The 102,619-nt window shown below is 46.1% G+C and overlaps 2 protein-coding genes across 2 annotated transcripts in view; both read right to left on the reverse strand.

Annotated features, from left to right (window-relative positions):
• The window catches only part of LOC117876829 (late histone H2A.1-like), an 884-nt gene extending 428 nt beyond the window's left edge, over positions 1-456 (reverse strand). The window contains exon 1 of the mRNA XM_034769273.1: positions 1-456. This exon is cut by the window's left edge and continues 428 nt beyond it. Within this exon, the coding sequence (XP_034625164.1) occupies positions 1-191 (191 nt within the window). The 5' untranslated portion in view covers positions 192-456.
• A 13,582-nt stretch (positions 457-14,038) lies between these two features.
• On the reverse strand, positions 14,039-82,258 carry CRACR2B (calcium release activated channel regulator 2B). Its single transcript, XM_034770353.1, has 18 exons — positions 81,999-82,258; positions 61,669-61,914; positions 59,968-60,079; positions 51,707-51,878; positions 46,325-46,471; positions 45,522-45,612; positions 44,382-44,474; positions 36,536-36,723; positions 35,014-35,085; positions 34,335-34,389; positions 33,358-33,449; positions 23,365-23,671; positions 22,992-23,127; positions 22,312-22,393; positions 19,435-19,549; positions 17,138-17,245; positions 15,719-15,795; positions 14,039-14,532 (listed from the first exon to the last, which is right to left on the reverse strand). Exons 1-18 carry the CDS (start codon positions 82,056-82,058, stop codon positions 14,448-14,450), a joined length of 2,238 nt encoding a protein of 745 aa, XP_034626244.1. The 5' UTR covers positions 82,059-82,258; the 3' UTR covers positions 14,039-14,447.
• Positions 82,259-102,619: the final 20,361 nt, after the last annotated feature.

Consider the following 102,619-nt stretch of genomic DNA (forward strand, 5'->3'; position numbering starts at 1 on the left):
CGCCCCTTCTTCAGGTACCGGTGGACACGGCTCACGGGGAATTGCAAACCAGCCCTCTTTGACTGGGATCTTGAAGACCAGGGCTTTGCCTTCCTCTTGCCGTGTCCAGACATTCTGTCAATAGGCTGGAAGAAAGAGTGAACCGTCACCCAGTGCTGCATTGGCACAAGAGACAGGAAACTTGGGAGCATGCATGTTAAACTAGATAGAAGCCCCAGTAGGAACAAACCAACATTCCAACACTCTAAACATGGTGAAATGGTTGGTGGAGAACAATGTAGCAGCACAATTACTATTACTCTTCACCTTGGAAGCAGGAAGGATGTTGTACACCATGGGATCGGTTGGTCACAACTCATAACCTGTGCAATAAGTGAGAGCCTAGGTCAGTAGCACAGGAAGTTAAAGGGTAAGTGTCCTGGGCAGTAGCTTTCATTAGAGAAGTTCTGGTGTCCAAGGCTGGGTGCCAGCTATTGTCCAGTATGTGAAGGAACAGGTATTGCTCTTCTGGTCTGTGCCCTTCGCAGGGGAGAATAGTTTATCTGCCCCAACCCTTCTTTTTCACAGCTTCTCTGAACACCTACTGCACCACCGTCCTGTAGAGGAGCCCAGATAGGTTGTGAAGTTCATACTTTGAAGGCCTTCCCCTTTGCTGGGGACAGTTTCCCATGTGGCTGAGCAAACAGGCTATCAGTAGGGACAACAAAGCCACAGGGGTGGAAGAGTCTGCTTGGAAAGCTGAGGGGTTAGGCTCTTCCTGTAGATTTTAATCTATTTTTCCTCCCTCCCCCACAAATCAAGAACCTACATCCCTCCCCATCCCATAGCCATACTAGCCAGACAAGCCATATTTAAGTCTAGTTCAGACACACACATAGCTCTTGGAGAGTTGTAGACTGGGACTTCTAGTGCTTTTTGCTGACCCATCTGTGAAAGGAGGGCTTTTCGATTACAGCAGATGGCCTGAGAAGAGGTTCCCTTGCCCCTTTGATCTTTCTTGATCAGTAGCTATTTTTGCTATGGGAAAGGGGCAGATGCTTCAGGGGTTTCAGCTGCTGCACCCAGCAATGACCAAGGTGGAACCACACCAAGGCTTATTTGTGACACCTGGGGGTGCCACTCATTACACTGCCTTGGAGCAGAGCTCGAGACCTATGTTTGGGGCTCTTACATTGCCAGAGACAGACATTAGGAGCCACTAATCAGCATAACACCTGGTTGAGGGGGCACTGTAAGACTGAATATGCAAAACCATGGTCTCACCCTACACCTTGGAATTTGAAAGCCCCCAGAGCCTTGTTGATATGATATCTTCTGTAGTAACTAGTTATAGGATAAAGATGGGTAACAATTTGTGTGTGGGGGGGGGGGGGGGGGGACGGGAACTCTGAACGCCTATGTTAAGCCATGGAGCATGCCCACTATGAACCAAGGTGAAAATTTCAGATTTGTATGGATTTGAGCAGCTCACTCTGAGCACTCATAAGCAGCACCCAGAATTACAGGCTATTAGAGGAATTGCCTATACAGAGCTCACTGGGTTTAAAGAGTTAGTTGAAGGTGAAAGAAAGAAACCACACCACTTAGTTAGGCACTCAACATAAGAGCATAAGCCTGAAGTGCAGACTCAGTTCAAGATAGCTGTTCAGTTAGCAAGCACATAGTACCATCTCACCAGCCACCATACATACTCACCTTTACACAGACCACACTTTTACTGGTTCACTAGTGTCGAGGTGAAGTTCTGTCTGAGCCAGCAGAACTATGCTAACAGCATTCTCTCTAGCAGGAGTTTGACAGCCATATCCCAAGTCAGAGTTTAGGGAAGAATGCTATGCCTGCTCCCTTTGGCAACAAAGAATATTACAGCAATCCACAGCAGTAGCTTTTCACCTTACAAATCCTTTTCTTGATGGCTTTCCTGTTGCTTATTAAATCCCTCCCAACATCATACTACCCCAGGACAGAAATCTTCTCCCTAGAGAACACAATTTCTTCATGCAAAAGAACTAAAGAAAAGACAAGAGTAAGTCAATATGTCACCTCTAAGGTTTTCACACCATTTCCTTCCAGTAGCCTGTTGTCTGAGCCAACAAATGTTTCAGGAGGTAGCTTTCAGCTGGTCCTTTTTAACTTTCTCAGCACTAAGTGCCTCGTTAGCTCCACTTCCATAATACTTAGTCGCCAGCACCTGGATTACTGACTACCCATTCATCTTTTCCCCCCTACCCCTCCCTCAACTCTAGGAGAGGTAAAGGGAGATGGTAAGTAGAGGAAAATATTAAAAAAACCCAGACTGAGCTGGTCAATTTGCTGATTGGGAAAGAAGAAGTTGTCAATGGTTTGCTGTCAAACTGTGAGAATGTATCTAGTGGGGTCTTGCAAGGGTCTGTCCTGGGTGTGGTACTATTCAATATTTTTCCTAATGACTTGGACAATGGGTTGGAGAGTATGTTTATAAAACATACAGATAACACCAAGCTAGGAGGCATTGCAAGAACTTTGGAGGACGGGATTAGAATTCAAAATAACTGTGGCAAATTGGAGAATTGGTCTGAAATCAACAAGATGAAATTAAATAAAGACAAGTGCAAAGTACTATACCTAGGAAGGATAAATCAAATGCACAAATAAAAAATGGGGAATAACTGTCTGGGAGGTAGTACTGCCAAAAAGGATCTGGGGGTTATAGTGGATCACAAATTGAATATGAGCCAACAATGTGATATCATGGCCAAAAAAAGGCGAATGGGAGTGTTGTATCTAAGACACAGCAGGTAATTGTCCTGCACTGCTCAGCACTGTTGAGGCCTCAGCTGCAGCATTGCATCAAGTTTTGGGGGCCAGACTTTGAGAAAGATGTGGGTGTTTGAAGAGGGTCCAGAAGACAGCAACAAAAATAATAAAAGGTTTAGAAAACCTGACCTATTAGGTTAGAGAGTAGGCAAGGCTTTCTAACTATATGTACAGTTAAGTACTGGTGTAGGGATATTAAAGAAGGTACTAACAGTGATTCCCCCAAGTGACAGTGACCCTCTCATAATTTGTCCCCCACACTTTAAAATCCAACAGTTTCATCAAGTACAAAAATCTCTTGGGTCTTCTGTTAAAACATGTAAGCTATTGTCTGTAGAAACCATTGACTATATCTATCCTGTGAAAGATACTTTATTACTAATGTAAAACTTACAAATAAGTTAATTGACTTTGTTCTTGAAGTAATTGATACAATGTAAACAAACACTATAAGCTGTTAAGTGACTTTCACTTCATTCAATGGCTCCTAGGACAGACCCCCCACCCTCTGTGATTAAAGGGCCGGGAGTCTCAAATGAATTAGCACACACCCCGAAAGTGGTGGAGACAGTAAATTAAAATATGGTTAAGATATGTAATGTATGCTGATGAATGCTTAATGTACATGAATGGTTAGGGAGGTGCCAGCCTAGAAAGGGAGTATCCATCGGCCGAAGAATGTGTCAAGTGGCCCACCAGAACCCCCGGAGGGTAAACTGGGATCCACCTCATCACCTGGAAGGATGAGAAACACAAACTTTGAACAGTTTGGAGTCACCAGGAATGTGCCCAAGAATGTTCCCAGGAATGTGCCATCTGCTGATTGAGTCAGCAACAGCAGAATGAAACAGCTCCCATAGACTAACATAGGAATTAAATCCTATAAGAATGGACTCTCAAGACTGATGACTTTGAGTCTCTGGTTCTGCTGCCAACCTCCAGGAGCATCAGGTGCACCTGACACAGACTCGGCTCCATCCTCATGACCAAGATACCTGGCCAGTAATTTGGCATGAGCAACTTCTAGGCTGGTAACTATAACACCTTTACAGAACTTAAATGAATGATTGTGTGAATAAATCTATCTATCTATATGTGTGTGTGTGTGTGTATAAGGAATAAGTAGTGATAGGAATAAGTGGTCAAACAACATTGTTTACTTTTATCTTTTGCTTTATCATTATATTTACAATAAATGTGGCATCCTTGCCTTATCCCTCTTAATAAGATCCTGCTGGTTTTTATTCTATTGGTATAACACTGGAACAGGTTATCAAGGGAGGCTGTGATCTTCCTGTCCCTGGAGGTTTCTAAGAACAGATTAGACAAACAATGATCAGGGATGGTCTAGGTTTACTTAGTCCTGACTCAGAAAGGGGGCTGGACTAGGTGACCTCTTGAGGTCCCCCTACATTTCTATGATTCTATATGTATAACTTTACTCACATGACTAGTCCCACTGACTGCAGAGGGACTAATCACATGAATGAAGGTATTTGCAGGAATGGGAGCTTAGATTTAAGATGCTTTCGGCAGGATTATTTTTTAAGAGCTATGTCTACCTAACAGCACTCTCTAAATAATTATATATTGACTTCTGAGTGAGAGGACTGAATCTACTACCATAGTGCCTATCAGTATATCCGGGGCCTGAGTCTCCACTCCACTCACCCCCGGGACAGAGTGAGTGTGATAGGGAGGTAGAATGTTGCTATGTCAGAATGATACTCTGTGACACCCGCTTTGCACAGGTGAAAGTGACTGTGTCAGGTGCAGGCATTGGGCAATCAGGGCCCATGGGACAGTGTTTGCACTGTTTCACATTAGTGTAGTAAATACAGTTCTCTACTCCCCACCATTTCCCAAACTCCCAAGATGGGGTTGCTTAGACTGCATCCCTCACGCATCATTTTTATCAGCGGAAGAGAACAAAATGTCCAAAACCTTCGGGATGATGATCTTTGTCCCATGGGAAAGTTCTAGTTTTAAATTTAAAACCTGGGGCATTTTCTTAATCTCTGGTTTGGTTTCTCAGAGGGACACTGTCAGGATAATCCACTTTTTAATCATCAGATTATTAAACTGGAAGAAGCCGAACACTCTTAAATTCCTCTTGCCAATGTACAAAACTTTGTGTAACCTTGTCTATTCACTGGAGCTACTGTATTTTCTCCTCATGCTTCTCTCTATGGGTCATCTCGATTATCACTTCAAAGGTTTTTTTTCTCCTGCTGATGATAGCTCATCTCAATTGATTGGCCTCTTACAGTTGGTATGGCTACTCCCACCTTTTCATGTTCTCTGTACGTATAAATATCTTCTTTCTGTGTGTTCCATTCTATGCACCCGAAGAAGTGGGCTGAAGCCCACAAAAGCTTATGCTCAAATAAATTTGTTAGTCTCTAAGGTGCCACAAGTACTCCTGTTCTTTTTACTCTTAGAAGAGACAACATATATTTCCCAGCCTGAAGGAGAAAGTATTTTTAGTGTTATGATCCCAAAATGTCTTATAGGTTGTGCGCATGGGTCACTCCCCTACCAGGAAAATGCAGCCAGTTTGATGGTGGACCAGCTCTGGGTGGAGATCACCATTTGTGTCACTCAAAATCAGGGTCATCCCCTTTTTCATTCGTTTGTGCTGCAACTTCTAGTAACAGCTTGCAAATTGGGCTGGTAGAAAATCTTCCATTCTTTGATGAAAATCTGGGTTTTTGGTGAAACTAGAGATGTTGTGTAAAGTGTCTATTTCCCTCCAAATTTTAGATATTTCAGCAGAAAACCAAAAAGGTTAAAGTTTTCAGTAGGTATGGGGTAGGTATTTTTTTGTTTTTGTTTTGTTTTTCCCCCACAAAAGTTGAAATTCTGCAGAGAAAGAATCCATTTTCCAACCAGCTGTATTTGCATACACAGTGTGAAACACTCCCTAGCACTTACACCGCCTGTGCAGCCTCATAGAGCCCCAGTGCCACCTCACAATGTCTGGCATGACAATGTTGCCTGGCTGTGTTGAATGCTAGGATGTGATAAAGTCCCTTTAACCCATTTCCTGTGCTAGAAATGGAAGTGACTAATAACTTCTCCATTTGAATGACAGACGAAATTTCTGTGTGGTACACAATGTAAATAGCCAAGCTGGAATTTGGCCAGGACAATATGAAAAACACGTCTAACTCTTGTCAATTGCATGGGATTTTTAAAATATTATTTAAAACTAGACCCAAGGGTGGCACCCAACCAGGTGCCATGCATGAAGCAATAAATTGCCCCACACTTCTGGGGCTCTGGATCGGTTAACAGCCCAATAGGGTCTGCCCCGCCTAATGTTCCAAACCATGACTTATCCCCTTTAAAGATGAATGTGCGGGACCCCACATTCCTGCACTGCCTCAGAGACAAGTGTCCTGAGCCAACCCCTTTACCCGTTGTCAAAGCCACCTCATTGTATCACTCCACCAGCTGCAAACGTCTCAGCTTCCGTTCCAGAGGCTGTAACCGGCATAGCATACAGGCAAACCATAAAATCTGGCTGCCCTCTATCACACAGGCAATTACCTAGGGCAGCCAAATTGTAAGGGTCTGGGTGCCTTTGGACTGATATGGGCAGAGGTTTGCCTGTATGCTATGCAGGTTACAGAGGTCTGCCTGAGGACTTTGTACAGGGCTCTTCATAACCTAGGGCCAGAAAATATATAGAGTGGTATTTGTGACTATTAGCCTAGAACAATGATCTCAGATCCTGAAAGGCAGTCAAACCATGGGAGCTTTCAAGGGCATGGGTGCTCAGCTAACAGAGGACCAGACCCTCAGCAGATATACAGTGGTATAACTCCATTGAAGTCAATGGAGCTGTGTAGGTTTTCAGCAGCTGGGGATGCAGCCAGGAAACTAACAGTAAAATGGTGGCTGAGACAGGGGTCCCTAAGTCACTCTGTCACTGGGGGCTTTTGTGCTTCAGGGAGAGGCTGTTGAGTTGCTCGGTCCCTCACTGGCAGCTGGAAAAGTGCAGTTTGCTTGTAACTGCAGGGTCGTGCATTCACCCCTTTATACACCAGGCTGTCATAGCCCAGCCACGTGGCGTTAGCCTTTACAACGCATCTCCCCTCTAGAGAACCACAACATGAGGGCAAAATACAGCTGCTAAATCACTGGGAAATAGCACTGGGGTGAGGTATGTGTGTGTTTTCCTTCTCCCCCCATGCTTTAGCTGCTTGGGATTCTGGCTGAAATACAGCAAGAGCCACATGAGAGTCAGAGGCAAAATCTCCAGCCTCACGCTATGGTGTTTTCTCACTTCACCTGGAAACAAGATGAGCCCAGATTCAAAGGGCTGGCATTGTTGGGAGCTTATGAGACGGTCTCTGGCACCAAGCCCACCACCCTTGTACCTAACATTCTCTTCTACGCATAAGAAAAAGGACGCTCTTTGAAAATGTTCCCCAAACTGAATTTGTCACTAACCCACCTTTTATTATTTAGTATTACACTAGTGCCTAGAGGTCTCAACAGAGCTTGGGGGCTCTACGTACCTACACATCGTATGGGACAGATAAGTTTATGGCCTCTTAGGCATTGACCACTTCCACCTGGTAACGTACACGCTAGTGTAGGGTAACCAGACAGCAAGTGTGAAAAATCGGGACAGGGGTGAGGGGTAATAGGAGCCTATATAAGAAAAAGACCCCAAAATCGGGACTGTCCCTATAAAATCGGGACATCTGGTCACCCTACGCTAGTGTGCCACTGCTATCTACTGGATGGAAATGGAACCACTTGTCTGTGCATTAGAAGCTTGATGTTGGTTACAGCTAATGGAGATTCTCTTAACTCTAGTGGTAGGGTCTTGTTCTATGGGGGGCGATCAGGTGAACTTGGGCTCAATCTCTGCTATAACCCTCAAGCAGCTGGGGTGCAGGATAGTGGCAATTGTTACATTTCTGGCTGGTTATAGCTTATTTACAATACCAGTGAAAATCCATCCCCTCGTTATTATAGTTAGGAGTATAGAACTATCATGGCCCTCGTAGATAGAGGAATAACCAATATACAATTGTATAAATAGTTTCAATACATCATGTATTGTCACCTTTCTTCTAGTTGGTGGCAGGTGTTAGGATCCTGCAGGTTGGCTTCCCACTGCGGGAGAAATTGGCGACACAGAATCTGCATATTTTCTTATTGTAACTTGTTTTATTTAGCCATACACCAGTCCTGGAACAGAGGTGGTCATAAACAACCCCCGGCACACCCCCTCATTCAGAACTCCTAACCCAAACACCAAGGCCCAGTTCCTCACAAGCAACTTACCCCAACATTAACTCTTACGAGAGATTAAGGCTGTGAGAAATCGCCCCTGCTGTTTGCAAAAGCTCCCCCAAAGAACTAACTTCACCAAGCTACCAACAATGCAGCATTTCCACCAAGCCTGTACACTGCTTCTGCAAAAGGAAAAATAACTTGTAAGATCTTGTGTAACAGCATCAGCTGGTGATCCCTCCCGTAACAGTGTTATATTGTAGGTAGTAAATGTGTTAGCCCATGTTTTTGTACCTGCAGTCTGTAATCAGCTCTGTTCTATGTTGTTGATTCTGTACAAAGAACACAAGAGGTGTAAATTCATTCTCTGCTAGCAAAGCTGCGACGTGCTGTTTTCCACCACTAGTGAATGCGAATGGCCTGGGTTCAGATCCTGCCCCATGGCACAGGCTCACACTGCAGTTGCAATACACTGCAATATATGCTCTGTCCTGGATGAGACAGAAACAAGTTCCTCAAGCCTTGATCGGCCTGAAACTGTATCACATACCAGCTGCTGATCAAAAAGGCATCTCCGAGTCCCATTACCGACAGCAGCTAAGGGAGCTTCTCCTGTAGCTCAAGTAAGGGAATTTGACCACGTGCTCATGGTTTCTAACCCCCTCACTGCCACTTAGCTTTGTGGGTCAGCTAATGAGCCTGACAGCTGTTTTTGTGTATGAGGCCATGGATCATTATACGGTGCCACACAAGGGAATGCTACATGGTTACAGGTGCCTGTTGGAGGAGACCTTCCTTGTTGGAGGTCATCGGGGAGGCAGTTAAGGCTATTAGGTGCTTTTTGAAGATGATGAGAGAGTCCCAGGACCGCTATTACTGAGCATACAGTAGCTGCTACCCTAGCGCATGTGGTCACTGCACCACTAGTCTCTGGCTCACTGCATCAGCCTGTCCTATCAAAGTGCCACTGACCCCAAGTTCTAGTGTATTCAGTAAACAGCCTGAATCCCATTGGCAGTGAGACGGGGAAAATACCTAGCAGACTTAGGGGGTAGCAGTGTTAGTCTGTATCCACAAAAACAATGAGGAGTCCGGTGGCACCTTAAAGCTTAACAGATTTATTTGGGCATAAGCTTTCATGGGTAAAAAAACCCACTTCTTCAGATGCATGGAGTGAAAATTACAGATACAGGCATAAATATACTGGCACATGAAGAGAAGGGAGTTACCCAGGATGGACCACATCCACCCTGACTGAATTGGCCTTGTCAACACTGGTTCTCCACTTGTAAGGTAACTCCCTTCTCTTCATGTGCCAGTATATTTATGCCTGTATCTGTAACTTTCACTCCATGCATCTGAAGAAGTGGGGTTTTTTACCCATGAAAGCTTATGCCCAAATAAATCTGTTAGTCTTTAAGGTGCCACCGGACTCCTCATTGTTATTCCAGCAGACTTAGATGTCTGGCTATTCCCTCTAGTCACAGCTCCCATTTCCTTAGAGATAAATGTTCTCATCCCTTCCAGAATCCAAATGCAGAGGGATGTTTCTAGGGAAAGCCTGTGCTGCAGCTGTGTTGCAGGTGACTCAGAAGGCATTTCTTACCCAGGACATTCCTGGGGAGTTCTGACCACCAGCAGTTGCCACAGAAACCTGAGTCATTGCTGTGGCATGGGAGGGATCAGGCCATTAGCAAGGAAGCTATCAGGCCAACCAAATATTAGGGCTGAGGCATTTATTTATTTTTAAAGTTTATAGAAGGGGAAATTTGGTTGGCCTCCTGGTAACATGCAGTGATGGGGGCTGCAATGGTTGGGAGCCTTTACGTTCGTGCAGAAGGGTCCCTTGCAGCTTGAGCTTCACTCTTAGATGTGTGGTCCCTAAACAGGCACACTTCTTGGTGATCTGCAGAGAACAGGCTGGTCACATGGTGCTGGGTCTCAGCCTTGTTTCCAGCTGCTATCTTGCACAAAAAGCAGCTAAAAATACTTTCCTTACCTTGCTTTTTCTACATCAGCCACTGGTATGGTCACCCCAGAGATGCTACAGGCTTATGAATGGGGAGATGGGTCTGAGCAGTCCAGAAGAGGAAGGGAAGAGTCCACCACACAAACATTTGATACATTAGATCAAACATGAATGATATCTGAATAGAACCCCCTTTCTCTCCATCCCCCACAAAATCCCCTAGAGCAGGGTCCAGGCTGTGTCCAGGCCCAACGTGTGCTAATAGCACATTTCACTATATAAGTAAGTTTCACAACTGAAAAGATGCATTACATACATCAACTAAGGTTTAAAATGTCACAACCACCAAGACATAAGGCCAGGATCTTCTACTGCTTGGTCAGATTTTTTCAGAGCTGCTAATAATTCAGGATGGGCAGTTCCCACATCTCTAGGAAAGGGAAGAGTAAGACAGGAAGAGAGGAAACAGAAGGACAGGCCTGAAGTGCGATCAGTTTGAGTTATATAACAGCAGCAATGAACGGTCACAAAACAATGAGTGTTATCAGCACAAGGGCAAGCTGCAATTCCCTGAGCAACAGCTCTACAGGCTGTAAACAGCCCTCAGAGCACACGACAAATATTAAAGCTTCATTGGGCTAATTAAAAAAGCGGAAATCTAACATTGCCACTGGGGCTGATGGCTAAAAAAGTCATTTTCTCATACGGAATTAGTGAGCTACCATCTTGGCAAATCAAGGCTGGGTTTCCTTTGAGAAATTAGAGCCTGCTCCAAAGCCCATCAATGCCAATGGGAGTCTTTCCAATGGCACCATAATAACAGAGGACCCTCCTTTGCCCCTCTTCCGGAGTATTTTCCTTAGTCCTGTTCTGCCATGTGGTTTCTCGTTGACACTCTTTTGATGGCAGCCAATCCACCCTTTATTGTGTCCTGTGGGCCTGGCAGGATGTGCCTTGTAGAGACTGAGGGAGACATCTGAATTATTGTTTATGAATATCATCTACACCCCAATGTATGTGTTTAATATTATCCCGCCTGACTGCATAGAGCTAAATCTAAGTAGGTTGTTAAGGGGAAACAAAACAAAGATCAGGTATCAGGCTTCAAAATAAACTATGATACATCTGAAATTTTAGGACTTAATATCCCCTAAAGGATCAAATGTATGTCAGCTACATACATTTAAATGGGTAAAGGGAATCTTTACAATATTTAGGAAAAACTACTGTGGTGACACATGAAAAGCTTTTAAAGGCAAATTACTCTCCAATATGGAATAAATAATAAAAGATTTTGAAGGAACAGAACCAATATGAAATTTCTTGGCTAAGCAGGGTATCCTAGGGGAAGATGAACGGCCTCCCAAAGTTGTTATTTTTATTTCAGTGCATTTCTGTTGGTATTCTTGACGTGACATTAAAAACATGGCAGGATGCACTAGTAAAATTCAGATGGAAACATAAAAGACAAAGGGTGAGTTTGAAACTTGTGTGCCACCCTACAAATCAGCTTGCCCTGATTTGGCTTATTATTATACATCACATTTAAAAGATGTAATTGTGACAGATATTACAAGTGCAGGCTGTATCTTTGAGGGCACATAATGTATTATGTTTATGTACCACTGGGGGCAGGTTAGGGTGACCAGATAGCAAGGGTGAAAAATCGGGACAGGAGGTGGGGAGTAATTGGCACCTATATAAGACAAAGCCCCAAATATCAGGACTGTCCCTATAAAATCGGGACAACTGGTCACCCTAGGGCAGGCTGAGTTTGGTCAATTTTCCAAAAGCGATTTAGGAGCCTAAGAGCCATTTTCAAAAGTGACTTCATCCTTGTCCACACACAAAAGTTGTGCCGTTTTAGTGCTTAAGGTGTTACAACCAACCTCCACAGTGTGGACGCAGTTATACCAGGATAAAGGTTTCAAACCAGCAGAATTTAGTCCTGTAAAGGAAGGGGAACAGCTGTAGTAGTATAAGGACCTTTATCCCAGCATAACTGCAACCACACCAGGGGTTATACTGATTTGTGTATACTAGTAACGAGCTCCCCTCCTGCCCCCCCAACTGATGCAGTTATTGTGATACAAAACCAGTGTGCAGCGCAGACCTGAGGCACTTAGGAGCCTAAGTCTCACTGAATGGAAAGGGGGCTTATGCTCCTAAGTCTCTTTTTTAAAATGGGGCCACCGCCTAAGCGCTCTTGAAAATGTTCCCTGTTGTTTCATCCCTTCCGCTGTGACACTGAGCTACACCTGTGAGATCCAACCCTTCCCAGGAAACCATTCCTGACTTGGAAATACAGGAACACAAGCACCTGATCCTTTGATAAGCCTGCCCGGGCAGTGTCAGAAACAAGTAGCAAATTGTGACACTACCCACGGATTACCATTGAAGATAGCACATTATGACACGGCTGCAAAAAAGAGCATCCTTACAGGCCAGTGACTGTTCATGGTAGCAAAATGTGTCGGTAGCAGTTGTAGTGACACAACTGCAACACAGCAAGCAACTTCTCTACACCAGGGTCAGACAATGCTGCTGAACTAGCAGCAACCAGCCTGGGGCCCTTTCCACCAGGGCTGGAGTGAAATGCCACTTGTTTGCTTACTGCTCCTGCTTCACTGATACCTGAAGCAGGGGACAAGGGCCTTAGTGCCAGGTGTGCTCTACAGGGATAACAACTAGAGCTATTCAGGAATCAGGAGGTGATCCCCTCCTGAGCTATTCAGGAGCTGCACCCAGCAAGGGCCAGACAGGCTTCTTTCCAGGACAGCTGCAACATATCCTCAGGCATGAAAGGGTTGCAGAGCTCTCTGAATTTGCTGCAGGTCCTAACCCTTTGGAGTTTGGCAGCTTGGCATCAGCGGGAGCTAGATCCAACCCTCAAAGTCCCTGGCTAGCTACAAATCCCAGGTTGAATTTCCCCAGAGTTCGGAGGTTTGTTCAATCAGGGGCTTGAGTTTGAGCAGGTCTGTGCTATCCTCCAAACTGCAGCAGCAGGCAGAATCCATGTGCATTGAGCAAAGAAGAAAGCTAGTGTCAATTACTCCAGTGTCACAGATGTTACGGCCATAACATGTCCATGTTCCAACCTAGAAGGCAGGAAACAGGTTTCATTATAACCTTAGATCAAAATGCTACGAGGCCTACACCTCCCTTCAAAAAACCCAAGTGCGAAAGCCAGGTAGAACCAATGCTGTTTGGGTTGATGCTGGGGTTTGAACCAGGGACCTTCAGAGCTATAAGCATTCATTACTTGAACTAAAGCAGTGGTTTTCAAACTGTGGGTCGCGAACCAGTACTGGGTTGCAGAATGTCAGGCACTGGGTTGCGGCGGTTCTGGTCAGCACTGCCGATCAGGCCGTTAAAAGTCCCATTGGCGGTGCTGCCTGGCTAAGGCAGGCTAGTCCCTACCTGTTCTGACACTGCGCTGCGCCCTGGAAGCGGCCAGCAACAGGTCTGGCTCCCAGGTGGGGAGGGGGGCCCCACGGGGCTCCGTGCACTGCCCCCACCCTGAGCACTGGTTCTGCACTCCCATTGGCCTGTGGGGTGCAGTGCAGTCCGCAGTGCCAGGCCAGGCAGGAAGCCTGCCTTAGTACCCCCACTGCGCCACTGACTGAGAGCTGCCCGAGAGAAGCCCGCGCCCCAACCCCATGCCCCAATCCATTGTCCCAGCCCTGAGCCCCCTACACCCAGCCCCCTGCCTCAGCCCAGATCCCCCTACCACACCCTGAACCCCTCATCCCCAGCTCTGTTGGGTTGCGGGCATCAACAATTTTCTTCAACTGGGTCACCAAAAAAAAAGTTTGAAAACCACTGAACTAGAGGACTACCTCCCTTAAGGCTCATTGCTAGAAGACTCAGACACCTTTTAAGTGGAGCAGCCACTAGAAGGAGACAAAGAGCCATGCTCTCCTAGTACAGGTTACATAGTTGAGTAACTCTGATTAGTCAGTCTGCTCCCAAAGGCCAAGCAAACATTGCCTTTAAGAAACACCAACACTCCCAGTGCGATTTCCAAGTTTAAAATAATCATCTCTTTATTACACAGTTGGACACTGCTTTAGTTTATTTAAAACGGAGTGTTAGAGGCACCCTCCGTTCACCTGTGTGTGTGTTTCCCTTTGGAGGGCGAGACACAAAAGAAACAAGCAAAGGGGAGAACCAATTTCTGTGCAGCCAATGCAACATCTCAAGCAGTATGTCCCGGGGGGGTGGGGGGGAAGAGGGGGAATGCTGCAGCTGTATGAGGTGGTGGGGGTAGATCAGAATTATTCTGTTGCAACAAGTTTGTTTCGTTTTAACGTCTGGATATTCCCTCTTGGGAAAAGCGCGCACCTCCCTTGAGTCCCTGTGGAGCTGATAGCCAGCCAGCCAGCCATGTGCAGCCCCCACATGCTCCTGAGGGATGCTCTTTGCTCCGTCACATGCAGCATCCCTTCCTCTTGTGGTACTCTTCCAGGTGGAGGGCACTTTCCCTCTGCTTATCCTCTTGAGTTGTCAGCAGCCTGGAATGATCAACACATTAGCAGTTCAAGAACACAGCAGCCTGATATTGCCTGCTTCCTGCCAAGTTGTTCATGCCCTGTGGTCCCCATCAGGCAAGAATAAACTAGATGTTGAAGAGTGAAGGGAAATAGTGAGAGCTGGGCTTCTTTTGGAGTTGGGCTACATAAAAGACAGACATTATTGGTGAGAAATTCCAAATGAATGCAGAGGAGGACATAGCATCTACTGGAGGAGGCAGGTTTCAGAGTAGCAGCCATGTTAGTCTGTATCTGCAAAAAGAACAGGCGTACTTGTGGCATCTTAGAGACTAACAAATTTATTTGAGGCAGTGTGTCATAGGGGTAGGGCACTGGTCTAGGACTCAAAAGATGTGGGATCTATTCCTGGCTCTGAACTGGCCTGCTGGGTGACCTTGGGCAAGTCATGTGCCTCAGTTTTCCCATCTGTAAAATGGGAATGCTGCATTCTTTGTAAAGCACTTTGAGATCTGATGAAAAGCACTGTATAAGAGCTAGGTGGTAATATTACACTACATTAGAAACACAGCTTAATAAACTAACTACTAGAGTGGGTCAAAATTTGTAAAAAAGATGTTACAAACTTTTGTGTTTCAAAGTGAAATACTTTTTCTTTGTTTCCCCAAAAAATGTTTGTGGATTTTTTGAAACAATTTAAAAATGAAAAATTTTCAGATTTGACATTTTTTGTTTCCCTGCCCTTTTCCCATTTGGCCACTAAAAAAGAAATATGAAAAAAGTAGAAGAAAGGGAGGAGAAAGGAAAAACTGAAAAAAACCTGAAAACTGAAAATGAAAATTGTCGTTTTCATAGAAAAACCCAGAAATTTAATTTGGGGATTTTTTTTAAAAGGTCTTTTTTGGCCACAAAACCAAACAAAACACAAATGGTCTAAACATTTTGACAAGCTCTGATCTTTCCTTAGGTTGTGACAGTGTCCAAACAAGGTGCTTTCCACACACAGGGGAAGACAACAACCACTCCCCTGGCATGTTGACCCCCTCAGCCTGTTGAGTCACCAAAAACAATGTGCTACTCCAGCTTCTCATTTGGGACCAAGTTCTTTCTCAGATGACCCCCCTTCTCCTTGCCTGTACCTGAGAGAGATTGTAGCAGCTCCCCCATGGCTGAAAAAGGTACCAGGATGATGTTGTTCCGCTCCACTCACCTTGCCATATGCAGCATGGGCTCCCGGATGTTATAGCCAGTCATAGCGCTGCACTCATAGAAGACAGCCTTGTATTCCTGCAGGAAAGGAGAGTGAGAAGATAACTTCTGCCACTGTCAACCCCCCCTTCCCTGCACCTAGTCACACACACGATCCTTCCTCATCTCCAGCACTTGCAAAGGATTATCCTTCATCTCCACATACACGATGTAAGATCATCCCGCTCTGGAACCCTCTGGGGTGTCACAGAATGCTGCACACATGCCACCAGTCATACTGGCATCACAGAGTGCCATCCCACGAGTGATATAGGCACATTCTTTTTCAGCAGCTGGAGGTCTGGTTGGGGCCCTGGCGTCAAGAGTGTGTCACAGCTCTAGCAGCCCACGGGAGCACTGGGTTGGGTCTTTTAGCCCCCCATGCTCCACTACACAATTCAATGCAGCAAGGCCCAGTGCAGGAGTGTTTTCAGCTAAGGGGAGGCAGGGACCACTAGGCACTGAAACCAGAAAAATAAATTCTCATTTCATAATCAACCAATGCATTCCTGGCAAAACTAGGGTATGCCAAGAGTGTGGAGCCTGGACTGGCAGACTTGCTAGATCCCTGGTTAAATGGCCACTATTTCAAAGGAATGCAGTGGGCTGCACCCTCACCCTGAGGGGTCAAATTCACTTTAAGGATGCATCAAGCCCAAGCACAAAGAGACCCTAAGTACTTCTAGAGTCTGGGTCCATCACAAGCTGGCCACTTGATATCATTAAGGCTAAGATTTTGTCACGGATATTTTTAGTAAAAGTCAGGGACAGATCACGGGCAATAAAGAAAAATTAATGGAAGCCCATGACTTGTCCCTGACTTTTACTAAAAATATCTGTGACAAAATGAGGAGCCCAGCTGAGGGGTCCCCACACCGCCTGCAGAGGTTGGGCAGCCGTGGGGACTGCTCCGAGCTCTGGGGGACCCCACCGCCTATGCGGGCTCGGAGCTCCAGGGTCCCCTGGCTCAGAGTTCCGGGGTACCCCCACCACCAGTGGCAGCCAGGAGCTTTGAAGGACTCCCGCTGCCCGCGGTGACCAGGAGCTGCGGCCCCACCTCCCGTGGCAGCTGAGAACCCCTGCAGCTTCTGGCCGACGGGGCTGAATTCATGGAGGTCACTGGAAGTCACAGATTCCATGACTTCCATGACCTCAGTGAAAAAATTGTCATCTTAATTATCATTTAAGGACTTCACCCTGCACCACTGAAGTCAAGGGGAGCTTGGCTGTTGATTCCAGTGGGGGCAGGACCATACTCTGCAATAGCTGTGAGCATAGGAGAGTTCCTTCCCATTTCCTAAATATGGCAGTGAGCAAGCAAACTAGATCAGAGCGAAATCTACAAAACCTTTGGAGCGGGGAGTAGCATACAGAGCCGCACCTTCGCCAGCCTTTCCCCCTCCGTCTTGGGCACGTGCAGAGTCTCTCTCTCTGCTGCATCCATTTTGTTTCCAAGCAGAAAGATCATGGCCCCATCCTCAATCCCTTCCTGCAGGGCAGACAGAGCAAGGCTCCCGTGAGAACCGTCTGGAAGACAGGAGTATCTCGAGGCTGGATCCTGCTCCTGCCAACACGAATAGGAGCCTTGCCGTTGACTTCCGTGAAAGCAGGAGCAAACCCCATGGGACCTGCCAGTTCGCCAGGAGATTTCATTTATTTAGGAACTGTTCTGCAAGCTTTTCAAGTGACACTGGGAAAGGAAGGGAAACTATGGGAATGTTCTGATTACAAGTGGTTGATTTATCAAGCCTTAATGCCAGGGTTTCTGTGAGTGGGCCAGGGAGGAGATGGGATTTTAATAGGGGGGAGGGGGAGGGGAGGGGAGGAGTTGTATTTAGTTTCACTGACTTTTTAAAAGAAAGAAAGAAATCTGCCCTATGAGAATTTAAAAGTCCTGCCAGTTTTTCCTGCAGAGCCTGAATTTCCTTGGTCTGGAGCCATTCAGCTTGATGCCTGCTGAAACCAGCCATCCTTAACTGAAAATCCACAAGCTAAACAGGGTAAGCAAATTCAAGCCCTCACATAGCATTTTAGCAGCAGCTGTCATTCAGGGGTCACATCTGACATCCCTTATTTAGGTAAAACCCCCCTATAACTTCACTGGAAGTCAACTTGACTAAGAACTTCAGCATTTGACCCTGGATCATCTCTAAACGTAAGTATTCTACTCCTCATTTGAACTGCTCAGGCTTAGAGTCAGGTGAAAAATATAGGCCAAATTCTCAGACGTGACTAGAGATTTTAGATGCCTCAATTTTTGGGTTCCCACAGTGGCCTGATTTTTGGAGGGCAGGTACTAAGCACATTCTGAAAATTAGGCCCCTTTCAGGTTTCAAGTTGCATTGGGAAAAAAAAAAAAAGGCACCTGAAATCACTAGATATTTTTGAAAATCTTGGCCTTGAATCCTTAAAATTCCTTGGGGAAAAATGACCAAGCTATTTCTAATGGGTATGTGCAAACTTGCTGACATTATTAATAAAACTAACTGAACAGATTTATTTCAACCTTGGCTTGATTTTTATGTCTCAGCATGATCTACAAAACAAGCAAAGTTTGACACTCTCAGGCTTGGTCTACACTACCCCCCCCAATTCGAACTAAGGTACGCAACTTCAGCTACGTGAATAACGTAGCTGAAGTCGAAGTACCTTAGTTCGAACTTACCTTGGTCCACACGCGGCAGGCAGGCTCCCCCGTCGACTCCGCGGTACTCCTCTCGCCAAGCTGGAGTACCGCAGTCGACGGCAAGCACTTCCGGGTTCGACTTATCGCGTCCAGACTAGACGCGATAAGTCGAACCCAGAACTTCGATTTCCAGCCGTCGAACTAGCTGGTAAGTGTAGCCAAGGCCTCAGCTTCAGCTTTGTATCACCCATACACAAAATATCTACTCAGAACATATAGGGAAAGTATTCACCCCTTTTCTCTCCCCACAACTCAAATATATCTGAAATGATTTTGCTTTCAAACTTTCACACACACACACACACACACACAAAAACCTCTTGCAAATCAACTGAGATTTTTGCAGAATAACATCACCCCAAAATAATGTGTTTGTGAAAGTTACAACAAACTGGAAAAGGGGTTGGAAGATAATTTATTTATTATTAGTGTTACAATAATGCATAGAGGCTCTAAATCGAGGTCAGGTCCTCATTGTGTTAGGTGCTGCACATACACAAAGTAAGAGACAGTCTCTGCCTCAAAGGGCTTTTGATCAAAACAGACCATCATCATGTCTTTGCTCTATGCACAACAGTAAGAATATTAGGAAACAGTTGAGTTCCAAATAATCAGGTTTACTACATATATACAAACATGCTACACTTAGCTACATAAATACACTGTTGCTCTGCTAGGTTTTGGTGACTTCTACAACAGAAGACAAGGAGGCCCAAATAATTCAACAGAATACTACCCAATTCCTATCTACTACAATCACCCAAACTAAATCTTAGCTATAGTAGCTTAGCTACCTATGTCTGCTATTATGGTTAGTACTGTTTGAGTACCCTGCAGACCTTGGGACCTTCCAGGCCTTTACTAGCATACAACATGGCTGCTTCAAATGGCCTCCTTTCTAGAGCAGGTCCATGCGGGGTCATTGCAGTAAAAGGAGAATCTTGAGCAATGCCAGCATGTCAAAAACAAGCCCAAACGTGTCTCACTCTTACCTGGATGCTACTCATCCAGTTCCGCACAGCCACGAAGGAGCACTCATCAGTGATGTCATACATCACAAAGATACCATCCACCTTCCGGAAATACTGCTTGGTGATGCTCCGAAACCTGAAGTCAAATGAAACTGAAGATACTTCCAGCATCCATTCAGCCATTAACAAGCAAGCAAACTATCCCTTTCTTAACATGGATCATCTTTGCATGGCCTGGTGGCAGCTGCAGGAAGCTCAGTCTTTCTAGAGCCAGCTGTGATTCCCATTAATAGGGGCGATGAAGGCAGGTGTCTCAGACTCTTGAGATTTCATCTCCATGGAGGGGCCCAAGGCAGCAGTGAATCAATGAGTAAATCTGTCCAGAAGCATGGTGTTTAGAAAGCAGGAAGGAAAACCAGGCCTGGGTTAGGAGGAAGAGGACTGGGAGGAGGGTCCATTTGGATGCGATCAGGAGGAAGATGAAGGATTTGTCATGGGGAAATCTGGGGCTGGAGGCAGGGAAATCTCTGCAGAGTGACATTTTGGTGGATCTGTAACTTGGACCTTTTCTACATTGGGATTTCAGCCACTGGTTTAGCTACACCAGAACAAACAGCATTGACCCAGAATAAACCATGTCTTTATGAGGACTCTCACCAGTGCGGCCACACCAGGAACAAAGCCTTCATCTTATTTCACCCCAGTTTGCAAATGTCTCATACAAGGCAGCCACCTCATGGATGACTCGGCAGATAGATTTGAGTTCCAGGAGAAATTCCAGCGGCTTGGGCAAGTATGTATTTTGGGGAACATACATTCTAGTTCAGGCACTGAGTTAAACGCAGTAGAGATAGCAAGATCTCCACATATCAGTGCTTTATTAGAAGGACTCTTTAGGATGCAGGCGGACAAGTAAGTCCATTCTCTTGGATAAAGGCTAGAAGAACATGCAGCAGGAAGTGATGTTTCTAAAGCAGGGGTAGGCAACCTATGGCACAGGTGCCGAAGGCGGCACGTGAGCTGATTTTCAGTGGCACTCACACTGCCCGGGTCCTGGCCACCGGTCCAGGGGCTCTGCATTTTAATTTAATTTTAAATGAAGCTTCTTAACCATTTTGAAACCTTATTAACTTTACAAACAATAGTTTAGTTATATATTATAGACTTCTAGAAAGAGACCTTCTAAAAATGTTAAAATGTATGACTGGCACACGAAACCTTAAATTAGAGTGAATAAATGAAGACTCGGCACACTACTTCCGACAGGTTGCCGACCCCTGTTCTAAACTAAATAACTCTACTTCCCTTAGAGCATGTTCTCTTCTATGGCCTGTAGGGGGCGCTGTTTACCCTAAGAGCTGGCATCAGGAAAACTCTCCATTTGAGAGAGCCAGTAGTGTGTCTCTGGAGTTCCAGTAACACCTTTGACACTACAGAGCACACTAGACAGTGGAGTGATGACCACATGTAGTGGTTATTTGCTTCTATGGGCCAAAAGAGATCATCAAGAAGCTCTCCCGTGTGTGGAGGAGTGTGTCCCCCTTGCTGATACCAAGCATTGTCTGGGTGCTGCCAGTTAGGAGCTGTTACATCGATATTTTCAGAGCTAAGAAAGATTTTTGCACCATTCCAAGGTCCTGATTCAGGAAAGCAGGAAAGCCACGTGCTTACTTATAAGCACATGCTAAAGTCCCATTGATTTCAAAGGAATTTACACACATGCTCGAGTGCTTTCCTGAGGAGGGATGATTTCCTGAAGTGGGGTCCCCGAGTGATTCAGGGAAAGCATGTTACAACTAGGTTAGAAAAAACTATCACCTGACACCTCTGCCTTGGCATAAATATGGCTACAAGAACTTGTTTAAATGGAAATTTTGCTTCTTTACATGTGTCTGATTTGGGGCAGTCTCTATTTATAATCAAGTATATGACACTTCTCGATTGCAAAATCTGATTGGCTGAGATGGGACTTGTATCATTGTTAGTGGCCAGCATAGGGTCATACCCCCCCTGTGACTCAACCTCATCATCAGATAGGTCTGACATCGCAGCATATTTAGAGAAAAAAATGCACAGTGTTTGAGACAATGTCAGTGCATTTCTGCCACACTCCATGAAATTAAATGGCCCCCTTAAAGTGGTAAACTCAGATTTGAAAACACAGCATAATTAAACATGAGTAGCACATGGTAAATAAATGTAGCTCACTCTAACACAGTGTGGTTCTTTGTCCCCTCTAGTGGCTAGACCACAGAAGAGGTTTATCATTGTGTTACTGGTTCTAAGCTAAAAGAGCTAATGCTTTATCTTAAGAAGTAGAGGTTGGTGCTTTTAAATCCAGAGGTCCTACATTCAATCCCAGCCAGGGCCATTGTTACATAAAATTATTTCCCAACATTCCTGGAGGCATCAGAAGCTGTTTCGAGTGCCACCTGCCCTGTTGTTTTTCAGGAGCACATCAACTTAGGTAGGAGAACTTTAAGGCCCAGAGCAAGTTTGTACCCTGGTGCTAATGATGCATGATGTTTGTATCCCGATGCTAATGATGAGGCTGGCCCCAACCTTAAATATGTGGACAAGTACTCCAGGTGTGTTGAAATTCACACCCTTCCCATGACACTCTGAATCATCCCCTCCATGACCTGCTTGGGAACCACAGATCCTATAGATCTCCTGCATGGAATTGTGATACAGACACTGATGGCAGAACCTTCTGATGCCAGCTAACAATCCCTGTAAGGTTAAAATGAACATCACATTCCTTGGGACCTGATACAGATCTGCTCTCTTCTCCCACACCCTGCCCACAAGCTCAGTAGCCACTCTCAGTGCTTACTGTTATGTGCTGTGAGTTTGGCAGCATGAAATCCTAGCATGGAACCCAAATGCTTCATTTACCTCTCCTGGCCCGCTGTGTCCCACAGCTGCAAGGCCACCTGTGTGTTATCCACCATTAAACTCTTCACCTGGTAATCAATACCTGTAGGGGAGGCAACAGCACATAGTGATTACAGGATGGGGCAGGGGAAAACAGGGAAATGAGATCTACAGAAAGGATCAGCTGAATTACTTCAGTGAAACAAAATTGTAGGGGCAGGGACTCTGTCTTCCTTTGTGTTGGGGAGGGGCCCAGCTCATTTTGGGTGCTCCTGCAGTCTAAAGAAATAACATTACAGAGAAGACACCAATCCTTCCCAACTCTCTCTTTGCCCCAGAAATAGGTCAGACAGCTCCCTGGATAATTCAGAGATCAACAACCCATCTTCTGAAGATCTTTAAGGTGTCTCAGGTTGGGCATCCCAGAATCACTAATCCTTTTTGGAAAATCTTGGCCATTATTTCTCAGTGTTGACAATGTATTCAGTGCTGTGTGGAACATACAGGAGAGAGAAATTATCCACTCCGCTAATGCTGAAGGAGATGGTTCTTATGGGTAACTCTGCACTGCCATGGATCAGAGACGCAACAGTGGGATCATTTCAAGCTTCCTTTTTTGACGTGTCATTCTGTCCCTCATTTCCCAGGCCAGAGGCTCACACCGCTGTGACCTGGCAGCACGGGGGAGCCCTTTCACTTACCAATGGTTGCATTGATCTCAGCCAATAACCTGTCATAGCAAAAGCGATGGATGAAGGAGCTCTTGCCAACGCCAGAGTTGCCCACAAACACCACTTTGAAGAGATGTTCTGGGGAAGAGCTGGCTGGTGCAGGTGTCTGAATTTGGGGAAAAGAGGGTGGGAAGAGAAGAGAGTTTATAGAAACCAAGGTCTGAGTTGTGCTTTATGGGCCAGAACTACAGCTGGTGTAGACCAATGGAGATTGGAGGTGGGTGGTAAGGTTCACAAAAGCTCAATCTCCACAAGATTCACCCATCTTCCTCCCTCCCCCACCTCCCTTCACCCCCCGGTAGCACGTGAGGGAAAAGGAAGAGCCCTAAATGATTAGGCTTACCATGGTTTCCGTGCCAATGGGCTGCTCTCTGGGGGACAATGGGGCATCATTGTCCAATTCATCTGCTGTTTGCCTCCAGTTGACATCACCCTTCGAAGCCATCTTTGGGTGCCCGCCAGCCCCTGCCATTTGCTGCCGCTCTCGCTTGCAGCTTGAGGTGCGGCCCTCTTCAAAGCTCACTCTGCTTGCTTTCCCCTTCTTCAGTGCCGTTGTGGTGGCCACGAAGTATTTACAGCTCTTCTGGTTGGGCTCTTCCACAGTCATGTCCTCCAGGAAAGTGAGAGGAAGATCCCCAGGAACCAGCTGTCTGTGCCAAGACCCATGTGTGCCCCAGAGATGGGATGGGATGAGGGGGGCCAGAAATGATCAATGTGACCAAGTTAGAGCACACAGAATACTGACTGGGACACACACACTAAGAAACTAGAGGGGGAGGGAGGTGAGAGGCCATAGCACACACGACCCAGTTCTGCAAACACTTATGCACATGTTTAAGTGTTTGCAAGATTGGGATCCGAGACTGTGGATCTTACCCACATTATACAGGTTCAACACCTCTTAATGGAACAAAACGAGAAGGAAACTCAGAGATGGTGGCACCAGCAGGTGTACAGACAAGCTGCCCAAGCGTCCATTTCAAACAGCTTCTTATGGCAACTGTCTGTGTTGTAATTAGAGTGGCTCAAAAAAAAGGGAGGGGGGGGAGAATTTAAAGAAAACAAATTGTAGCCAATCCTGTGTGGCAGGTTTCCAAAAAATAGTGACGTTTGGTTTATTTGAAAATGTTTATGATTTTTTTTTAAATAGGAAATTTCTTTTTGTTGGGTTGGTTTTTTTTGGGGGGGGGGGGGGGGGGGGGGGGTTTTTTTTTTTTTTTTCTTTCAGTTCTTGGTTCTCACCCTCCACCCTGTCCATTCCTTTTTTCCTATTGCTGCAGGCAAAGGGAAGGGAAAACGGGTGAAAGGAACATGAGGAAAAACAAAACACTGCAAGATGACTGTTTTTCAATTTCTAATTTCATTAAACGTGTGTGCCTTAGAACATGTCCATTATTAGCATCCACAGTTCAGCTGAGTGCTCACATACCCCCCCTGCCCCGCCCCCAAGTGCAGGGGGCTGGACTTGGTGACTTCTCACAGTCCTTTCCAACCCAATACTGCTATGATTTACAACCATGTTAGCTCTGCAACCAGTTCTAAAAAATGGATTTCAACACCACATACAACTGGCTCAGGGGAAGAAAGAAATCAAAGATCTGGGCTCGGACAGACAGTTATTCTTCTGAACCGGCTGTTCCCAACTGTAAGCTCTCAACTGCAGCGAAGCTTTTTCCTAGGGAAGGTCTAGTGGGTCATCACCCACTCTGTTGTAGCTGTGAAATGGCTGCATGATTGCCATCCACTGCGTGTGTTTGAAGCCATGGCTCCACTAAGAGGGAGGATTATAGGGCCTTAGGGCAGGCTGCCCTGTGCAACCTGTCATATATGCTGTTAATAGGACAGCAGGGAAAGCAGTCACCTTTGGAATAATTCATTAGGTACAGAGGACTCATTAGCACTTGGAGCACACGTGTGAGGAGCTGAGAGCTATTAAGTGTTCTATGGCCAGGTTGGCTCGCCATTGTAAGGACCTAGAAGAAGGGAAAGGGAAGATGAAAAACTGAACTAAGCGCTTGATCCAGTGCCCCCTGAACGCAATGGAAAGATTTCCTTTAGTTTCCATGGACACTGGACCAGATCCAAATGAGATGGGGGCAGGGGAGAGGTGCAGGCTACTTTACAGCCTAATCCGAGGGTAGCATGCTCACAATTGTATTGAGCTCGTATTTAATACAAGGCACTAGTGGATGGGCCAGGGGTCAGCTCTTTTCCCTCTCCCCTAAGCTTAAATGTGGCCAATACCACTAGGGCTGTGAACATTCATTACCTGCTAAGTGCATTGATTTTTCTCCCTGTATTATAGGGTGGTCAGACTGGAAGTGATGGAGGGGGGGGAGGGATAGCTCAGTGTTTTGAGCATTGGCCTGCTAAACCCAGGGTTCTGAGTTCAATCCTTGAGGGGACCACTTGGGGATCTGGGGCAAAATCAGTACTTGGTCCTGCTAGTGAAGGCGGGGGCTGGACTTGATGACCTTTCAAGGTCCCTTCCAGTTCTAGGAGATGGGAGAATAGTTGAACGAATGAAATTCCCATCAGGAGAAAGCTCACACGTGGGCTCCAGCTCTTGGAGAATAGAAATGTGCATGACCCTCCCTCTACACCCTAAAGATACACAAGCATGAGTGGCTGGAACATGGGGTTGAGAGGCAAAGGCCTCTTCAGAGTAGGGTTGCCAACTTTCTATTGGCACAAAACCGAAAGCCCTAGCCCCGCCCCTGCTTGTTCAAATTCCCAGCAGGTGATTTGCTCAGATGTTGTAAGCCAGACTTTTGCCAGGGGGCAGTACTACTTGTTATAACCTCAAATGGGGCTTAAATATGTGGCCACTAGGCTGCAGGGGTAAAAAAGGGGTTTGCATGCAAAGTCTGGTAAACAGGCTAGTGGCTAAAGGAGTGTGCACACCAGGAGTTAACTGCAGACTCTTTTAGCTGCAGGGACAAAATTGGGCCCTTACAACTGCAGATTATTTCTTAAAATTAGTCCATGTGATTTAAGTAATTCAACCACTTTAGTAGCATCACTAAAGGGACAACCATCCAGGGGAGGTCAGCTCTGTAGCTTTGTCTACATGGGGAATTTGCCTTGATTCCAATAATTGGTAGTCAGCCACCCATGTTGCTGCACCAGTGCAAGCCCCATGTGTAGACAAAGAACACCGGCTAGCAGCTCCTATTCCCATCAAGCTGCAACCCACCAAGCTCCAACAGTTAACCCATCATTGGCCCACATGGGGGGAGGGGGCAGTTAGGGACCCCGGCTGGGCCAGCAGGCTGGCTCAGCTGATCACAGACTTATGGCATGTGACTAACACGACACAGATTCCTGTCTAACCGTTTGACTGGCTTGTCCTCCAACACATATTTGCCTATCACTGACCCGTTCTTCAACAAGGCCTTTTACTCTGAGGTGCCTGGAAATTAAAGAGAGGGAATGAAAAGAGCAATTAGGATTCATCAGCCAAATGACCAAGCACCAGCTCGAACCCTCTGGAGTGAACGGCAGCTCCAGCCTCACAAGGGAGATGGTTTTTCAACCCTTTCAAGGCTTTGGGATGTACAGCAATTGAATCCAACCAATAGCCAACAGCTTTGGGTGGATGTGCAAGAGGGGTTAAAGAATTATATGCAATTAGAAGTCATAATGGGGAGCGTCAGGAGATTTTCATGGTAACCGATACATTACATTTCTGGGCCCTGAGTCAGGAAGGTACTTAAGTACACACCTAGCTTTAAGCACATGAATGGTCCCACTAAAAATCACCAGCCTTATTCTCAGCATGAGCCGAAGTAGCGAGCTGAATTTGGGCCCTTATGATTTTTCATACTTTGAGGTGCTAAAGGCCATGTCATGATTGGAAGGATTATGGCAAACGGGCATTTCCCATTAAGTAGGGAATCACACTGTCCTTCTGTATGGATCAGTGTCTCATAAAGCTAGAGGTTGTGGTTATTGCACACATTGTTCTTAATCACAAATGCGGCACACCTGTTCACCTAGTCCCATCCCATGTAGGTATTGCAGCAGATGGAGAGAGATTGGTGCTCAAAGGGGATCTGTGCCAGGACCTCTTCCTGCTTGTACTATGCAGAAAGCCACACATACTCCATAGAAACAGCACGTGAGAAAAATCACTTCTCCAGTAGGGGCTTTGATAGCAACATGTATGTGTGTCTAAGGAGAAAATTTCACTTGGCAGCTGTTGTGATAATTGGGCCGACAAAGTTACCAGAGGCGGGAGCTCACTTGTAAGACATGCATGAAAGTTCACAAGATGTTACAATAACCTGTAATAACAAATGTTGATGGAAAGTCAGTCAAGTTGTCAGCAATGACTGTTATAAATAGGTGCAAGAGAACCAGAGACTAACCGAGTTCAAACCAAAAAGGCCACAGAAGGTGGGGACTTGGAAAGCAATGGACCAAAATCGGTGTGGTAGCTATTATGCCAAATGGGTGGACCAAACAACAAGGGGGTGGGTTATTCCACCCACCATTCCCTTTGTGGGCCCTTAAAGAGAGAGACTTTGGGGGAGAAAATAGAAGAAGAGATGGAGGCTACTGGAGCTAGCTTCACCATCGTCGCTGCCATCCCTACTGTCTCCTGGGACCCCGCACCTTTGTCATCCTAATCTTGAGAGATGTCCTGCCCACACTAGGCCAGAGGGAAGGACCCAGATGACATCACCACACCTACCAACTATAGCAGAATCCCAGCCAGACCTGAGGTGAAATGGGATCAGACTAATAGTGGCAGGAACAGCTCTAGCTCATCTCAACTAACTTCTCTTTTACCCAGAAGGGCAGTTCTGACTGTCTTTGATCCCACCTAAGAGACTGTCAGACATGGGGTTTTTCCCCTTCTAAAATCGCACTCCAGCTAAAGGGAAAAGGACCAAGGGATGTTCTTAAAATCAAACCCTTATTTAATACTTTACATTTCAAAGTCTTTAATTATTTTTTTTCTTTTCTTTATCTTTAATTAAAAGTTAAAAGGATTTTTAATGGTATGTTTGCCATAGTGCTAAGCACTCTGAGGTCTCAGTATAACAATCTCAAACACTGTTTAATGATGGCTATGACTGGGTTACATTAATACTTTTGGGCCTCTCTATTCCATCTAAATTAATACCACACCAATGCTACTTTTTAATGGCATTTCTCATATTTATCCTTGTCTGACTGGCCCCTTCCCTACAGCCAGCTTCCCAGAGAGCACAGAAAAAAATTATTAAAGTAAAACAAACATGCCTGTGAGGTAGGGAGGTGAGCCTCAGTGACTTGCCTGAGGTCAGGCTGGGGGTCTATGGCAGAGCAGAGAAATTGAACCCAGGCTAGCATGCTCACCACTGGAGCAGTCTGCCTCTCTTCACCCAGCTGGCCCTCATCCACCCCCAGCCACAACAAAAGAGACAAGGCACAGATGAGAAAGTGTGCTCCATATGCTGTCTTAGGGGAGGGGTGAGGTCTCTTTTCCAGATTATACATCATTTTGGAGGCCTACAGGCACAAACACAAGATTTTCAGGGGGTGGGAGGGGGAGGGTTTATAACCTACCCTACATCCACAGGAACAGCAATTCTTGGCCTAGAGAATCCCTGCAAATAGCTCATGCTAAGTGCTCCCAGGGGTTGTGCTTCACATGCACACAGCCTAAACTGGGATGTTTACTGGCCCTCCCCCCCAATTAAGAAACCTTCACCCCACCCCACGCTGAAACAACCCTTCCCCCCAAATCTCATCACAAGGCAATTTTTAAAAAATATAATCAAATGGGACAGTAGCTTCCTAGGGGAAAAGAACTCTAATCCGGTGGTATTTTAAAATAGTCTTCTGGAGTCGATGGCCTCCCTTGCCTACAGGGCTAAGCTGAACTGCAAGTTAAAAAAATATTACCACAGAAAATAAACATTTTGGGCCAGATCCCACCTCAATGGAAACCAGCAAAAAGAGCTGCTGTTTCTATTTCCAGAGCATGGCAAAGGAAAGGGATTTAAATATACACCATGTCATGCCCTAGGGCTGATGGTATCTGGTTATAAAAAAGGAGCTCTGTCAGGGGCTAGTTTATATCAGGAGGTCCCTGATTCTCAGACATCCACAGAGCATGTATCCCGCACTGTAAGGTCTCAAAGCACCCTTGGTAACCCATTTCATGAAGCTCATATTAGAATGTGGTGCAAGTGTTCCTCCCAGGCTGAAGCAAAGCACAGGAGACACTCAGCCACAGCGGGAGGAGAAAACATGCAGGGGTCTGACTGGGAATAGCAGTTGAAATTTGAGTGCAGTCTCTCAACGCCTGGAACCCTGTAGCCTTCCCATGTGTCACACAAGCCGCCTCGGGCAATCCCACAGAGCCCAGTCAGTCACCTTTGGAGCTCAGGTGACTCCTGGGTAATCTGTTACCAGTCAGCCCTACCCACAGAGTAAACATTACCTACTAAATAAATACCTATTTCTAAAAAAGAGAGACAGTTGCTGGGATTTTGTTTTCATTGGTTCGTCAGGCTTTTATTGGCTTGTTGGCTTCGTGTAACTTTGGCTCTTCACATAGATGATACAGACACAAACATGACATCACAACTGTACAATACACAATGCCCAGGATTCCATGAAGACAACAGAAAACAGACTTACTATGGGGGGGAGGGAAGGCATGTCCTCTACTTCTCATTCACATTCCACCGTTGGCATGTCCTGGCAGTCTAGGTCCCAGTGCCTTACTAGTGGTGAATAGAGGAATCTTGCCTGATCAGGACAGCACCTTTGCTAACACACACCACACAAATATAACAACATGGCTGGGGATCAAACCCGGGACTTCCAGATCTAAAAGCACAAGTCTGTACTATTTCTGCTGAAGGATCAGCTGTTTGCTCATAAACCTGTGTGTGTGGTCGAGCCACTAGAGGGCGATGCAAAGCCACATCATGTTAGCCTGGATTGCATAAACATGTCCATGGCAACGTTAAAAGCTTTTAGGAACAGGGCCGGCTCCAGGCACCAGCTTGGCAAGCAGGTGCTTGGGGCGGCCACTTCGGGGAGGGGCGGCATGTCCAGGTATTCGAAGGCAATTTGGCGGACGGTCCCTCACTCCCGCTCGGAGCGAAGGACCTCCCGCCGAATTGCCGCCGCAGATCACAATCGCGATCGTGACTTTTTTTTTTTTTTTGGCTGCTTGGGGCGGCCAAATCCCTGGAGCCGGCCCTGTTTAGGAAGAATGAGGGATAAAATCCTTCCTAAAAGAGAGCAGAGAATCAGGCTTCTTGTTGTAATTAGGCACATACAGTCCCATATCCCTCACTTTAGCCCATGTGCTTGTTCCTTGCACCTTCATTTCACAGAAATAACATTATCCTTCCTAAGATTTACAAAGAGCTAAATTTTTAAATTATTTTTGCTTATTTAAAAAACAGATACATTCCCTCTCCACGAGGGGCGGTGTTTAAACACATGTGCCAAAACCACAGAAAAGGCCCTATTTCTGCTGCTGATGGCTAGAACTTGCATCACCATCCAGCAGGCAGAGTCCCTGTGCGGGAGCTGTGGCCAATCAATGTCCCTGACAGCCTCACAGGCCTTGAATTACTTCATATTGAAATGAGATGTGGATTGGCTGACCACCAGAATCCCTGGGTTTAAAAGCAGCAAGCTGTTTCCACTGGTCAAATATTAATAGAAACACTAGGCTGGGAAGTCTGAAGTCCCCCCACCCACCCTCAGCTAGGGGGTCACTGTGGAAAGAAAGCCCTGTGTCTGGAATACAGGCTCTGACTTTGAATGCAGTTCCTATTATAACCTGCCCAGGTTACCAATTCTCTCTTGAGGGACAGATTTTCTTTGCACTATACCACCAGTATGATCTGCTCTTAAAGTAGCATGAAGTTGATTGGCTGGTGGTACACAGCTGATGTCAGGGTTCTTACACCATTCCCCCTCCCTGCTACCAGCATAGGAGGGGGAAGGGTAAAGGCAGCACCTGTGTGCCACGCTGTTCTTAGGCTGCATTTCAGCCTCATGGGTCTGTTACAGCTGGCACAAGTCAGAGCAGCCCTCAGGTTGCTCTAATGCAGCACAAGGGGATCAGCCCTGGACAGAGCTACAGCAGGAGCAGGGCATGCCAGGTGAGCTTTATGCCACCTTTATGTGCATACCCCTGAACTGGACCCTGTGCATCAGCCATACCACAGCACCTGGCTCATGATTTTAAATACACATTGTGTCATCTATATTACATATAGATGCATGCACACTCATACCCACACAAACAATAGCTACATGTTTGAATGGTTCAAAATAAGAGACCCAACTATTGCTGTAACAGCTGAAGTGGCCTGGTCTTGCCTGAATGCTGAACTGGCTTTTCTTCTGGAGCAGATTTTAACAGCAATCTATGGTGAATCTAAGCCTATGGGTAACTGAGGTTTTGGTTGCTAACTCTATACAGTAACATTTCACATACAGGGCTAGAAAAATGGGTCTGATATAAGCCTCACTGACTTCATTTGAACTCTGATGATTTACACCCGATGAGGATCTGGCCCCAAAATGCCTAAAATAAAGAAATATGGCAAGAAACTGATCAGTGTTTTCTCCTGACCTGTCGTTTTGGGTGTGGCTGAGGCTTCAATGCAACGCCCAGGCAGGGGCTCTGGGGCAGATTCCATTCTCCAATACAGTCAGTGCCTCAGGCGCGCTATGTTCGGTACAGAAGCATTTTCTGACCTCTTTAAAGGCATGCGTGGCTGTTTCTTGAATCAGTTGCTAACTTTTTTCCTATTGCCATCACCCCCGTCAATTAAAATACATTTAAAAAACCCAACTCAGGGTACATCTACGCTACAGGGGGGAGTCGATTTAAGATACGCAAATTCAGCTACGTGAATAGCGTAGCTGAATTCGACGTATCGCAGCCGACTTACCCCGCTGTGAGGATGGCGGCAAAATCGACTTCTGCGGCTTTCTGTCGGCGGCGCTTACTCCCACCTCCGCTGGTGGAGTAAGAGCGCCGATTTGGGGATCGATTGTCGCGTCCTAACGGGACGCGATAAATCGATCCCCAAGAGGTCGATTTCTACCCGCCGATTCAGGCGGGTAGTGTAGACCTAGCCTAAGAGAGAGGAGCCCCACAGTTCTGGGGCAGAAATATCTTAGAGTGGAGGTGTGTCTGTAGTATTCCTCTGAATGGCTCTAAAACAAAACAAAACAAACTGATTCTGTTTCTGCCCTTTAGGCTATACAGACTGCCTCAAAGGGGGGCCTTTCCCCAATTTTATTTAACATCAGAAATACCAGGCCTTGACTTCCTTCATATTGGTGGAGGACCAGAATGGTAATATCACAACAGGCTGAAAACTGAGCTGAACCTCTCTAGGCACGGGGAAGGGATACTAAAGCTTTGTCCACACTGGGAGATTATTCATATATTTGCACCAATGCCACTGAACCAGTGCAAACAAGCTGCGCTGGTGTCACAAGTGCCTTGCACCAGTACAACTACCCCAGTTTGAAATCAAGGGAAAAGGAGCCGGGGGGGCAGGGAAAATTTCCTTGACACAACAGATCATTAAGAAGAAACGCTAGGATGCCAAGAGGGTGGTTATCATCCCAGCTTAGAAGCCTGGGTAGTTGTGATGGAAAGGCCTGGCATTGAAGCAGAATATAGTGAAAAAGGTAAAAGCACCATTTTCCCCCCTGTTTGCATTGGACTCTGCAATAAAGTGATCTGGTTTTATTGGGTTATTTTTCCAGGAGAGGGCAGTAGGCTAACATGCCAATGGCACATGATCCCTACAATAAAGCCAGCAGGTGGATTGGAGATCCTGAATGACTGCATACCATCTCTTGGTGCAGCAGGGATTCTGGTTACTCTGGAAGAGGTGAGCTGGTACCTCCTCCAGATGGCTTAGCTAACACTTTTCACCCAGGACACAGGCAGAGCTGGAACGCTGCCTGGAACTGTGTGCTCTGATATGGTGGATTCCAGCTATGGCCTAGATGGTGGCTAGCTACCCACCACCAACTGGCACCACAACACTCATGCACGCGATTAGCAGCTTCAGCAAATCCCCATGCAGGATTCAGAAACAAATCCCACCCTCTGAGCCCTAAAGGAAATAGTCAATGCAATTACGTTGTTCTGAAACAAGCCCTTCCTTCTTTGGATTTTACTCCATCCTTTCTTCCAGGAGAAGCAGCTCGTAGCCAAAGAGTAGACGGGACCCCTGAAAACTGATCCCACCACACTTTCATTCACACGTCATCATGCTGGTCTTGCTGGTTTTCCTGGCTCCTACCCAAATGCCAGCCTGGCTTGGACATGTTGGATCCTCCTTACCCCAGCCCTCTGCTTTGCCTCCTTGCACGCTCATTGACATTTCTGGAAGGCTGTCCCCTCCACGTCTTCACCAATGGAACACGGTGGCAGGGCTGGGGGAAGATGACCCCTGGTTGCAAGGATGGATCTAAGTGTGAGTGAAGGGGAGGGGAAAGGAGCTTTGCTGCAGGATGAATGAAGGGCTCACAAGGACATCCACCTACACCACACGCTCTTGCTAGTCTGGGAGGACATCCAGCCTTTAAATAAATGTTGGGATGCCGGTGAGCTCGCATGCCCCACACATCATATGGTGCCAATAGCTCTGCTCACCCCCCACCCAAGGCTGCATCTTCAAGACGATCAGACTGTGGGCGAAGGTGATGCAGATGAGGCTGACAGTGAACCCAATGGTGCTGTTCCCCATCCTTTACGGGGTCTGAGCCCCATCCCCATCCTTGTGGGCTTGCTGTTGCATGTCTGTGCAGCACATTTGACAGGGATGGGGCTGGGACCAGGCTGGCAGTGGCTGGCACAAAGGACAGAGGGGATAGGCACTACTACTTGCTATAACCTCAAATGGGGCCTGGAGGCTGCAGAGATGGGTGCCAGCAGGCAGACAATCTCTCTGGACTCTGCCCCTCATCACCATTCAGGTTAACACAGCCGGACTCCGGCGTGGGATTCAGCACCAGTGCCCTCCAGGCCTTGAATTCCCTGGCTCAAACACAAACGCCCCTGGTCCCCACACTTGGGCTCCCCCTTCACCACGGCCAGAGGGCAGTGGACTCCAGCAGCCCCTTCCCACCGGCCTGAATGTAATCCGCACAGTGCTCTCCAGAATGGGAGAAGTGCGTGGAAGTCTAAGGTGCCACACCAGGCCTCGGGTGCTTGGGTCAGTGTCCCCCGTGGAAGTGCAGGGCCCCCGAGTGATGACAATAACAGCAGCAGACGAAAGGGCGGTGGCTGGGGACTAGGATTTTCTTTCTTAGACTAACCAGCTTCTTGGCTTCAAAGGCATCTCTGTCATCCCGAAGCTTCTTGTTCAACTCTCTGCTCCAAAGGAAGGTGAGAGAGAGAGACACAAGCAGAGTGGTTACCAAGCGCTCCTTGGGAGCAGGGCAGACACCAACACTGGAGATCTAATTAGGGAAATAAGGACGCCCTTCCTGCCAGATGGGTTGGGTGGGGGTCTCAGTCCAGATAACGATGGGACTCCATAGGATAATCTCCTCCCCTGGATGAATCGCTGGGTGAGAACCTATGGCCTGGGTTATGCAGGAGGTCAAGCTAGATGATCATACTGGCCCCTCAGCGAATCTGTGGATGCCACCGAAATACATTAAATATTATTACAGCTTCCTGGAGAGACAAAGAATCCATACGGTGCTTCAGCAGCTTTGGCACATCTGGAAACAAGCTAGCCAGAAGAGGACCAGAGCTAATGAACCAGCTCAAATCCCTCTGGCTATTGGTTGGAGGATTCCCAACTCCCACCCCAAAAAGAGTCACTAATTTTGGATGCTAAGGAGCTCTCCCAGAGCAAACAAGCAAGCTTGAGCACTGCTGGAGTTTTGAACCTATTTCTGTCTGTGGGGTGGATAACACCGCTGACCTTTCCACCTCTTCTCTAGCCTCCTGTCTAGGGAAATAGCAGTCTCTCAACACCCCCCTTACCTGAGGAGCTCCAGCTGTCGAAGAAGGCTTTGTTTTTCTTTCTGCATGTTCTTAGAGACTCTGAACACATCCCTGTGTAAAGGGAGGGGAAAAGAAATCAAGAAAAAGAAAAAGAAACAAGGTTAAGCGAAAGACTAGAAAGGATGGAAAATCTGCCTGCCCCCACAATTGCACTGTCTCTCATGCACACAAGTGATGTTGCTAAAGGTACAAGCCTGCCAGCTTCAAAGATAGTTCAGTGGATAGTGCATTGGCTTTGGAGCCAGCAGACCTGAGTTCTACTCCGAGCTCTGCCACAAGCCTACTGTGCGTCCTTGGGCAAGTCATTTTCCTTCTCAGCACCTCAGTTACCCCACTTGTAAAACAGGTATAATGTCATGGTTAGGTTGTGGGCAGCCCAACTTAGTAATTAGACCCAGAGTTTGCAGTCACAATATAGGAATTAAGAGTTGGCTAGGTCAGGATACTGGGAGGTCAGAAGCAGGAGACAAGCTAGAGGCTCAGGAACCACAAGTCAGATGCTAAGAGTCAAACTGGATGGAGATGCCAGGAAATGGAGCAGGAAGCACAAGGCATGCAGTCCAGAGCAGGATAGAGCCCAGTTGTTCAGAGAGGTTCCCGCTGCTGGCTTACGTAGGACCAGTGGGCCACACTGGGGCCAGGCTTTGTAGGTCCCACATAAGCTGCTGCCGATTGGAGTGTGGCTGCTCCCAGAGAACCTTGTGGGCCCAGGTTTGAGACCCATGGGTCATGACTGATAATGATATAGTGCAGGGCTGCCGCTACCACTAGGCGACCCTAGGTGGTCGCCTAGGGTGGCAGGATTTGGGGGGGGTGTGGCATTTTGCCGTCCTTGGTGGAAATTCGGAGGCGGATCCTTCACTTGCTCCGGGACCCGCCGCTGAAGTGCCCCGAAGACGCGGAGTGGAAGGACCCCCGCTGCCGAATGCTCAGATGAGGAGCGCTGCCGCCTAGGGCGGCAAAAACCCTGGCGCCACTCCTGGATACATGCCTCTGTTTGTTAATGCATCATGAGATGAAAAGCTGCTATGTAAGAACTCAGTCTTATTATTAGGCAAAGGCTGAAAAGATGCACCCCACAGTGGCTGTGATACAATTATTGTAACCTCTCTAGCTGAGGCTACAATAAACTGGAGAGCACATGAAAGAAACCCCCCTACTGCTTTAAACAAAAATAACAATTCTTTGCCCTTGTACGGTGCTTTCCAGCCAAGCATCTATTAACACATTAATTTAGCCTCACAACTCCCCTAGCAGGGGACTATTAGTATTAGTCATGTTTTATCAATGAGAAAACCACCACAGGGAGCTGATTACTTGTCTTCCCCAGGATCAGATATTGAGCTCATGACAGAGCCAGTAATAGAACCCAGGTCTCCAGCTTCCAAGAGCTGTTCCTTAACCAGTAGACAGCTCCTCATACTGGATACCAGGGAAGTCATGCTGCACAAGCAGCTACCCAGCTTCCACTGCACATTCTGTAACCGCTATCCAGCCATACCTGTCTTTCTGTTCCTGTTCACACTGAGCCTCCTTCTGGAGACGCTCCAGATGCCCCTTGGCCACCTCCAGCTCCCACTTGCTTCTCTCCAGCTGCTCCAGGAGGTTTTCATTCAGAAGCTGGAGCCGCTCGTTCTGCACCCGGGTCTCCAGCTGCTCAGAGTTCAGAGACTGTATTTGATGTTCCAGCTGGGAAAGAGGAAAAAAGGCAAAGAATAGGAAGAGCCACCTGCCAGACTCAGGAAGCCACAACCATACAATGGGCCAGAAAAGCAGATACGCAACGTGCTATCGAGGAGCTGCTCCAGGTAAGCTGCCCAGAAGGCCGTGGATAGGCTGTCAGCATTATTCTCGGTGTGACATAAAGCCACAAGCTGCGTATTTCAAAGCCTGTTATCCTGTGCTGACCCCCCTGAACCGATAAGTCAGAGCACAGAACTGTGTGCACAATTGTTTCCTACACAAAGGAAAAAGGGGAAGAGTAAGGCTGGAGAAGCAGCAGTAAGTCTGCTCACCTCGTGGCCCAGGAACCCAGGCTGACAGGTGCTATACAAACAGAACAAAAAGAGCCACCGCCCCCAAGAGCTTACTATGTAAGTAGACGACAAGAAACAACAGATGGATACAGGCGGACACACGGGGAGCACAAGGAAACGAAGAAACAACATTGGTCAGCATGATAGGCAGTGGTCTCAGATGTTCATTGAGGTTTGTGAGTTTCAGGTTAGGTGTTTGCTTGGCAGAGGCAATAAGTGAAATGACTAGAGCAGGGAACTGGAAGTCGGGATGCCTGGACCTCACTCAAAATACCCCTTAAATCTCAGCTTGCAGCTGCCCGCTTACAAACTGGAATGAGAAGGTTTACAGCACTATGGCAGCGGCTTTCCCTGACAGGCCTTCATGCACCAGAATGTCAGAGGCAAGCACCCCGCTGAGCCAAGTTTAACCCCGTGGAGACAAGTAGATGGGCGCTACATTACCTAGGCACGAGGTCGAGTTAAGGACAAAGTGAGATCTGATCTCATGCACATGCCAACCTTGCTAGGGCCCCTCTAGGAGGGGATGTGTACTCTGAACTGCCTACTTGCTGCAAGCTTAAGTCAGACCCTTATCTGAAAGCAAGATAGAGAGAGATAAGGCAGGATCTCATGCATGGCCATCTCTTGACAGAAGACTCCCATGGAATGTAAACATCCAACTATGCTGGTGTAGCCTGGCTCTCCTCTACAGCATGGTATGCTGCACCTGCTCTACCAGGCCAGATGGAGACAGGTGGTGCGTGCAAACACTGGATTGCTAGGGGTATGTTTGAGCCGGGGCCACTCATCCTGGATTTTTGGAAGGCCACATACGGAGCCCCTTATCTGAGAAAGCCTTACAGACAGCCTCAAAGATTAAATGTTTTAGCTTGCTAAGGATCCGGAGCAGACCCAGTGAATCCCAGTTACTTGAACCCCATCTCTCCAAACCGCCCTATCTAACAGATGGCCAACATTCCTCCATGCCTGTTGATTCTCGATTAGATAGAGCTGCTTGGTGCTGTTCAAGCCATGTGGCTAGCTGGGACCCTACCATAGCCCTGAACAAGAACTAGTTTGTACGTATCTAAAGCAGAATCATTAGCTGGTCTGGTTGTGGAATCTACACAAAGGAAAACCCAGAAGACACACAATGAGCGAAATGTCTCTGATATTTTGCTTGCTGCAGATTTGCCTAGTCCATGGATTTCCAGCTAAGCCTCTCCCATCTCCTACAAGCCATTTCTGAAAACCTAGCTCTTCCACAAAGAATTCCAGATAGAGCAGGTCGGAAGCTGAGTCCTTCTTCCCCCTGTGTAAAATTTTGATTTTTTTTAAAACAAACAAAACCAAAAACAAAAATATGTTGGGTTGAAAACAGAAAAGATTTCCGTTTACCACAAAAGCATTGAAATGTGTTGATGGAAGCACAGAGACGCTTTCAGTACAAATTTTTACTTAGCTGAAAACCCTATTTTTCATCCAAAAAAGTTTGTGCCCTAATACCAGCTGCGATGACTGCATGGCACTTTGTGTCTAAACTGAATCCAACCAGCTTGTACTTTAAGACAGCAATTCTTTCAGGGCAGGGATGTGCTATTGGTTTGAGGCAGTTTGTCTGCTACACTGAGCCAGGAATACTTATGGCAATATTATATATATATATAAAAATATTGCCACTTCAATATGACCACAAGGGAGTCCTCTCGCAGAGCAGCAGCGCTGCCATCCGGCATGGCTGGCACTGACCTGAGTCCTCTGACTGTCATGAGTTCTCCCTGGATCCAGTCAGCAGGTGCCAGGCAGGTAATTTGCAATGAGGGAGCTCTGAAGCAGAGGGAGGAGAGCAAAACTGGAAGCTGCTTTAGGAGAGGCAGCCATTGAACATAAGGGTCTTGCTGTGTAAGGCAAGATTAGGGCCATCACTGCTGCATAAATGAAAATCGGGGCGAGGGGAACAGGGCAATCAGCTTATATGCAGCTGCGCTACTCAGCCTGCGTCTCTGTCACCTCAAGACAGGCCATCCTCATAGCATGTCACAAGGTGCTTCCTCGACTTTTCCCTGCATTGCAAGAGTGCTGTCGCCATGCTCGTAGGGCCTGACCTAAAGTCTATTGCAGACAGTAGGAGTCTTCCCATTGACTTCAGTGGGTTTTGGATCACATCACTACGTCCTTGTCAACCCATAGAGCTCGAGACTCAAACATAGAGCCTCACCTTGTTTTGTCACTAGACTGTGCGGTCCCCACCTTCCCCCCCGGCTGTGGGTTTAGTCATGGTGATCCATACATTAGCAACCTCCATTCAAGGTAATTGCATTTATCTGTGCCAAGGTATGAAACCACCCACCTTAAAAAAGCCTGAGTTTTCCATGCAGGATACACAGGGCATCCTGAACACGTTCCCCCATGCGAGACCCAGACATTTAGCAGAGGAGTTAACCTACAGTTCACTAAGGAAGAGGAGATGAACCATGTGGAAAGGAAATGAAGTCTGTCAATTACAGACTGGTGATTTCACTCTTTGAGAGTGGGAGTGTTATCATTGGGTCTCATTGTGCCAGTAAGGGCCACTATTTTCCCTAGCATGGGAAGGATTTTGCTCTCCTGGTTATTTCAATGGTGGGAGATGAAGCAGATCAGACAGATGTTCTACGTCCACTTCTCTGTTAGTTTTAGCTTCACAGTCCATGGACCAGAACTGCAAATCATAGAATCACAGAATATCAGGGTTGGAAGGGACCTCAGGAGTCCCTGCTCAAAGCAGGACCAATTCCCAACTAAATCATCCCAGCCAGGGCTTTGTCAAGCCGGGCCTTTAAAACCTCCAAGGAAGGAGACTCCACCACCTCCCTAGATAACGCATTCCAGTGCTTCACCACCCTCCTAGTGAAATAGTGTTTCCTAATATCCAAATGCATTCTCCCCAAGAGGATTTGGGGATGGCCTATCCACTCATGATCTGGTGACTACCAAGATTGCAGAAGTGTCTCCGGCACAATATGTTTATTCTTTTTGTTAGCCCTATCCCCTGGGTTAAGGGGCCTTTATCCCCACCAAGGAAAGAGGTAGAAGACCCCTCATGCCCTATAGTGAGGGGATATCAGGCAAGGTCTTGTTATCTGTTTGATTTGATACCCTCCCTCCACTCACCTGAAGATGCCTCTTCCCTCCCTAACTTGGACTTTGGTGCCATCAGATAGTACACTTGGACTTTAGAACCATCCTCTGGACACTGACTGCACTGTTTACAGTGTGCTACAGTGTTTGACCTGCATCATGGTTATCTGCTGATATGGGCTAGCATCCATGGGCAGTTCCTAGTCAGAAAAATATCTACAGAGCTTTAAACACACACACACCCTCAAAATGATCTGGACAAATTGGAGAAATGGTCTGAGATAAACAGGATGAAGTTTAACAAAGACAAATGCAAAGTGCTCCACTTAGGGAGGAAAAATCAGTTTCACACATACAGAATGGGAAGAGACTGTCTAGGAAGGAGTACGGCAGAAAGGGATCTAGGGGTTATAGTGGACCACAAGCTAAATATGAGTCAACAGTGTGATGCTGTTGCAAAAAAAACAAACATGTTTCTGGGATGTATTAACAGATATGTTGTGAGCAAGACACGAGAAGTCATTCTTCCGCTCTACTCTGCTCTGGTTAGGCCTCAGCTGGAGTATTGTGTCCAGTTCTGGGCGCCGCATTTCAAGAAAGATGTGGAGAAATTGGAGAGGGTCCAGAGAAGAGCAACAAGAATGATTAAAGGTCTTGAGAACATGACCTATAAAGGAAGGCTGAAAGAATTGGGTTTGTTTAGTTTGGAAAAGAGAAGACAGAGGGGACATGATAGCAGTTTTCAGGTATCTAAAAGGGTGTCATAAGGAGGAGGGAGAAAACTTGTTCACTTTAGCCTCTAAGGATAGAACAAGAAGCAATGGGCTTAAACTGCAGCAAGGGAGGTTTAGGTTGGACATTAGGAAAAAGTTCCTAACTGTCAGGGTGGTTAAACACTGGAATAAATTGCCTAGGGAGGTTGTGGAATCTCCATCTCTGGAGATATTTAAGAGTAGGTTAGATAAATGTCTATCAGGGATGGTCTAGACAGTATTGGGTCCTGCCATGAGGGGAGGGGACTGGACTCGATGACCTCTCGAGGTCCCTTCCAGTCCTAGAATCTATGAATCTATGAAACCCCTAGATGGGTGAGCTTGAAAGAGCAACCAGAGAAGTATCTCTCACTTTTATTCATAGATAATATCTATCCCGGTTCTGGAAATAACCTAATAACGGCTATACTGGGTCAGACCAATGGTCCAGCTAGCCCAGTATCTCGTCTTCCAACAGTGGCCAATATCAGGTGCTTCAGAGGAAATGAACAGAACAGGCAATCATTGGGTGAGTCATTTCCTGTCGGTCTTTCCCAGCTTCTAGCAATCAGAGGCTAGGGACACCCAGAGCATGGGTCGCATCCCTGACCATCTTGGCTAATCATCTTGGCTGAAAAGTCCCAGTCTTTTTAATTTCTCCTCATATGGAAGCTGTTCCATACCCCTAATCATTTTTGTTACCCTTCTCTGAACCTTTTCCAATTCTAATATATACTTTTTCAGGTGGGGTGATCAGAACTGCACGCAGTATTCAAGGTGCGGGGTGTACTACAGATAGTGGCATTATGATATTTTCTGTCTTATTATCTAGCTCTTTCTTAATGGTTCTGAACATTCTGTTCGCTTTTTTGACTGCTGCTGCACATTGAGTGGATGTTTTCAGAGAACTATCCACAATGACTCCAAGATCTTTCTTGAGTGGTAACAGCTAAGTTAGACCCCATAATTTTATATGTATAGTTGGGACATTTTCCAATGTGCATTACTTTACATTTATCAATACTGAATTTATTCTGCCATTTTGTTCCCCAGTCACCCAGTTTTGTGAGATTCCTTTGTAACTCTTCGCGGTCTCCTTTGGACTTAACTACATTCAGTAGTTTTGTATCGTTTGCAAATTTTGCCATCTCACTGTTTGCCCCTTTTTCAAAACGCTTTGCACGTTTTGCTTACCATCTCATTTATCACGTGGAAGCGAGTGAGGCTCCCCTGTATTTTTACCTCAGCATTAGGAACTGTAATAGATGCCTAACGTAAGATGCACAGTGCTTTGTCATAATGCTGTTGCCAGCCAAGGTCATTCAGTAAGAGCATGGCCCTTGAAGCAGTGCGAGATTTGGGGCCAGATCCACAGAGGACATAAGTGGGCCCAACTCCACTGAAGTCAGTAGAGTTATGTCAATTTACACCAGCTGAGGATCTGGCCCTGGAACTCTATTCTCCATCCCCACCCCGATACACATACCTACTGTGTGTGCACGGGGGGTGGGAGGGGTGGGCAGAGAGGGGAAGGGCACAGGTCTAATAGGCACTGAAGAACATGGCTACTACTCATGACACCACTTTAGAAAGTCCTCATCACAGGACATTAGATCAAAGCAAGACCCTCTCATCCAGTTTACATACAGAACGATATCATTCATCGTATAAGGAGCTGAGCACACCCTATGCAAATATTGACATGACGATTACCTAAGCAGCATAGCGTTACATGACCCAGAGCACTTATTTCTTCACTACGCTCTTTTAAGATGACGTAGCCATACAATAACGAGGACGAGTAAACACAGTTGCCCTTCCTAATCTTGATAGAAAGGGGACCAGCTGGCTAAAACTAGGATTATAGCAGTGTTGGAGTCAGGCCAGCATTTGGTGCCTGTAGGTCACAGAGCACTAGTACCTCTTGTGAGTGGGAGGTTGGGCTAAATTAAAGTGGGATCCCCTATTTTTGGTGGCTGAAGTCAAACATCAGAAGCCTATGAGAGAAGAATGTAGGAATGCTGGCCCAGTACCATTGGGTCCTCTGATAGGCTAGTAGATATGCTTGGGGTTAAGCCCATGCTCCTGGTTAGGAAAGCTACATCATGACAGAATGGAATACATATAGTCTGAAGCAACACAGGAGATTTGCATGCATCTCAGTATGGGATTTACCATATTAGATTGCTTTGATGGTCCATCTAGTCTGGTATAAACTTTCACAGAGAGCTTTAAATCCATAGCTCTCAAACCACTTTGCAAAGGAAGGCAAGTATGTGAGTTATAGAGAGATTAAGTCAATTACCCATGGTCACATATATCAGCACCAGAACTGCGTGTAGAACTCAGGCATCCCAACTCCCAATCTAGGACACTGCTGGCATGACCACAACACCTCCTATACTCATGCTTCAGAGGAAAGCAAAGGCCACCATAATGCACATGGTCACTTGTGAAGGTACATGAACAGGTGAGAAGATTCCTTCTTGGCCCTGTGGGCGATCAACCAATACCGTGAAGCAGGGGTAGTCTATTTTTTGTCAAGGTATAAATTTCTTGGTCAAGGTATAGTCAAGGTCCAGACTCCAGAGAAAATAACACACCTCTATCCCGATATAACGCGATCTGATATAACACGAATTCGGATATAATGCGGTAAAGCAGTGCTCGGGGGGTGGGGGGGGAAGGGGCGGGGCTGCGGACTCCGGTGGATCAAAGCAAGTTCAATATAACGTGGTTTCACCTATAACGCGGTAAGATTTTTTGGCTCCTGAGGACAGCGTTATATTGAGGTAGAGGTGTACTAATAAAAAAAACAACAACAATGATAATAATGAGCAAATAAAAAGACTTCGGGGTCCATTCAAAGTATCTTGCAGTCTGGATTCGGCCCATGGTCCTCCTATTGATTACCCCGCTGTGAAGAACGAGACAGGAACACCCCAATTTCAGCACATACAACTGAAGTAGCATAAAATTATCCAAACGCTTTTAAAATCCAGCTGCAGCATTTTACTCCATGAGTTATTCTGAAGGAGATAGAAAACGTAAACCACAGAGGTTAAGGGGAATTGCTGCTGGTGTGCCCATGCATGAATTGCTTCTACAGCCCGGCTTTGCTGGTCAGAATTGTGGAAGGACACACACACATACACACACACTTTATTGTAAATTATCCTGCAGAAAGAAGAAAAGATTCCAGAACGGATGGGAAATGAATATAGTAGCAGTTTTAAATGAACTGTGGTAACCAGCAAGAATGCTCAGGGCAGAGCCCTGCTGGAGCAGTAGGAAGGAACTGGACTGACTGGTGCAATGCAGCCAATTATCGCCCACTCTGAGCACAACTTCAGGAGCAGGGGGGTAGCTTTCAGGGTTGCCAAGGGCAGTTAAAAAGGAATTAAAGGAAGACACTGTAGGGTGCCTGTTTCTTCAGGAAGGCTCTGGGCCAGGTTACCTTTCTCTGCCGGTTGAGGATTTTCTCAAGCTCCTGCTCCTTGCTGCGCAGCTCCTTCTGCAGCAGGTTGCTCCTGTCGTGCCTCAGTGATTCCTGCACAGAGGAAAGACCCACAGATTTTGATACTGTCCACAAATCCCTGGAATGACATTTCCCAATACCAGGGAACAGAATATCATTGCTGCCCGGGAGCCTGCTGCTAAATGACCCAGCACAACCCCCTCCTGCTTCAGAGACAGGAAAGTTCTAGGGCTCTCCAGTAAGCCTTGTATTGAAGCCAGTTTCCCACACGGTGGTTGAGTCTCCATGGGGAACATCCAAGCTCGTTGCCGGTCCCTTGGCCCACCCATTTCCCAACTCTATTTATTTAGAATCATAGAATAGAATCATAGAATATCAGGGTTGAAAGGGACCTCAGGAGGCATCTAGTCCAACCCCCTGCTCAAAGCAGGACCAATTCCCAGACAGATTTTTGCCCCAGATCCCTAAATGGCCCCTTCAAGGATTGAACTATTTTTTGCCTCACACTGAAGAAGATTTACAAGGAACACCCATCCCTTTCTTCTAACAGTCTCATTGCAGGGGAGTTGCTCATAGAATAGCAGGGCAGGGCAGAAGACACACAGCAGTTCTTCTAGAAGATGCTTCTGGTTGTCTTTATAGTCTTCCTGGATGCTAAATTCTCCCTGATCAAATGAAATCTCAATAGCCACTCTCAAGCTGACTAATATCACAGATGGGAAAAGGATACTTCACAATTAACATCTTCTGCATTGAAAACAAGAGGATGTTCTTCAGGCCCCTTGAGAGCAGAGACCACAACCTCCCAACAAGGCGGAGATAAAAAATAAAGCCCAGATTAGGCTGTAGCTGTTGTAAGTGCCAGAGCATATTAACTGAGGTTCTGTGTGGAGATACACCATGAGCACTGCAACAGGGAGTGTCCTGGCCAAATCTCCTCCAGCTAACATAGACCCTTGCACCAGTAGAAGAACAAAGCTACTGAAGATTTCAAAAGAAGTCACATGGGGAGCAGAGGCAATAGGGTCATCTCCCTTGCAAATGTAGAGGAAACCAAATATTTGCCTCATTTAAGAATCAAAATGCATGCCCAACTGAGCACATGTAGGGAGGATTTACCTGGCAGAGCAGTCGTTCCTTTTCCGCTTTGATCTGTTGCTCCATTTCTTCATAAAGACACCTGACTTCTCTGTCATGGTCTGTCTCCTTCCTACCAAGAAGAAAGAGTGTGTGATGGAGGGAGACTGAGAATGAATGTGAAAGGAAAACAAGGATAAATAAAGAAGGAGAGGGAGTGGGAAATCTTCTCTCTCAAATAGGAGGATACAGATTTAATTTAGAATGCACACTAATAGCTTATGGGTATTGCCCCATTCCCAAGCACCTGGGCTCACATGCACTGATAAGGGATTCCATGGCCACTGGAGATCCATGGGAGCATATTTATTTGCACACAGTTTTATTTATTAGAGTCATCCATCTTAGGTACTTAATATGGCTTCCATCAGCATAGTATCTGAGTATCTCACCATCTATAAAGTATTTATCCCCACACCATTCCTGTGAGGTAGGTCATATTACAGATGGGGAACTGAGGCACATGACTTGCCCAAGGTCACACAGGAATTCAGTGACAGAGGTCTCCCAAGTCCTACGCTGGTGCCCTAATCACTAGACCATCCTTCCTCTCTGCCAGGAGAAAACCACGTAAGTTGGAGCTAGGACTCTGGCTAGATGTTAATGCCAAATCTGGAGGGAATGGGCTAAGAGAGTCAATGCAGCATTATATGTAGCACAGAAGTCTTTTCCTCCTTAATCCCAGCCTCCTCCCATTTCTCCTTGTGTTTTGGGATAAGGCAACTGGTCAGGTTGCATCTAAATGAGTACCAGCGGATTCCCAGCTGCCATGGAGGCCTTCTTACCTCTTTAGTGCCTGCTCCATGGATTCCTTCTCATAATGCACCTCCCTGATATACGATGAAACATGGAACAGGAACTCCTCAAAGTTGGCCAAGAGATCTGGACGTTCTTTCCGAAGACGAGTCCAGAGCTCCCGAACCTCACTCTGACTGGAGCAAAGATAAGAGAGGGAGAGCCAGGGAGTTTCCATGTTATCACAGGATTGGTATTCCTTCTAACTTACACATGTTCAAGAAGAGAAGGGCTGCCCTCCATTGACCTCAGAGGTTGCATTGGATGGGCCTGTAATACTGAAGGGCGGGGGGTGGACCATAACTGGGAATAAAGACTATGAAGTAGTGGGTGGCCAGAACGAGATAAGTCATCCCAAAACCACCCTATAAAGATAACTCAGCATTGCCAATGCCAAGCATTGGGAAAGAAAATCACGAGTAAGGCCCCCCCAAAATCATGAGGTTTAAAATATACAATAAATAAATAATAAAATTGGGTTCAACCTAATAAAAAGCAGCAATTATTATAAGGCAATAATTTTAGAGCTACTTTACAAATATTAATTATCACACAGCTACTGTGAAGTAGATCAGCATTACCCCATTGTTTTACAGGTGGGGAAACTGAGGCACAGGGAGGTGAAGTACCTTGAACAAAGTCCCATGCCATGCTAGTGTCAGATGTAGGAGTCATGCCTTCCAGTCCCTTTACGCTACTTTTAACAAAAACCTGAGATGAAACACCCCCTCTCAAAATGACCCAAGAATTCAATCTGTGGTGTCTCTTTAGAGCAGTGTGGACTCGCAGAGAGAGCACTGGATTGGGACTCAGAAGACCTGGTTCTATTCCTGCCTCTGCCACTCTCTTAGGTGACCTTGGGGAAGTCTCTTCAACCCTCTGTACTTCAGTATCCTTCATCTGTAAAAGGGGAATAATGATGCTGACTTCCTTTGTAAAGCGCTTTGAGATCTACTGATGAAAAGCACAATATAACAGCTAGGATTTATTATTATTTTTCACTGCTAGAACCAGACATCTTAACTTACTGTTTCTTTGTGCGTGATGGGGAAAAGATGGAAGAGGGCTCCAGAGTCCTGTGGGAATGGGATAATCCCTCCTAAACCCACAGCCCTTCTCAAAATGAAACAGGCATCTTAAAATGGTCTCAAGTAACGGTCTCAAGTTGAAGTGGGGGAGGCTTATTTTGGAAATTAGGAAAAACTTTTTCACTAGGCGGGTGGTGAAGCACTGGAATGGGTTACCTAGGGAGGTGGTGGAATCTCCTTCCTTAGAGGTTTTTAAGGTCAGGCTTGACAAAGCCCTGGCTGGGATGATTTAGTTGGGGATTGGTCCTGCTTTGAGCAGGGGGTTGGACTAGATGACCTCCTGAGGTCCCTTCCAACTCTGATATTCTATGATTCTATGAAATGCTGCTCACCAATAGGGTGAGAGGTAGGGAGGGGCAGAAATTACTTCTGTGCCCTATTTCTGGAGAAAACGTCTTTGGGGCAGGGACTGTCCTTTTGGTCTGCGCTTGTACAGTACCTAGGCACAATGGGGTCCTGGTCCAAGCCTGATGCCCTAATGCAGTACAAATAATAAGGGCTGGTCTACACTGGGGGGGGGGGGGGGAAATTGATCCAAGATACGCAACTTCAGCTACACGAATAGCGTAGCTGAAGTCGAAGTATCTTGGATTGAATTACCTGGGGTCCACACAGTGCGGGATCGATGGCTGCGGCTCCCCCATCGACTGCGCTATCGCCGCTCGCTCTGGTGGAGTTCCGGAGTCGACAGTGAGCGCATTCGGGGAATCGATATATCGCGTCTTAACGAGACGCGATATATCGATCCCGGATAAATCGATTGCTACCCGCCAATACGGCGGGTAGTGAAAACGTACCCAAAAACAGACCAAAAAACATAGACTAAGTCTTAGCACTCTCACTTTAAAATAATAAGACCTAGCTCTTCTATAGCACTTTTCATCAGTGGCCCCAAAAGCACTTCATAAAGCAGATCAGTATCATTCTCCTCATTTTACAGATGGAGAAACTGAGGCATGGGGAGGGAAGAAACTTGCCAAAAGTCACCCAGCAAAGTAGAGCTGGGAATTGAACCCAGGTCTCATGACAAAAAACAGGAAATTAAGGGAGCAGTGTTCAAAAATACCCAAGGGATTTAAGAACAGACCCCATTAACAGTCAAACAGGATGTGTGTACCAAACCCACTAAGTGCCTGCAGAACACATTTAATTGAATCATAGAATATCAGGGTTGGAAAGAACCTCAGGAGATCATCTAGTCCAACCCCCTGTTCAAAGCAGGACCAATCCCCAGACAGATTTTTTGCCCCAGATCCCTAAATGGCCCCCTCGGGGATTGAACTCACAACCCTGGATTTAGCAGGCCAATGCTCAAACCACTGAGCTAGCCCTCCCCCAAAAGTTACCTCCCCTGACCCCGAAAGCTTTTATATTTGAGCTGATCAACATTTTTCAGAGATTTTTCTCCTAAAAAAATGGTCTTTTTTTCCAACAGTTTTTTTGCATAAATGTTGTCATTGACTTTTTTCATTTTTCATGACCTGAAATATGATTATCAATATTTTTAATTGACCAAACCCCCAGATTTTAGTAAACAAAACATGTCCATTTTGAACTCTCTGAAACAAAAATATCAACACTTTGTGATTTCCCCTTTTCCCTACAGTTCTCAACTAGCTCAGCTTTGACTTCATCTTTTTAAAATGCTAGTTTGACTGACACAAATTCAATCTTAACATTAATTTCACTATATGTTTCTGCTGAACAGACTCCATCTAGTGGACAATACCGTGCAAAATATTCCATTTAACTGGGACAACTCTTTTACTGGGATATTTCTTGGAGGTGTGACAGACCCAGACCAGTGGGGTACAGGAGTCTGGTAGAGGGCAAATATACTGGTCACTGGATGAGTAGTTTTCTGTTCCCTGAGTGACCAGAGCAGGGGCTGCGCTAGAGTAATCAGGAACCTGCTAGAACCAGTTAAGGCAGGCAGGCTAATTAGGACACCTGTAGCCAATTAAGAAGCAGCTTCTAGAATCAATTAAGGCAGGCTAATCAGGGCACCTGGGTTTTAAAAAAGAGCTCACCCCAGTTTGTGGGGTGAGTGTGAGGAGCTGGGAGCAAGAGGCGCAAGGAGCTGAGAGTGAGAGGGTGTGCTGCTGGAGGACTGAGGAGCCCAAGTGTTATCAGACACCAGGAGGAAGGTCCTGTGGTGAGAATAAGGAAGGTGTTGGGAGGAGGCCATGGGGAAGTAGCCCAGGGAGTTGTAGCTGTCATGCAGCTGTTACAGGAGGCACTATAGACAACTGCAGTCCACAGGGCCCTGGGCTGGAACCCGGAGTAGAGGGTGGGCCCGGGTTCCCCCCAAACCTCCCAATTGACCTGGACTGTTGGTTCTCCCAGAGGGGAAGGTCTCTGGGCTGTTCCCCAACCCACATGGTGAATCTCTGAGGCAAGAAAATCCGCCAATAAGCGCAGGACCCACCAAGATAGAGGAGGAACTTTGTCACAGGGGACAGAGGTGAATGGCTCTGTTTAACTGGGATGGTAATATCATTATGGTAAAAGTGAGCAGGTAGTGCTGTTTCAGATCAGTTTCCCAGTTCTTTTTCTTAGTGTGTGAGCAAGTTTTTAGTCTTAAAAGAAATGCTTGTGACATGGTTAGTTTTGTTATGCAAGGCTCCAAAGAGGAAATTTTGTGAACAGCAAGAGAGTTTGCTCTCTGCCTTGGTCTCTCACTGGAGTCAGTTCTTGAGTTAGAGTTGCTCCTTGGGAACTGGTCATTGGTGTTGGCAGAGAGTCTTAAAAGAACGGATTTCCCTGCATGCTGTTTGATCTCTCTTTCTGAATTGATATATGTGCATAAATAAAACAAGTGACACTTTGGGTATACCCAGACTCTACCTCACTGATTTCCCCTTCACTGGAAAACACCCAGCAAGGCCTTGGAATTCTGCTACTGTCAGGCAGAGGGGCAACACTGATCTCAGAAGAAGGAGCAATGATATTATCAATTTCACATACTGGGGACACATTTACCCTGTTGCAAGTGACTAAGTGGTGCTTAGACAGATATACAAGTCTAGTCTTAAAGAAGCTGTCAGATTTCAAAAGAAATAAGATAGGAATGAAGCTGGTATCATTTTATTCACTCCAGCATTTTATGGCATTTACTATCTTTTTGGAACGTTGCCTGTTTATAACCTCTTCTCTTAAATCAGGCAAGGTTGTCCATGGGGATGCTTGCTGCATGGTACATCTAAATTCCTTTGGATGGTAACCAAAGACCATTCCACCTTAGTCTAGTGAAGAAGTTATATTTTTTAGGCAAGGTGGTCAGTTCTGGTGGGGTTTAGGGCAAATGTTTAATTTTAAAAACTATTTCTCTGGGCCAAAAACTTTTGCCTGGGCTGGTAGATCAGTGACCATTTCAAGGAACGTCTCAGATGAACCAACAAGGGTAGAGACTGATGATCTACATCATTAGAAAGTTGGACACTCCAGGTTTTGACTGATGTATGGCAGCTTTTTCTACCTATCATGGTTCATGATGTATCCAATCATACGAGTCACATTTGAGCTGTGCATGTATGTCCACTGTGTCCTGCTCTTTGGAGCAGCAGCCTGGCCTAGGACCCAGCCCAACCCACTCCTATTCATATTTAAAAGAGAATCCTGAAAACGAGGAGGGAAAAAAATCCTACCGGCTGAGGAATGTGTAGCCATTTATTTAAAAGAATGATCTGCCCTGGGGTGAATGCTCCATCTGAGGGGATGGCTAATGACGTATGCATCAGATCTGAATTACCCAGGTTCTCTGGGTGTTCAGATTCAAGTCCCAACAGGGTCAATTTACTCCCTCATCTTTTTAGATGGATCAGTTAAGCTCCAGGCAGTGCATTGTGCAGTGATCTACAAATAAGACCTTCAAGACTAAGGTCCTCTGCATGGCTGTTGAAGACTTCATGGTTCTTTTGGAAAGACAAAACTCATCTCTTTGCCTAAATCCTCCCCATGCCCATGGTTGTGCTGTGTACTGTGCACCAATTAGTTGCCACCCTGACGACAGTGATATTTCATAGCTGAAACGTGAGTCTATAACCTGCAAAGTTCTTTGGGGAAAGTGCTGCATTAAAGGCCACTGGTGAGTATTCAGGCTAGATATCCCAGACTCCCTGGCATTTCTAATGCAGCACATGAACTTGACACAAGGTTGGAATACAAAATGCTAAGGCAACACTTTTGAAAGCATGTTCTTGAAGATAACCAGCAGTGCCAGGTCAACGTCTCTCAATCTGTGCTTCACTGTAAGATCAGACCAGGACAGGATTTGAGACTTACTCTTCAAAGACCTGGGCTACTCCGAGCTGCTCCATCATTGAACAAAATCGCTTCTCCTCTTCATCGTCTGTCTGGTCCAAATCATCTGACCAGCCTGACTCAAAGGTCTCCTCATGTCTGAAGTGATCTGTGCTTCCAGACCCTTGGTACAGCTCAATCCCTATGAACTTCCCTGCAGGAAGGGGGAGGAGGGAAGAGGGAGCAGAAAGTCACATTATATTTAGCACTAGAAAAGCTCTTTGAGGGGCAGCCTGAACCAACTTCATTAGATATGGCCAAATCCAATGGTGCCTATTAAACACTGACCTCAGACAGCAAACAGAGAGCCTCTTCCTGTATCATTATCAACGGGACAAAATCGGTCAGTATCCAGTCAGAGCTGAAGCACCCCTCTACTGGAGGTTCAGGAACTCAGGACTTTCAGCTGATGTGCGTTTAGAGTTCAGTTCATTACACCACAGTTCAGGCATGATAAGAATGGAAGGATGGGTCTGCACTTAAGGCAGTAGACTGGTGCTGGGGGTTCAAGTCCCAGCTTTGGCACAAGCTCCTTATGTGATCTCAGGCAAGTCACTGAATTGTTCTGTGCCTCCATTTCCCAGTCTGTAAAATGGAGATAAAAATCCTTCCTCTCTCCTGCCCTGTGTCTACCTTGACTGTTTAGATTGAAAGCTCTTTGAGGCAGGGCCTGTCTCTCGCTATGTGTTTATACAGTGCCTAGCACAGAGTCTCTCTGATCTCACTTGGGACCTCTAGGGGTTCTACCATAATATTAGTAATTCTCCTCTCACCCAGCTCATCTCCCCAAGTACTATGCTGAACAAAACTGGGACAGCTCTCTGAACAAGGCCCCCTCCTCCTCAGGTCTCAGTTCATCCAGAGCGCTACACTAGGAGGGTGGCAAATATTGGGAGTTGAGATGGAAAAGAGTGGGGAGGAAATTCTTCCTAAAGGAATACATCAAGTAGCTCTCTCTAGAAAAAAAACCCAAGATTTTAATGCCAAAAGGGACCATTATGATAATCTAATCTGGCCTCTTGTATAGCATAGGCTGGAAGACCTCACGCAGTGATTCCTGCATCATGCCCATCACTTATGTTGGAGTTATAGTGTTACTTCAGTACCTGCAAAGATACTGGAACAAATGATTAAACACTCAATTTATAAGCACCTAGAGGATAATAAAGTTGTAAGGAATAGTCAGCATGGATTTGTCAAGAACAAATCATGCCAAACCAACCTGATTTCCTTTTACTGGCCTGGTGGATGGGGGAGAAGCAGAAGACAGGATATACCTTGATTTTAGTAAGCCTTTTGACTCAAGGCTTGTCTTCACAGATCAAGGCTGCTGCAATCAATGCAGCAAGTGTCAATTTAGCGGGTCTAGTGAAGGCCCGCTAAATCAATGGCAGAGCCCTCTCCAGTTGACCTGGTACTCCACCTCCCCAAGAGGAGTAAGGGAAGTTGACAGGAGAGCATCTCCTGTCGATGCAGTGCAGTGAAGACACTGCAGTAAATCGACGTAAGCTACGTCGACTCCAGTTATGTTACACTACTACAGCTATGTGAATAACGTAGGTCAATTTACCCCCATAATGAAGACAAGCCCTCAGTCCCACATGACATTCTCATAAGCAAACTAGGGAAACGCAGTCTAGATTAAATTAATATAAGGTGGATACACAAATGGTTGAAAAACCATACTCAGAGTAGTCATCAATGGGTCCCTGTCAAACTGGGATGGCATATCTAGAAGGGACCCACAGGAGTCAGTCCTGAGTCCAGTACTAGTCAATAATGACTTGGATACCAGAGTGGAAAGTATGCTTATAAAATTTGCAGATGACACCAAGCTGGGAGGGGTTGCAAGCATTTTGGAGAACAGAATTAGAATTCAAAACAACCTTGATACCTTGGCAAGACCTTGACAATTGGTTTGAATTCACCAAGATGAAATTCAGTAAAGATAAATGCGAAGTACTTCACTTAGGAAGGAAAAAAATCAAATGCACAGCAACATAATAGGGAATAATTGGCCAGGTGGTGCTGAAAAGGATCTTGGGGTTATAATGGATCAAGATTGACTATGGGTTAACAAGGTAATGCAGTTGGCTAATATCATTCTGGGGTGTATTAATGAGAGTGTTGTATGTAAAACACGGAAGATGATTATTCCACTCTATTCAGCACTGGTGAAGCCTCAGCTGGAACACTGTGTCCAGTTCCGGGCGTTGCACTTCAGGAAAGATGTGGACAAATTGGAGGAAGTCCACAGGACAACAAAAATGATAAAAAGTTTAGAAAACCTGACTTATGAAAAAAGTCAAAACTGGACATGTTTAGTCTTGCGAAAAGATGGCTGGGGTGAGGGGAACCTAATAACAGTCTTCAAATATGTTAAGTGCTATTATAAAGAGGACGGTGATCAATTTTTCTCTGTAGCAAGGGAGATTTCGGTTAGATATTAGGAAACACTTCTTGATATAAGGGAAGTTAAAGCTCAGGGAATTGGCTTCCAAGGAGATTGTGAATTCCCCATCATTGGAAGTTTTTAAGAACAGGTTAGACAAACACTGCTCAGGGCTGGTGTAGGTTTACTTGGTCCTGCCTCAGCACAGGGGGATGGATTAGATGACTTCTCTAGGTTCCTTCCAGCCCTGCATTTCCATGATTCTAGCTTTTAAAAAGACATCCAGTCTGGACTTAAAGATAAGCAAGCAGAGGCACAGGGAGGCAGTGTCTAGTTTCCTGAGCCAGGAACTTCTGGGTTCTAATCCCTGAAATATAGTTATGACTCTGGGGAAACCACCTAACCCAGGAGTGGGCAAACTTTTTGGCCTGAGGGACGCATCGGGTTTCGTAAATTGTATGGAGGACCAGTTGGGGAGGGGGTTGTGGCCTGGCCCCCACCTCCTATCTGCGCCCCCCCCCCAGGACTCCTGCCCCATGCAACCCCCTCCGGTCCCTGACGGGGGGCCCCCCTGGAACCCCTACCCCATCCACCCCCCCCGTTCCCTGTCCTCTAACTGCCCCTGGACCCCTGCTGCCTCATCCACCCCCTCCTCTCATTCCTGATGCCCCCCCCCCGGGATCCCTACCACCCCATCCAACCCCCCCTCCTTCCTGACTGCCCCCTGCTGCCCCATCCAACCCCCCCCCTCCTGACTGCCCCCTGAGACCTCTGCCCCCATTCAACTCCACTGTTCCCCTGCCTTCTGACTGCCCCGCCCCCTATCCACACCCCTGCCCCCTGACCAACCCCCCCTGAAATCCCCTGCCCTCTATCCAAACCCCCCTGCTCCGTGCCCCCTTACTGTGCTGCCTGGAGCACTGGTGGCACTACAGCCACGCTGCCCGGCTGGAGTTGGGCCATGCCGCTGCCACCGCCACCACCACCGCACAGCACAGAGACCAGGTCAGGATGGGCTCTGTAGCTGTGCTGCCCCAGGAGCTCACAGCCCCACCACCCAGAGCATTGCTCTGGCGATGGAGCGAGCTGAGGTTGCGGGGGAGGGACTGGGACTAGCTCGGGGGCTGGGCAGGATGGTCCCTGCGGGCCGTAGTTTGCCCACCTCTGACCTAACCCCTCTGTGCCTCAAGTCAATAGCAGAGTAGACTCTTAACTCGATCCTTCCTGGCTCCAAGCTGCATGCTCAGACCACATGTCTACTGCATCCTTTCCATTACCTACAGACCGTGTTTTGGTATGTCATTTGTATGAGACACTACAGTAAAGCACGGTGTTTTGTTTTATTTTGAATGAGATCCTGTCATTCCTCTCAGCCTGCCCCTAATAGCCTTGGTCAGCGCTCTCTGCCAATTCATACTATGAAATCTTCAGTCTCAATTCTCTTATCAGTGGAAGAACATAAACATGTTTGGGCAGTTGCCATTCTCTGACATGTGGAACATGCCCAGGAAATAGGTGAGTTGCACTGTAATAAAAGTGTATCCTTCTGTAGTAGCAACAGTTTAACTCTCTGCGCTTGAAGTAACTGCTGTAACCCTACAGGCTTGATGCCAGCATACAGTGCCAAGTCCGGTATGGAAGGCAGGCCTGCTGCTATTCCTGCCTGATCAAATTAACCCATAAACCTACGAGCAATGCTGGAGAGCAGAGTACCTAGCACTGCTTATCTCCCATTATTGTTATCTGGCCAACCATTTGCCACATGCCAGTTACTCATATAAAGAGTCCCTGATCCAGAGAGCTTAAAATCGAAAGACACAGAATATAGGAAGTACCAGGTCACACAGAAGCTGGGTCAGGTTAGACATCTGTAAATATACTTGTGTGTTTCTGCAGTTTTTTATAAACCAAAACCCAGCTCGGTTAGTGCCAAACACTCTATATCCTGCTGTCCAGGTCTATTCCTTGAGGTGTCTCTTAAAATCCCCTGAATGGGAATTCGGAATTCCTCTTAAAGAGGCAGGGCCTGATTAACCACCAAGTCACTCCAGTTTCAATCATAGAATATCAGGGTTGGAAGGGACATCAGGAGGTCATGTAGTCCAACCCTCTGCTCAAAGCAGGACCAATCCCCAGACAGATTTTTACCCCAGTTCCCTAAATGGCCCCCTCAGGGATTGAACTCACAACCCTGGATTTAGCAGGCCAAAGCTCAAACCACTGAGCTATCCCTCCCCCCATAGGTCAGACTCAAGTAAAACTGGAGTAACAGAGCAATAAATCAGGCTCACTGTCTGTTGTGTTAATTTTGATGGCGTAAGTGGGCTCGTAGAATCAACATGACCTTGTCTTGAGAGAAAGGTCTCCTTTAGATTAAGGAGATGGTAACACATACACTTGGGCCAAGATTTTCACAAGTGGTTACCAATTCTGAGTGCTCCATTTTTGGATGCCCAACTTGAGACAAGGGAAAGCACTGAGTATCCGCCCTCTTAAAACCAGGACTTTTAGAGTATCTTATAAGAACATAAGAATGGTCACATTGGGTCAGACAATGGTTCACCTAGCCCAGTATCCTGTCTTCTGACAGTGGCCAGTGTCAAATGCTTCAGAGGGAATGAACAGAACAGGGCAATTAGTGAGTGATCTGTCCCCTGTTGTCCAATCCCAGCTTCTGGCAATCAAAGGCTTAGGGACACTCAGAGCATGGGGCTGCATCCCTGACCATTTTGGCAAATAGCAATTGATGGACCTATCCTCCATGAACTTATCTAGTTCTTTTTTGAACCCCATTATAGTTTTGGCCTTCACAACATCCACTGGCAACGATTTCCACAAGTTGACTGTGCGTTGTATGAAGAAGTACTTCCTTTTGTTTGTTTTAAACCTGCTGTCTATTAATTTCATTGGGTGATTGGCTCTTGTATTATGTGAAGGAGTAAATAACACTTCCGTATTCACTTTCTCCATACCATTCATGATTTTTTTTAGACATCTATCATATCCCCCTTTAGTCATCTCTTTTCTAAACTAAACAGTCCCAGTCGTTTTAATCTCTCCTCATACAGTAGCTGTTCCAGACCCCTAATCGTTTTTGGTGCCTTTCTCTGTACTTTCTCCAATTCTAATATATCTTTTCTGAGATGGGGTGACCAGAACTACATGCAGTATTAAAAGCGTGGTTGTCCCATGGATTTAGATACTGGCATTATGGGTGTGTTTTTTTTTTTTTTGTTTTTTTTTGGTCTTATCTATCCCTGTCCTAACGGTTCTGAATATTGCTAGCTTTTTTGGGTGCTGCTGCATATTGAACAAATTTTTTCAGAAAACTAACCACAATGACACCAAGATCTCTTCCTTCAGTGGTAACAACTAATTTAGATCCCATCATTTCGTATGTATAATTGGGATTATGTTTTCCAACGTGCATTACTTTGCATTTATCAATTTCATCTGCCATTTTGTTGCTCAGTCAGCCAGTTTTGTGAGATACCTTTGTAGCTCTTCACAGTCAGCTTTGGTCTTAACTACCTTGAGTAATTTTGTATCATCTGGAAACATTGTCACCCCACTGTTTACCCCCTTTTCCAGATCATTTATGAATATGTTAAACAGCACAGGTCCCAGTACAGATCCTTGGGGACCCTCCTATTTACCTCTCTCCAATATGAAAACTGATCATTTATTCCTACCCTTTGTTGCTTGTTTTTTCAGCAGTTACTGATCCATGACAGGACATTCCCTCTTATCCCAATACTGCTTTCTTTACTTAAGAGCCTTTGGTGTGGGACCTTGTCAAAGACTTTCAGAAAGTTCAAGTAAACTGTATTAACCGGATCACCATTGTCCACATGCTTGATGGTACCCTCAAAGAATTCTAATAGATTGGTGAGGTATGATTTCCCTTTACAAGAGCTATGTTGACTCTCCCCCAACATGTTCATCTACACGTCTGGCTGAAAGAACAGATAAATCAATTTGCCTGGTACTGAAATTAGGCTTACCAGCCTGCAATTGCCAGGATCACTTTTGGAGCCTTTTTTAAAAAAATCCATGTCACATTAGCTATTCTCCAGTCATCTGATACAGAAGCTGATTTAAGTAATAGGTTACATACAACAGTTAATAGTTCTGCAGTTTCATATTTGAGTTTCTTCAGAACTCTCGGGTGAATACCATTTGGTCCTGCTGACTTATTACTGTTTAATTTATCAATTTGTTCCAAACCTCATCTACTGACTTCTCAATCTGGGACAGTTCCTCAGATTCGTGACCTAAAAAGAATGGCTCAGATGTGGGAATTTCCCTCACATCCTCTACAGTGAAGACCAATGCAAAAAAATTCATTTTGCTTCTCCACAACAGCCTTGTCTTCCCCAAGTGCTCTTTTAGCACTGCTATTGTACGGTGGCCCATTAATTATTTGGAAGGCTTCCTCCTTTTGATGTATTTTAAAAAAAAATGCTTTTGCTGTTAGTCTGTGTCTCTTTTGCTAGTTGCTCTTCAAATTCTTTTCTGGCCTGCCTAATTATACTTGACTTGATAGAGTTTATGCTCCTTTCTATTTTTCTCACCAGGATTTGACTTTGTTTTTAAAGGATGTCTTTTTGAGCCTATCTGCCTCTTTTACACCATTGTTTAGCTATAGTAGCATGTTTTGATCCTCTTGCTGTTTTTTGTTTTCATTTATTAGTACTTTTATTTCATACTATTTTTATTTGTTGTTTTTGTCTCAAGTTGAAGTATCCCAAATTCCAAGTCACTTTTGGAAAATCTCGGCCCTGATTCATACATTATCTCTCTGCTCTGAGCCAGAGGGACATTAAACTGTCTATGTAGCCTAGCCACACAACCCAACACACACAGAGATGCCTCTTATTTAAACAATCAAAGCCAACAGAGTGTATTTTCTAAGACTTCATGACCAGCAGGAGGAATGAAGTGGAGGTCATGGAGGTCATTTTGTTATAAACATTCCTCTCCTTCATCAATTGTGTCTTGAGCTGCATCAGCAGCTGCTACTGTGGACCTGTTTACAGTACCAGCACTTTCTAGTGGCTAATAGAGTACTGTAACCAACAGGAAAGCAGGGCTTCATCTCTCTTCACTGTATTATCAAACCAACAGCACTTCCATCAGCACACAGGACAGCTGAAGTGCTGCATCATATAAATCCATAAAGGCATAAATCTCTACTAGTGAGGGTAATTAACCATGGGAACAACTTACCAAGAATGGTGACGGATTTGCCAACACTGGCCATTTTTTAAATCAAGGTTGGATGCTTGTCTAAAAGATGCTCTCTAGGAATTATTGTGGGGAAGTCCTATGTTACACAGATGGTCAGATCAGATGATCACAATGGTCCCCTCTGGCCTTGAAATCTATGCATGGAGCTGATTTCCAAGGTGCAGATTTTGTCCCCTCATAAAATAATGTTCCTTATGCAGCTGGTTGACCTGGGATTTCCTGCCTGCTGTGAACACCAGAGAGAAGCCCAGGCATGGCATGTGGCCAGTTATCCCCATCAACTGTCTCACATCAGAGAGGTTTAGAGATGTGGCTAGCAGTTATGCGGAAGTACTGCAGAAGCTGATAAAAGGAATGTTCTACAGGACTGGAATGACAGGAATGCTTAGGAGGGTTGGGAGACATCTCAGGGTTATGATATATACACACATGAGTAAGGTTAATATTAGTATAGGGTGGAGAAGAAACAAGGAGGGTTGGGCTAACTGGTTGCAGGCAGTTGGCAGGTGAATATTTAGAGCCAATGAGCTCTGTTCCCTCTCTCCTATATATGTTTCAACACATACACACTGCATTACCCACGTGTATCTGCTGCTCTTACCTAGTCCCATGCTGAACTCGACAGGTGTCAGATATCCATTATTGTCCTGCTCCAGGCTTTCAAAGACAGCCTCCAGCTGTTCTGGGGTCAGGGGCAGTTCGCTCTGCAGCCGCTGGACAAACAGGAGGAGGAACAAAATAAATACCAAACTCTGGACCCACCTACAGCCCAACTCAAGTCTTTCCAATGACTCCCAGTGGCCTTGGATCAGTGCCCTCACACCCACCCTACTGGGAGTGAGATGCTACAACTGTTAAGGCAATGCCACTGAGCCAGTATGAAGTAATTTGGAATCCCATCAGCACAGGGAACTGGATTAATGGGCAGGACTGTGCAGAGGACATTTTGCTTTCTACAGGTTTCTTCCAGGATTGGCCCTTATCCCCAACCTCTTCCAGTACCACCTGTTATGTTTTTAGTTGTCCTATCATCTACTGGGTTTTTCCTGTCATTCTGACTGAAGAGGGCTGGCTGTGGCTCTCTCAGAGCATCAACAGCTCTTTGTGGCCAGTTAGAAGTACTGCTTATGGCATAACAATGCGGTATTATGGGTACCAGCGCCCTCACCCATGCTACTCCTATCAAAGAGGACACATGGTCATGGGAACTGGGATTCAGAAGATGATCTGGGTTGAACTCCCTGCTCTGCCACAAACTTCTTGTGTGGCCTTGGGCAAGTCTTTTCATTTCATCTTTGTGCCTCAGTTCCCCATTTGTAAAAGGAGAATGATACAAATCTAAATAGACAAAGGGTGGGAGAAAGAAGATTAACTCTTCAGGGCAGGGACTAATCTCTTACTATGTGTATGTTCAGCTCCCAGCACAATGGGCCATGATCTCAGCTGGGCCTCCTTAGAGTTACCATAATACACATAGCAAAAACCACAGCAGAGATCCTAATAGTGCTTGTTAAACATACAGCTCTGGCTTAAGTTTAATAAAACCTCTTCTTAAAAGCACATGAAACTAAGCATTGCACAACCCAATACAAAATGACTCAACAACTCTTGTTTATTAAACATAGTATATGCCGGTAATCTTAATTGTTCAGAAAGAGCTGGGACAGAACAGAATCCCAGTGTGACCTTCCCGATATGTATACTAAAGGGAATTATCCTGCTTTTGATACAGCAGTAAAACCCCAAGATTTTAACTCAAAATAGACAGCAGAGAGATGCCTCTCTCCAGATCACAATCATAATTCAGTCCTGGAGTTAGTAGTTTTTAAAGGAGAGAGACCATCCACAGACATTATAGGTACAACCAAGGTGAGAAAAATCATGCAATGTGGCCTGTTATGGGGGCCATGGTGGGGAGATAGGACAATATTTTTGTAAAATAAATCCCCTTCTCCCACCCCGCACACTAGAGTAGGCCGGGGTAGTGGTGATGGTAAAGGGGGTGAGTTTTGGGGAAAATTCTGACAATTTTCCTCCTTCTCCACCCCAAAATTAGAAATTTCCATCAAAACGTTGTTTAAAAAAAAAAAAATCACTCTGCTTCAGTTCTCTCTGTTTTCCAGTGGGCTACTAGTGCAGTCCACCTGAGAGGGGCCATGAAACAACAGAGGTTATACGTGGCCTGACCAAGAGCACCCAGCAAGTGTGTGGTAAAGCAGTCCCCCTTGAGTGCAGCCTTCTGGCTCACCTGGTTCCATAGCTTCCTGCCCAGAAGCAGAGCAGGAGGGATTCTTCTCCTTACCTGCATGTCCAGCTTTGTGATGAAGCCCTTCTCCTCCTTGTCACACAACTGAAAGAGCTCCCTGGCCTTTTCCAGCATCTCCACCTGCACGTCCCCTGCTTCGCTCAGGCGGAGGCTGGAGGAGGCACTGGCAGCCACCCCATCCTCTTCCTCTTCCTCCCAGAGGGCATCCAGGAGCTCTCCCCTCCGGTTCTCCATCTTCCCAAAGCTCTCCCGGCCAGGGTCCAACAGCTGCGGTGGAGGAAGCTGAAACAGTTAAATTAAAATGAACTGCAGTTCACACGTGCTCCAACCCACCACACACAGGCTTCAGAGAGAGGCCAACTCACTGCAGGTTACCTAGTAACATAACGCCTCCTTGGTGGGAAGCACAGTATTGAGAGCCTCTCACGTCTCTGACTGGGGTCACTGGGGAGGCAGGAGAAGAGGCCTCAGATGGAGAGAGGGCAATACCTCTGATTGCCTCACAAAGAGCTGCCAGCTACAAACAAGGCGCAGGCACTGCTGAACTGATATCAGAGAGCTAATGCTGCTGACTGCGATGGGGCTGGCTCTTGCCATGTCCTCACACAAAGACGTGCACATCTTCTGCTCAGTCTTGCAGTGAAGTCACAATTCTCCATTGGCAACAGTTGGTTGCTAGGAAAGATTCAACAGGATGGGATCACGAACTAAGAGAAGATGGTACAGAAAGGAGCAAAGCTCTTATTTAAACAAACCGAGCAATTTTCAAGAAGGGCTGCATATTGTTTAAGGCACTGGGCTACGACCCAGGAGAGCTGAGTGCAATTCCTGGTTCTGCCATGGGCAAGTCACTTTAGTCTCTGTGCCTTAATTTCCCACATACACAATGGGATAATAATCCTTCCTTACAGGGGCCACTTTTCCTTCTTATTTCCAAGCCTGCATGTTCTGAGAACTCAAAAGCTGCCAAATAGAATTTTAATCTAAAATGTTAATTTTGTTGAAAGAAACACACACACACAAACTTCAGCTGCCATTGAAAACAATTTCCAATAAGTTATGAGGATCTAAAAATAAAAGGCATCAACTTGACTATAGCACTGCTACTGTGATACTGTGCGTGTATATATACACACACACACACACACACACACACACACACACACCACCTTCCAAGTGAGAGGTCCAGTACAGTTCCCTATAGACTGTTTTTCCTTATTACCAGTAACACATTTTAAGCTTCCTGAACCAAATTGCTTTAGATTTCAACTCTGCATTGCAGGGGAGGAGTGAGTGGGACAAGAGGATGGAGACAGATTTAACAGCACTAGCCAAGCAATTTATTTAATTTTCAAGAAATTAAAACCATTGTACAGGTGCAAGAACAATAGCTAAGTGAATTTTTGTTTGCACTCTTGATATGCTGGAAGGACAAAGAATGTCATGTACGTAAGCAAGAAGTAACTGACACTAACACAAAAGGACTAGGCAGTTATGTACCACGCTATTGACTTTTTGTTCATTATTGCTATTTGGAGAGTTAAAATGTGGCTCTGCTCTGAAAAGTGAGTAAAAAGGTGCCATTTTTACACAAGAGATCTCTTCCCTGAGAGCATTCAGAATCAGGTCTCCTGATCTTTAGCAGCAACCATGACGATATATTTATTTACAGTATATTATTCAGCTGTCTCTGTGTGCTGTATAGATCTCCAGACAAGCGGTGGTCCCTGGTAAACAACGGAAACTAAACTGGAAGTTGAGCTGTGTGGAAGCCTATTTGTTTGTATCGGTCATTACAGTTGCATTCATTAACCCCCCAACACCACCCCCATTTACTATAATAAGCCTTTATACTTATTGTTCTTGTAGTCCTGTAGAGCCAATAGAACATTTGGAGACTAAGTTGGACTCTGTTCCAGCTTATGTATCATTATCTTAACTGTCAACTCATTCCTGGCTGCAGAATCTTTACAGAAAGAATTCAGCTTGATTTTTACATTCTGGGTTGAGACTGCAGGGTTGGCACTCACAAAAACCATCCTTGGACTGTGTAGCTTTATGAATGTCTAAGGAGACAGGTTATGTGGCTATACCTTGATGGGTGATAATTATGGGCAGTAACAGGCTATACTGCAGAAGCTCCCAGGAGAGAAGATCTCATCCAGATTACTGTTTCATAAGTGGGTGATTTCCTCGGCGTCTCCTATCGCATAGGAAAGTTAAACGATTTAATAAAGAGTCATCACTACTACCACTGTTCTTCTAAAACAGACTGGAATAGGCTTATCTTCCTCTGAGCCTGAGGGACACAATTTGGTCAATAGCGTGGTGGAGTAAATTCACACTCGGAGCACTGTAAAGTAAAAAACTTCATGCCCAGGGTTTCAAGCACCACATAATCTGGGCCTTTACCAATGACAGGTGGGAGAGTCTGACAATGCCAACCTTATGTATCTGTTAGCTTAGCTGATTGGAGTCTTGCTGGAGTCCAATGTCATCTTCAGAATGTCACCCTGTAGTAAACAGAGAGCTTGCTCTGTGTGGGGTGTGAGAAGAAGGTGGCTTTGCTGTTTGAGAGAACACTGCGTGATTTTGGAGCTGACACAAAGGTAATTCTGTCTTCTTACTGATGAGTGGCAACGCTGGCCAGAGTGGGAGGGTACCATGGCTGGTGTCTTGCAATCCCTCCTCTCCAACACAAGAGGAAGAGCAGCATCAGCATTGTACAGATGGGAGGTAACAAGGAACAAAACAAATATGTGAAAAAAAGTCCCATTCAATTATGTCATGCAATAGGGGACAGCCAAAAAATGACAAATTTTTAAAATGCTTGTATACCAATGCTAGAAGTCTAAATAATAAGATGGGTGAACTAGAGTGCCTAGTATTAAATAAGGATATTGACAGAAACCTGGTGGAATGAGGATAATCAATGGGACACAGTAATACCAGGGTACAAAATATACTGGAAGGTCAGAACAGGTCGTGCTGGTGGGGGAGTGGCACTATATGTGAAAGAAAGCGTAGAATCAAATGAAGTAAAAATCTTAAATGAACTAAATTGTACTATAGAATCTCTATGGATAGTAATTCCATGTCTGAAAAATAAGAATATAGCAGGAGGGTTATGTTACAGACCACCTGACCAGGATGGTGTTAGTGACTCTGAAATGCTCAAGGAGATTAGAGAGGCTATTAAAATAAAAAACTCAATAATAATAATGGGGGATTTCAGCTATCCCCACATTGACTGGGTACACCATCACCTCAGGAAGGGATGCTGAGATAAAGTTTCTTGACACCTTAAATGACTGCTTCCTGGAGCAGCTGGTCCTGGAACCCACAAGAGGAGAGGCAATTCTTGATTTAGTCCTAAGTAGAGCACAGGATCAGGTCCAAGAGGTGAATATAGCTGGACCACTCGGTAATAGTGTTGGTGTCACTAGGCATCACCCTAGGTAACTCCGGGGGGGGGGGGGGGAGGAGGAAGGCCACTAGTGTCAATGAAGCCTTCCTGCACTAGGCCCAAAAGAACCAAACTTCTCCCATATTTAAACTCTAATCGACCTCACAAGCCAGGTGCAATTGGAATGTGTAAGCAACCAGTTATCTGTGTGCAACCCCCTGCTCGTACCGGCACCAAGCGGTAATAATGAGGCCTGCATGTTTCTGGCTGAAGGGAAAATAACAGTTCAAAGGGAAAAAGGACAAGATAACGGTTTAAAGAAGTTACTAACAAGCTAGACTTATAGCTGCCAAGAATGACTTAACTGTTTAAAGGTAACTGCTATTTGCTTAGTAACTGTTACCAGGGAAGGGGGGGGGGGTGAGGCTTAGCTGCAAAAATGTATAAGAAGAGAGAAACTGCTTATGATGGTGTGCTTGATTTGAGATGTGCCAGTCTCCTTGCACCACTTTGAGATCTCAAATAAACTTTGATTGCTTCTCCACCCTGGTGTGTTTATTGGCGCAAAGCACACCGGGCAACGAACCCCACTGTTGCTGTCCTTGGGCACTCTGTGCCGGCAACAGTTCTTGGCACCCAACGTGGGGCTCGAGGCTGAAATTTAGCCTTGCCTGGACCCCTCTCGGAGGTCGACAGATTGCGGCGACGCCCGACACCCAGTGCGCACCGGTGACTTTACCGGGGGCCTCGGCGGAGACGTGGTTTGGTCGACCCCGGAGGGCACAACGTGCTCGTACAGTGGAGAAGCAGCTGCGGGCGACGGTGAGGAACCGGTCCCGTGGAGAGGGCAACGGTGAGGAATCAGTCCCTTGGATAAGGTAGGAACAGTCCAGTGGGGACTTTACCTGTTTTGACCTGGGGACGCCCAGTGTCTCCCTAGAGTATGGGGCAGGGACAGAGTACTGCAGGCAGGGCAAGGTGTACACCCTTAGAATGCATTCTGGTGAACTGGAAAGCGTTTGGATCGGATCCGTTGATTAAAAGTAAACTGAAAAGGTTCTGTACAGTAGACTGGCCTGAATATCAGCTAGAGGACCAGGAAAGGTGGCCACCAGAAGGATCACTTAATTATAATATGATCCTTCAATTACTTCTGTTTTGTCAGCGAACGGGTAAATGGAACGAACATATGCATGCACAATTGTTTATGGCTTTATGAAATAGAACAGATATTTTGCAAAAGGTGTAATTTGACTCCGACGGGTTCGGTAGTAACTACTACTGTTAGTCCCCAGAACCCTCCCCCGGTTGTGATGGCAGAGTCGGTGTCCCCTTCGGCTCCAACACCCCCCACCCTATAAAGACAAGGTGTCTCGGGTCCCAGAGATTGCCCCCTCGGTGGGATTCTATCCGTTGATTACTGAGACTCGGATAGCCCGCCCAGGATCACAAGATTGCACGGCCACTACTATGCAAGTCTATATGCATGTGCCTTTTAACCCAGTGGACCTAGCAGCCTTTAAGGCACAAGCAGGGGAATTTTCTACGAACCCAAGCAAGTTTATCTCGATCTTTGAGGGGTGCCTGGCTAGCTATAAACCTGACTGGGATGATTGTAATGTCCTTATGCGGACCCTGCTGTCTGAGGTGGAGCGTAATCAGGTTGTGTCTAAGGCAAGGGAGGAGGCACAGCGTAGACACGAGGCAGACGCAGCACACGTCCCTGCTGCTGCAAACCAGGTCCCTATAGCAGACCCCCGGTGGAATCCCAACCAGCCGACGCATCTCACCTGTCTCACCTCCTACAAAGAACTGCTTTTACTCTGCCATTCGGCTGTCCGACACAACAATTGGGCCAGGCTGTATGAGTTCACCCAAGATGAAGTAACCCTTACCTTACCCCCCGAGAATGCCAGGATAATGACCCTTGCAATTGAGCCCTCAGCCATGCAAGCCCCAGAGTGGAGCCAGTGGGAGGACAAAAGGAGGGTTAAAAAGCAGCTTTGCTGGACAGTGTTGGCCCAGGGATTTAAAAATTCCCCCACCCTTTTTGGCATGGCAGGCTTCTGCAGAATACAGATCCCAGAGTTTGGACTGTGGGCTAAACACTCGTACAAATGCGTTAAGGGAGCGGCTCATGACCCCTTTCACTGGTCTTCAGAAGCCGACAAGGCATTTAAGGTTTTAAAAAGGAAAGCTATTGGACACCAGAGGTTGTACCGAGTGGATTCCTCAAAAGTGGGTGTGCTCGTCCTGGTTTGTTGCTCCAAAGCTCTGTATAAAAGCTATTTTACTGGAAGGGTGTATGATGGCAATGTGTATGTGTTCATTGTTGGGAAAAGGTGTATAAGCAAAGAGTGGAAGTTTCCTTTGTAGGTTAAAAGAAGCCAAGAAGGGAAAAAGGAAAAAGAACAGAACGAGTTAACTGGGGAAAAAAATATATAGCTAGCAAGCTCAGTCCAAAGATAAGATGCCGGCCCCATCCAAGGACATTGTTCACAGCTAAGACTTGGCTGACAACCAAGAAAAGGGGGGCCTGCATATGCCTAAGCCACTATGAGATCTGCAAAACACTGCCAGGCATTAATGAAATGTGTTAGGTTTCTTTTCTCACAGATAAAAGAAGTGCTAACCAAAGACCCTAGCAGCCCTGCCATTCATTAAAACAAGAAAACGGAGTCTATGTAAAAGTCCACCAACAAAAAAACTGCTTTGGCTCCACACTGGAAAGGCCCTTTCCAAGTCCTGTTAACCACTAACACAGCTGTGAAGTGCCAAGAACTGCCTACCTGGACCCATGCTTCTCACTGTAAAAAGACAAGGTGAAGTGCTAGTAACCTCTCCCTTGTCCACTGACAGACCTACTGTGCCTTTGGCTTTTTCTAGAAGAAGCAAAACCATTACAGGGTGATGTGCTAGTAACCTCTCCCCTGTATTATGCTGAACCACACTGTTTCAGGAAAAGAGAAGAAGGAACACTTGCTTCATTGAAACCACAAAGTCCAGGAATTCCTGACTACAAAAGACATTAAGAACTGACCCTGGTGAAGAAACAAAGAATTATACGCTGGCAGGGAGGCTCTTACCCAGCTAATGAGTAAATATTTTCTAACCTCTGGACTTAGACCCCTGGCCTCCCAAGTACAGGCTGAATGTCTAGTCTGCCAAAAGAACAACCCTCGACCAGGAGTGTCAGTGCCACCAGCCACTCTGGAACCTACCCCAGGCCCGGGACTGGTTTGGCAAATAGACTTTACTGAGTTTCCCCGGACCCAAGGGTTCAGATACCTCCTCATCTTGGTGGATCGATTCAGCGGATGGCCTGACGCCTTCCCATGTCATAACAACACTGCCAAAACGGTGGCTCTTAAATTTGTCAAGGAGATCATTCCCCACTTTGGACTCCCCCAGTGGATGGAATCTGACAATGGAACACACTTCACATTCCAAGTCGTTCAAAAGATATCGGATGCCCTGCAAATCCCCTGGAAGCTCCACACTCCATGGCAACCGCAGGCCAGTGGAGTAGTGGAACGCACAAATCAGACACTTAAGCGGCACCTCTCAAAGGTCTGCCAAGAGGCTTCCCTTAAGTGGCCTGATGCTTTGCCCCTTGTTTTGCTCCGCATCCGCGCTCTCCCAAAGGGCAGGTTAGGGTTCAGTCCCTTCGAGATTATGTTTGGAAGGGCATGGCCTATGAATGGTACACCGGTTCTGGCAGGAGAGTGGGGGGGTAGGCTGTGGTTTCTTATCTCAGTACATGTGATCTCTGTCTGCTGTTCTTTGTTCTCTCCACAGGTATACCAAAGATTTGCAGCCTCTCCCGCTGGATGCCCCTGTCCACTCCTTGCAGCCAGGTGACTCCATTCTCGTTCGGACCTGGAAGGACGAGCCTCTCCAAGAGAAGTGGAAGGGACCCCACACCGTCCTGCTGATCTCCCACACAGCAGCAAAGGTCGAAGGACACAAGAACTGGATTCATCACTCTCATCTGAAAGCAGTGCCCGCTCCTGAACGGTGGACTGTCCAGCCTGCAGAGAAGACTGCCAGCAACGATCTGGGACTTAAACTGTTATTCAGGTGACAATAGTGTCTGCTGGGAATGCCCTGTGATCTCTTTGGACAGTTGCAGCGCACTCCCCGCGAGAACTCTGAGTGTTGGTTGTGTTTATTTTCACAGGGCTGGCCTAACCTGGTGGCCTGGTCCCTTTTGTTTTTAATCTGCCTGCTATTGGTAATTGTTATTTTGTGGGTATTTGGGGAATTGTAATTGTTAGGCCCTAGGGTTACCTGCCCAGCATGGAAACAGGTCCAGGGTCTGCCACTGTGTTACTCTTTGCCACAGGGGCACTCCTCTCATTAACTCCCGTTTCCCCCAAGGCACATGCGGGATGGAGAAAAATCCCTACTAGCTTGGAAACAAACACACATGAGTCCCTGAAGGTTTGCTTTACCCAAGAGTTTAACCTCTCTAACTGCTGGGTGTGCTCCCAAATCCCGCACCACGCAGCAGGGTTACCCTGGAGGGTAGTTCCCCAAAATTGGTCAGATATCTGTTGGGGATTGGTCCTGCTTTGAGCAGGGGGTTGGACTAGATGGCCTCCTGAGGTCCCTTCCAACCCTGATATTCTGTGATTCTGTGATGGTTCAGTAGGGGGAAAAATACCTCGGGTACCCCCTTGTTGCAAAACTGTACCATTGAATCCCAGTATGCATTAAGGGACGACCCCTGGAAGCCGTAGGCCAACTCAACGCATCTCCCTTCCCCTATTAGGCTGCGGTCAGTGGCCCCCGGGTTGGTGTGCTATCGACAGTTTAAGTCCAGCAATCACACCTGGTCCGCTGGGAATAGCACCTGTCAGTATTATTTATCCCCTAACAGTAACGCCTCCATCCCTGTCTATGTTAATGGCAGATCCGACTCTACTGCCCGATTCGGAACGTTTAATGACAGACAAACAGATAGGTGGAGTAGCGGCTATAATGGCTTGATAGGGAATGGCCACTCCTTTTACATTTGCGGTACCTCTGCCTATAAGTGGCTACCGCATCGGTGCTATGGAAGCTGCTATCTAGGATATCTTGCCCCTCCCCTTCGTGTCCTCCCTAAACTGCCCCCTGGCCGCCCCAGGCAGCGTAGATCTTTCTATGCCACCCCAGAGCCCATTAAGGAAGGAGACAGGTTGGGTATGATCCTCCTCCCATCCTATGGGGTGGGACGGTTAACCCAATTTTATCGTAGGCTCTTTGTGTTTCTCACCAAGTATGCCAATGAGACCCTGGCCATAGAGAAAAGCCTTAACTCAGAGCTTTACCAGCTCCGGTTGCTGTCCCTGCAAAACAGACAAACCTTAGATTATGTTTTAGCCTCCCACGGTGGGGTGTGTGCCCTTATTGGGAATGAATGTTGTACTTATGTCCCGGAAAACTCACAGGACGTTAACAAGCATGTCCTGTCGTCCGAACAGGCTTTCGAGCAGTGGAAGGCCCAGGAAAGGGAACCCACGGTTTTTGATTCCCTTTGGAGTTGGTTGCCCGACCTAGGAGGACTGGGGGGTGGCCTTGTGCGTCTCCTCCTCACAGGAGTGATGCTGTGCCTGGTCACCCTCCTCCTGATTGCTTGTTTTAAAATGCTCCTCCGTAAGCTTTGTGCTCCCCGTTCCCCAAAAATCCCAGCATACCCTCTCATTGATAACCCCAGCTCCATGGCACTCAATCATATCTTGTCCACAGAATATGAGAAAACTCAGCCAAAAGCTTGTTGAGTATTCACAAAGGAGGGAGTTGTTGGTGTCACTAGGCATCACCCTAGGTAACTCGGGGGGGGGGGAGGGGGGTGAAAGGCCACTAGTGTCAATGAAGCCTTCCTGCACTAGGCCCAAAAGAACCAAACTTCTCCCATGTTTAAACTCTAATCGACCTCACAAGCCAGGTGCAATTGGAATGTGTAAGCAACCAGTTATCTGTGTGCAACCCCCTGCTCATACCAGCACCAAGTGATAATAATGAGGCCTGCATGTTTCTGGCTGAAGGGAAAATAACAGTTCAAAGGAAAAAAGGACAAGATAACGGTTTAAAGAAGTTACTAACAAGCTAGACTTATAGCTGCCAAGAATGACTTAACTGCTTAAATGTAATTGCTATTTGCTTAGTAACTGTTAACAGGGGAGGGGGGGGGGGTGAGGTTTAGCTGCAAAAATGTATAAGAAGAGAGAAACTGCTTATGATGGTGTGCTTGATCTGAGACCTGCCAGTCTCCTTGCACCACTTTGAGATCTCAAATAAACTTTGATTGCTTCTCCACCCTGATGTGTTTATTGGTGCAAAGCACACCGGGCAACGAACCCCGCTGTTGCTGTCCTCGGGCACTCTGTGCCGGCAACAATAGTGACCATAATATAATTAAATTTAACATCCTTATGGCAGGGAAAACTCCACAGTGGCCCAACACTGTAGTATTTAATTTCAGAAAGGGGAACTACACAAAAATGAGGAGGTTAGTGAAATAGAAATTAAAAGGTACAGTGCCAAAAGTAAAATCCCTGCAAGCTGCGTGGAAACTTTTTAAAGAAACCATAATAGAGGCCCAACTTAAATGTATACCTCACATTAAAAAACATAGTAAAAGAACCAAAAAAGAGCCACCGTCATTAAACAACAAAGTAAAAGAAGCAGTGAGAGGCAAAAAGGCATCCTTTAAGAAGTGGAAGATAAATCCTAATAAGGAAAATAGAAAAGAGCATAAACTCTGGCAAATGAAGGGTAAAAATATAATTAGAAAGACCAAAAAAGCATTTGAAGAACAGCTAGCCAAAGACTCCAAAAGTAATAGCAAATTTTTTTTTTTAAATACATCAGAAGCAGGAAGCCTGTTAAACAACCAGTAGGACCACTGGATGATCAAGATGCTAAGGAACTCATATGTGAAATAGCAGGACTACTAACTGTCACCTGTAACCTATCATTTAAATCAGCTTCTGTACCAAATGACTGGAGGATAGCTAATGACAGGCCAATTTTTTAAAAGGGCTCCAGAGGTGATCCTGGCAACTACAGGCCAGTAAGCCTCTCTTCAGTACTAGGAAAATTGGTTGAAACTATCGTAAAAAACAAAATTCAGACACATAGATGAACATAATTTGTTCGGAAATAGTCAACATGGTTTTTGTAAAGGGAAATCATGCCTCACCAATTTACTAGAATTCTTTGAGGGGGTCAACAAGCATGCGGACAAAGGAGATCCAGTGGATATAGTGCATTTAGATTTTCAGAAAGCCTCTGACAAGGTCCCTCACCAAAGGCTCTTAAGCAAAATAAGCAGTCATGGAATTAGAGGGAAGGTTCTCTCATGGATTGGTAACTGGTTAAAAGATAGGAAACAAAAGGTAGGAACAAATGGTCAGAGGTAAATAGCGATGTCCCGCAGAGATCTGTACTGGGTCCAGTCCTATTTAACATATTCATAAACAATCTGGAAAAAGGGGTAAACAGTGAGGTGGCAAAATTTGCAGATGATACAAAACTACTCAAGATAGTTAAGTTTCAGACAGACTGAGAAGAGCTACAAAAGGATCTCACAAAACTGGGTGACTGGGCAACAAAATGGCAGATGAAATTTAATATTGATAAATGCAAAGTAATGCACATTGGAAAACATAATCCTACCTATACATATACAATGATAGGGTCTAAATTATCTGTTACCACTCAAGAAAGAGATCTTGGAGTCATTGTCGATAGTTCTCTGAAATCATCCACTCAATTCAGTGGTTTGAACACTGGCCTGTTAAACCCAGGTTGTGAGTTCAATCCTTAAGGCAGCCATTTAGGGATCGGGGGCAAAAACCTGTCTGGGGATTGGTCCTGCTTTGAGCAGGGGGTTGGACTTCCAACCCTGATATTCTATGAATGTGCAGCGACAGTCAAAAAAGCAAACAGAATGTTGGGAATCATCAAGAAAGGGATAGACAATATGACAGAAAATATCATATTGCCTCTATATAAATCCTGGTACGCCCACACCTTGAATACTGCGTGCAGATGTGGTCGCCCCATCTCAAAAAAAAGATATATTGGAATCGGAAAAGGTTCAGAAAAGGCAACAAAAATGACTAGGGATATAGAATGGCTTCCGTATGAGGAGAGATTAATAAAACTGGGACTTTTCAGCTTGGAAAAGAGGCGACTAAGGGGGGATATGATAGAGGTCTATAAAATCATGAGTGGTATAGAGAAAGTAAATAAGGAAGTATTATTTACTCCTCATAATACAAGAACAAGGGGCCACCAAATGAAATTAATAGATAGCAGGTTTAAAACAAACACAAGAAAGTGTTTTTTCATGCAATGCACCGTCAACCTCTGGAACTCCTTGCCAGAGGGTGTTGTGAAGGCCAATACTATAACGGGGTTCAAAGGGGAGCTAGATAGATTCATGGAAGATAGGTCCATCAATAGCTATTAGCCAGGATGGGCAGGAATGGTGTCCCTGGCCTCTGTTTGCCAGAAGCTGGGATTGGGTGACAGGGCATGCTCTTATGCTCTTATGACAAAAAAAAGCCTGCTCTGTGGTGCATGTAGGTGGCGGTGGGATATCTTCCGTCACTGCCAGCACACACAAGGCCTCGTCTTCCTTGTTAGGAGATTAATCATTTCCATTTCAAAAGTGGGAACAGCCCACATGGATAATGAGCCCAAGGCACTTTTCTTTGGTACATAAAAGGTTGAAGAGGCAGGATATTCTTGCCCAATTATGAGACGTATTCATAAGCTGGAATCAGCCATCTCGCAGACAAATTGCTATCCTCCACCCCCCAGCACTTTCTCATTTTATCAAAAGACCCCATTTTATTATAGTTCCCAAGTAATTAGCAGAGCTAAAAACCTTCTAATTAGAAGACCTGGGACTTGCTGCGGGCAAAGTGAATCTGAAAGGGTTTGAATTACCCAGGTAAAGCGTTAGCTAATTAATTCTGCATTTCGAGAGAGTTCTCTCTTGTATAGAATGCTTCATTGGCTCTGGTCTTCATGTGACCCTGGCTGACTTGAACAGAAATAAAACATATTAAATAAAAGGGAACATGGTAAGCAAACCACTCAAAACTTTCAGTGACTTTTCTCTACATGACCATTTATTAAGAAGTTCTTCTTCACTTGTGTACAGAGACTGGGGCTCTTTGGGGCAAAAGAACTCCGAGATGATTGGGTTTTAGCCCAGTGGTATCCAAGTTCTGCCCCTCAGTTGGCCAGAACTGTCAGCTTGCTAGGAGCCCAAGAGCTACAGCTAGCTTGCATCAACAGAGCAGGTGCCTTCATCTTTAGTGCCAAGGAGCAGCTAACAGAGATTACAGCTCCCAGGACCCAGTGCTTCACCTCAAGCCAAGTGGCTTGCCCCAGTAAGGCCCCTGCCTTCAGGATGGGAACCAACAAACAACATGACATTTTACTATAATTTAGAACGAGATGCACACACTAGGGAAGGACAGGAGCACCCTCAGGATTACATTGCTCCCATGCCAGCTGGGTAGGAAATTCATTTAGATGATCCTGGGTGAGGACTGTCATCTAAGTCTAAGGTGGTACTGGGGCATCTGGACTGAAGGAGGAGAGTCCTTACTGATGCCTGGATGGGACTCTGGTTCTGCTGGTGTAAACCAGACAGACGCTTTCCCTGCTGGATGGTTGTTGGCAATGTGGTGCAGGACAAGCTCTGAGTCAAATAGCCGCACAGCTCTAAAGGAGAGGCCTGTGAGCACAGCACACCTCGTAAACCTGGGCTGAGCAGGACCCAAGCCTTGTGGGTTACAGCAGCTGTTTCCTGCCACAGGCTTTGTTCTGGCCCAGCAGGCAGCAAAGACAGTCACTGGATCCTGTGGGAGCAGCTTCCTTAGCAAGAAGGCCTCAAGGAAATGGACCCCAGGCCTTAGCTCAGAACAAAGTGTCCCTGCCTAGACACAGCGGAATCCATTGCCAGTCAAGGTGCTGCCTGCAGGTCTTGCTTTACTGAGGCAGGGAGTCCACATAGAGTGTAAGTGGGGTTTTAATCCTACACGCCCATGCCTTTCAGTTAATCATTATAAAGAGTCAGCACTAAACAACATGAAACTAGCTTCCAGACGGGCTGAGCAATGCCAGAGAGGCAGCGTGGGCTAGAGGGTGGGGGACCACTCTGGGCCTGCCTCTGCCCTGCTGCATGACCTGGGACAAATCACTTCACCTCCCTGTGCCTGCCATGTGGCCAACTCTAGGGTTACCATTCGTCCAGCTTCCCCCGGACATGTCCAGGTTTTTGAGCTAAAAATAGCGTCCGGGGGGAATTTGTAAATGTCCGGACTTCCCCCCTCCCCCCCCCATGCAGAGCGCGTGCAGCTAACAGGGCAGCCGGCCGGATGGTGCCACTTGCATGGGGCTCCGACAGCCAGAGAAAGCCCCTCCTCCGCTTCCCCTGCAGCAGAGATCACTCCCTCCATGCATTCGCAGATTGCCTCCGGCAGTCTGGAGCTCCTCCCCTGCTCCTCCTCCCCTGCTGCCCAGCGTGCCGGGACGAGCGGCAGGGTAAGGACGCCAGGGGGTCGGAGAAGGGGCAGTGAGGTTCTGGAGGGGGCAGTCAAGAGACGGGGGGGTCGGGAGTTTGGGGGGGGCTTTTTAGGGGGGTGTGGATAAGGTTTTGGGCAGTCAGGGTACAGGTAGGGGGTAGGGTCCTGGGGGGCAGTTAGGGTGGGGTGGGGTCTTAGGAGACAAGGAACAGGGAGGCTTAGGTAGGGGGTGGGGTTCTGGAGGGCAGTTAGGAGCAGGGGTCCCAGGAGGGGGCAGTCAGGGGCCAGGGGTGGGGAGAGGGATCGGAGCAGTCAGGGGACAGGGAGCAGAGAGGTTTAGATGGGTCGGGAGTTCGGGGGGGGGGGGGGGGCGGGGGGGGGGAAGTGGTTGGATGGGGCGGGGGGGGCCCAGGGGTCTGTCTGAGGGTGGGGGTGTGGATAAGGGTTGGGGCACTCAGGGTACAGGTAGGGGGTAAGGTCCTAGGGGGTCAGTTAGGATGGGGGGAGGGTGTCAGGAGGGGGCAGTCAGGGGACAAGAGGCAGGGAGGCTTAGGTAGGGGGTGGAGTCCTTGGGGGCAGTTAGGGACAGGGCTCCCAGGAGGGGCAGTCAGGGGACAAGGAGCAGGGGGAGGGTTGGGGATCCTGAGGGGGGACAGGAAATGGGAGGGAGTGGAAGGGGCAGGGGCGGGGCTAGGGCAGGATGGGGGCGGGGCTCCTCCTGTCCTCTTTTTTGCTTGCTGAAATATGGTAACTCTAGCCAACTCTCCTGGAGACAAGAGACTGAGAGAATCCCAGCTTTCATTTAAAGAAAAAAAGTAGTGGTAAGTTTCTAGCCCCTATGTTTGAAGAGAAAAGGTTGAAAGTGTGAACTGAGCACTCCCGAATGCTCACTAACCGGAAGGCAAAGAAAAAACAAATCCCAAAGCTCTTATTTGGGGGGGGGGGGGAGAGAGAGGGGAAATCTCAAGATTTTTAAACCAGTTTCCTTTTTTAGTGCCCGACTCATGGTTTCTGACTGCTTGGCAGGACTGTGCCTGTATCCCCTCACTGCTTGTGTCTGTCTTATCTATTTAGGCTGGAAGTACTTTGGGGCAAGGCCTGCCTACCGGTGTGTTTATACATGGCTACTTTGGGAGTACAAATAAAACCCTTCCTAATTATTAGGAGTTGGCATCCAAAAGTGTCAGTCTTTGTCTCTATTCTCTTTTGATTTTAATAATGCTGGGGGGTGGGGTCTTGTGTCAGTAGGAGGCTTGAAAATAGATGTAAGGGACGTGATTAAAATGCTGGTGGCTACTAGCACCTCATCTACATTAATGCTACCCCAGGGTGGATGTGACCTGTGAGCTCTGCTCTGTATACAGGTGCTGTCTCTTTCACAGCCTGTAGGGAATTAGACTGTGGAATTCTTCATGTCCAATCAAGGCAGGAGAAGGTGGGAAAGGAAAGCAGGGTGTCTTTATTCACAATAAGTCCTTGCAGGCGTTATTTATCTTCAGAACTCCCAACAGCCCAATGAGGTTGGTCACTGGTCAATCACTGTTTCGCACATGAGGAAAACTGAGACACCGGCTCGCTGAATGACTTGCCCATTGTCTGTGTTCAGAGCCAGGATTAGTATGTGCGCGTGTGTATGTTCAGAATGTGGGTTGTTTTCATTCCTAGGTATTTGCAGAGAGCTCCTCCCAGTCCGAAGGGGTGCCATGAGAGAAAGTGCAGAGCTGCTTGTGGGGAAATGTTACGAGTGGGAAATCAAGAGCCGCATAACTCTGACCTTGCCTCGTCTCTCCCCAAAGGTGATTTAAGTTTTGAGTTAAAAACAATCCAGCCATTTGTTGAGAATGAGGAGAGGAGAAAAACCCTTTTCCTATTATAAAGCAATTCTTGCGACTTTAAAAATACCCAACAACAACAAAACCCCAGCTGTAGTGCCAAAGGGGTTTAGGCTAGAAAGCTGACACTCAGTAGGGGGGAGGTGTTTGAGGAGAACATGTGACTTTCTGTGCAGCAGGAATATAGTTACGGTTTGGCTGAGAATTACAAGGGCTCATACATGTCCATTAGCTTTCTTAATAATGATAATGTTTTTAAGGAGATATCTCCCAATGCACCAAAGCCCAAATTCAGCAACACTTGTTTGTTATTAAGTGTGCAGTCATGCTTAAAGTAAAGCACCTGTATAAGTGCTTTGCTGGATCAGACTAGTAAGAAAAGAAGATTGCACAGCAAGTAATTTAGGTTCACATTAAAACATTTAGGGAGTACCATCTCATTCTATGCAATGTGCTCAGTTGTGCATTGACCGTTCCATATGATCCTTTAATGTGAGCATTGAATGAGCCAGGGGTTGTGTAGAAATAATAGCATCATGTATGTAATGCCCAGGCACGAAAGGGGCAACGTTAAGTTTGCATATGCTACCTGAACAGTAGCACTTTCTCTCTTCTAAGTGCTAAAATGTACATGCTGAAATATTCTCTTAAAGCAGCTGTTCTGTTAGAATGTGTTTTATGATAGTGTGGCATCGTATAAAGTTTTTATTGCATGCATTTGGGATCATTGTATTACTGGTGAGTAGTGCAGTCACATGTTGGTTTTAAGGCAAGAGGCAAAAAAACTTTATAGGTCCTTATACCATGTCATACAGAGTTTACGCCGCTTGCTTTATTTATTCCTCACTCTTCTCTGCTTTCTCCTCTGCCCCCTTTGAAGTTACATTGGTTACTATGGAAACAGTGTCATTGGTATAGGCAGAGCATAGTGACATCCACAGATGCAATATGCAGTCAGCTATACAATGGTTGGGGATTTGTGCCCTAGTCAGACAGCTATAGGCACTGGAGATTATTACCCTGCTCACATACAAAACCATGTACCTTGAATACCCCGATGAAAGTAAAGCCCCATAAGTCTATTGGAACAGGTCAGTTTAAAAGATTCAGAGAAGTCCAGCCAAAGAACCACAAAGATCAACGCCATAACTGATTTCCCCCTGTATGTATGTAGGCTGAGGTTTTCAAAACTGCTTAAGGAATTTAGATCCCATTAATTTGAGGCTGCCTTGAAAATCTCAGCCCCACTGTCTCGAAAGACTTAAAGTTACAAAAATCATTCTTTCCCCTATATGAGCAGTTAGTGTCCCTTGTACTTTGGGAGGAGGGGAGGGTTGGTCCCCCCTCCCCGATACAGCAACAGAAGGGGGGGGGGGAAATCCATTAAAAACAGGGAAACAAATTGTAAAAAAGGCAAATAAACACCTCCACAAAAGTTGGCCTAGGGACTCAGGAGCAGGTATAATATCTGGAACTACATCTCTACAGCTTTCTCTTCTTTTTCTAATTGACTAGATTTCAGGTTGATTGTATCTCTTTAAGGAAACAGGAAAGAATCCAGGAACCTTCGTGTTGTTTGCTCAGCAGAAGAAGATTAGCCCCAACTGGGTAGCAGGCTGTGCTAATACTGCTGCAACCTTTACTGATGACTACATCACGGAACGAGCCAGAAAGATAAACTGGCTTATTCACGGAATACACATACAGGTGGAAAAGGCCTTGCCCTTGAAGAAATAGTGCAACCAATAACAAATAAATAAAGCTGACGCCCATCCCAGTCTCTCCATCCTCCCCCCCCCTTACTTTATCCCATGGACGTTTAAAGAACGAGAGAAAAAAAACCCTGTTTGCTGCGTAGTTACAGTAAAAATGCTGTTCTAACCACCCTCAGGTTTGTTTGACTAGTGACGCTCTACCTTAATCTGAAAACAAGCATGGAATTTCCTTTGCCTGCAACAACAATCTATATTTTGATATGATCTTTGCCAATAAAGTTCTCTCCCTGAGAACTCATCACACAGTTTGATACACTGATTCTATATTCCTGTCTATAAATAGTAGAAGCTTGGTAACAAATAAATACAATGGCTCCTTATTTCAGAAAATCAGTTCATATTATATACTTAAAATTGTGTCCACTGATTAATGTTCTGACCCCAAAGGAATATGAAGTTAAAATCAATATTAAGAATACGTTCTGTTACAAGCAAAATCTCAGGATATTAGAATAGAAGAAACAGAGAGTGATAAATGACGAGAGACTACTAGGATCATGAACAGACAAGCCAGTTTCACTTCTGTTTCTAATCAGTTACACCTTGTGCATCACACACAATGTTTGGATTGCAAACAGTGAGAGGGAATGCTCAGTGGCCGCTTCTGATACTATATATTTTATAATTTGTTTAAAAAAATATATAAAACCTAAATTTGGGGCCAAAAATTTGTCTCTACTTACCTAACATGACACTAGCACAGTTTATAACATTTCACCAGAAACAACTAATAGTTTACAGGCTACTGATAGAATTAAAGTGGTATGCAGATGCATTTTTCAGACTATAAGTAATATGGCAGTAATAGTAGTATCAAATACATTGAAACAACTCACTGAAAACAATTCAAACTGTGTTTCGCTTTAATGCGGATTTATAGTTCAGATGACTCAGTTCTTTAAAATAAAGATATTTAAGGAAATAATGCCACATCACCACATGCACGCTGTGTGATGTTTGAACACCTATTCCATAGCAACAAGGGGAAAGATAACAGCTACTTTAAGGGCCTAATGCAGTGGTTCCCAAACTTTAACAACCTGTGAACCCCTTTCACTAAAATGTCAAGTCTCACGAACCCGCTCCTAAAAATGAATATTTCCAGGGATTTTCTCCTTTACCTGAGTATAAATTATAAAAGCAGTGATCTTGGAAATATAAAATTTGTTTTTATGAGATGCTTATTACACACTATTAATTGTTACTTATAATTACACGATTTTTATTACATTATGAAAATGGCAACACTCTTCCAAGATCTCACTTCCGTAGCTTGTATCACTTTGAATAAGCCTGCTATAAGACAAAGCTCCTATGTTTCATCAAGGAGTATCAGATTTGAAACAGCATGAAGATATTTAAGAAGCCAACTCAAAGAGTTCCTCCTACATAAGCATTCAGGTCTTGAGTAGTCTAGGCAAACAACGCATGTTACAACAAAGCATAAACTTGTTCTTCATAATAATTTTAAAAACACTACCTGCCTATTTAATTTTAAAAACAGCAAAAAATATCCACCCCCCTTTTCCATTTTTATAAGGAGTCTTGAAGTTTAAATCTCCTCAGTATGATTCATATGCTTGCTTTGATCTGCTTAGCTCTTGGAAGTCCAGGGGCTTCAGGCTGCTGGCCCCGTGCTGTCTGGAGTCCCTAGGGACAGCTCTGTCCGCCATTAGGGAATTTTTTCCTGAGAACCCCCTGTAACATTTCGTGAACCCCCAGGGGTTCACGAACCCCAGTTTGGGAACCACTGGCCTAATGCAATGTCCTTTGAATTCAATAGAAAGACTTCCATGGATTTCAATGGGTTTGGGAGCAGACCCTAGATCTACAAAGGACACGATAGCCAAGAATGAGCAAATAAAGCCCATTCATTCAATTTAATAGTGGAGGGGCTGAGAAACATCCGAAGTTGCTTTACCAGCAATGACGCTGCAAAGTTCTTTGACAATTTAACGATCACTAATGGAGGCGCCTGAGGCATTGAGGTCATCAATCAGATCCACTACATTATTTGAAACGTATGGGAAATCATTATTTATTTCCTAATGACCTTCAGCGCATACCAGTCTAGGAGGAGTTTGCACAGGCTTGTTAATTCAATAACAAAAATTATGAAATTAGGGGTAGGCTTTGTTTTGAATACAGCAATGCGCCAGTGTAAAGAGCTTGCTCACTCTATGGCAGATGCCCCATCAGCTGCCAAATGGCTAATCTTGTTTTGCACGATTAGTGACACTTGCCAGCTAAATAGGAGAGGCAGCTGAGCATTACTTGCTAGAGGAGTGTCACAGTGACAGGAAGAAGGTTCTATGGGGGTGGGGGGGTAGGGTGACCAGACGTCCCGATTTTATAGGGACAGTCCTGATTTTTGGGTCTTTTTCTTATATAAGCTCCTATTATTACCCACCACCCCCGTCCTGATTTTTCACATTTTCTGTCTGGTCACCCTAGAGGTGTAGGGGGAGACCTGGAACTTTAAGATGATGAAGGTTTAGCACCAACAACACTGGGGTTTCATGACCAAGCATGGTTGCCATTACCCAGACAGTCCCAGCTTATGGGGGCCTGTAGAGCTAGGGTTAAAGAGAACCCTATCACACAGCGCTCTCTCGCTCTCTCTCTCTCGACGGGGTACAGTGCAGCAAGCTTGAAGATGCGAAGCTTTAGTAACACTGAACAAACCACCAAGCGATTAACTCAAAGCTCTATCAGTTCCATTCCCAGGCAGGTGAGACGATAACACAGGGCCAGCTCCTCCTCACTGGGGGTAAATTGACATAGCTCTGTTGACTTCAGTGGAGCTTTGCGGACTTACCCCAGCTGAGGATCTGGCTCTCTGAGCAAAGAAAGTCAGTCTGTACCCGGAGCACTTCATGAAAGCTCCAAAGAGCGAAAGCCAGCGCCACTCTGTTGGACCCGGGCTACTTGTTAATCAACAGGCGATGTGCCATCCAGGAAAACTTAACACATGACTGCCACCAGCTCAGCTACCGGAGCTCAGCAGGGCACGTCAGCATCCACCAGACTCCTCTTGCGTCCTGCCAGCGTGTCTGTCTCTCTCATGTGCAGCAGGTTATTTCATTGCCCTTGGGAAAGCACAGTTTCTACCTTGCCACATACACTTGGACGCCGTCCAGCGTGGAGAAATGTGACATTGGAGAGAGAGGCTCCCCTTGTTACCACAATAATAACTAAAGAAAAAAATGCTGGACATCCTGTACTACATCCTGAACGTACTTCAAGGTCACTAAAAGTATCTTACACGGGAGGTTGCTTTTTCATAAGAAGAGGGGGTAAAGGGTTCACACACTCACCTGCCTTCACTCTAGGTTCTGCATTTACCTAAAGCTGTGACCACCCATCAACTATTGGTCTTTTAACTATTCAGCACTGGAAGGAGCCATTTAAAAGAAAGGGGTGGGGTGCCCCCCTCCAGCTAACCTCCAAGTGTGAACAGAGGTCACATTCCCTGTCAGTATGCACAGCTTGCGTGGTACATGGCACATTTGGGCTACAGGATCATGGCATTTACTATATCAGACCAGACCGTTGAGCCCTCCCATCTTGAGGAATTATGACCTTGTGGCTAAGGCACTGAACTGCAACTTGGGAGCAGCGGGTTCAAGTCCCCACTCTGACTTTCTGTTCAACCTTATGAAAATAATTTGTGAGATGTTCAAAACACTGTGCTTTGGCCTCATGCTGCTGCTATTGATGTCAGTGGGAGCTGACTTGCACGGGAGCAGAGTTAGGCTAAAGTAGAGCGCTTTTGAAAATCCCTCTCAGTCTCGCTGTGCCTCAGTTCCCCATCTGTAAACCAGGAAGTGATATTATTCCTTTCTCCCACCCTTTCTCTGGCTCGTCTATTTAGATTGCAAATTTTTTGGGACAGGGACTCTCTCTCACTGGGCATACGTATAGTGCCTAGCACAATCAGGCCCTGATCTTGGTTAGGCCCTCTAGGAACTAACAACAACAAACTACATTCTCTGTTAGTCTAATAGCCAGCAGAGCTGTACAGACAAGATAGTCAGGGATGCAAGCCCATGCTCCAAGTGTCCCTAAACCTCTGACTGGACCACTTGAAACTGCCCTTTTCAGTTCATTTCCTCTGAATCATCTGGGACGGACCACTGTCAGCAGACCGGATACTGGGCTAGAATGGTCATTGGTCTGAACTGGTATGGCTGTTCTTATGTTCTTGCTTTTTCCTTTGAGGATCACATTCAATGAAACATACACATATATATTATATATAGCCCAGTGGCTGAACTCTAGGACAATCAGACACATCCCAGTTTAAAATTTGCCCAGGGAGCAGTCGGTGCAAAGCAGAGATTTGCCCCTTTTCCTGCACAAAGCAAGATCCAGATGCTCAAAGCCTTAATTTTGCCATTCAAAGCAGGCCTGAGAGGTCTTCACCAGTTTCTAAATGATTGGTTTTCCTAAACAGGATTAATCTGGTGCTTTAGGTGCATAGACTAAATACATTTTCTGAGTACAATACACCCTGTTTACCTGACCCCTATGTAATAAAGTAACTGTGGATGAAATCTTAGCTCCACTGAATTCAATGGGATGCAGAAGAGCTGGGATTTCACTCCATAGATCAAATTTGGAGTGCCCAGGCTTCTGGGAAACTTCTTGCAGGATAGCTGAAATGTCCTGGGTTTTCCAGTTAAAACACACATACATTTGGATTTGTTTTAACTAGCAACATGCCTTGGACAGATTGAACAGCGTATTTATCAGGAGCTACCCTGTGGAGCAAGCATTCAGTGTGCAAAACAGTGTTTGTAACCAAGCAAGAAATAGAACGAGAGCAGAGCAGACGCTATCAGAGTGGATCGCTTGCTTAACTATCTTTGTTCAGCTGTTCCGACTGCGTTCTGAAGGAGTTTACAGTGCTGGAAAAATGCTCTCCTCACTGACTGAGGAGTCAGAAGCTAGCAGCAGTAACACAAGCACAGTGTTTAAAAAAAAAAAAAAAAAAAAAAGTGTATTTGTGGGGCTGGTCAAAAATTCTGTCAAAATGGTTTTTCAGGGAAAAATTGGATTTTGAGCTAAACAAAGTTCACAAAGACTGTCTGCTTTCTGTGGAAATTTTCAATTTTTCATTGAAAAAAAGTCTGAAGTAGGGTTGTCAAGCGATTAATTGCACGATTAATTGCACTGTTAAACAATAATAGAATACCATTTATTTAATATTTGTGGATGTGTTCTACATTTTAAAATATATTGATTTCAAATACAACAGAGAACACAAAATGTACAGTGCTCACTTTATATTTATTTTTATTACAAATATTTGCACTGTAAAAAACAAAAGAAATAGTATTTTTCAATTCACCTAATACAAGTACTGTAGTGCAATCTCTATCATGAAAGTTGAACTTACAAATGTAGAATTATGTACAAAAAATATAACTGCATTCACAAAAATAAAACAATGTCAAACTTTAGAGCCTACAAGTCCACTCAGTCGTCCTTCTTGTTCAGCCAATCACTCAGACAAACAAGTTTGGCTACAATTTGCAGGAGGATAATGCTGCCCGCTTCTTGTTTACAATGTCACCTGAAAGTGAGAACAGGCATTCACATGATACTGTTGTAGCCGGTGTCACTAGATATTTACATGCCAGATGCACTAAAGATTCATATGTCCCTTCATGCTTCAACCACCATTCCAGAGGATGTGTGTCCATGCTGATGACAGGTTCGTCTCGATAATGATCCTAAGCGGAGCGGACCAACACATGTTAATTTTCATCATCCGAGTCAGATGCCACCAGCAGAAGGTTGATTTTCTTTTTTTGGTGCTTCAGGTTCTGTAATTTCTGCATCAGAGTGTTGCTCTTTTAAGACTTCTGAAAGCATGCGCCACACCTCGTCTCTCTCAGATTTTGGATGGCCCTTCAGATTCTTAAACCTTGGGTCAAGTGCAGTAGTTATTTTTAGAAATCTCACATTGGTACCTTCTTTGCATTTTGTCCAATCTGCTGTGAAAGTGTTCTTAAAATGACCATGTGCTGGGTCATCATCCGAGACTGCTATAACATGAAATGCGGGTAAAACAGAACAGGAGACATAATTCTCCCCCAATGAGTTCAGTAACAAATTTAATTAACGCGTTATTTTTTTAACAAGCATCATCAGCATGGAAGCATGTCTTCTGAAATGGTGGCCGAAGCATGAAGGGGCATATGAATGTTTAGCATATCTGGCAAGTAAATACCTTGCAACAATAGCTACAAAAGTGTCATGTGAATGCCTGTTCTCACTTTCAGGTGACACTGTAAATAAGAAGCAGGGAACAGTATCCCCCATAAATGTAAACAGACTTTTTGTCTTAGCAACTGAGTGAACAAGAAGTAGGACTGAGTGGACTTGTAAGCGCTAAAGTTTTACATTTTGTTTTGTTTTTTAGTGCAGTTATGTAACAAAAACAAAAAATCTACATTTGTAAGTTACTTTCACAATAAAGAGATTGCACTACAGTACTTGTATGAGGTGAATTGAAAAATACTATTTCTTGTTTATCATTTTTACAGTACAAATATTTGTAATCAAAAATAACAATATAAAGTGAACACTGTACACTTTGTATTCTGTGTTGTAACAGAAATCAATATATTTACAAATGTAGAAAAACATCCAAAATATTTAATAAATTTCAATTGGTATTCTATTAACAGTACAATTAATCGCAATTAATTTTTTTGAGTTTATCGCGTGAGTTAACTGCGAATAATCGACAGCCCTAGTCTGAAGACTTACATATTTTTATTTGACTATGCTACCACAATGTCTCATGGGAGTTATATGTCAGTTGTTTCACGCATCCATTCTCCTCTATGGGTTGGTCTCAAAGGTCAGGCTACATCTCACACAATGCACCAAGGTCTCACCCTCTTGGAGAAGGTTGGCAATATATCATAGGAGTCTCTAGCTGTGGTGCATCACGGGAGATGTAATCCAGCTGTGGACCCCAGCTTATTAAGGACAACAGAGAGATGAGGAACTGCAGCAGCATATCCAAGTCAAAATTTTCAGGGTTTGACTGAAATTTCAGCTTTTGAATTTTTGACAGAAAAGTCAAAATATTCAACAAATGTTTTTTCCTAACCAGGTCTAGTGTTTATAAGAGTATTTTGGAAACTTATCGGGTGTTGCCACAAAAGTGCCACAGTTGTTTTGAAATGCAGCCACCCTAATGGTTAATCAAAAACTTAATCAATCAGTCTGCCTCCACTGATAGCAATGGCCACCACTATTTATTTATTTATTTATTTATTTATTGGTAGCAGCACCATGCAATTTTCTTCCACTTATCCAAATCCCCATCCCATTTGTGTACTGTTTCTTTAAGTTTAAAGCAAGAAGCCAAGGGAGCTAGGAAAGGTTCTAGGCAGGAGCTGTGCAGTGAAGCAGAGACACAGAGCAGCTTTGGGGATAACAACTCTTTGTGCAGCTCTTTCATATTGTCACCATTCACTGTCCCTCCCACCCCCAGGGTTTCAGATGTTCCTGTAACCCTTCAGAGAAAGACAGGAATTGTCCTTCACTTCTCACCCCTGGACCTGCCAACATTCCAAATCTAAAAGCGGGGAAGGAAATGAGAGAGGGATACACACATCAGTGCCATCAAAATGAATCAGTCTTTGTCAGATCAGGTGCATCCTAGGAGGCAGAGCTCACTAATGGATCAAGTTATAGGATATTTTGCTCTGGGGTAAGCTGTTTCCTTTAGGAACACAGATATTACCAGCCCCTAGTACATCCATCCTGTCTCAAACAATGGGCAATGCCAGCAAGACATTCTGAAGATGGCAGTAATGGCATAACCTGTCCCAAGCCCCAAAGAAAGTTCCCTCCTAACCCCCGTTCATTAGTGGCTGGTTTATGTTCTGAAGGAGGAGGGCTTCTGTCCCTCTCTGTTTTGGAAGGGCTTCCTCAGACAAGATGGGAAATGCAAAGAGGTAAGAGCATGGAGTCAGACAGCCATGGCTTCGATTTCCAAAGCAGTCTAGGAGAACCCATCTCCTCTGGAATTTCAGTAGGTGCCTAATTCCCTTTGGAAATTCTGCCCCATGTTTGACCCCATGTTTTGTGCTTTGTTACTTGCTTACAAAGAGAAGCACATAGAGCTTTGGGGAGACAGAGGGAGAAACGTTAAACATTTGGCTAAACAGGGACTGGTCCTCCACAGCAGAGTAAAGTGGAACACATGGTCCCCATGAACTCTCTCTTAAACCAGCCTTTGCTGGCCTCCTCTCTCCTGGCACCATCCAGAGCCTTCTCCTCTCTCCAGTTTTCTCCACTGGAAAGAAAAAGCAAGCCCCGGCCAATTTGTGATGATGAACCGGGACTCTGGTTTGTTATTAAAGACAAAGCTTCGGGGCTTCAAGCCAATACAAAGTTGTCCTTGGCCTTCTCTGCTCCTATCAGCTGGGCTGGGGCCTTATCACAGGGCCAGGAGGAAAAAAAAACACACTGAGGCCCCAACAGGGAAACTCACCATTGTGTGGCCAGGTTTAATCCCCTTCACTTCCCATACCGGGCCCAACATATCTCCACAGCAGCCCTCAAGCTTAATATTTGTCCAGCAAAAACAAGTCCTGATGTACAAAGAGTAACCGGATGGGTGGAAGTGGCCAGCTCCTTAGAGAGAAAACATTCTTCGAAACGTTACCAGTTCAGAGACTCCAGCCAGTAGATTAATTGAGAGAAAAGGCTTTTTATCAGTTATGTGATTTACAGCCTGTGGAGGGAGAATTTGTGGACTGCAAATAATCCCCATAATCGGCGGCGGCAAAACAAAAACAAACAAACAAAAAAGCCACGATCGGCGGCAGCAGTTCAGCAGCAGGTCCTTCGCTCCCAGAGGGAGTGAGGGACCTGCTGCCCCTGAATTGCCGCAGGTGCCGCCCCTCTCCCTTGGCCGCCCCAAGCACCTGCTTGTTAAGCTGGTGCCTGGAACCGGCCCTGCGTGGAGAGCAAGGGTAAATGCAGGTCCTTCTGAGGGAATTTCTGAAGTATGATCTAATGGCCCAGACTCAGGGCCGGTGCAACAAAGTTTCGCGCGCTAGGCGAAACTTCCACCTTGCGCCCCCCCCCCCCCCCGCCCCGCGGCCGCCCCCCCTCCCCCCCCCGCCCCCCGGCGCCCCCCCCCCCCGCAGCAACTCCCCCCCCCCCCGGGAGCAGAGAGGGGAGGGAGCGTAGCAGAGGTGAGCTGGTGCGGGGAGCCCTGCGGCAGCTCCCCGCCCGCCCTGAGGCACTCCCCTCCCGTGGCAGCTCCCCATCCCCCCCCGGTCCGAGCACACCGCCCCTGCTCTAATTCTCCTCCCCTCCCAGGCTTGTGGCGCCAAACAGCTGATTGGCGCCGCAAGCCTGGGAGGCGGGAGAAGTGGAGCGGGCGCTGCGCTGGGAGAGGGAGTCTGAGCCGCACATGTCAGCACGCCGCCGGCAGCCCAGCCCAGGAATGCTGTAAAAAAAAAAAAAAAAAAAAAATTGGGGGCACTGCTTTTTGGCGCCCCAGGCAACCGCCTAGTTTGCCTTAATGGTAGCACCGGCCCTGCCCAGACTCCAAAATGGAAGAGAGGAGGTACTGATCCAGTCGCAAAGGCTGTCACCCATGGGCACACGGGTCTTCAAATGACTGCGGCACAGGTGTGTGGGGGGGGATTAACACACTAGCTCTTCAGTCAGGAGAGACAGGTTTAGGTTACACACGGAGTGTGAATGGTGGTCTCCAATGGAGACGTGCGGCCAGGGTGATCTGCATACGTTGGTAGAACCCAGTCATATTAACCTCCAGATATAGATACACTGGTTAGGTGTATAGTTCTCTAGCTCTAGGATGAGCCAGTGTATGTTTTGGATATAGTGCCAATGAGTCCATTTGGGATACCCCTTTCCGTCCATCTCTGACTCCAGCCTGTGCCTTTTTCCATTTTGCCCATATAAATGGCATGCCCCCCCCAAACCCATTTGCCAAGTCACTAACTGAGCCCAAATCCTCCTTCAACCAACCAATTGACCCCCCCAACACACGCAAACACAAGCCACAAACCATCCCAAAACCAGCCCCCCCCACTTTTGCTATCTCACCTATGGGAAGTGAGGAAGGATGAAGAAAAAAATTCTTAATTCACAGAATCATCAATATGTAGACAGGCCTTACATCCCGATCCTGTAGTCCACTCTACAAGAATGGACCCCTTTAATCATGCAGAACCCCATTGGCTTCAGTGGGACTCCATAGAGTTGCAAGCATCTGCCCATGAGATTACAAAATCAGCCGTTACTGATTAACAGCATCATCTTCTTACTTTTCTCCTCACCAGCGTGGATCTCGCTGTCATCTCAAAATCAGGACTGTAGGCTCCTTGGGGCAAGCTCATGTTCAGTGCCTAACACAGTGGACCCCTGATCTCAGCTGGAGCCTCTAGGCGCAAGCATAATACAAATAAAGAAGGGAACTGTTTGTTTACATCCGAGTTTTGCAGAAGATTTCTCATGCCCTCAGTATAGTCCCCTCCTAGATTCCTTTATAAATCTGAGCCACATGTTAAAAATACTCACTAGGTTTCCCTGAAGCTAGTTTTGAGCTTTGCATACTGAAACACTGAGCTTATTAAGTAAAAACATAAAAATCAAAGCCACGTTAATGCTGCATTAGGGTTACATACATGGATAAAGGTCAGGAAATGCAAAGTTAAGGTTTCCATAGTAATGCTAATTCAACCACATTGCTCTTCCGGTGCTTTTCATGGTACCTGCTTAAAGGGAAGAGAGTTCATCCACTGAGGCCAAAAAGGTTTTTGATTTAGTTAAAGTGTTTTGTTTGTGGATTTTTAAATTTTGTTCTTCGGGCAAATGGATTTCCAGGTAGAATTCATAATACTGATTAAACCGTATGGGAGTCATTAGAGCTGTCCTAAATCAGGGCAACCACAAGGATTTTTCAGAAGGGACTAATGATTGGGTGCCTCCAAGTTTTGGTTGCTCAACTCGACTTAAAAGGACCTGATTTTCAGAAAGGGCAGAGCGCCCACCAGTTGGGCACCTAAAATGTTTTGGCACAAATCTAAGAGAGAATCATTGAAGTGACATACACACCAAGATCACCCTTTCTCGCTACTCCAGCTCAACAGAACCAGTGGCAGCCAGTACCAGAGAAAAATGAAAAATAAAGGGGATTAAAAATGTTAAGGAATGTCTGGACAGCAATTCTACAGTAAGCTACATCTTTTTTAAAATGTGGATTAAAACATCCAGTGTGCAACTTGATCTCATGAAGGTCTCTCAGGGGACTTTCTGTAGTTCTAATACTGCCACTTTGATATTCTGTTAGAGTTTGTTCAATGCAATTTCTCTCTTCTCCCTTTCCTCTTCTCACCACCCAAACACAGAGAAAGGGGTGTGGGTGGGTGTGTTTTTTACACTGGATAGCCTTGTGACTCAGACACTACCCTGGGAGATTTCAGTTCACTTCTCATGTGACCTCGGACAAGTCATTTAATCTCCCTCTCCCTATGCCTCAGCTCCTCATCTTTAAAACGAGAACAATCCATCCCTACCTCACAGGGGTACTGTGAAGATAACTTCCATTAATAATCATGAGGCATTGAGGAACTATGGGAAAGAGGACCATAAATTCCTAGATTGATCAATTGATTATGTAGGACCTACACCACTGAATGGTCCATTACTGCAAGGGAGCAGTTCAAGAAGCTAACAGAGTATCGCAAAGCTGGGCTGACACGAACAATTTACTTCACCAGCACAAACAAGCTAAAGAAACCAGGATCAGGTATGAGGGACCATGAGCACTTCTCTCTATCATCAGTCCAGGCCTTGTCCTGCTCACACAGCTGCTGAAGTCTTACCTTTAAATTCTGTGCAACTCTGGTTCACATCTCACTGGGGGGGGGAAGAAATGCAAATGGATCACTTGACATGGTAGCTTAAATCAGCAGCCAGATTTGCATGAAAAGCAACAGGATGAGCCAAATATTTCCACTGACAGAGCAAAGAACTGAAACTTATTATCCATCCATACCGAAGCTTACGGCTACTAACCCGAAAGCGGAAGGGGCAGAATGGGGCTGTATCTTACCATTTGATCAGCTCACTCTGAGCCTGCTAGACTTTTAAGTACCAGTTTAGAGGTAAATTAGAGACATTGGGGAATTCTCTTTAGGTAAGAAGGGAAAAACTACAGAGAAACAGGTTGCTGTTGGACCTGAAAGCTGCCATTGTGTCTAGGAGATGGGAAGCCAGACTCAGGCATTTGTGGCAGGATTTTTCTTACAACTACCACAGGCGAAAAGCCATTGGGTAAGGTTACATGGCCCTTGTGAGGCGATAGCCAATCCCCCCTCCCCCGCCCCCAGTTATTCTCTAGGAAGCCATCATTAACTAAATACTCCCAAGGCCTGATGATCTTGGGAACATTTTAAAACTGAATTTTAATCCCCCTTCCCTGACAAGGGCACTGGCAACACTTGCTCCCCCTCTTCCCACCAGGAAACAAAGATAAGAGCAAGCAGCCACAGCCCTGTCACTAGCAGTATCACCTGTGGGAGGGTTCCCCCCCTCCCATCTGCCTCGCTGATTCAGAGCTACAACCTGTCACGGTCCCCTGGGAGTTCCCAAGAGGGGTCCTTCACATTCACACCTACCTCTCAGGTCCCAGCTAGTTCAGAATGGACCAATATATCCAAGCCAGAATGTAGCCATGACTGCCAGAGCGGAGAAGGATTAAACACATTTTACCTCATCTACAGTAGACCAGTCTCAGCCTGGTTATTTGCAAGATTGCACCTAGGATGGGAGCTAGATTCAGTCTAGCTGTTTGGAAATCTTTTACATTAAAATTCCCTATGAAGAGTATTAGCATGGGAATCTGCTAGGGTTGCCAATCCTCCAGGATTGTCCTGGAGTCTCCAGGAATTAAAGATTATGTCATTTGATGAAACCTCTGGGAATACATCCAACCAAAATTGGCAACTCTAGAATCTGCTATGATGGAAAAGGAAAATCTGCATACACCCTCCATCCTTTCCCCCAATACGCCCCCAGTGCTTTGCTATGAACCATCACCAACCTCCCCAGTCTCACACAAGCAGCCAGGAGAGGGCGCTCTCACCACATCGGCCAAAGAGGCGGAGCTGTGCAGCTGAGAAATATTCACAGAGGTCTTCTTACTTTTGCCTCTGTGTCTCAGCTGTATTTGGGATGGCCGTGCAGCTGGATTTCTCCAGACACTTTGAGCAGTCACCATACTCAGTGCCTTTAGATTAGGACCAGGCAAGGGTAGATGCACATGTACAGAAAAAAAACCACTGAGTTGGGTTTACATTCTTTTATGAAGGCAGCCCATTCACTCCAAGTAAAGATTTTCATCCCAATAGTGGCGTCAAGTTACGCCCAGTCATTTACAGCTTAGTGAACACAGCATTTACTCACATGATACAATACAGGATGCAGAACCATGCAGAAAATGTATGCAACTCTCCAACCTTCCGGGAGCCCGCAAAAAAACAAAACAAACCAAGAAACCAGCGAGCTAAATAGAATCTCTTACCTAATAAGATTTTGCCCAGCTTCATCCTAACCTCTGCAGAAAAGACCAGAGTTGATCTGTTTTTTCTTTTCCGCTGTTCCTTAGCAAGATGCCAATTTTCTTTTGTTTTATTTATAAGACCCTTTCTTTGATGTTAGCATATTAGATCAATAAGTCCCAATATACTAGTACTGAGACATTGAGAGTTACATCAGAAGGTTCCCCCTACAAAAACACAGATCAGGAAGACAAATAATTAAGATTCTTTCACTTTGATCCAGACTACTTGGTGTACGTTTAGACTGTCAGAAATATAGATGGTTATGATGAACCACATCGTATAGTAACCAACATCTATTAATCAAAACAACTCTCTAAGCAAGGTAGAAGGATGGTCCAATGGTTAGGGTGTTAACGGGTTCAATTCCCTGCTCTGCCACAGACTCCTTATGTGACCTTGGGCAATTCACTTAGCCTCTCTGTGGCTCAGGTCCCCAGCTATAAAATGGGGATGGTAGCATTGCCCTACCTTACAGGGGTGTTGTGAAAATAATACATTAAAGACTGTGAAATGCTTAGATACTATAGTGATGTGGGCCATATAAGTACCTAAGAGAGAAACTTCCTCCTCCTGTATACAGCAACACCTTCCCTATCATAGGACTTACTCACCTGGTATCATATACACCCAGAAGGATAATAATTTAAGAAAGACACAAAAACTCTCAGCATATTCCTACATTCACTGATCCTTTCAAGTAAGTGCCTCCTTAACACAGGCAGGTGCCAGTTACCCCATGCTACGTTGCCATGACATCCCCAGGCCTAGAGTAAGCTTATTGGTCTCCATCTGGCCACGTTCTGGGACCTTTTGAGCGTATGTCAGAAGATTCAATACTTCCTCAGCTATTTCTCATAGATAGGGGTGTCTTTCTCCCCACCACCGTGAACTCTGCTAACCCCATGAGTAATTCCTCAGAGATCTGGCTGGGCCTGTACAGCCCTCGCTGCTGGGGCTTTGCTGTTCCAGGGGCTGAGCTAGCTAGATTAAGGCTAGTTTGGGTACGTTGTCTCAAGCTGCAATCATTCCTCATGACTGCAGTATATACACATTCTAAGGGTGTGTCTATCACTAGATATTGCTATAGATATAAAAAAAAAAAAAATCACACCTGCACACATACAGACAGTGTGGGTGACCGGACAGATAGCCACCCAAGTACAATCCCATCCAGGACCCTGGGTACTCTGTAGACAGACATACCCTTCGAGAACATGGTACGGATGCTAGTAACATCCTCCCACGCAGACATAATCTATTACTTAAGTTTCTTCCAGCCTTGCCTATCAGCTCAGAACATCAATGCCTAAATTTAGCACGCCAGCAATAAACATCCCCCTCCACGAACAAACTATGAGTCAAATAAAGTATTCTCGGAGTCTGTGCCAACATTCTAGACATGAGTCATGAAGCACTGCCACAGGAGACAAAGGGGGGGAATACCTGCTGGGAAAGCCTACCTACCTACCAACCAGCATCTGGGGAATCAGAACTCATTCTCCCAACATGGGGTAGGGCCGGGAGAGCTCTGGCTCTGATTCAAAGTTCACAGGGCCAGAATCTCCACACGACCCACAACAGACGCCAGCCTGAGGTGTGCAGTGTTGTCAACTCTCATGATTTTGTCACAAGTCTCGCAAAATATATGTGCTGGTTTTCTGGAAGTACAGCTCTGGAGTCGTGATTAAATGAGACTCTCAGCTTTCATTTTAAAAATGAAAAAAAAAAAATGTCTTTAGCCCTCCTGATTGCAGAGGAAAGCCTGAACGCATGATCTGAGGGCCCGGGAAAGGCTCAGAGACCAGAAAATACAGCAAATGAACCCCACAACTTATTTTGAAAATTCTCATGATTTTTGGTGCCCGATTCATGATTTTTTGAATGTTTTGAGCTGGCAACGTGCAATGTTCCCTAGAACAGGGGTAGTCAATTATTTTTGTCAAGGTCCAAACTTCTTGGTCAAGGTATAGTCAAGGTTCAGACTCCAAAGAAACATTTTTCACACCACAAGTGTCCCTGTTCAACAAATACATACAATGCTGTGCATTAAAAATGTACCCCATTGCTTATATTTTTAGTGCATTAAATGAAAAATAAAATCAAACCACCGTATAACCTAAAAATAACCTCCAAGAAAGATGTAATAAATTACATCTGAGACTAAGAGAGTACATATGCTCGGTTTTTTTATTGGCAGAAACTGATTAAAGCAAAAATTAAGCAAATAAGGAATTAAGGAGAACCGGTGAATCCTTAATTCATGGTATAACGTATTAGAGATCACATAGTGAGAGAATGAGAGGGTCAAAAAATTAAAAAATAACAATAATGATAAGTAAATAAAAAGATTTTGCAGTCCGTTCCAAAGCATCTGGTGTTCCAGATTTGGTTCACCTATTGACTGCCCCTGCCTTAGAACATGGGACAAGCAGAGAGGGAATAACTCACCGAAGCCACCTCAGGACTCTCTGTACAGAAGCAGAGTCAAGGTGAGGCAGAACCTAGGATTTGGAACCACATACACAGGTAGGGAAATAGCTCTTGGCAACAATCATGGTCTTAAGGCTTTGGGATGCAGGATGAGGAAAAGGGGACTTTTGCTTTACCGGCACCAATAGAAATGATCAGAACATCTCCATTTCACTCCTCCAGGCTTTGCCAGACAATCAAAGGAAAGAGAAGCTGGCCAGTATTCACAGTGCTGCTCTTTTTTATGTTGCAGGGATTGGAATGGGGGGCAGGGCAGGGGCAGGGCCGCATGGAAGGGATGGAGTGGGGGCGGGGCCGGGGGATAGATCGGGGCCGAGCACCCACAGGAAAGAGGAGAAGTTGGCGCTTATGGCAGACAGTATAAATTGTAAGGGCTTGATTGGCTGGTCTCTCCATTGATACTGGGAACAAAGACTGAGAGGCTCTGGGAGCAAACAGATCTCTCACCCACTGAGGTGGTTTCCACATATCATGTTTGAAGAATACGAACAGGCAACCATCTATCCTATGAATCAATACAGAACTTCATCAATTCAAATGTTGGAAAGGATCTAAATCTTCATGCTTCAGGTCTTAAATCTGTCCTGAGATTAGGCTGAGACCTTTGGGGGGAGAGATTACTCCACATTTGCCTCCTCTGGGTCAGGGCCGGCTCTAGGTTTTTTGCCGCCCCAAGCAAAAAAAATTTTGGCTGCCCCCCGTCCCAGGACTGGGCTCCTTGACACACCCCCTTGCTGCCCCAGCCCTGAGCTCTCCCCACCCACCCTGCTGCCCCAGCTCTGGGCTCCCTCATTTCCCCCCCCACACACACACCTCCTGCTGCCCCAGCCCTGGGCTCTCTCCCCCGCTCCCCCCGCCGCAGCCCTGGGTCACTGGTAACTCGCTCCCACGGCAGGTCATTCCGCATGAATTTTAGATGTGCACAGAACACAGAGAGGATTGGTTCCCATATGGTTACAGAATTGCAGTAAAGTGTAACAATTTTCAGCTTGTGTGATTGGAGGATATCTGGATGCATATTATAAGACTGTCCTACATAAATGAGGAAAAGTTGAGGTGCCTTTATTCTTTTCTTCCACTCTTTCTTGCTATGGGGAATTTGCCAATGCAATATCACTGTCTTCCTTTTAAACAAACAAACCAAACAAAAAGGCAATGGCTGCTGAAAATAGCAATTCCAGTCCTAATAACCACTGGGAAGCATTTCTTGCTCAATTTTATCCTACTTTTTCTACAGCAAGTTACAGTGGATCAGTATATTTGATTTGGGAGAAATGAAGTAACAGCTGCCCAAACTGAGCTTGAGCACTCCTGAATTTTGAGGTGTTCAAATCTGGAAGGCAGGCGCTGGGGGGGGAGGGGGGAAAAGGGGGCTGTGGCTCCGCGGGGGAGCACGGCAGCATGTATGCAGCAGTGTGTCTGGCGCTGCACGGAGCCAGACATGCTGGTCTGAGTGGCACGGTAAGGGGGTTGGGGGGGGGCAGTCAGGGGACAGGCAGTGGTTGGATAGCATGGGAGTCAGGGGATTTGTCAGGGGAGAGGTAGGGGGTGGAGTCCTGGGGGGAAGTTGGGGCGGTCTCAGGAGGGGGCAGTTGGGGACAAGGAGAAGGGAGGCTTAGATAGGGGGTGGGGTTCCAGGGGGCAGTTAGGGGCAGGGGTCCCGGGAGGGGTGATCAGGGGACAGGGTGCAGGGAGGGTTGGATGGGTTGGGGTTTCTGTGGGGGGCAGTCGAAGGGGGTGGATGGTGGCAGGGTGGGGCTACCCTCTCTGTGGACTGTCCTATTTTTTGAATGTCAAAATATGGTATCCCTACCCTTCAGAGTGCAGCTCTCCATTCATAGCAGGCTGCAGCATGAGGTCTCAGCTACCTCACTCCCTCTCCCTCTTTCCTGTTGGTAGTGGCCAAGGGAATGCTGGGAAATTCAGTTCTTTCCCTGCTCCAGGGCTGGCTCTATAGGCAGGGAGCTAACCAAGGAACTACAGCTCCCAGGGTCCCCTGTTGGTTCTCAGCTCCCATGCTGGATCCCTGCCGCCCCTGCAAATGGGCTGCCCCAAGCACATGCTTGCTTTGCTGGTGCCTAGAGCCGCCCCTGCTCTGAGTTCCTTTCACCTTCCACTGAAGCAGCTGGTGTCAGAGGCAGTGTACGGGATTACATGGAGCATTGGTCTGATCGGGAATGGCAATTCCTATGTTCCAGACTCCTGGGCTGTCCAGCCAGCACCTTTTTAGCAGCACAGAATGCATATATTTTTAAAGTATATGTTTTCTTAGTAGTATCATCCCAACAAAAATCTATATTAAAAAAGGAACAGGAAGGTTTGAATTACACCCAGAATTCAGGGTAAACCAGTTTAGTAAGAGATTCTAGGTGTTTAGATATTCTCTTTATGCATGTACGGTCTATAGAGGATACATTCATCAGCTCACAACAGCAACCTCCTGGACATCTCCACCAGAAAATCTTGGATAGCTGAGAGAGACACTCCCAGCTTATGTCGTCTCTGCAGGATATTCCTGGCCAAGATTCACTGACATTTATATGGATCTGAGGCTTGCAGTCATTGGCCTCTTTCCCCTGCTGCTTTCAGGAAGCCCCACAGGAAGGATCTGAGGTTACATACACAGTCACTGCAGTCGTCCATACTCACGTGTGGATGAGAGGAAGGCACCAGGGTTCAAAGACAGGGCTTTCCTTTGCAAAGCACCACGCTTTCCTGGCTCCGACTTAGAAAGTTCAGCTAGCAGAGAACCATTATAGCTGTCACCAACACCCCACTCATGCATCACCCCTTTCTGCGCACTGAATGTCATCTGCATCCAGACACTGGCAAGGGAGGAGGTTTCATGAAGAGAGGAGGTGGATCATCACCCGGTTTGCATGTAGATATTGGAAAAAGGAGGCAGGAGCCCCCACATCGAAGTCAGTGGGAGCTTGCCTGCACACAATGACTTGCAGCATCCAGGTCCTATATTGTAAACTCCTCTGGTCAGAGCCCACATCTTTGTTGTCTGTAAAGTGCCATGCGCTCCACAGTGCTATATACAAGTGCAAAAGCAATAGCAGAACTCCCAGTCCCATGCACTTAGCTTTACAGTTTGCTCCCTCCTATAGGGCTAGAGCCATATTTAATCACCCTACCAGAATAAGGCAGTATTTGGGAGGGAAGAGGGCTTAAGACAGCAAACTTAAACCAGGGAGGGTGCCATCTTTTACAAGAAAGAGACTAATAATAATTAGTCAGACAGGGTAAGAATAGCCCTGCAGTGACTAGGAAGAGGGGCATATTTAATTCTGAATGAGCAAGAACATTCCCAACTCAGGGGGATCATCCCAGTGCAGTATTAGGCCAAGTTTCCCCACTAATCTACATACCCCACATTACAAGCTTTCAGATAAAAACATTTCTTTATGCTTTACTCTGCGTTTAAGAGACAGTCAGACCTACTTAATCTGGGCAAGGTGATCCAATAAAGCCAGCTGAGTGTTCAAGTGAACAGGGTGCTCCGTTGACTAGTCTGCATGAAGTGAAGCTCTGTAACTGATCTGAACCAACAATTTTGTCCTAATCGCCTGTCTACCTATTTCTCTTGCTGGACTCTGTGTAGCTGCCTTCAGAATATTCACTTTTAATGGCTTATGACCAGTCAGTACCTCCAGCTTTAAACTGTCATAATCACCTCTCTGCCCTACTGGAAATGTACAGGACAAGAAGCAGGAAGCTGTGAACAGGGACATAAATGTACCCTTCTAAAAACCCAGGAGCAGCTCCAGTCCACAATCTTTTCATAAAAGGCTTTTAGAATCAGAAGTGCTGAACTTTTATCATTCTCCAGCTCAGGGAGAATGAAAAGCTCAGAAATATCCTCTCTTGTTGCTCTCCGTGGTTACTGCTGCAGGACCTGAGCTAAAGGCTTAAGTCAAAACACCAAGCAAACATACACTCACAATGAATGTGTGAGACAATGTTCTGTATAAAACACCCTACTACACCAAGAGGCCACTCTAACAATTTCAGGGTAATCAAACATTAGTGATCCAATCTAAACACTCAGCCGAGCAGCAGCACTGAGAGGCGTGGGGAGGGAAAGGGAGTATATACAGAGGCTAAAGCAGCAAAAGCTCTGAATGAGTTCTCAGTCTGAGAAGACACACTGAGCTGGTAATTCATGGGGACGCTCCCCATTAATGCTTAGAAACCCCAGTGATGGGCAGCAGTATATACAGCCCCCAAATAGAGTAGATTAGGCCTATTGTATCTCTAGCCAGCTGGTGGCATTCCTTGGTCACTCCCAGAGTGTAATTAACTACCCCCTTAACCTTTCACAACACAGACCAGTGTTTCCCTGGCAATAATTATCATCCACCAACCTGCCAGGCAGGGGTGCTGAAACAATTTTTATAGTGGAGGTGCTGAGAGCCATTGAACTAAACTGCAAACCCTGTATATAATGGAAACCATTTCAAGTCACGTGGTGCTGCAGCACCCTCTGCACCCCTAGTTCCAGCACCTATGCTCCCAGGGGCAAATGGAGAACAAGGAGCCAAAGGTCAAGAACACACATTGGGCAGTGGGAGCCTGATGGAATGAGAGTTTTACAAGCATGTGTCACTGGCTCATTACTCAGCCCGCCTGATGGAAATAACATAGGGCAAGAGAAAACGGGGGGGGGGGGGAGAGAGACAGCGTGTGGGGCATTCTGATCAATAGCATTCTGAAGTGAGGGCCCTGGAAATAGCAGGAGCTGGGAAATCTGGCACCCCAAGTTCCCTGTCAAAGGGGCAGAGCCAGACTAACTAGCACTGGCTCCAGGGCGAGCACCCCAGGGCAGAGCTTTCAGGGAAAACGCCCCCCTGCTTCTTGGGCTAACAAGATCCAGCCCCCCAGTGTTGACTGAGCCCTACTTTACCCGCCAGACGGGGGGATTTGGAAGCGAAGCCACAGGAAGGGCAGAGAGGAGAATAGCCGGGGCGGGGGGAAGTCTCGCCTGGGAGTCTGTAGACTTCGCTCAGAAAAGCATCTGACTTGGCAAATGATCCCTCCAGAGGACACCCCCGCCCGGGACGGCTGCTGGAGCCCGGCACCGCGCGCAGGGGAAATGGAGAAGCTGCCGGCTGCTCTCCGCTTACCTGCCGCCTGGGCTCCGGGCCGGGGAGCGGGAGCTGCCGGGTTACCTGCGGCTGCAGAGCGCAGCGGCTCGGTGCTTCCAGCTGGAGGCGTCTGAACCCGGAAATGCCAGGAGCCCAGCAGGGCCAGGAGCCAAGGCAAACCTCCCCTGCTGAACTTTCGCAGCCCCACACACGCCAGGCGCCTTAACCCGCTGGCTGCTGGTTTGCAGGCGCGGCGCTCCGAGCCCCTCACTGCAGCCTCTGCCGCGGGGGCTGGCTCTGGGGGTGCCCGCAGCCGGGGGAGGCTGAAGGCGTTTGGCCCCGCTGACCTTGCAATGCCCACGTGGAGTTATTGCTTTTTCCACCCCGTGCGCAGGGAGAGCGCCCCGAGTGGAAATCCATGGAGAACAGACGGGGCGGGGGAGGGGACACACAGGGGCACACAAACTCTCCGCGGGGCTGTGTGTTTAATCTAATTGTCGCCAGGCTGAGACACTGAAAGGCGACACAAAGAGGGAGCCAGCAGCCGCTTCAGGGAGAGGGGTGCGTGGAAGCAGCGAAAGGGAATCAGTCACACGCGAGGGGGAGGGGAAGAAAGCCCACAGCCAGATGACAACGGGATGAAATTAACAAACCCATCATTTCGATCTGTCCCCCGCCGCAAACTATAGAAAGGAAGAGTGGCCAATGAGCCGGGCAGGGCAAACCTGTGACACTAGAAAGAGCAGCAGGTCAATGGAACACTTGGAAAGTTGGAATATACACAAATTAGCCTGGCCAGATTGTATTCATCCGCAATCTGTAGTGAGGTCATCCAACCTCAGTCCTGCCATGTGTTAGTTGCAAGCCTAAAACTAACGTTAATTCCCGTTTAATTAACAAGGCTTCCGATTAACAACAGCCCTTTGAGAGAGAGGAGAGAGCGGCATTTTAGGGAGGAAATCACGAGAGATTTCCTAAAAGTGAGATGAGCCTGTAAAAAGCATCTCAAGAGAAGGGAGACTTTGTGCCCTATCTAAATTTTCCAAGCGATGGCAATGTGCGGGATGGAACACACTTCAATAAATATGCATTTTCAAGGGGAAGTTAAACTCTTTCTCCCTATAAAGCTCTCTTGATCTATTGGCATGGAAAAGGGATACATAGTACAAATAATTGTGGGTTGTAAGAAGGTATGAGTTGAGCATTTTACAAGATCAGAGCCTTAATTTGTATATAGGAAAAAAATTGTTCCGGAATTAATTTTTCTTACTCTGATTCAGCTCCAAGTGGATTCTATATGGCCAAATTAGACCCTTAGAGAATATGGGTTGTTGATGAAAGGTTACACATGCTCTGTCATATTATACCTGTACATCTGTCATACACTATACATCCTATTTAGTAAGAATTATACATCTCTTTGCTAAGAGTCAGATTGTGATGCTTTTACTTACACTAAATAGTATATTCCTCCCCACTGATTTGAGGCAGTGACCTAGACCAAGGGGATAGAGCTCTAGACTAGGACGCAGGAGAGGTGGTTTCTCTTCTGGGCTCTTATTGGCCTCCTGGGCAAGTACACCCCCCCATATCTCAATTTCCCCATCTGTAAAATGGGGATATGGATACGGACCTCCTTTGTAAAGGAATTTGAGATCTATAGCTGAAAAGAGCTAAGTGCTATTACTACTACTGGTGGCGTAACATACAGTCCAAGATAACTAAGGGCATTACAATCTGCCCCAAAAATTGCTTGGGATGATGCATCTCCTCATACCTTAACCTAGCCTAGAGTAAGAATTGGGCCCAAAATGTTGTAAGGATTCCTCCCACCTCACTTGTCCTGAAAATTACCTGAAATATTCAGACACATCCCACTGTTTTCCTCTGTCCGAAGAATGTAGGAATGGCCAGCAGGAAAAATATCAGGAATAAAAGCAACAGCAACCTAAAGATGAAACAGTACACAGGCAAAGCATCATCTGTGCTCAGCTACATGGCAGTTCTCACAGGCCCCCCCCCCCATCCCCACCCCCACTCCACTCACAACCTGCATCCACGAATAAAAGGCATCTCAGGTGTCACAAAGACCTTATTGAATGACTATAAATTCTGTGCATGCCATGCACAGGACTTGGATATTGGGTTGTTCTAAAGAATCCAGCACTGTCATTAAAGGCAAAACGGTTATTTGATCTGCCAGTCCTGCACTATAGAATATAAAA

Source organism: Trachemys scripta, chromosome 4 (assembly GCF_013100865.1).
Source record: "Trachemys scripta elegans isolate TJP31775 chromosome 4, CAS_Tse_1.0, whole genome shotgun sequence".
In the NCBI taxonomy this organism is placed as follows: domain Eukaryota; kingdom Metazoa; phylum Chordata; order Testudines; family Emydidae; genus Trachemys; species Trachemys scripta.

Bases quoted from the DNA above. Each gene is read 5' to 3' on its own strand.
- CRACR2B (XM_034770353.1), bottom strand. From the start codon at position 82,058: ATGAAGTGCTCCGGGTACAGACTGACTTTCTTTGCTCAGAGAGCCAGA. The intron at 61,915-81,998 runs GTAAGTCCGCAA...TAACTGTTTCAG, and splicing joins GAGCCAGATCCTCAGCTGGG to CTTCCTCCACCGCAGCTGTT. The intron at 35,086-36,535 runs GTATGGCTGGAT...CCCTTTACACAG, and splicing joins GAACAGGAACAGAAAGACAG to GGATGTGTTCAGAGTCTCTA.